The 127,372-nt window shown below is 40.4% G+C and overlaps 4 protein-coding genes across 8 annotated transcripts in view; all 4 read left to right on the top strand.

Annotated features, from left to right (window-relative positions):
* Window positions 1–883, top strand: part of cdca2 (cell division cycle associated 2) — a 16,296-nt gene extending 15,413 nt beyond the window's left edge. Inside the window, exon 15 of the mRNA XM_058070054.1 lies at window positions 1–883. This exon is cut by the window's left edge and continues 51 nt beyond it. Coding sequence (XP_057926037.1) covers window positions 1–641 — 641 coding nt within the window. The 3' untranslated portion in view covers window positions 642–883.
* A 20,473-nt stretch (window positions 884–21,356) lies between these two features.
* kat6a (K(lysine) acetyltransferase 6A) lies at window positions 21,357–61,894 on the top strand. Of its 2 annotated transcripts, none has more exons than XM_058070047.1 (17): window positions 21,357–21,511; window positions 23,234–24,572; window positions 36,173–36,281; window positions 38,255–38,370; window positions 40,955–41,036; window positions 41,262–41,376; window positions 41,483–41,799; window positions 41,881–41,993; window positions 43,750–43,865; window positions 45,111–45,252; window positions 46,738–46,899; window positions 48,679–48,772; window positions 50,424–50,655; window positions 53,512–53,704; window positions 53,792–54,499; window positions 56,648–56,906; window positions 56,989–61,894. In XM_058070047.1, exons 2-17 carry the CDS (start codon window positions 23,841–23,843, stop codon window positions 60,339–60,341), a joined length of 6,843 nt encoding a protein of 2,280 aa, XP_057926030.1. In that variant the 5' UTR covers window positions 21,357–21,511; window positions 23,234–23,840; the 3' UTR covers window positions 60,342–61,894. The 2 variants fall into 2 exon arrangements, with proteins under 2 accessions (XP_057926030.1, XP_057926029.1); XM_058070046.1 differs by having other exon boundaries at window positions 56,645–56,906.
* Window positions 61,895–63,222: 1,328 nt separating this feature from the next.
* Window positions 63,223–71,025, top strand: ap3m2 (adaptor related protein complex 3 subunit mu 2). The gene is made up of 9 exons (XM_058070055.1): window positions 63,223–63,382; window positions 67,265–67,549; window positions 67,645–67,816; window positions 67,959–68,096; window positions 68,170–68,255; window positions 69,053–69,186; window positions 69,274–69,481; window positions 69,577–69,721; window positions 69,951–71,025. Exons 2-9 carry the CDS (start codon window positions 67,277–67,279, stop codon window positions 70,049–70,051), a joined length of 1,257 nt encoding a protein of 418 aa, XP_057926038.1. The 5' UTR covers window positions 63,223–63,382; window positions 67,265–67,276; the 3' UTR covers window positions 70,052–71,025.
* Window positions 71,026–71,168: 143 nt separating this feature from the next.
* On the top strand, window positions 71,169–127,019 carry tet3 (tet methylcytosine dioxygenase 3). 4 transcript variants are annotated; one of them, XM_058070048.1, is made up of 11 exons: window positions 71,169–71,704; window positions 74,898–75,453; window positions 102,245–104,981; window positions 106,249–106,339; window positions 109,751–109,844; window positions 110,967–111,175; window positions 113,097–113,247; window positions 114,680–114,769; window positions 115,816–115,953; window positions 116,033–116,387; window positions 118,364–127,019. In XM_058070048.1, the coding sequence occupies exons 2-11, from the start codon at window positions 75,100–75,102 to the stop codon at window positions 120,148–120,150; spliced, it is 6,006 nt and encodes a 2,001-aa protein (XP_057926031.1). In that variant the 5' UTR covers window positions 71,169–71,704; window positions 74,898–75,099; the 3' UTR covers window positions 120,151–127,019. The 4 variants fall into 4 exon arrangements, with proteins under 4 accessions (XP_057926031.1, XP_057926034.1, XP_057926033.1 ...); XM_058070051.1 differs by lacking the exons at window positions 71,169–71,704; window positions 74,898–75,453 and adding an exon at window positions 84,054–84,140 and having other exon boundaries at window positions 118,364–127,018; XM_058070050.1 differs by lacking the exons at window positions 71,169–71,704; window positions 74,898–75,453 and adding an exon at window positions 84,124–84,236 and having other exon boundaries at window positions 118,364–127,018.
* The last annotated feature ends 353 nt before the right edge of the window (window positions 127,020–127,372 follow it).

Raw genomic sequence — 127,372 nt, 5'->3', positions numbered from 1 at the left:
ACCCGATGACGGCGGTGCCTCACGATGAAATGCCAACTTCTAGCACCTTTCTTATCTCGAGTAGCAAAATAACCACAGCGAAGAAGAACAGAACAAGACTCATCGGGAAGAGGAAGGTCGGAGTTCCAGAGAGTCACCTGCCCTGCGTGTCTCGTGACCAACTCAGTAAGAACAATGAAGATGACATCGATACACTTTCAGGTGTGTCAACCGAAGTCCTAGCTATACCCGAACAAGCGTCAAACGCTACTGAAGAGACTTGTACGCTAAGAGCTGCTGACCCGGGAAGCCCGTCCGCAGAAGCGGCTTTGAATTCCCAGCAGGCGCAAAATATGTTTAGAAGTTCCATGAGCCTGTCCGAGGAGCCGCCTGCAAAGAACGGACAAGTCGACGAGAGCCTGGCTCCTTGGCAGGCTGACTTTAATTTGGAGGACGTCTTCAAACCTGTCGCCACCACCAGAGGGCAGCGCTCTGTGCGCCGCAGCTTGAGGAACCTAAAAAACAAGACGGAGAATGACACAGAGAGTGACGCAGGCTTGGCCTGGTTGCCTCGCGTCTCACCTGAAACCAGGAAAGAAGGCAGGAAGTCACGTAGATTCTGTATTAGTCTCCAAGTTCCTGTACTACCAGTCAACATTTGAACACCCGGGACAACAAACTAGCTATAACGCTATTTTGTACAATGTTTACGTCGCCTCACAATTAAATGGAATTCATTTCTAAAGTGCAAGCTTGTTGTTTGATGAGCTAAAAAAAAGCGCTGATGCGATTGTCCTTAAGCAATAATTGCTACGGTCTCTATAAGCAAAGCCGGTCAATACTCAGAGAGAGAGCCATGTCGTTTGTGCTGACCTCCTCTCAATCAATATCTAACCACACGTTCCCTCTTCATTTCTCCAAAGTCACTGGATCGAGACTCACGAGTCGATATTTTCTCTTAGCGGATAGATGAAGACGGCCTTAGCGCAGTCGCCATCTGTCAAGCAAGGTTAGAGGCTTCCAGACTTAACGTACGAGAAATGGTGGAGGGACGTACACAGAAAACAAATCATGGTCATCATCACCAGTCTAGGGGTGCTTGGTGAGTTTTATAGCGTTATTTTAAATTATTGACCACAAATAGTCAAATTGTATCAGTTCTTGGAATACAAGGAAATCATTTAGTAGATAATGACTTCGTTCCCGGGTTCAGTGAGCCGATGACAAGTAAATACAGTGGCGGTGTTGTCAATACCGATCCTTACTAGAATACTAGATGACCAAGCTGAAATGCCAACTCGGGTCTTCCCGATTTCCTGACTGTGTGGCCAACATGCGGAATTGAAATGGTACAAAGATGAGATATTTATAGGTTATCAGTATCAGCCCGAGACCAAAGGGGGCATGATACTGGGCCTGATACCAGACAAACCATGTGATGATCTTATTATCACATACAGTAAACCTCGGATATATCGGACTCGGATATATCGGAAATTCGCTCACAACGGACAGATAAAAAAGAACCAATTTTTCTGTAATGCATTTCCAATAAAAATTCATTGCATATATTGGATTTTTTATAACGGATTTCGCCTATTTCGGACAAAATCTCCAGTCCCGTTCCAATGCATTTCCATTCAATTTCCCTCGCATATATCGGATGGCCGCATCGTGGCGCTCCGATTCGCCGAATCGTGACAGGCCGCTATACGACGTCATTTGCAGCGTTTGCAGCGTTGCCTGCGCGTCCAGGTACATTGGAAACATAGTCAAGGAAGTGCCTTTTTATAACGGATAAAATCCGATTTACGCAATCCGATATATGCGTAAAACGGACATTTTCCGGTATACGCATATAACGGATTTCGCTTATATCGGACAAAACCAGTGGGAACGATTGAATCCGATATATCCGAGGTTTACTGTACTATTTAATCATGAGCTTATTATCACGTACTATTTAATCAAAAGACTATTTTGTTTCCAGAAAATATTCAGTTTATTACATGTATTATATCTAAACAGTGTTAACACAACAATTGCAAAAATATTTCAACAATAATATTTTATCAACAGTCTTATCTTATCAATGTCTGACAATTAAAGTTCCATTAATCAAGTTTGGGTTTTTTTGGTGACTGGAGAAGCACTAGGCACTAAGCATTCGTGTGCTGTTCTCTGATTGGTTGTTTCATGGTTTCACGATACCAGAGCAGCGCGCTCTGAGTGGACAGCTACGGGGGGCTGATACTGGACATGGTTAAAGTCTATATTTTATCAGTATCACTGCCCTGGGCTTTGACACAGTATCATTTCGGCCTTTTCCCGTATCATTCATGGGCGGTTTCTAAGGTACAGGGACAATTAATACTGTAGTATGTGATAAGTAATATTCTTCACTGGTCATTAGGTGTCAGTAATGCTCAGTGAGACACACAAGAAACAATAGGCTTTTATTGCAGGTTTGAATGATCTCGAACGCAACTTACTGCAGTGACTGTAACCCACACCGTGTTAAAACTGAATTCATGTCACTTTCTGCGCCACTGGAACACATTTATAACACACAACGTGTGTCCTACTTATGTCTTAAATGACTTCAGTACTCTTATATCTGCTAAATTTTTACAAGGTATTACAAGTAGAAAGGTGGCTATATAGGGGTGTTATTTCATATACAGAGGTCTCTAATGTTAAAGCAGTATTTACAAGGTCATAAACAGGTTTTCTTTTCTTTAACTATGAAATTTATTCAATTTATACATGAGGAAATGCGAAAATTCACTTATCACGGGTCAGGCCTGGGGAACCAATTAATTGCGTTAAACGAGGGATTACTGTACTGCATTTCTGTAATTAACATGCAAAGCTAAATTTAATAATAGTCATGTCTGTTTCGGGTCGTCCTTGAGTAAACAGTTGCCACCAGGTTTGGAAAATACCAGAAACGTTCCAACTTTTTACCTCAGAAAACACATCTAATGTAATGATAAGTGGCATAGAAAATAGAGGGATGGACGGGTTGAATGTACAGCATCATGTAATGTTGTTGGGTTTTTTTGTTTTTTTTAAGCAATGTGATTTCACACTGTTTAGCAGTCCTTGAACGCACCATAGTTGTGTACACAGTGACTCCATTTCCTTCTGTTCTTGGATGACCTTCCATTATGGTTCATTAGTGGTAAATACCTATACATTTTACACATACAGCGTCAAAATAGATATTCCCCATGATGTGCATCGTTAGCTAGCTCATACTAACTCATTTTCTTGTATTACAAGGCACAAAAGGGAATAAATATATATGTACGTTTCAGGAAAAGCGAAAATTCACTTATTACAGTCATGCCAGGGGAACCAATTAATTGAGTTAAACGAGGGATTACTGTACTGCATGTCTGAAATTAATTAACATGCAAAGCTAAATTTAATAATAACTAAGAGGTATATTTTTTAGTAGATTTTTTTTTAGTAGCCCGCAGCACATTCTAAAAATAAAATTAGTAAACACCAAAATAAATTACCAAAAATGTTAGAAGATTTTTAAATTTTTCAGTATGCATGCATCCCTCAGTGGAATATGGATACCCTAATTTCGGGGTTTTTCTACTCACTGGAAGTTATTAACCCTCAGTACAATAATCCATTACCGCAACCCAGACCCTACCGGGATATTTTCATAGTTTAAAACCTGTTTCCAACCTTCTAAATACAGTTTTAACATTATTAGAGCATTCTACACATGGCATAACACCCCTATAGTCACACTTGCACTGGAATTACCCAATATAGTAGACATAATGAGAAAATAAACTATGCTTGTGTTTGTTTCTAGAAATGTGTTCGCTTGGCAAGCTGGGGGCGGGAGGGCAACAGGAAGTTATTTTGGGGTTATGAGTTGAGTTTTAGTTTGGTGTTGTTGTCAAACCTGCAATAAAAGTCTGGTGCTTGTGTGTTTCACCAAAGATTATAGTAAAATTACTAACATATCTAATGACCAGTATGGAATACTACATACTGTATCACATGTTTGAATGCATCTCGGAATGCCTTCTATTTTAATTGAGTTCATTTTACCATTTTTTACACTTACAATGTATTTTAGCTTTGTTGTGTGAGATTTGGAGATGGAGTTGGGGCTGGGGGCTGAGCTTGTGACTCCCAAAAACCCTAGGGGGCAGTGTTTCCTGAGAGAGCGCTCATTGAAGAGCTACTTAGCTTCCACGTAGTAGTAGTAGTAGTAGTAGTGAACGATGGTGACTGAAATGCTACAGTCTAATAAGAATTAGATTATATTCAACTTTATTGTAATTTCTCATGTCACTGGTATAGCGCAACAAAATGCAGTTAGCATCCAACCAGAAGTACAAATTTATAAATTAGTAAATAAATGAAGAAATAGAATAGAGCTGTAAATGGACAGATATATGTATGTACAAACTATAAACAGGCTATGAGTATGATACAGTATGAATGTGACAATATATAATAACAGGAATATGTACAGTAGTGCAATTAAGTGACTGGGGGGCGTTAAACCAACAAAAAAAGATAATTGTGCAACTAAACATGATCCTAGTATCGATTCCGATACTTATCCGCCCATCCCCTACTATGACCCCCCACAGCCAAAGCCACTACTGCACTTTCTAAACGACTATTTGGATCCACTGACATCTTAGATTAGAGTCAATTAACCTGTGACGGATTGAAATGAGGTCCGCGTTTTGCGAGATTCAGAGTGGAAACAAATTGAGTTTCAGATTCAGTTCACACAGAAAGATTGGCCGCTGCGTGTGAACCATCCATCTTGGGGGTAATTGACTCCCCGTTTTTTTTTTTTTCCCCCATCAAACTGGAGTCACTTGGCTGAAGGACAGCAAAGTCCTTCCTTGTGGTGAACTGCCAAGGCTTTGTCTGGAGTCCCATTGGAAGAGTAATGGTCTCTTGCTTTCTGTGTGTAATGGGACTTGTGTGCCATCTGGTGGTTGTAAGGAGGTACTGCTTGTCTCTTAAGTGCCACAATCAAGCACATAGTGTGATAAATAGAGATTCATTCATTCATTCATTTTCTACCGCTTTTTCCTTACGAGGGTTGCGGGGGTGCTGGAGCCTATCCCAGCTGTCTTCAGGCGAGAGGCGGGGTACACTCTGGACCGGTCGCCAGCCAATCACAGGGCACATATAGACAAACAACCATTCACACTCACATGAAATAGGGGTTCATTTTACAAAATTAATAAAGCATGATAAAATATACACGTATTGTCCAATCCTAGCATGACTGCAAACAGACTCGCATATTGTCCAAGTGTGCGTGGCAGAACTGCACCACACCTCTATACAAGCTGAAGGCCACGTCCCTGGCAGACGGGTATGGCGAAGACGGCTTAACGCCTGAACAATGGGGTCCTTTGACCAAGACGACGCCCCCCCTAAGACATGTGGCCTCCTGTCACCGTGGCAACCCCCCATGGGACATGGAGTGGGGCTGACAGCTGGAGAGAAGCACTGGACAAAAAAAAAAAAAAAAATGGAGTTTGTTTCTTTCCACCACTTGGACACCATGCGGACATGTCTGTTATATATCTATGCCATGCAACGCATCCGACTCCTTGAGACGCACGATAAATCACATCTTCATGGGTTCCTGTCCCTGATAATTGCGTTGATCTTGACAAATACGGCTTCAGACTCGAGCGTACCGCTGGATTTTACACCTCGTTTTAAAAGCGATGAGCGCCGTTTGGCTCCGACGCGGAGACAGTTCATCAGTCATTCATACGTGCCCGATTTACAGACCGCTCGGTCTTTCAATTAGCTAATTAGGAGCTGAAATGGTATTAAGTTGTCCCGCTGCCTCGGTGCTTCCCTCCATTATTGATGCTCTGTAAGCCCGCTGCAGCTCTCCTGCAGGGCTGAAGACAGCAGGAGGAGGGAAACAAACAAAGGCAAGACGACAACACGTCTGATGCTGCGAAACAGCTGCGTCTGTACGCCGCAACAAGGTGTGTGCTGTGTGACAAAGAGGAAAAAATAAAGCTGCTTATTCTCTGAGTTTAACAGTAGAGGAATCATACTTGGTTTTTTCGTAGGATTTTACGAAATTATTCGTGACTTTGAGTGCTTTCCAGAAGTATTGGAAAATTTGTTGTAGGTTTTGGGTTTGTCTTTAAAAGATGAATATGAGACCAGAGAGCAACATTTCACCTTTTGTTTTCATTGGAGGGAAGTTATCACTTAATATTGGTGGGGTACACAAATGTGGGAGGAAAAATGCCCGAACAGGGAATCAAACCTGGGTCTTCTTGATGTGAGGCCTGTGCTAACCACTTCTCAACCGTGCACCCTGGACTGGTCGCCAGCCAATCACCGGTCACATATAGACAAACAACCATTCGCACATTAACCTAGCATGTTTTTGGAATGTGGGAGGAAAGATGCCCGAGCAGGGAATCGAACCTGAGTCTTCTTGATAAGTGGCCTGTGTGAACCACTTCTCCACCGTGCACCCTGGACTGGTCGCCAGCCATTCACCGGGCACATATAGACAAACAACCATTCGCACATTAACCTAGCATGTTTTTGGAATGTGGGAGGAAAGATGCCCGAGCAGGGAGTCAAACCCGAGTCTTCTCGATGTGAGGCCTGCGCTAACCACTTCTGGACTGGTCGCCATTCACACTCACATTCATACCTATGGACAATTTGGAGTCTCCAATTAACCTAGCATGTTTTTGGAATGTGGAAGGAAAGATGCCCGAGCGAGGAATCGAACCACTTCACCACTAACCACTAACCACTTCACCAACGTGCAGACTAAACTGTATTCATTCATTCATTTTCTACCGCTTTTCCTCACAAGGGTTGCTGGAGCCTATCCCAGCTGTCTTCGGGCGAGAGGCGGGGTACACCCTGGACTGGTGGCCAGCCAATCACAGGGCACATATAGACAAACAACCATTCACACTCACATTCATACCTATGGACAATTTGGAGTCGCCAATTAACCTAGCATGTTTTTGGAATGTGGGAGGAAAAAGATGCCGGAGTGGGGAATCGAACCTGGGTCCTCTCGATGTGTGGCCTGCGCTAACCACTTGACCAACGTGCAGACTAAACTGTATTCATTCATTCATTTATTTTCGACCGCTTTTCTTCACGAGCGTCGCCGGGGTGCTGGAGCCTATCCCAGCTATCTTCGGGCGAGAGGCGGGGTACACCCTGGACTGGTGGCCAGCCAATCACAGGGCACATATAGACAAACAACCATTCACACTCACATTCATACCTATGGACAATTTGGAGTCGCCAATTAACCTAGCATGTTTTTGGAATGTGGGAGGAAAGATGCCCGAGCGTGGAATCGAACCCGAGTCTTCTCGATGTGTGGCCTGTGCTAACCACTTTTCCAACAAAAAAAAGCCCAGAATGAAAGTACAAAGACTCTACATTGCAATTGCCGCACTCCTCTAGAAGTGAAAGTTAAGCTTGTGTGAGTGAGAATAATTAATAAGGCCTTCTCTATTAGACTAAATAAATGACAACATCTACTGTATAATAGATACATGACATTGCTGATACCTTTACTCCAAGTATTGTTCATTAATACTAATTAATTATTTGCGTCACACAAATGGAATGAACCATGAAACATACATGCTTCAGTTCAAAGCCAATAAGGTTAGAACTTAGAGAAGAAAGAAAGGTATGACCAATTTGCATACCTGCAGAAATCCTTAAAATGTCTTAGCATGCCTCAACAGTACACCCTTGACAGATGTGGGAAATGTGTCCCACGTCTGGTCTGTGTCGGGTCGTCATTGAGTTAACAGTTGCTACCAGGTTTGGAAATACCAGAAAAGTTCCAACTTTTTACCTCAGAAAACAGAAAAATCTCCAAAAAATCAGAAAAAACAGAAAAATCTCATGTAATTAATGAGGAGAAGTGGCATAGAAAATGGAATGGATTAAATGTACAGCATCGTGTGATTTTTTTTTTTTTAAGCAATGCAATTTCACACTTAGCGGTCCTTGAACGCACCATAGTTGTATACACAGTGACTCAAATTTCTTCTGTTCTCGGATGACCTTCTAATATGGTCCATTAGTGGTAAATACCTATACATTTTACACATGCAGCGTCAAAAAAGATATATTTTTTGTTAAGCAATGTGATTTCACACTTTGTTTAGCGATCCTTGAAAGCACCATAGTTGTGTACACAGTGACATATGAACACTGTTGGTGTTTTTTGAGGGTTTTTATGTTCGGACTTTCGCGTCGAAATAGATATTTCCCATGATGTGCATCGTTAGCTAGCTCATACTAACTCATTTTCTTGTATTACAAGGCACAAAGGGGAATAAATATGTGTACATGTTTCACATAAGAATCGGTAATGTTGATATTTGCAAATAAACCTCCCTGACTAAGACTATCTTTGCAACCCCAAGTGAATAAAATCAAAATGACTGAAGCTTTTGCATGAAAATAGACTCTTGAGTTACTAACTAAGGTGCACATTATGGTTTTTTTTCACAGTCCAAATATGCCACCGCCTCCAGGTACGGATGTGTGTTTGCATTGCATCATTAGAAAAACCACAGGCCACATCCCTCTTGGTGTTGAAATCCGCTTTAATTGGCTCAATCTCTTGAGAGCGGCTTCCGCACAACAAGTCAATACGCAATGATATCAAAATCCATCCATGTGAGACAAAATCATTGCCGAGTCAACAGTATGAGGCCTTGAGAAAGCCACGAGCCCAGCGTGGATACGACAGAAGCCAGACATCCTTAGAATTAACTCAATGGACCTGAAGGCACAACAACGCTGAGAACTCAAGGATCTTCACACATTATTACAAATATCAAATATTTCATTGATTATGAGAGCCATAGTGTGCTTGGAATAACGATTACGGTGCATGTGCATAATGATAATAATCACTCATATAATCACTCAATAAAGGCATAACTGATAGTGAGCCAAATACAGTATCGATACTAAGGAAACAAAAGGTAGGTATCGGCTCAATACTAGTTTATATTAATAATAATACTATCGGCCGATACCAATCGGGGGCCGATTGATCGGAGCATCCCTAATTGTTGTACTTCAGGGTTGCTGGAGCCTATCCCAGCTGTCTTCCGACGAGAGGCGGGGTACACCCTGGACTGGTGGCCAGCCAATCACAGGGCACATATAGACAAACAACCATTCACACTCACATTCATACCTATGGACAATTTGGAGTCGCCAATTAACCTAGCATGTTTTTGGAATGTGGGAGAAAACCGGAGTACCCGGAGAAAACCGGGGAGAACATGTAAACTCCACACAGAGATGGCCGAGGGTGGAATTGAACCCTGGTCTCCTAGCTGTGAGGTCTGTGCGCTAACCACTCGGACTACATTTGTTGCCAAAATTCTTTGTCATGTGATTTTGAAAACGTTCATGTAGAAATTATTGGTATCGGAAAAATTGAATTCTAAATACATTAAATTAAGCTTCATTTAATCAAGATTACTTTAAATTATATTAATTTTATCATTTCTAAAAAAATAAAAAAAAATTATATTGAAATTATAAAAAATATATATTTACTTATTTTCATTATGTCCACCCCAAGTAACAGCTGCATTGCTCACTAATAACTAATTAATTAAAATGCTAAAACAGTTAATTGGTTCCAGACTCGACCACCATAAGTGATGTGAAATAGGATTCCTAATTTATGAATGGAATGTTTACTCCGGTTTCCTCCCACATTCCAAAAACAAAAAATATGTGTGTTTCCCCGGTAAAATGTGAGTGTTGATAGGTTTGCATGGTGACCAAGTGGTTAGCGCACATGCCACACAGCTAGGAGACCCGGGTTCGATTCCCCCCTCATCTCTGTGTGGAATTTGCATGTTCTCAGCTAGGTTAATTGACTCCAAATTGTCCATAGGTATGAATGTGAGTGTGAATGGTTGTTTGTCTATATGTGCCCTGTGATTGGCTGGCCACCAGTCCAGGGTGTACCCCGCCTCTCACCTGAAAACAGCTGGGATAGGCTCCAGCAACCCCTGCGACCCTCGTGAGGAAAATCATAGAAAATAAATGAATGAATGAATGAATACAATTTAGTCTGCATGTTGGTCAAGTGGTTAGCGCAGGCCACACATCGAGAAGACTCGGGTTCGATTCCCTGCTCGGGCATCTTTCCTCCCACATTCCAAAAACATGCTAGGTTAATTGGCAACTCCAAATTGTCCATAGGTATGAATGTGAGTGTGAATGGTTGTTTGTCTATATGTGCCCTGTGATTGGTTGGCCACCAGTCCAGGGTGTACCCAGCCTCTTGCCCGAAGACAGCTGGGATAGGCTCCAGCAGTGGCACAAAGGAGCGCATCATGGCTTTTAAAAGGCCAGTACAGGCCCCAACTTTTCACACCGGATGATCAAGAATGCGACCAGTCCAGGGTGGGATAGGCTCCAGCATACCCGCAACCCAGAAGTAGGGTAAGCGGCATAGAAAACAAATAGATGGCTGATCAAGAATGTTGACGGGTAACAAATTAGCTACTTTTTCTAGCATCGTCTGAGAGATTTCTAGTATTTGGGGACTTAAATACTGTACTGGTCTGCATTTTGTGTTCTCGCTGATCTCCTGAGGCGTCCGCCCCTGCCTGCCCCCAAAGCAGCCACAAGCCGTAAGTGCACCGTCAGCTCAGGGAAGATCCATGCATCCATGAAGTGGACTGTCATGGCGAGCGGACTCGCTGCCGTCAGCACATGGGGGGTTCAAACACATTGAAGTTGCTTGTTTCAATTACACCACTTCGGTCCTTAAAGGGCTCACCTTCCTGCATCTTTCCAGACATGGAATATGGGAGGTTGAGACTTTTATTATAGTGAATAAAAAAACACTTACCCATGGATGTCCAAAATACGGTCTGAGGGCTATTAGTACATCATACTACTAACACAAAGTGGAGATGTAGGATTTTTTATTCATTCATTCATTTTCTACCGCTTTTTCCTCACGAGGGTCACGGGGGGGTGCTGGAGACTATCCCAGCCAATCACAGGGCACATATAGACAAACAACCATTCACACTCACATTCATACCTATGGACAATTTGGAGTCGCTAATTAACCTAGCATGTTTTTGGAATGTGGGAGGAAACCGGAGTACCCGGAGAAAACCCACGCATGCACGGGGAAAACATGCAAACTCCACACAGAGATGGCCAAGGGTGGAATTGAACCCTGGTCTCCTAGCTGTGAGGTCTCTGCGCACAAACCACTAGACCACCGTGCAGCCATGATTTTTTTTTATTCATTCATTCATTCATTTTCTACCGCTTTTCCTCACATCTGTCTATCCCAGCTGTCTTTTGGGCGAGAGGCGGGGTACACCCTGGACTGGTGGCCAGCCAATCACAGGGCACATATAGACAAACAACCATTCACACTCACATTCATACCTATGGACAATTTGGAGTGGCTAATTAACCTAGCATGTTTTTGGAATGTGGGAGGAAACTGGATAAAACCCACGCATGCACGGGGAGAGGGTGGAATTGAACCCTGGTCTCCTAGCCGTGAGGTCTGCGCACTAGCCACTAGACCACCGTGCCGCCATGATTTTTTTTATTCATTCATTTTCTACCGCTTTTTCCTCACAAGGGTCGCGGGGGGTGCTGGAGCCTATCCCAGCTGTCTTTTGGGCGAGAGGCGGGGTACACCCTGGACTGGTGGCCAGCCAATCACAGGGCACATATAGACAAACAACCATTCACACTCACATTCATACCTATGGACAATTTGGAGTCGCCAATTAACCTAGCATGTTTTTGGAATGTGGGAGGAAACCGGAGAAAACCCAAGCATGCACGGGGAGAAAACTCCACACAGAGATGGCCGAGGGTGGAATTGAACCCTGGTCTCACGCTGTGAGGTCTGTGCACTAACCACTAGACCACCGTGCTGATTTTTTATATTGAATATATTTCAATATGATCACATCATGGTCTCCCCCCCGCCCCCCCCCCCCCCCTCGCCTCTTCCTTGTATAGGAGGAAGACAAACGGGAATATCGTTACACGAGAGCGTGGAATGTAATTATTCAATTAGAGAGAATATTGAATGAAGTACTGATTCACCACAGTTGACATTAGAGCAGCACAGCTCGTTACTCGCTCTGTAATTTGATTGAGGACTGTGTCAGCCTCATCATTCACGTGAACAATGTACGCTCTCATTTCTCTCAGCAAGTCGTTTAAAAGGGTGCGTTAGTTGAATTCTCATGGCGATCAAGTCAGGGAGTACAGTCGAGCTCCGCTATTCGCACGGGTTACGATCTCAGACTCAAACACCACTATGAAAAAGCTCTAAAAAATTCCATTTTTGGTACGCTAAATCAGAGGGGCGTGGTCATTTGCTCTGTTTTTTTTACTGGCCCGTTGCATATTCTAAAAATATGCAAATATGCAAAAATATGCAAAATCAAAAAAAAAAATTTTTTAATAAAAAAAAAAAAACAGAAGAAAAAACAACAACAGTATAAAAAGTGTACATCATAAATGTTTCTTTCAACTTAAACTTGAACTACATTGACTGAACAAGTTATAATATCGGTCTACACAAAGTCCAGGTCCAAGAGGACCGGCTTTGTAATGTTTGCAGAGCAGGATGCCTTTTAGACAACAATGCAGCCTCCAGGATTCTCTCACCACATTCTTGTGGGTGGGGGGGGGGGGGGGGACTTAACCTCGTGGGCTCAACAGGCTTTGTCTACTTCTACACCTCCTGCCTGCTATTGCCATACCCCCCCCCCCCCCCCCTTTGCCCCAACCCTTACCCAGTTGCCCCCTCCTTTTTTTTTTTTTTTTTAAACCCAAGCAGAGACTTACACAACAGAGAACCAAGACCTTCTTAAGAAGATTCATGAAAGAGCCAGGAGTTAAATATATTTACATATAACATAAACATGTAGTTACAGTAAACCTCGGATATATCGGACTCGGATATATCGGAAATTCGCTCACAACGGACAGATAAAAAAAGAACCGATTTTTCTGTAATGCATTTCCAATAAAAATTCATTGCATATATCGGATTTTTTATAACGGATTTCGCCTATTTCCGACAAAATCTCCAGTCCCGTTCCAATGCATTTCCATTAAATTTCCCTCGCATATATCGGATGGCCGCATCGTGGCGCTCCGATTCGCCGAATCGTGACAGGCCGCTATACGACGTCATTTGCAGCGTTGCCTGAGCGTCCAGGTACATTGGAAACATAGTCAAGGAAGTGCCTTTTTATAACGGATAAAATCCGATTTACGCATATACCGGATATAAATCCGATATATGCGTAAAACGGACATTTTCCGGTATACGCATATAACGGATTTCGCTTATATCGGACAAAACCAGTGGGAACAATTGAATCCGATATATCCGAGGTTTACTGTATTAGGGATTTTAGCCAGTATAAATGACAGTAGATACCTGCATAGTCTTTCTTTTCTCTACTTTAAAAACAGAAAATAATGATTTTTTTCTAATGACTTATATATGGGCTGCATGGTGTCCGAGTGTTTAGCATGTTGGCCGTACAGTCAGGTGATCGAATCACCGCTTGGCAATGTTCTCCCCGTGCATGCGTGGGTTTTCTACGGGTACTCCGGTTCCCTCCCACATTCCAAAAACATGCTAGGTTAATTAGCGAAACTCCAAATTGTCCATAGGTATGAATGTGAGTGTGAATGGTTGTTTGTCTATATGTGCCCTGTGATTGGCTGGCAACCAGTTCGACTCCTTGAGTCCAGCATTACCCCCTACGACCCTAATAATGATAAGCGATATAGAAAATGGATAGATGGAAATATAGAGTGGTGTGATGGCGCTACCTACAGCTATGAATCTGTGACTCATTATCATCAATATCATAGAGCCCCGATTGTAGGTGGTTGGGTATTTACTCCCCTGTATATTTGAAGATTACTGTCACATTGTTACTAATATAATCAATATCCCGAGAATTAGATTGTAAACATGAGGGTTTTTTTTCACAATAACAAATATAAAGTGCTTGATGGCGCTATCTGCAGGGGCGGAAAAAAGAGTGCTTCGGCTGTGAATACAGCAGATGGCGCTGTCACACAAGTCATTTCACACAACATTTTCCAACTTTATTTTGTTTTGTTTGGTTCTCATGATATTATGGCTTAATATGAAAGAGTTTTTAAAATATATTTCAAGAAATGTGATATAGTTTTTCCTCATAATATTACGAGTAAGCGGTATCGAAAGTACATGGATATTACGAGTGTTTTTTTTCTTGTTAGAATACAAGGTTTTTTTCTTCATATTTTCAATTTATTCCTGTACAATTAGAGCTATTTATTTATTTTTTAAAAACTATTTCAGTTTTATTCTTGGAGGGTTTTTTTTCTTGTAATTAATGTTACCATAATATTTTGACTTTATTCACATAACATTGTAACTTTTTGCGCAAGCTCATTTTCTGGAAATTATCATTTTATTGATTGTTTTGTTTGTTGATAATATTAACAATGAATAACTCATAAGTCATAATGTTACAACTTTAGAAAAATTATGTGTTTATTTAATATTTGAACTATATGCTACAAAAATGATCTTATTTGTCCTCATAATATTATGTTATTTTCATAAAAATTACATCTTTTTATTATTAGGTTCCAACTTTTTGTCTTTGTATTTGACTTTATAATTTTTTTTAATACTGTTGTTTTTTCTTCTGTTTTTTTTTTATTTTATTATTTTATTTTATTAATTAATGTTACTGTAATATTTTGACTTTATTCACATAACATTGTAACTTTTTGTGCAACCTTTTTTTCTGAAAATTATGATTTTATTGATTGTTTTGTATGTTGATAATATTAACAATGAATAACTAATAAGTCATAATGTTACAACTTTAGAAAAAGTATGTGTTTCTTTAATATTTAAACTATATGCTACAAAAATGATCTTATTTGTCCTCATAATATTATGTTATTCTCATAAAATGACATCTTTTTATTATTAGGTTCCTACTTTTTGTCTTTGTATTTGACTTCATAATTTTTTTTAATACTGTTGTTTTTTCTTCTGTTTTTTTTTATTTTATTATTTTATTTTATTAATTAATGTTACGGTAATATTTTGACTTTATTCACATAACATTGTAACTTTTTGCGCAAGCTCATTTTCTGAAAATTATAATTTTATTGATTGTTTTGTTTGTTGATAATATTAACAATGAATAACTAATAAGTCATAATGTTACAACTTTAGAAAAATTATGTGTTTATTTAATATTTGAACTATATGCTACAAAAATGATCTTATTTGTCCTCATAATATTATGTTATTCTCATAAAAATGACATATTTTTATTATTAGGTTCCAACTTTTTGTCTTTGTATTTGACTTTATACTTTTTTTTAATACTGTTGTTGTTTTTTCTTCTGTTTTTTTTATTATTAATTTTTAGAATATGCAACGGGCCAGTAAAAAACACAGCAAATGACCCACAGGGTCATATATTTCAATAAATGTGACATAGTTTTTCCTCATAATATTACAAGAAAGCAGTATCGAAATTGCATGTGTTTTTTTTCTTGTTAGAAGACAAAGTTTTTTCCTTCATATTTTTGTACATGTTGGCATGTCTGTACCGCGCACCCCCAATGGGGACCTGGGTACCTATAAAACTGCGAACTGGGTCTAAATTCTAAGCAGTACCACTAGTCTACATGTGGTAGCAGAAGCTTGCTGACCATATTATTATTCGGAGTTCCTGTTTTTTTCAAGAGTGCTCTTCTTTGATAGCAAAATCCATGACTGCTTTTTTCCCCCGTTTTTTTTTTTTTTTGTCTGTGTGAAAGGAGCAAGCTTCCTGCTGGGTCTGGCTCATTGCCAAGTCCCCCAAACTCTCCTGAAAAGTACAACAGACATTTCCAAGCTCTGGTGTGCCCCCACTCTGAGGAGAACAACCATGCAACACCTCCAACCTCCCTATGTTCCCTTCTCTGCCCGGGCTCCGAAAAAGCAGCGAAACAGCTGGAAGGTGAAGTGTGCCTTGTTTGGCGCTAAGCTCAGACTTAAGCGGACACGTCCGAACTCCCTGCTTCAACTTCCTCAAAGCGGCACCTCCTTCACCGGCGAAGTGCTTCAGAGCGCCGCAGATTACACTTGTTCAGCAGAGAACTTCTCAGCTTGACAAATCAATGGCGCCGCTGTGGTTAACAGTCGTTTAAGTGGACGTGCGTTTCCAACAGGGGGCCTCTGACAAGGCCATTAACATGAACTAATAGCTGCGACTTGAATGCCATTAAGTACAACAGAGGAGGAAGCTGTTAGACTGATGAACGGTGCTTAAGCTGGAAAAACAACTGAGCGATATTTTTCTGTCAGATTGTCACTCAAGTATTCACTTTTTTTTCATCATATTTAACCCTTAGATGCATAAGTGGGTCAAAAACATTTTTATCATTTCATATTCCAGGTATTCCTCAAAAAACACGTTTTTGATATCATGCCATTCACATTTTAACTTACCTTTTATACATTTTAAGAATTTTTTGTTTTTGTGTTACTACCCCAACTTTCCATAAGTGGGTCAAAAATGACCCGGTCAGGTTGTTTTCTTGAAATATCTTCGTAATGAAGATTTTTTATCATTTCATATTCCAGGTATTCCTCAAAAAACGTGTTTTTGATATCATACCATTCACATTTTTAACTTACCTTTTATACATTTTAAGAAATTTTAGTTTTTATGTTACTACCCCAACCTTCCATAAGTGGGTCAAAAATGACCCGGTCGGGTTGTTTTCTTAAATATTTTTGGAATGAAATTTTTTTTATCATTTCATATTCCAGGTATTCCTCAAAAAACATGTTTTTGATATCATGCCATTCACATTTTTAACGTACCTTTTATACATTTTAAGAATTTTTTGTTTTTATGTTACTACCCCAACCTTCCATAAGTGGGTCAAAAATGACCCGGTCAGGTTGTTTTCTTGAAATATCTTTGTAAATAAATTTTTTTATCATTTCATATTCCAGGTATTCCTCAAAAAACATGTTTTTGATATCATGCCATTCACATTTTTATCTAACGTACCTTTTATACATTTTAAGAATTTTTTTTTTAATGTTACTACCCCAACCTTACTTAAGTGGGTCAATAAATAAATTAAATTAAATTAAATTGATTTATTATATTATATTATATTATAAATCAGTTAATAAATTAATAAATTGAATAAATTAAATTAATAAATTTTCTATAATACAGCATACATTTATGACTCACATCCTTACGGCATTTGATCATCAAAACACTTGAAGCGTGTTAACTGTTCCCTTTCAACCAACAAAGTCTTCCTCGGCATGTGAAGATGGTGCTTCACCCCCTTGTTGCTGAAGAGACAGATCTGAAGATCACAGAACAGAGTCATGCTTATAAAGGCTACGATATCATAAAACTACCATGATTGCAGTCCCGGGTTTGTTTGTTTGATTTGATTTGATTCATTTCAAACATGCATACAAGGTTACATTAATATTAGGGCTGTCAAAGTTAATGCATTAATACTGCCTTAATATAAACAGAGGTTTATATTAACAGCGGTAATTTATTTGACACGGGCCTCCTGTTTGACCCTCGGCCCACACTGTTGATATCTGTGGAGCTGATTTTACAATCAGTAACTGTTACATTTGTTCACCTCCTGCTTTCCTAACATAGTTTAAAAAAAATTTTTTCAATTGAGTGCATCCCATAATCAGTTCACAGTTCCACATGTCCAAAAGGAGTAGAAAGAAGCAAAGCTTATTAAATCCTACCCCTCCATCTGGTACTTTTACAATCAGTAACTGTTACATTTGTTCACTTCCTGCTTTCCTAAGATAGTTTAAATTTTTTTTCAATTGAGTGCATCCCATAATCAGTTCCCAGTTCCACATGTCCAAAAGGAGTAGGAAGAAGCAAAGCTTATAAAATCCTACCCCTCCATCTGGTACTTTTACAATCAGTAACTGTTACATTTGTTCACTTCCTGCTTTCCTAACATAGTTTTATTTTTTTTTTTCAATTGAGTGCATCCCATAATCAGTTCACAGTTCCACATGTCCAAAAGGAGTAGGAAGAAGCAAAGCTTATTAAATCCTACCCCTCCATCTGGTACTTTTACAATCAGTAACTGTTACATTTGTTCACTTCCTGCTTTCCTAACATAGTTTAATTTTTTTTTTCAATTGAGTGCATCCCATAATCAGTTCCCAGTTCCACATGTCCAAAAGGAGTAGGAAGAAGCAAAGCTTATAAAATCCTACCCCTCCATCTGGTACTTTTACAATCAAGTAACTGTTACATTTGTTCACTTCCTGCTTTCCTAATATGGTTTAAGGTTGTTGTCGTTGTTTTTTTGTTTTTTTTTTGTCACGTACCGAAGTACGAGGTGATATGATCATACAACGTTTTTAAAGGGAAAATGAAAAATAATGATGATACAGTGTATTTACTTGGTATCGGATCAATATAAAAATGTGCAACCCAACTCAACCCAACTCAACTCAACAACAATTTCATTTTACGTTACATTTGTCATTCTTAAACCTAAATTTGAGTTTTCAAATTGTTCTTTTCATCCAACAAGGAGTCTAAACATACCCCTCTGTAATTAAAAAAAGCTGTAGTCCAAATAAATAATCCCAGAAACTAGACATTGCTTGCACATTTATGGGACATACGCCAGAAACACAAGGAAAATGTCCGATAATTAACCAAGCAGTTTAACTAGCTGCAGAAGATAACTTGGAGAAAACAATGTAACCCCTCCTTAAACATTTTTTTTTATTTTTTTGGTTTGTAATAGTCAGATATGATTTGTACTGTGTATCATCGCATATGTCATTATTTATTCATAGCTGAATAGATGTGGTGTAGGCTTCCCCTGAGTATTGCCCATCTGTTAGTTGACCCACTGTACACACTAATGCAATACGCGGGTCCTCAGGAGGCACACTAGTCGCTGCCCCCATGTTATTTATCCATATGATAATAACACCAGCATTAAGTGTAATTAGTGCCCTGTCATCAAAAAAAAGTGATTTATCCGTCCCTGATGAGGTGCAAGACAAACAGCCATGAAAGTGTCACCATGTCATTTTCATTTGATTATCACTTTGTCAACTCTCACAAGACATCTTGAACATGGGAAAAGCTCAGGTCTAATTGTTCCCTGGAAGAGACGCTCCGATACGTCTCTGAGGGCCGTCATACACACAGTTTTACTCCAAAGCTGAAGATGATTTAATTTCCACCAGGGGAGTTTTCAGCATTAGCAGGTAATAGAGGAAGATTGCTGTCACTTTTCCAATAGAAGCTGCAGGATCGACTTTCTTCAGCATTTTGATAACAATAACAATGGTATTTAAAAATTAATGGGATATGAAAAAATATGTGATCAAGCCTGTTTTACTTCAATATAATTGATAAACATATGGAATCAGAGTTTCCGTGTAGAACAGGGGTCTCAAACATGCGGCCCGCGGGCCAAATGTGGCCCGCTGGACACTAGTTTGAGGCCCCCCGCCTTGATATGAAAGTTTAATGTTAGTGCGGCCCGCGCAAGTTTGATATGGATGCTGTATGGTATCATGTACCCAGAAAAAATTATTATGTTTGATTAATGTTCATGTTAAAGGTTAAATAACTGTTAATAGTTATCCTCCCTATCCGTGTGGAAGTGGTAAGGTTTTGGCCATTTAAGTTTAAAGGAAATAACTTGGAGGCTACCGTTTAGGTCGCTAGCTCTCTAGTTTGCGAGTTAGCATGTGTCTCAAGACCCTGCAGTTGCGCAATATGTTGTAAATAAAAAGAGTATAAATGTGACTATAGTCGTGTTTTGTCATGTCTACAGGGCTCTAATAATGCTTTGTTCATTTTAATCTGAAAAAAATAATTTGTCTACCCACCAACTATATGTGGTTTCTTGAGTTTTTATTATTTGCTGTTTTATTATTATTATTATATTTATTTATTACTGATTGATTTTCTTTATTCTTGATATGTTTATTTATTTTTCATCTTATTTTGTGTATAAAAATAAAAAGTAAGATATTTGAGAACAATGGAATGTTTTATCAGAGCTTTTCTTGTAGAAAATCGGAACCAAAGCAAAGTTTATTAATTTTTCTGTTTTTAATAAATGCGTTTTTTGGGGTTTTTTTTTTTTTGAAAACCTGATGCGGCCCAGCCTCGCCCAGACCCTAGCTCCAGTGGCCCCCAGGTTAATTGAGTTTGAGACCCCTGGTGTACAAATTACATGTAAGTTTTCACGTTTGACTCACAGCAAGTATGGTGCATTCAGGGCATCAAGTGCGAAATCTAAACGCTTGATGAACAGAAATTGAGTTGAGTTTTAGCTTGTTGTTGCAACATTAGTCCATGTTATAATGATTATTGTTATTATTATAATAGTATTGTTGTTATTATTATTTTATGAATGTGAGTGTGGTTGTTTGTCTATATGTGCCCTGTGATTGGCTGGCGACCAGTCCAGGGTGTACCCCGCCTCTCGCCTGAAGACAGCTGGGATAGGCTCCAGCACCCCCTTGACCCTGGTGAGTAAAAGCGGTAGAAAATGAATGAATGAATGTGTTTAGTGTCTTCCATGTGCACCTAAATGTGGATTAATGCAATGCTGCTCGAGCTATCACCGTTTTCATTTCATGAATTAGACCATGAAGACATTTCTTTTCTTGAGTGGAGAGATAATATTGTGCTTCACAGTTGGAGAACCAATACATGACATGTGGAAATGGTCTACTCTGCAGAGAAGGATGATGACATGCTTAATCATGTAGTGCAACACTCCAAGATAGCTGCAAACATTTCCAGCATTGGTGGAGTGAATGCACGCGTCAATCTTCATCTTAAAAACACAGAGCTGTTAAAAACACAATACAGTAAGTGTAGCGAGAGAGAGGGGTCTTTTGTTTGATCTTTAAATACCCTCTAACGTTAACGCGCGCTCATTGGCTTTGATTTTTTTTTCCTCTTTCCCTGCAGCTGCTAAGAAAAATGCAGACGTTCCCTTGGACCTATCTCCTGTGGAGACTGTGAGATTACCTCAACTCCTTTTTTTTTATTTTTTTTCCCTCCTCCAACACCACCACCATCTGTCCCTTTCTTCCATTTTTACGTGCCCAGGCAATATCCGTGGCCCTCTCATAGCAACAGCGCGCCACCGCCCCCACCGCTTATAGTGTTTCTTTCCCTGGATCTTCGCCTCGCACCATGCAGACGGTCCCTTGGCCCTGCTTGGCTGTTTAGTGGTACCCCCTCCCCCACGCCGTGCTCCGTTTCACTCAAAGATGGCGGCGGCTCCAGAGCCTCTGGTCTCTGGCTGCATTTTAAGGCTTGTTGTTGTCTCCTTTCTGCACGGTTTCGGTACCCTTCCCCCGGTGGATCGACACGGAATTCCGGTGAGTAACAGCCAAAGCTGGGCGTGGGGGGGTTGTGATTTATTTTAAACGGACAGCTCTTGTCTGAGCTTCCCTCGCAAGCCACAATCGGAGCAGTTTTTCGGGGGGACCTCGAGAAGGGAGAGCGGGGTACTGGGGGCTGGTGAGCGCGGAGGAAGGTGGGGGGGAGGAGGAACGAAGAGGGGAGCCGAGGCCTAGCCACTCGGCTCCAGCGGCCTTGTCGTCTCCGCACCGCAGGCTTGGAGTGTTACGTGGGAGGGCGGACGTTACGCGAAGTGGGGGGATCGCTTGTTGGGACTCGCTTCCAGCGGCCGGTAGCTCCTCTTCCCCGCGGGCGAGGCTTTAGAACCGCGACCACCCGAATGTTAAATAGTGCACGATGATACCTTATAATTCCATGCACTTGCCCGCTAGCCGACATGGCCGTCAGCAAGTTGCATTGTGCCAAATACAAGGCCGCGATCTTACGTTAATATGTGAATGACATTCAAAATGAGATTTATTGGTCAGGGGTTGTCGCGGTGCGATTATTTCACTTTGACTTGTCTGGAGCGGAAATGGAGAGCATGTATTTTATACCTAGCGGTTCTAGTTAGCCGTATGTTTCTCGCTGTTTACGTTTCGTGAGGTAATGTTAGTAAGACGACCGTAATGTTAGCACATTTTTGCTAGCTGGTTACGTTAGCTGGCTAAACCACAATATTTAGCGGGAAGTTGTTGTTTTGTGCCAATGAGAATAAAGAAAATGAATCTTTACTGTATTTTTTTTTTTACTTCGTTGACTTTACTTGATTCTAACGTAGCATCTCTCGGCTAATGTTGGCTAACTGTGTGTTTTGACTGCATGGTGTTTACGTTAGCCAACAAAACAGACTGGGCTGTAACTTAAATGTGCCAGTGTTGTTTTTCTAACTATAGTTTTAATTTTTCCACACCTATAACCTGTCATAACGTGTATATGTCCTAATTATTGCTTATTATTGTGTTCTTGGTGTAACAACACGTTGTTGTGGTTTTTCGATGTGAATAACTATAATAAAGACCAACAAGTGTATTGAAACATGATTTGGAATTTATTATCTTAGTGTTGTCATATTGTCATAAATGCAAGCAAGTTGTTTGATTATATGCCTCTTTATTGTTAGGCAGTGTTTACATATTGTCCCATACTGGCGCTTAAACAGTGCTTCAAGGGGAAACACATTTTGTCCAAAAACAATGCTGGTTTATTTTCATGCATTGTAGTAAGTGTAGTAATTCAAATATTTCAGTTATATAAATACATTTATAACTGAGTTGTAAATTCAAGTAATATGTGCAAAAATAGTAAGATTTTACAGTACCAGGGTGCATACAGTCTGCACAGTTGGAGCAAAATAACTGTTGTGGCAATGTTGTAACATTAGCAAATGTATTATTATTTTAATTATTAAAAGGAAGTGTGTTGCTGGTGTGGACAGCAATGAGAAAATGGGTGCATGAGTTACTATATGTCATTTTTGCCTTGTTTCAGTGCCACTACATTACCAAAACGGGGCACTGTAAGCTACTTAGTTTTTCAGTCCAATGATATTTGGATGTTATGGTGTGCGTCCTGCATGTTAGAGCGGTTTGTTTACATTGTATTCTTTCCCTGGTTTGCCTTGTATGTTACCTGAACAGATGCACATTTTATATTCATATGTTTTTTCTTAATTATGTCTTCTTTGTCCTTTCACGCAGGGTGCGTCTGCTGCTGAAGTGCAATAGGCATGAGGGTGATCAGCCCTGCTTACTCCGTCCTGGTGTTGAGAAGCCCAGACTGCTGGAGTTGAAGAAGACAGCGAAACATTTTTGTAGAACTCGACCACATCACAAACGCACACGACGCACGTCTTGGAGAACATGGACATTGTTTGCAACTCATATTGAGAATTTGTTTACGTAAATGGTTTGTTGTCTATTTTAATTTTTTTCCCCCTTTTCTTGTTTTCAGTTTTTTTTTTTTTTTTTTTGCCAAAACTGGTCATATTTACACTAGTCACATTTCTGTGACCAGAGTGGGTGGACCTAATTTCACTGGATGGCGAATTAGGTTTGGGTGGGAGGGGGTTGTGCTATGGTCAGCTGCTCAACACCGTGTTGTTCATATTCTACTTCAGTGGGAGTCGCTGTGCGGCCTCAAGACAAGGGATAGTAAGTGGAGGAGAAAAAAAAGAAGAACTAGAAAGCAGAGACACCTGGCGCTTCGGCGCAGGCCAGGTGTCTTTCTTTGTCCGGTTCTTTACTTTGTTTGGTTTGGTAATAGCGGTAAGGCCTCAGGGCCACCGCGCCCAGACGGACTGTAGCCATGGTTAAACTGGCCAACCCCATGTACACCCAGTGGATCCTCGAGGCTATCAAGAAGGTGAAGAAGCAGAAGCAGCGACCATCTGAAGAGCGTATTTGCAATGCTGTCTCCATGTCCCATGGTCTGGACCGCAAGACGATTCTGGAACAGTTAGAACTTAGCGTAAAAGATGGAACCATCCTTAAGGTCACCAACAAAGGCCTCAACTCTTATAAGGATCCTGACAACCCTGGGCGATTGGCGCTTCCCAAGCCCAAAAGTGGCAGCTCTGCAGGAGGAGGTGGTGGCGGCGGTGGTGGCGGCAGTAGCAGCAGCAGCAGCAGCAGTAGTGGAGCTGGTGGCGGCGGCGGTGGTGGAGGCAGCAGCAACACTGGTGGTAGCTTTCAAACCCATTTAGGGAAAAGACCTGGACTTGACTGGAACAAATTGATCAAGCGGGCACTGGAGGGCCTCCATGAGCCAGGTGGCTCCAGCTTGAAAAACATTGAGCGCTTTCTCAAGTGCCAGGCTGACGTGGCAGCCTACCTGTCGGGCAGCGGCTCCATGGGGCCGGGCCTCTTCCACCAGCAGCTCAGGGTAGCCCTCAAAAGAGCTGTGGCCCATGGACGCGTGGCAAAGCAGGGTCCACTTTTTCAACTCATCAGCCGCAGCAGCTCCCAGGACGACGGCACCGGGGTGTTGTCCCTGGAATCACTGCCACCTGTCCGTCTGCTGGCCCATGAGAAAGACAAGGTAATGTTGAAAATATTTTTTTTCATTGTGTATTCATTTATTTTTTGTAGCACATCTGCACTGTTGTACAAAAGTGTTATACATTTGTAGTTATGGTGCATACAGTGTTATTATGCCGCAGTTGAACTATGAATATCACTTTATTTTTTTGTTTTTGTGATCTGTGCAAAAGCAAAGTGTGCTGCTGCTTTGTTAGATATCGGGTGGGTCAGTTTTTAGCAGAGGTCAGGGGGCGGGAGGAGGAAGTCACATGGCTACCAGCCAGCGTGGTCGTCTGTGACCCCGATTCTTATTCTGCACATGGCCGGAGAAGGAGAGGAGGAAAACAGTGGAGCAAAAAGCAGAGTGCAGTAGTCTATAGTGGTGCCATATCAGGCTGGATGATGCAAGCCACAAACCACTGAAAGAGGGAGAGAGCGAGAGAGAGAGGCAGAGGCATCCAGTGAGAAGAAAGCAATAGAATGAGCCGGAGAGCGCGGGAGAGGCAGACATGCAGGCGACAGAGGAGAGCGGGAACACACCCACTTTTGTAACCTGATCAGAGAGACTGAAAGAGCAGCCGGTTGCTATCCTCTGCTTCTTAAGGCCATGGGCGTGTACGTGGGCACATTCTGATGTATGTCAAGAAATCTTTCTCGATGTCAAGAAAAGCCACTCAGAATTTGGACTTTTATGTACTTTGCGTTGTAATATCTTTTAACCAGTTAATACAGTGGATCTTGGGTATTTTGGGGCTGGCCCCTGCTTACTGTTTTGACTGACTCATGTCTTTATCTGTGCCCGTTGTGGGGTGTGTACATGCCTTTGCAAGCGCCCGGGCTCCTGGAAAGCGCTGCACACACGTGCTAAAAAGGATTAGCCTAGAGAGCAGGCTGCAGTTATATGGGGTCTGTATAACACGATGACCCGCTTAGCTGCAAATGGTGCACCTTTTTAAGACGACCAGAGATCAACCTTGCGTTCTCTCACTCAGGTTGATGCTACAATAAGTACCATTTAATAACGGTAATACTGTCTGAGTTAGTATTTTTTTTTTTAAATAAATCAGGACAATTGACCATTGTAGCTGATTCTTTGAGTTGGCCTTCTTATGAAGCTGTAATAATGGTTGAGTGAATGGCTGTGATTGGACATGACATTGGATGCCTGCATTTTAAAGCTATGTGTAGTACACAGAGGCGCGATCACCCTCTGCAGTCATTCCCCGGTGCAAAAATATTTCCTTGCATCGTTGCCTAAAATTATGATTTCTCAAGGAGAAGAGGAAGAGAAGTGAGGCTGCGAAAGTCCGGCGAGGAAAAAAAAAATCACAACAAATTTCGAAGCACCAGCTCTGACCTTATTTGTGTACTCAATTCTGTTATGTTTGTGTCAGAGTGCACCATTCAGACGGGATCCCATACCCTATTTCTGTCTCCGTCTCCCCCCGCCTCTCATCCTAATAGGGTGCCATTGCCAGGTCACAAAGGGGGGAGGTGAAGGGGGGATCGAAGTCAACCAGGGGTCATGGATATATAGACTCCAAACCTCATTGCCTCCCTGAGCACCCGTTAGCTGTATGAAGCGTTTGTCATTAGGTAGGATGGGCTTGACGTGGAGTCTTTGTGCGCGGAGCTGTGTGATTACATAGTTGTGTGTGTGTGGGTGTGATGTGCATCACGTCATAATAGGCAAGAGCAATCTCCCTGCCCTGCGATTGCCCTCTCCCCAACAGCTGGAGTGGGGTGAACCAGAGTTCTTGATGCCGACGTGCAGTGTCACGGTGAGGACGTGTGAAAAAAGCCACTTGCGCACACACATACGGTGACTTCCCTTCCGAATACGCCACTGACCATTTGACATATTCGTGCGTCGCGTGCCCTCTGCAGCTATTGGTTATTTTTTGTTGGTGGTGCTGAAACAAACACCACACGAGGCATCACCGGTTATAAACTCTTAATTGATGTATTTATCCTGCATAATCGATTCCACTTGCCACTATTGAATCGACCCCCACCTGTGTTTCTAATGGCATAGAGACATTATACCTGCTTGCTCAAGGTTAAGTCATCATGTTTGGTCATGTGAGAGAATGAATGCAAAACACCCTCCAGGCATTGATTATATGACTCGGATGCTTCCCGCCGCTTTGTCTTTTTCCTCTCTTCCCCGTACATTCCACTTCACAATGGAAGTGGTCACAGGAGAGTAGTTGGTGTGTTTTCTGTGTGGATTGGAACCATTAGCGGGGTTGGATTCACAACACAGGAATGTTGGGATGATGGCTTACTTGGGTGCCAAGAAAACTACCTCCCTCAAGTATATTCTGTTACATTTACATCGGATTAGCTTCATGTTTCCCGGGAGAAACTCGGGAAAGACTGCAAAATTGTTTCCACCCCCATTTCCCCAGTTTAGGGGTTGTTCATACAAGCCCATTTAACAGAAAATTTATGTACAAAAACGGTAATTTCTTTACATGACGGTAACCGTTTTGGAGCCCGAAAACGGAAATACTACATAATTGTACTCACAGTACATTGACACAAGCAAAATTCTGTTAAAAAAAAACAACCAAACTGGGCTTTGGCGTGTTGAAACCATTGGTGTCTGCTATGTTGTCATACGTTAGACATTGTTTGCCTCATTAGTGTCGTTGGTACGGCCGTGCTATTGTCGCCATTGTTGGTTGACATCAATGTGGAGATGTTACTGAGAAGGTAGCAGGAAAAGTGTTATTGAAAGACAAACAAATATTGTCGGTCATGTTGTGTAATGGCGGGTGTCACGATCCGTTCAATTCACGAGACAAGGCAAGACAGGAGATTGGGTCTATGAGACTAAACAAGATTCTGACACTAGTTTTAAGAAAGCAATGAAAAAATATAAAACGTATGACAAGATATTGTAATTTAATATGTACTACATGACACTGTCCTGTACTTGTGTGCTTCCACCGACGGAGGCAGAGACGCTATGATTCAGAAAAGGGTTCACTCCATTCATGCCGTTGTTGTATGGAACAAAACCAATGGACTCTTTTCGAAGTTTCATGGTGGGAAATTAGGAAAATTGACACACATGAACATGGCTCCCAGACGTAGTGCCCACAAAACAAGTTTTTATGAATGAAAACTTGTGAGATCTTGTGACACGACTATTGTGTAGTAAAGTAGTCAAGGATTGGTATCACATTGGCAAGACAATGGAAATCAGATGTGATCGGGAGCCATATGATCTGGATTGGAACATCCCTAATTATAGGAATTGCGTTTTTTGGTTGGTCAAGAAACTGACTGCTCAAGTTGTATACCCCATATCGTTTTTTTTGTCCATTCAAAACTTTTTGATCATTCCCATCACAGAAGTAAAGAACCCAGAAACAAAATAGTTTAAAGAAACTGGAAGCTAGCAAAGTGTAATTATACTGTGGTGATTTGGCAATCCTGTCAGACCTCATTGACTGCAGAACAACCAGAATGAGAGGCAGCTGGCTAGAAGTCTATAGAACCAACATTAGCAGTACAGTCTTATGCCCAGAGGGAGCAGTTACCTTGAGTTCTACAGTGACTGTGACACAAATGGCATTTGGCATGGGAAATGCGGCTCTGCGAGGCCTTGCATATAGATAACCTCACCAGTCCACAAATGGAGGCAATGTGTTGAGCAGCTGTGGAAGTGTTGCTGGAGAGCAGCCAGCCCCGCTCCATTTGATGCTGTTATTTAGCTCTGTGGCTCAGGTTTGCCTCGATTTTTGAAGGAATGGAGGTCACATTGGCGTGACAGGGTCTCTCTCGTGTTGACTTTCAGGTTTAAACTTCTAAGCTATAAGGGCAACGTTGGCTTTTGACTTGCCAACTGATGCAGTCGGTGGGATCTCGGAGGTCCATCATTTGGATTTGGAAGTGATCCAATCCATACATTCGCTCTCATACTTTTATTAACTTTCCTTGAGTACCATTTTTCAAAGTCTCATACAAGTGTAGAAATCGGGTAACTGCTGTTAATTAAGACGTAAAAATAATAAAACATTCATGCTCTGTTTCCCACAGGTCTGCAGTTGTATAGACATGCCATTCAGACAGAACATAATAATGCGAGCAAATAGCGCCAAATCTAAAAACCAACAGTGCCAAATTCTTTGGTGTTGGTCCAAAATTAATTGACAAATACTGTAAACCAGTGATTGTCAATTATTTTTCCGCCACGAAAGCCTCTTGCGCTCCCCTGATAGTTCAGTGTCCACCAAATGGGCATCGCCCTACTATTTGACAAGCACTGCTGGAAACGAGTGCATGGGAAAACTTTAACTAATAATGAAGGCAAATATTTGATGCTGGTCATACCTCAATTATTATTATTTTTTTTAAACAACATACTTTTCACAAAATTGTAAAAAGTAAACCACAAAACGTACAATGACTATCAGGGCTCGACAATAACGATGTACCGATGGCCCGGGGCAAGTTTAAAAAAAATTCGGGCAAGTAAATCCAATCAGTAATATACCCGTCGGGCAAGTGCACTTTGGCATGCCATACTGCCAAGAGTTTTTTTAAAAACCGGTTCTTGTTGGGTGTTGGTAAAAAACACGGACTGCGTAATTCCGGTGGTATTTTCCAAACCAATTCTTGCAAGTCTTGAAATGGACCAATCAGAATCGTTTATTTAGTCCACAGTCCGTGTTTTACCCAAACCAGTTTTTGTTCGCGATCAACCAATCAGCGATCGACTATGAAAACATCTATCAAGGCGTTTCTATGCATGATTAGTCAAAACAATTGTCTTCACATGAATTAACATTCAACGTGGAAGGAGTCTCTGCAACATGTCTTGCAGGCATGCATGGATTCCATTTTTGAAATTGTGGGTTAGTGTGTATGTCTCTTGTGGAGCAGTGATCAGTGAGCTGGTGTTCAGGTTGTCGGCAGCCCTGAGAGGTGTATGTTGTGGAGAGTTGCTTGGATTGGGTTTCCATTTTAATGAGATCCTTGACTTAAGACATGGCAAGGACACTAACACTGTTAGCCTTTCTTCTTGTACTTTGTTTTGCTTTCTGTTATTTCTGCCCATCACTGTACCTGCTGTCCTTTCACTGGATTATATAAATAAAGCAACATTTTATATTCTCTGCACATACAGACAGTATAGTTTGAAAGGAAGCCTATTTGTGGGCATATAAAAGTGCTTTAAGGTGACACTTAAAGGTTTGGTATATGGCTGGTCAAACCTGACCGCCTGTGTGTTTTAAGTGTCACACACTCAGCAAGTGGCATTTCGAGTCCTCCCAGTTGATATCACTAACTGATAACAGTTGGGAGCCCTGCCCTTTTTGTTTGGAGTAACATTTTATCACTAAATATTGTTGCAGTAGCGGGGAAAAAAAGAAAATATGAAAAGACAACCACCGTCCTTAACTGAGCCAGCTTGTTCATTTGCAGAAATTAAGAAATTTCCAGTGAAGTGCAGTGATACAGTAAACCTCGGATATATCGGACTCTGATATATCGGAAATTCGCTCACAACGGACAGATAAAAAAGAACCAATTTTTCTGTAATGCATTTCCAATAAAAAATTCATTGCATATATCGGATTTTTTATAATGGATTTTGCCCATTTCGGACAAAATCTCCAGTCCCGTTCCAATGCGTTTCCATTAAATTTCCCATTAAATTGACGTCATTTGCAGCGTTTGCAGCGTTGCCTGCGCGTCCAGGTACATTGGAAACATAGTCAAGGAAGTGCCTTTTTATAACGGATAAAATCCGATTTACGCATATACCGGATATATATCCGATATATGCGTAAAACGGACATTTTCCGGTATACGCATATAACGGATTTCGCTTATATCGGACAAAACCAGTGGGAACAATTGAATCCGATATATCTGAGGTTTACTGTACCTCAATCGGATTGGGGAAAGGAATATTCCACCCCTGGGAATCCGATTATATATTCATTCGGATTGACACTTTTCTTTCGGAATGAGGTGTATACAAAGGTTAGATTTTTTCCGTTTGAGCAAATAACCCGAATGGAATTGGAATATTTAGGTCCATGTAAACGTGGCTATTGTTCATAGGAGAAATTTGATGATTGTGTTTCAGTGCTGCAAAATCACTGTCATTGTCAGAGGGGCTAGGTTTATTTTTTGGTTTGTTTTTTTGTTTCTATTGAGGATTAATTTGCAGTGGCAACCCATAACGCAACCCATGCTTCAATGTGTGTCTCTATCCAAGATGAGGAAGCTGGCGCCGGCTCATTTTATGTTTACCTATGCACAGTTGGCCCACTTGGCAGTGACACAGGTACATGTCAGGAAGGATTTAAGTGTTTATTTGCAGAGAACTGCAATTATCTAGCTTTTCTCATTCTTCGCATTTCTTTGTTGTCCGCTTGTCCCCCCTCAAGTATTCTATCCCTCAGTTATTTGTCATTGTTAAACGGCTCAGATTCACATTAAAGATTTGCACATTACACATCTCTCCTCACCGTTCATTCCTTGTAGCCCCCATTTAATTGTTGACCTCCTTTCCTTAGTCCCGCTCTCCGTCTTTTGTCTCTCACACAGTCACTGTACTGGATTGGCTGGGTTAGTAGAGGGTGTTGGAAGCAGCCAGAGTCTGAAGGAAATGAACCCAATAAATCAACTTCTTGCCCCCGTCTCCTCCCTGCCAGGACCTGCTGGCTGTAGCCACTTGCATACATAAACAAAAAACACAAGGTTTGCACCTTCGTGTGTCAAGATCCCGATATACGATATACCGTTATTTTTTTTTCACAAAGTGAGTAGAGACAAAATCAAAGCCAAATATGCATGTCAAGTTGTTTTATTAAAGGGGACCTATTATGCAAATTTTTCAGCTCGTTGTATCGAGTTGTGGACTGTAACTATACACGATAACCCACACAGAAAGCAGGCATGAGGGAGATACTGAACAAATCCTATCTGTATCGATATCAACATCAATGCCAATATCAATATGTATGCCAATGTATCAATATCAATGTCAACAACATGATTAGTTTTGATATTGTGCATATATAAGTAAATATCAATATTTTAAAAATATTGATACAGTAAACCTCGGATATATCGGATTCAATTGTTCCCACTGGTTTTGTCCGATATAAGCAAAATCCGTTATATGCGTATACCGGAAAATGTCCGTTTTACGCATATATCGGATTTATATCCGGTATATGCGTAAATCGGATTTTATCCGTTATAAAAAGGCACTTCCTTGACTATGTTTCCAATGTACCTGGACGCGCAGGCAACACTGCAAACGCTGCAAATGACGCCGTATAGCGGCCTGTCACGATTTGGCGAATCGGAGCACCACGATATATGCGAGAGAAATTTAATGGAAATGCATTGGAACGGGACTGGAGATTTTGTCCGAAATAGGCGAAATCCGTTATAAAAAATCCGTTTTTATTGGGAAAAAAAAGTCCGAATTTTTATTGGAAATGCATTACAGAAAAATTGGTTCTTTTTTATCTGTCCGTTGTGAGCGAATTTCCGATATATCCGAGGATTACTGTACATCGCCCAGCCCTACGAGAGATTGACCTCTAACAAGGTTGCCTTCATCCATTTGGGATACGATTTAGGAGTGTTCCGATCAATTGGCCACAGAAAAACAAGCAACTTTCAATCCGAGATAATATAAAAAGTCAATCCTCACCATTGCACATATATTGGATGTAACCAGAACAACCATTTGTAATGTCCTGAAAAAGAAATATACTACTAATGTACTAATTATGCATTGTCCCGCAATTCATTGCGGCGTGTCATTTAGATTGCATGTGAAGACTAGTTTGCTCACTGACTTATTTTGCACATGACTTATTTGAACATAGGTCAAGTACTGTTTACATATAGTGCAGGACGTAGTACGCGTGACACTCATGCATTGTCACTAGCACTTCCCGCATCCGTTAAGCAGTCATGGCATTTTTTGGTCTTCGAGATCACGACAGCTTCATTAATTCCTCTATTTGCAAGGGACCTACATGATGTTGAACTCCAGAGAAGAAGGAAATGACTTCTTAATTTCCCCCTTTCTTACACCTAGAGTAAATACTTCCACACACATACTTCTCACGAAGACAGCATTTCATTCATCTTATAGATCCGCTGTGGCACCCAGTCATCAACTTGGCTTGTTTACATTTATACCGGTATAGGTCATTTTCTTATCACTGGAAGAATTTATACCGTTATATTGGGATGTAAAAAAATATTGCCCAACTGTAGTTTTAAATGCTTTATTGGATCGCTTTACAAGACTTATTTTCATGACCTCAAGCTTTACATTTGCATATGTTCCAGTGTAACAAGTTTTTAACAAATGCTGCATAGTGTCTGAAATTACGTGCACAATATGAGTCAGCGAAATGGTCCACATTGTTGCATAGCTTCCAGTATCCCGACTGGCAAACACCAGCCACATACCATATGAGCGCGTTCTCTTTTCTGCCATCTCTCATCTGCCCTAAAAGCAAATATTGAAGCAGTGAAAGGACAGGTGGAGATGTGTACACATGATAGATATATAATTTTTAAATATCTAAAACCAAGCATATCGTTCATACTGGTATAGACAGGATTTGATGCGGAGGTCTCGTGTTACAATATGGCGTCGCCCGGGTGCAAGCTAGTTAAGGTAGCTGTGTATTTTCCTCTGCTTTTTAAGTGTTTAATTATGCTTTTTTTTAACTTCATTATTGTATTTGTGCCATACCAACTCTTTAAGCAAGTGTGGTCCGTATTGTTCAGCCTTACTTACTTGGGTCCGGGTCATGTGGGGCAGCAGTCTCCGTAGGGAATCCCTGACTTCCGCAGTCCCCGGCCACCTCCTCCAGCTCCACCGTGAGGACACTAAGGCGTTCCCAGGCCGGCTGTGATACATAATCCCTCCAGCATGTCCTAGGTCTGCCCCGGGGCCTTCTCCCAGCTGGGCATGTCCGGAACACCTCACAAGGGTGGCTAGATGCCCAACGAGATGCTGGATATTAGGGATGCTCCGATCGATCTGCCACAGATTGATAACGATATAAGTGAAAAAGGACGGTATTGATACCAGCCGATACTTGCTTTAAAACGCAGACCCCCTCCGCCCCTGTCGCAACATCCAGAACAACCATGTCCTCCATGTGTGGAACTTCCTGTCGTTGTGAGAGTGATGTATGTTTTGCACTCAACAACATGTGTAAAAAATGTCTCATCAGGGTGGCATTTTGAAAACCGTTACATTTGTGTGGCATTTGGGGCCGAACACTTGGCAAGCTGTGGTGCGTTTGAGGCTCGTAATGTGATCTTTTGTCAGGCAGCGGCCAGGTCCTAACGCCGCTGTACTTGCAAATCCGCTGTACTTGCAAAGCATCTGTGCTTCAGAAGGCAGCGGATGTGGCTGGAGGGACCCAGCAGAGGTGGATCAACCTGCTTTTCATTCAGGCTTACAGTTAATAATGTGAGAATTAAACACATTTAAATAAACGCATTGTGAAATACAAAATGTGAGTTGTGGATACCAGCATTTTGTTCATGTTCTGGTAAAACAACCATATTAAGGCTTTGTTTAGTTTGAAATAAGCTATGAAAATAAATGTTACAAATGAGTAGCTCTTGGGCAGTTTCATTTTGTAAAAGTATCTCTCAAAAAACAGTAGTTTTTACACTGCATGTATGTGATCTGTTATCGGTAAAAGCCGATTTCACTCATGGATTATCGCTATCAGCAGATCCTGATCACAACATCGCTACTGTATATACAAATTACCACCAAGCTAAAGCAAGCGTTTATGATGTTTTGCGCATATGTGTTCGATAACTCAGAGTAGCAGCTACAGGTGTAGTTCAATTGCGCAACAATAATAAATTAGGTGGATGCTTCTCTTTAAGCACTTTTTTTTTAATAACGATTGTTCTTGATAGAAATGATATATTCACCTTTATCTGAAATATTTACAGTATTTTCTGGACTATAACTCACTCTGGAGTATAATGCATAATTAGCATTTTTTGCAGGTAATTTACTTCACCAAAACAGACATTACGTCATCTTGGAAGGCAAGTTTCAACATTAATAAAAGAATAAACACTAGGTGTAAGATATGCTAACACAATGCTTATTCAGCATTATGAACAGAAAATGTGTGCAGTGTTTTTGTAACATAACAGTTTTAAGTACACTAACTAACTAACTAAGAGTAGCCTCCACTTTACGCCAGTCCGTAACAAGTTTCTCACTTCCTCCAAACTCTGCTGCTCAATTACTGTTTTCAGCTGCAAATTTCACTACTTGCAGCTTGTAGTCTGCTGAATACGATTTAAGATAAGATAAGATATGCCTTTTATTCGTCCCTCAGTGGGGAAATTTGCATTGCACAGCAGCAAGAGTACAGAATCAATTAAGCAGTACAAAATACACAATATAAAAATGTAATAATATAAACAACCCAAGTATTAACAAATCATGGAGGCCAGCAATCGGCACTGGACTAAGCAAAGTTTAATTTTTTTTAATTCAAACTAAATTTCAAGACTGGACAGACGAAAAACTGGCAATACGGAGTTATTCCAACAAGTGAAAGAAAAACTTGGGGAAGCCGGTATCATGTGATGTTGATGTTTACGTTTTACTGGGCATGCCCTAATGACTATTCTGGTTGATTTTCACGACGCATGTAGACAAGAGATTGGAATATTCCTTTCTATGGATACCATTGTTTCCCGAAAGGTCATTCGTAAAGAGAAAAACGTGGCTACTGTGGAGTGTCTGTGGTGTAAAGACTGGCATAGCAATGTAATATTGGCCCGTATGGCAACACCTACCTTGTTCCTCCGATAGACTTATTGATGCACGTGTGAGGTCGTGGTGACATTTTGTAACATTTTTGGCAAGATTTTTCCAATGTAAAAAAACATGCCGCGGCTCAAAAAAAGGTTAAAAAACACCAGTGTAGGGCACTTTGTAGTAGTCATTTTAGTTAGACTCCTAAGGCGCTGCAGGCAAAAGAGCTGAGCTCTAGTTTCTGTTTTGCAAAGACCTTGACCCACTATGGCATCTTTCATGACATGTCACATCAATGATACAAGCTCATTTGTTGGAGCAGCAGTCATGTTCCTCATTATCCTTTAACACTATAAATAATATATAGTCTTTTTCGGGCCTATGTTGGTTCTTTTACACAGCAACACTTGTACAAACAGGACGCACTTTGTTGACAATAGAGTTGGGTGACATGGACCCTAGCATATATGACTGATGTATCATGATATAAAACAATATAGAATTTATATTCAAATCAATCTTGTATAAAAAGCTACAAACCTTAAATAAATACACTTTATTAAATTAAATTAAATAAAGCATATTTATTTATTTGTAACAAACTGGCTAACTTTTAATGGGATGTCCGCTTCTGCACACATTGTTACAATTGTGCTCATGATTAAGGAAGATGTAGCGACCCATGCAATTGCAATTCCATATGTAAGACTGTAGGATGTAAGAATTTTGTTAGTTGGCAATTGTCATTTGTTGACATCACATGATTGACAGTCTCACCTTCCCCTTTTGTGACCTTTTCTCTTCCTCTCCAGCCGGTGGCCGAGCCCATTCCCATCTGCAGCTTCTGTTTGGGGACCAAGGAGCAGAATCGCGATAAGAAGCCAGAGGAGCTCATCTCCTGTGCAGACTGTGGCAATAGCGGTGAGTGTTCTTTTGAAAAACAAGAAATGTATATACAATATTTTCTACTGTGCAATAAACTGTGCAATAAAAATGAATTCACAAGAAGTTTTTTTTCTTGAGACTGCAATCTAGTTGTGCCTGTGGTAAAGTGGGAAAGTATTATGTGTATTATTTTTATATGATTCCGTGTTCCCCACAGGACTGAAAGCAGTCTGCAGTGTTTTTTTTGGGGAGCAGTGGCTAGATAATTGTGCAATTTGCATAATTGGCCTTAGGTCTGTCATGATAACAAATTTCACTGGTCGATAATTGTGCTATTAATTATCTACCGATATTTCATACAGAGCCAATATGCACATACACATTTGGAGTGAACCCTATTTTCATCCAGCCAGTGTACTACAGAAAGCTGGAGTGGACACGCATACCCACTCTTATGTCAATTTATCGAGGGCTCATAATTACCAATCTCTTTTTTTTTTAAATCATTGGATAAGTCGATATAGCCATTATTGTGACAGGCTTAATTGGCCATGACGTTAACATTTGAAAAAAAAAATAGAAATATTCCAACTCTGTATGTGAAACGGTCAAACTGAGCTTTTTATTCTGTGCCACAAGCAAAAGTGTGAAAATGATCTCAGGCTTTTAAATGTGTTAATTTATGTGTTATTGTCACAATCACTGGGTCTGAAGTATTCAATAATATAACAATAAAATCAGCAAATTAACTGGTAAGGTTGCCAATTTCTTACATATGTTTCTTATAAAAATCTGTCCTGCTTATGAGTATAAATTGAGTTGCCAGATTTATGATAGTATATGTGTATCCAACTTACAAATCTTATTTGACGAAAACTAAGTCGAGGTGAGACATCTATGTTTTATGTGATTTCAGTTGTACTTTATTTACAAAGCACATCTCCATTCTCAGACCAGGGTTCAATTCCACCCTCGGCCATCTCTGTGTGGAGTTTCCATGTTCTCCCCGTGCATGCGTGGGTTTTCTGCGGGTACTACGGTTTCCTCTCACATTCCAAAAAACATGCTAGGTTAATTAGCAACTCCAAATTGTCCATAGGTATGAATGTGAGTGTGAATGGTTGTTTGTCTATATGTGTCCTGTGATTGGCTGGCCACCAGTCCAGGGTGTACCCCGCCTCTCGTCCCAAAGACAGCTGGGATAGGCTCCAGCACCCCTGCGACCCTCGTGAGGAAAAAGCGGTAGAAAAATGAATGAATGAATATCCATTCTCCATTTTTTTTCTTGGAGATGAATTAAGTGTCTGTCTAGTATGCTCATTGTCTTTGGCGATCTACCCAACTGATCAAACAGCGAGCGACTGGGTAGTTCACAAGCTACAAGACATAATTATTATAATGGTAACAAGAGAGCGAGGTTAAGTGACACTTATAAAGTAAGTTAGCAGTTATCTCATTAATTTGACAGCCATCGTAGTTTCCCTGTGGGACAAAAACGAGCTCTGAATGAACCCATTTCTTGCTTTAAACACAAAATGTCACCGTGGTATTAAAAAAAAACAAAGTGACTGTTTTCTACTACAATATAGAACGCAACATATTGCACATGAAAATACAACACTGTATTCTGTTTCATAACAAATGTCCTGCAAAACAGCAACGATTATCTTTAATTTGGAAACCAGTTTTTGGAACTGCTGTCTTATCTGTGAGTATGCTGTTAAGTGAATGCATGAAGATAGTGTTCTCCCTCTTCTGCATCAGGATTTTCACCGCTTTCTCATCAAACAAGGTCAAAGCAAATCTCTGACAGCGTGTCATTCATCTTTAAACACTTTGTGCAGCCAGGTTTGATTTAGTATGGAAACGGAGCAATGTTTTCAATTCTAAAAACCTTTCCACACGCTCCTCCTGTCAGGATGCAAATGGGTCACCACTGTCAGTCAGCAGCCACTAAAGACAATGACATACTTTTTATGTGTGTGTGTGTTTTCTTTCCTATCTTGCAGGCCACCCGTCCTGTCTCAAGTTCTCCCCAGAGCTCACGGTGCGAGTAAAGGCTCTGTGGTGGCAGTGCATTGAATGCAAAACCTGCAGCAGTTGTCAGGATCAAGGAAAGAATGCGGTGAGTGGATGAGCGAATATGTCAGAGTGGCAGATGAACGGTGCCCGTGCAGGCTTCTTTTGCCTGAGTGTCAGGTAGAGATGCTGGTAGTCGTGTCTGTGGTTCTGAGATGGCGCTATTTTAGTCAGCCTTTCTTCTTCATTGTTGTTCACATTTTTTGAAGTGAGATTTTTGCTCTGATTCAAATGACACAACTATGATTTTCTTTAAGGTTTTTTTTTTCTGATTTGCACATTTTGTAATTCTGTCTGAGATATTTTAGTTTTAATGATTGAGCCTCTGTGGTAATTGTCAAATTCAAGTTACAGTAAAAATTCTATAAAAAAAGGAACAGGTGCTGTTTTTAGAAGCAGTCATCCATCAAGATAATTTGCCCCCTTTCATTCCCTCCAATATAAATATATATATTTTTACTAGCGGCACGGTGGGCGAGTGGTTAGCGCGCAGACCTCACAGCTCGGAGACCAGGGTTCAATTCCACCCTTGGCCATCTCTGTGTGGAGTTTGCATGTTCTCCGGTTTCCTCCCACATTCCAAAAACATGCTAGGTTAATTAGCTACTCCAAATTATCCATAGGTATGAATGTGAGTGTGAATGGTTGTTGTCTATATGTGCCCTGTGATTGGCTGGCGACCACTCCATGGTGTACCCCACCTATTTATTGAAAGAATGTTCAATGTATTATAGGATTCAATTGTGCACTTTGTTGTATTGTTCAATACAATTCAATTTTGAACTTAATAAAACTATATTAAAAATAAATTTGCTGTGATTGGCTGGCGACCAGTCCATGGTGTACCCCGCCTCTCGCCCGAAGACAGCTGGGATAGGCTCCAGCACCCCCCGCAACCCTCATGAGGAAAAGCGGTAGAAAATAAATGAATGAATTAATATTTTTACTACTGATTTAATTAGCTTTTCCTAGCATTTCATGCATCTTTTCAAAATATTAAAAACCCCAACAAAAGCATCACATTCTGTGGGAAAGTGAATGGATGTTTTGCTTAAATTTAACTGTTGTAGTGCTTGGTTACTGTTACATAATTCACCCTGGAAGGATCGATAGGGGGGTGGTTGCCACTCGGAGGGGTGCACGTAGCAAGAGTGCGTTAATGTTTGTGAAGAGAATAAAACCAGAATATAAATTAGTTACAGAAAAAAAGAACAGCAAACATCTGAGTCAAAACACAAATGTTATTTTCGTTATTGTAAACATAATACAAAGAAAAAAAGCAGGACGTCTGTGTGAAAAGGGAACAGCAACATGCTAGAACTCTCCCAAATTCGACACTCCGCCTCAGATTCCAGTTTTTCGGCGCCTTCACTGTGGAGGTACTTACACATTTAGGACCGAGTATTACACACCTGGCCAATACGCTCTGATCGGTGCTCAAGTGTGGCACGGTTGGAAGAGGCGGGGTCAGGGCACGGCACAATTACATACATGGAATGACTTTATGATTGCTACTCGCAAGTTCATAATGATGACAGACACATTTCACAAAATAAATAAATCCATAATAATAAACCTAAAGTCAAATTCCATGGCAGGTTTGCTCCCCTGTGTTATAACACTTGTACAGCACATACGGCCTTATTTTGTGGTGACTTTTACACAGAACTGCCAACCAGTGATTAAATGTGTGGAAATATCTATGCCGGTATCTTGTGTGACTTACAGTACACAGTACTTATTGAATAGGGACAATTACTTTCAGCCCAATAGGGCGGGAGGAGTTCTTGCTTGTTGCTGTTCCCTTTCACACAGACGTCCTGCTTTTTTTCTTTGGATAATTGTTAACAATAACGGCATTTGTGTTTTTGACTCAGATGTTTGCTGTTTTTGCTACGGTTTGCCATTCTTCCAAGTTTAATACAGTAAACCTCGGATATATCGGACTCGGATATATCGGAAATTCGCTCACAACAGACAGATAAAAAAGAACCGATTTTTCTCTAATGCATTTCCAATAAAAATTCATTGCATATATCGGATTTTTTATAACGGATTTCGCCTATTTCGGACAAAATCTCCAGTCCCGTTCCAATGCATTTCCATTAAATTTCCCTCGCATATATCGGATGGCCGCATCGTTATGCTAATCTTGTTGGTGTCGCTGGCTATTGTCTTTCTCCTGGCTCCAGATTTAGGACAAATATAAAAGTGAGTGACGTCAATAATACTAGCACAGCAGTGAATGAGATCTTAACTTCACTATTGGAAATAACGTAGGCCTGACGGGCGTAACGGGGCCTAGCTTAATTAACAATTTGTTATGCTCAGATTCCAATAAAGTTAAATTCTCATTACCTTACGTCTCTTTTCATTGCCCAGTCCAGGTACATTGGAAACATAGTCAAGGAAGTGCCTTTTTATAACGCATATACTGGATATAAATCTGATATATGCGTAAAACGGACATTTTCCGGTATACACATATAACGGATTTTGCTTATATCGGACAAAACCAGTGGGAACAATTGAATCCGATATATCTGAGGTTTACTGTACAACTTAACTCAGTAATGAAATCACTTATGAATTATATTCATCAGTACATGTTTTTGTGTACGTCTGTGCAGGACAATATGTTATTCTGCGACTCATGTGACCGGGGCTTCCACATGGAGTGCTGTGATCCTCCCCTCACGCGGATGCCAAAAGGTAAATAAATAACATATTTCCCCTACATCTTGATTACATCTTTACAGCCCCCCCCATAAAACAATTTTGGAGTAGACAAGATATTTGTAGATGACATACACATGAAAGCAACACTATTTGACCACAGCTATAAAACATATCTTGTGTTGTTTGCTTTCAATTCTAAACAAGATAGATATATTAAATCGCCTGTGATATTCAACTTCTGTTTTGAATTATCCCCAGGCATGTGGATTTGTCAAATCTGCCAACCCAGGAAAAAGGGAAAAAATCTTTTACATGAAAAGGCAGCACAAATAAAACGGCGCTATAATGCACCGCTCGGACGGCCCAAGAACAGGTGAAGAAATGCCTTCAAGTTATTATTTTAATTTATTGTGTGTAAATTATTGTGTACTCCACTCAAACAATGTTTTATGACAATGTCTCGTTCGTTCGCCTCATAGGCCAGGGCGGCCCTTCAAGAAGCTGGGTGGGCGTGCCCGGCGGAAGCGTTCAGCCTCGGCCAATTCCTCGTCAAGCTCCTCTTGCGAAGGTTACCCTGGCGACGACCGGCTACTTTTCACGATGCGAGACGGCGACGACCCGACGCAAAGCAGCCTTCGCTTCAACAACAAGACCAAGGGATTAATCGACGCCCTCACAAAATTTTTTACACCTTCGCCTGAGGGTCGTAAGGCACGCCAGGAAGTAGTGGATTACTCTCAGCAGTGTCGCATTAGAAAGAAATCCAGTCGCAAGGGAGATGGAGATGACAGAGCGGGTAGGTCAGACACGTAGATTTATCAATTAGTTGAAACTTATTTAATGTGGTTTCCATTGTTTGGGTTTTTGCCACCCTCAGACAATCAAGAAGGCAGTGACTGGCGTGATGAGGACGACAGACTGCCTGGCCATGAAAATCTTACAGAAAAAGACATTGAGCTGTTCAGACACATCCAGGAGCTTGCTTTACAGGTATCCAGATGAATATGACACACATGCCAAATGCAACTACAGTAAACCAATCAATTGTTCCCACTGGTTTTGTCCGATATAAGCGAAATCCGTTACCGGAAAATGTCCGTTTTACGCATATATCGGATGTATATCCGGTATATGCGTAAATCGGATTTTATCCGTTATAAAAAGGCACTTCCTTGACTATGTTTCCAATGTACCTGGACGCGCAGGCAACGCTGCAAACGCTGCAAATGACGTCGTATAGCGGCCTGTCACGATTCGGCGAATCGGAGCGCCACAATGCGGCCATCCGATATATGTGAGGGAAATTTAATGGAAATGCATTGGAACGGGACTGGAGATTTTGTCCGAAATAGGCGAAATCCGATATATGCAATGAATTTTTATTGGAAATGCATTACAGAAAAATTGGTTCTTTTTTATCTGTCCGTTGTGAGCGAATTTCGGATATATCCGAGTCCGATATATCCGAGGTTTACTGTATATTGTCATTGTTTAAAGGGGACATATTATGTTCATTTTTCCACCCTTTCTATTGAGTTGTGGTCTATAGAGCAGCTACACACAATAACCTGCACAGAAAGCGTTCTAGTTCTTCTAGAATCTGCCCATATTCAGCTGTGTTTTGGGGATTTTGAGGTCTGTTTTAATGTATTCCACCAACAGCCCGCCTCCAGGCATGCCCACGCAACTGTGGTTGAGTGCATAAAAAACTTCCGGTTTGTAATGCTAACTGTTTAGGAGTTAATAAATGGTAGAAGAGCCGATAATAAACAGCGATGTTGCTGACTTGTGGTTTATATTTTTGAAATGTCGGCTTTCCCGAATCCGATCTGTACGTTGAGATTGTACAGTCCGACCTTTATCAAGAAAAGAGGTTACTTCAAGACGTCTTCAGTGGGTAGTGGATTTAGCATTTTAGCGTCAGGGTTTCTACGGCATTAGTAAAATGTAATGTGTTTTGCGGGACTACCAGTGTGTAAAAAAAAAAAAAAAAAAACGTGTAGAGCCTCTAATTGTGGCAACCCCACTTCCTGTATGTTATATCGCTACACAGACAAGCACTTTTGCTCCATGACTTACACAAAATAAACACAGTTGGGACACTGATAAATTACTTACAGCTTGCTCTTCGGACTCTTCAACATGACCGAGTAAAGTTGGAACAGCATATTTTTCTCTTACTGACAGGGAATCTGAAACTCCAACCACTTCTGCCTGATGCTTGCCTCTTCAGGCGAGTTAGCTTTCCCTCAAATCTGGAAGTCATTACTCCATGCTATCACAGTGCAGCAAAGACGAGGGAGGGCAGGCTTATACCCAGGCTTATACCCAGGCACGCCCATATAAGGAAGTCCGACTGTGACGTCAGTGTTTGGAAAAACCTCACTGAAATCGAGAGTTCAGAGCCATCCCAATCTTCTTCCAGGCCTCACTTTCAAATTCAAAAACCTCATTATGACATTGTATAATGTAATGTGTTTTGCAGGACTACCAGTGTGTAAAAAAACAAACAAAAAAAAATCTGAATCTGAAACTCCAACCACTTCTGCCTGACGCTTGCCTCTTCAGTCGAGTTAGCTTTCCCTTTAACCCGGAAGTCATTACTCCATGCTATCTGTGTTTTACAGTGTTTGACTTGGGAGTTATTTTGTGGCCACATGGAATTATTGTCAATGTCCACGCAGTGCTGAATGTAACCTTGCCTTTTCTGGTTCTCTTCTTTCTTTCTCTGCATTGCTCACCATAGAAAGTCGGAGTGACGGGTCCACCAGACCCTCAGATGCGATGTCCATCTGTCATCGAATTTGGCAAGTTTGAAATCCAGACCTGGTACTCTTCGCCCTACCCGCAGGAGTACAGCAGGTGGGAAAACATAAAAAAAAAAATTTTTTTTCCTCCTCTAGGTTGATAGACCTGATGTATCTGGTTGCAAATAAAATGAATCTTAAAGGAGAACTACACTTGTGTTGGAATTTTGACCGTCTTTCAAATTCATCTTGTGAAACATGAACACATTTCTCTCCGTTTTCAGTGCATTATAACAGGAGAAAATGAGTTAATATGAGCTAGCTGACAACAGACTATGAAGCCCTCTAAAAAAACCTCTAACAACATTGCATCATTTGATATACATGCTGTGATCATGCATGAACACGTACACTGATGATGACATGTAATAGTTGCAGTATCTTACTGTATTTTGATTTTTTAAAACTTCTTTCCTAGAGCGCATTAATACACATACTTATGCTAGTTCCGGCAACAACAGCAGCACAGATACGCCGACAACATTTACGATGTCCGCTTACATCGGGATGGCCGTGTCTTCCAGCACAAGACTCAACGAGCATCTTGTTGAGTCTTTGTAGTGAAATTGAGAGCTAGGTATTCACTTTTCTGTCTGTGAATTATGGTGAGACTAGCGATTAGCGATGTCGTGTTAGCCCACGTGATAGCATGCTTAAAAGCAACAATGTTATGTGTGCCATTTCATGCATAAATTTATACTTATATAATATGGAAACAGCAAATAATCGTTACATCATCTGTCAGCAACAAGCCAAAAGCTTTGTCTTTACCATCCACAAAAATACACTTTAAGCTGGAAATTCATAAAATCTTCACCCTGGCCAAACTTTTCCGAAAGCTTAGTTTTTAAGAACAAATGCTCGTGGGTGACAGGCCTGAATACATTGGAAAAATATGCCATTTTAAAATGCCCGTATTAGTGTCAACAAGGCCCCTGGAACACATTTTCAAAAAATACTGAATGAGAGGCTGAATGGATAAAATACTCATAAATTTACAGTAGTCATAGCAGTAGCAGATACTGGCACACAAGACTAAAGCCCCCTCTCGCACCAGTGTGTAGTAAAAACAAATAAACAAACCATATATACTGTATAAGGTGCTCCGGAGTACAAGTCACAGGACCAGCCAAACCATGAAAAAAACTGACTTATGATCTGGAATATACAGTATTTGTTTTTTTCCCAGAGCAGTCATAAGTACTACAGATATCCTTATCACTACTTATTCTAATGCATGATTACGTGGACGTTTCTGGGGTCCCTTTTAACTATATTCTACCTTGTATTTCTTTTCTAGACTACCCAAACTCTACTTGTGTGAGTTCTGCTTGCGGTACATGAAGAGCCGCAGCATCCTCTACCAACACATGAAGAAGTGCAACTGGTTCCATCCTCCCGCTAATGAGATTTACAGGAAAGAAGATGTCTCTGTGTTTGAGGTAAACTTGAACAGAAAGATTACACAGAAATTCACAAACAATTGACATTCAACTATATTCATTTTATACATTCATGATTCATTTATTGATTGTTTTCATATTAAATTTAGCATGGGATAGGAGGCTTCTGATTTCATGCCGGTGTGTTATTGAGCAGAATAACGCAGCATGGAAGGAGGTCTGCACGGTTGTAGCTGAAATACATATTGATGACATGATGACTCAATTGCTTTAAGATGCATTTAATCAACAGTTTCCAAATCATTTATTATAATCGATTTATTATGGCTATCTGTAATCAGCATCGTAAAGGATGACGGACGACCTTGCTATAGAAAGACACACCACTATAATCACTATTAGGTGTCTCTATTTCTTTGCCCCCCTTCTCCCCCTTGCTTAAGGTAATTAATCAACAAATAGCCAGCAGCTAACGCTTGACGCATGAGTCAATTTATTTTATTTTTTTTAGGAAATCCATTCGATATAATTGCAACATACAATATCATGGCTGCTTACATACACAACTAATTAAATCAAAAATCTCTTTAGCACCACTAAGCACCACACAAATAATATCAGTAATGCACTCCACCTTTTCTCTTCTAAATATATTTGTTGTCTCATTTTGACATGAAATGATATGATTATATTTGAGTGGATAACACTGCAAGCCACATGGACCACGGCTTTGTTTCTCAGTTCATTCATAACAGTGTGCTAGAACACTTTTTTTCAAGCTTTTTTTGAACCACGGCATGTTTTTTTTTTTTTTTACATTGGCAAAATTTTGCGGCACACCACTAACCACTAGGGCTGGATTATTTTTGTAATCGATTAATCTAGAAAATTGTTTTTCGAAGCATTGAGTAATCTCGCGATTCATTTTTAAATCCGATTTGATTCGATTATCTCGCCATAATTGGACCTATATAGCAATTAATTAATAAAACACAAATTTCTTCTTAATATATTTGTATTAATACATTCAAAATTGAATTGTATCGAACAATACAACAAAGTGCACAATTGAATCCTATAATACATTTAACATTCTTTCAATAAACAAAACTATCTATAAACTATAACTATGAACGATGAGGTTAATCATTGCAAACAAGGAAAGAAGAAAAAAAAAAAGTTGAAAACGTACGGTGTATGCTTCTCCGCACAAGCAGCTCCAGAGTGCTGGTGCATCGCGGTAGTGCTTTTACGGTACGCTATCCCCATTTGCATCCATCTGCACATGTCACAGACCACCGAATTGTTACCTTTAAGTCTAAAGTACTCCCATACTTTTGACATCCTATTGCGAGATATTTTCTTTTCTTGCTGCAACTTGATGCCACGGCGGAAGTCGCCATTTTTTTATTCTGATTCGACGTGCAGTTCTTGCGTCGATGACGTCGACGTATCATCCCAGCCCCAGACCTCGCAATCCCTCAGTCACTAATGTTTGTTTTCTTATTATTTTTTTTTTGAAAGGTTGACGGCAATGTGAGCACAATCTACTGCCAGAATCTGTGCCTGCTGGCCAAGCTGTTTCTCGACCACAAGACCCTCTACTACGATGTGGAGCCCTTCCTGTTCTATGTGCTCACCCAGAACGACAGCAAAGGTTGCCACCTTGTTGGCTACTTTTCCAAGGTAGAACTCTCTTGAAAGTCCACACCACTATTTTGAATTTCATCTGCACCCACTGAATTTAAATTATAAAAATAATGACTGGCTGACATGGCTTTTCACTACTGCCTTGAAAATACTGATAAAAGTGTCATCAGCAGTGTAGTCCATCAACAGTGACTCATCCCCGACTTCATCCCATGAGCCAAGTTCTGGTCAGATTTTGGTGATGAGGAACTTTCATCCGGTTACTTGGAGGGCCACCAGCATTTGGCTTCTGAATTAGATTAGAAAAAATACCAATGGCTGATGTTAGCATAGGAGAACACAGCAGTCCACATGCTGTGTTCTTCGTAGTCACATAGAGAACACCATCAATCATGACTTCATGCTCTCCTCATCCTTGATGTCCACGCAGCTCCATGGGGACAAAAGACTTTATTTTCACACCTACGCCCCCTCAAGCGACCGCTTTCATGCGGAAAATATCCGCTCCACACACCTCCACAATTTTCTAACTGTGCGCGGATGGAGACACGTGTTTTAAAAAGTGCAGAAATACCAACATTTATGAGGCAGCCTATACTCTAACGCATTCTCCTTGCAAGGGTGCAAGTCCCTGCGGTGGGAAGAATGACGAGCTGTGATTGCAGCACGATTCAAAGGACGAGTGCACCACCTTCGCTTGCTTTTTTGTCACAGCAGCAAATAAATAAAAGACAATTTCTCATTTCTACGACCAAGCGATCCATTCATTTTGACACGTTTTAATACAGTAAACCTCGGATATATCGGATTTAATTGTTCCCACTGGTTTTGTCCGATATAAGCGAAATCCGTTATATGCGTATACCGGAAAATGTCTGTTTTACGTATATATAGGATTTATATCCGGTATATGCGTAAATCGGATTTTATCCGTTATAAAAAGGCACTTCCTTGACTATGTTTCCAATGTACCTGGACGCGCAGGCAACGCTGCAAATGCTGCAGTATAGCGGCCTGTCACGATTCGGCAAATCGGAGCGCCACGATGCGGCCATCCGATATATGCGAGGGAAATTTAATGGAAATGCATTGGAACGGGACTGGAGATTTTGTCCGAAATAGGCGAAATCTGTTATAAAAAATCTGATATATGCAATGAATTTTTATTGGAAATGCATTACAGAAAAATTGGTTCTTTTTTATCTGTCCGTTGTGAGCGAATTTCCGATATATCAGAGTCCGATATATCCGAGGTTTACTGTAGCAACTTCTGTCTACCTACACAGCATTTAAACGTGCACGCTGTTACTAATAGCATGGCAGTATTTACCTGGATTCTACCACAGCCACTAACAAAAATGCATCTATTTATTTATGATGCATTAGATTTGCGCATTTACAAAAGCTTTGTCATTTTAGTTGAGGCATACAACACTGGCTAGATAAGAGTATAAAATATGAAATCTGAATAATACAAATACACACAAATTGAGGAAAATTAAATGCCCATTATCCTTATTTATGGTAATTATGGTAAAGTGTAATTTGCAGTTGTAATTTGTAATTGTCAGGCTGTCGATACTGGTAAATCTTTGTACAAATATATGGAATACTGAATTTTCCTGTAGCCCAGTTATTAGTTGCTGGTGTATGCCAGCACTCAGCCAAACCAAAGCGTTTAGTGAGTTGATGCATCACCTTTAACACCCAGCTGGCCTTTCCCAAATATGAGGCCATTATTATTATTATTATTATTATTATTATTATTATTATTATTATTGTAACGATAAAATGTCTTTCCCTCCCCTTTTTTAGGAGAAGCACTGCCAACAGAAGTACAATGTATCATGCATCATGATTCTTCCACAGTACCAGCGAAGGGGCTATGGGCGCTTTCTCATTGATTTCAGTAAGTCTCAACTTTATTACACACAAATACAGTATTATGAATACTGTGATACTAATAATGTATATATGTATTTATCGACCAATTTAGCAATTATGAGCACTCAAACTGACATTTAAGTGTATGCACATCAGCACCATCTGTTAGTCTCTTTGTGCTTCACCGGCTGGATGACGAGAGGGTTCACTCTGCATGTGTCTGTGTGCATTAGCTCTATATGAAATGAACACAGTACAGAGTGAGCATCTTCTCAGCTATTTAAGCCTCTTTCTATGGAGTGCTTAGTGCATAGCTCCAGTGTGGCTATGCAGGGCGGGCAACCCGATAGTCGACACTCGTGGAGTAAAAATTAAACGAAACGGGACACAATGATGCGCGTTCAGCGGGGGTCTGCAGTGTTGTATTCAATCACGTTATGATTTAAAAGGATGGCTACCATCTAAACTCACGCAAGTCGTGCAGCCTGTCATCGCCATTATTTTACACAGCTCAAATATGACCCCCAAGGATAGTTTATCAATACACTGCATATAAATGTTTTTTTCTTAACAGAGACGATCTAGTATATCATGTAGTATCGCTTGGAGTGCTTTGCTGTACAGTTTTGTTTAAAAAAATAGGCTGGAAAACACATGGTTAACGCTCACATAATATTTGGTCAATATTCTGCATTATACATTGGTAGTGTATTGTCAGTTGATATCCACCTATTGTGTTGCTGTGTGTTCTTTTGACACCAGGAGTATGATTGTGTGTGATGATGCTTCCTGCACACTACATTTGAGTACCATCTAGTGCAGGGGTGGGCAAACTACGGCCCGGGGGCCACATGCGGCCCACCAAGCGTTTGAATACGGCCCGCCAGTTGCTTTCTAAGTATTTCAATTTTTAACATACAGCTGATAGTATAATACTTTTACAGATCAAATTAGACAAATAATTAAAGGGAAATTATAAGCATAAAATAGTGTGTGTGTGTGTGTGTTTAATATATGTTCCGGCCCAACAGACAATTTTGTTAACTCAATGCGGCCCACGAGTCCAAATATTTGCCCCCCCCCCCGATCTAGTGGCTCAAATGCGACGTGACACAATAATAACATGATAGAAAGATTTTTGAATGATAATCATTTAAGTCAAAATTGGCACAATTATCGACCATCAAACTTTATCGCCTAGTGACACATTTTCTCATTGTTTGTTTTTGCCGCGTTAGTAGCGTAAAAGTCAGAGTTACGTACTGCGTTTGAATGCCTCTTCTCATAACAGTGCAGGGAGCTCAGTACTTGATAGATGCTGCACATGGTTAGCGCCCGCATAGTAGTTGGTCAATATTCTGCATTATACGTTGGTAGTGTATTGTCTGTTGATATCCACTTATTGTGTTGCTGTGTGTGTGTTGTTCTTTTGACACCAGGAGTTGGATTGTGTGTGATGATGCTTCCTGATTCGTAGCTAATATGTTATGCCTCACACAGGTACACTACATTTGAGTAGCATCTAGTGGCTCAAATGCGACGTGACACAATGATAACATGATACAAAGATTTTTGAATAATCGTTTAAGTAAAAATTGCGCAATTATCGACCATCAAACTTTATCGCCTAGTGACACATTTTCTCATTGTGTTTGTTTTTCCCCATCTCGTTGCAGGCTACCTGCTATCTAAGCGTGAAGGCCAGCCCGGATCACCAGAAAAGCCTCTGTCAGACCTCGGTAGATTGTCTTACATGGCTTATTGGCGCAGTGAGGTCCTGGAGTGCCTCCATAGGGTCCATGACCGGCAGATCACCATCAGACAGCTCAGCAAACTGACGGGGATCTGCCCGCAGGATATCACCACAACCCTACACAGCCTCAACATGCTTGAGCAGCGAGGAGACAGGTCAGCGCATAACACACCCATCCATCCATAACACATACTTTACATACAGAAAGTCACTATGTGCACATTATAATACGGTCTAACTAGACCATTTCATGTTGCTGCACGCATGGTGATGAGGTTTACGACGCTACATAGCATATGACATAGCATGACTGATTTTTCATATAAATGATTCCTTTGGTTGTTAAATTTTATGTTGACAGAAGTGGTCAACCATGTATTTCCACTTCAGTTTACTTTTTGGTAATAAGACCACGGTGGAGTGGGACTTAATAAACTGGTCGACAGGCTGGTTGTCAACATAAGCGGGTTCCATTGAAAGATGAGTGTTTCCCACGGGACTGCTGTCTATTTCTGGCACCGGTTTATTTGCTGATTTGCATAATTGACCATGACACACATGCAAGTACTTTTTGTGAACACAGTGGGAAACAAAAAGGCAGCAAATACATGAAAAACAAAATAAATATGTTTAGAAATACAAATTAACTATTTTCCTGTCACTTTTTTGTGTATTTTTTTTTTATTTCACGTCAAAAGCAAAACTGAGCAGGCAGTGAGTGTTCTTAGATATAGACTACTGTTAGTCTCCAAAGTGAATGGTAAGACCACTGATCCCTCTTGTAACGTTGTCTTATTCTCTCTAGAATGTGAAACCAATATATAAACCCACAGATTCATTACACAGAGTGAAGCTTTTCGAACATTTATTTCTTGAAATTTTGATGGTTGTCACGATAAGACCACTGATCCCTCTTGCAACGTTGTCTTATTCTCTGGCAGTTATGATGCCATTTACCATACTGTATTGGAACAATAAGCTACATTCACTGATGGTCCCATTATAATGTGTTGTGTAAGGGCGAATATGTGGCCCCAAATCAAATTGTGGTGGTGCAAATTTCTATGTAGCGGGCCGCCACAAATAAAATAATCTACAGATGCAAAAATTTTAATATCATGAAAGTCTTTTTTGTCATTCATTTTAGAATGTGAAACCCATATATAAACCCACCGATTCATTACACTTTGAACATTTATTTCTTGAAATTTTGATGGTTGTCACGATAAGACCACTGATTCCTCTTGCAACGTTGTCTTATTCTCTGTCAGTTATGATGCCATTTACCATACAGTGTTGGAACAACAAACTACATTCACTGATGGTCCCATTATAATGTGTTGTGTAAGGGCGAATATGTGGCCCCAAATCAAATTGTGGTGGTGCAAATTTTTTTGTGGTGGGCCGCCACAAATAAAATAATATACAGATGCAAAAATTGTAATATCATGAAAGTCTTTTTTGTCACTCGTTTTAGAATGTGAAACCAATATATAAATCCACCAATTCATTACACAGAGTGAAGCTTTTCGAACATTTATTTCTTGAAATTTTGATGGTTGTCACGATAAGACCACTGATCCCTCTTGCAACGTTGTCTTATTCTCTGTCAGTTAAATGCAGTGTCTGAGAATATTGTGAAAAACTTAAATATTGGAAAGTAATGGTGTAACACCCTAATCAACTAATTAACTCAAAACATTTGCAAAGGTATCCTGAGCTTTCAAATGGTCTCTCAATCTTGGGGAAGACTGCTGATTGACACCCATTGACACCCTCCACAAGGACGGAAAGCCACAAGAGGTCATTGCTAAAGATGCTGCTTGTTCAGAGTGCCGTATCTGAGCATATTAATAGAAAGTTGAGTAGAAGTACAAAGTGGGACGAGGTGCACCAGCAAAAGTGATATGACCGCAGTTTTCAGAGGATTGTCAAGCAATATCCATTCAAGAATTTGGTGGATCTTCACAAAGAGTGGACTGAAGCTGGACTCGGGCGCATCTACGCACAAACAAATCCGAGACCACCTGGGCCACAAATATTGCATTCCTCATGTCAAGCCACCCAATTTTTTTTAAATTAAATTTTGCATTTGGAAATCAAATAGAGAGGCATATAAGTCCAGTGTCAAGTTTCCACAGTCTGTGATGATTTGGGGAGCCATATTCATCTGGCGGTGTTGGCCCACTGTGTGCACAGTCAACACAGCCATCTATCAGGAAATTTTAGAGCACTTCATGGTTCCCTCTGCTGACAAGTTTTATGGAGATGCCTTTTTCATTTTGGCGGTGTGGTTCAATGAGCTTGATTGGTCAGCAAAGTCACCTGATCTGAACCCCATAGAGTCAGTGGGGTATTGTCACCAGATCCAACAATGTAGATGACCTGACGGCTGCTATGTTTTTCATTAACACCTGAGCAATATTTCACTCTGTGTAATGAATCTGTATATTATATGGGTTTCACATTCTGAAATTAATGACAAAAAATATTGAACTTTTCCATATTATTCAAATTTTCTGACATGTTCAGAAGCAATGGGGGTCAATGTGAGGTTGTGGGTTCACTGCATGGGGACAAAAGAGTACAGAGAAGCGTGCATGCCAGGGACGGCATGGCTCAGGTGGTAGAGTGGTCATTACCTAACCAGAAGGTTGCAAGTTTGATCATCCCTCCTCCCATGATCATGTTGAAGTATCCTTGGGCAAGGTACTGAACCTATCAGTAAAGTTCTAACAGTGTCAAAGCGCTTTGAGTGCCTTGGGCATGGCTCAGGTGGTAGAGTGGTCATTACCTAACCAGAAGGTTGCAAGTTCGATCATCCCTCCTCCCATGATCATGTTGAAGTACCTTTGGGCAAGGTACTGAACCTATCAGTAAATGTTCTAGCAGTGTCAAAGTGCTTTAAGTGCCTTGGAGGTGGAAAAGCGCTATACAAGTGAAAAAACGTTTTCATTTTAATGAATATGAACATGAATATCGGATTAAAATGATGTTATTTCCTCTGTCAGGACGGTCCTGGTGCGACGAGAGAAACTGGTGGCGAACCACATGGCTCGTCTCAAGTCCCGACCTCGACAACTCGAGGTTGACCCCGAGTGTCTTCGCTGGACTCCTGTCATTGTAACCAATACTGTGGTTTCTGATGTCGACGAGGATGAAGATGAGGATGACGAAGAACTGAGGGACGACGACCACAAGGAGGTAAAACACTTGTGATAGCTGGTCATCTGAAAATCTCATTCAGGATTAGGTTTTGACTTTTTTGGGGTTTTTTTTGTATTGAAATAGATCAAGCAAAGTCACAAGCTTCCATCAATGTCATGGCACATGCGTCAAGCCAAGAAGAGAGAAGAAGAAGAAGAAGAAGAGGAGGAGGATGACGAGGAAGAAGAAGAAGAGGAGAGCAAAGGTTTTCTAGGGTTTCCTGTCAACCAAAGTTCTCCAGCATCGCCTTCAATCCGTTGTCCACCTGCCGCACAACCACCTCGTCCACCTCTGCCTGCAAACGGAGAACGGAGACCCCGTGGGCGCCCACCCAAAAACTGGCCCTGGGGCAAAGGGGCGAAGGATTGCCAACGAGTCGGACGTCCATCTAAGGTCCGCCCAATGGAGGAAGAGGATGACGACGATGACAAGATAGAGGGAGGAAAAACTGGCTCAGCTGAAAGTCCGCCCTCACTTTTCTCATTGGAGAGAAAAGCCGAGTCAACAGGTTTTCGCACACTGGACATGGCCAGACACCCCACCATAACCCCCACACGAAGAGGCCGCCCTCCAAGGAAAAAGAGAGGCCCCAAGCCCAGACAGATGGAGGAACGTAGTGATGGGCTCGCGCAGCTTCCTGGTGTTTCCAGGCTCGGTGATCCTTCTCTTGTCCGGAAGAGCGGCTTCAGTGATAGCAGTGAAGAAGATGAGGAGGATGAGGAGGATGAAGAGGAGAGCAGGGCATGCTCTCCACCCATTCTCACGAAGCCTGCTATGGGCCTTAAATGCAAGGTACAAAACAAAATATAACGGTACTTCGGTTTTTTGTTACAATTTGCAACTTTCCTTGGCTTTACTAGCGTAAAAGTCAGAGTTACGTAGTGCGTTTGAATGCCTCATCACATAACAGGACAGGAAGACAGGAGACTGAGTTACACACAAAGACTTTAAAGGGGAACTGCATCATTCACAATCCTTATGTGAAACATGAACATATATTTATTTCACTTTTATTTTCACTTTGCATTTTAACACGAGAAAACAAGTTAATTTGAGCTATCTTACAACGCTGTAATTGGGATACACCTATTTTGACAATGAAGTCCTGTAAAAAAAATTGATATACACACTGTTATTACGCATTAACACTGATAACATTTAATAGTTGCAGTACCTTACCGTATTTTGACGATTTAAAACTCTACCGAAACTTCTTTTCTATGTGTACTGATACACATACTGATGCTCGTTCTGTCAACAACAACAACAGCGGCGACAACACTTACGATGTCCGCTTTCATTTTTGATGGCTGTGTCTTCCAGCACAAGACGTGTGCATCAGTCCTCAGGTAAAAAAAAAATGCTGACGGAAAACGAGCATCTCGTTGAGTCTTTTTCACGGAAATTGAGAGTTGGTATCCACTCTTCCATCTGTGAACGATGCTGCAGCATCTCATGAGATTAGCGGTCAGCGAATTGTCTAGTTAGTTTCTATTGATGCGCCAAGGAAAGAAGTTTCGGTTGTGTTTTAAATCATCAAAATTCGACAAGATGTGGCAACTATTACATGTTATCATTTTGTTTATTTGATCATTTTTGGGGGGCGGCACGGCGGTCTAGTGGTTAGCGCGCAGACCTTGCAGCTAGGAGAGGAGGGTTCAATTCCTCCTTCCTCTGTGTGGAGCTTGCATGTTCTCCCCGTGCATGCATGGTTTTTCATGCACTTGTATATATCTATATATCAGTAGGGCTGCACGGCGGTAAAGTGGTTAGCGGGTAGACCTCACAGCTAGGAGACCCGGGTTCAATTCCACCCTTGCCCATCTCTGTGTGGAGTTTGCATGTTCTCTGTGGGTTTTCTCTGGGTACTCCGGTTTCCTCCCACATTCCAAAAACATGCTAGGTTAATTGGCCACTCCAAATTATCCATAGGTATGAATGTGAGTGTGAATGGTTGTTTGTCTATATGTGCCCTGTGATTGGCTGGCCACCAGTCCAGGGTGTACCCCACCTCTCGCCGGAAGACAGCTGGGATAGGCTCCAGCATCCCCTGTGACCCTCGTGAGGATAAGCAGTAGAAAATGAATGAATGAATATTTATAGAGCCCTCTAGACATGAAATAACACCCCTACAGTCATCTTTCCATCCATATTACCCATTATAGTTGACTTTGTTGCTATTGCCGTTTTGTTAGGTCTCACAGCTAGGAGACCCGGGTTCAATTCCCCGCTCGGGCATCTCTTTGTGGAGTTTGCATGTTCTCCCTGTGCATGCGTGGGTTTTCTCCGGGTACTCCGGTTTCCTCCCACATTCCAAAAACATGCTAGGTTAATTGGCCACTCCAAATTGTCCATAGGTATGAATGTGAGTGTGAATGGTTGTTTGTCTATATGTGCCCTGTGATTGGCTGGCCACCAGTCCAGGGTGTACCCCGCCTCTTGCCCAAAGACAGCTGGGATAGGCTCCAGCACCCTCCGCGACCCTTGTGAGGAAAAGCGGTAGAAAATGAATGAATGAATGAATGATAATTTTTGGCCTGCATCTACAATCTCTGATATTGCCACTCCGATACAAGTGGAAAGTTACAAATGGAAAGTTCCGCTGGACAACAAAGAAGTCATTAGCTATAACGGAAAAGATGACTAGACCCTGTTGGTGACTTAGTAAAGTCAGGTTTACAATGCTTAATTGAGCATGTTGAAACTTGTTATATTAGGCCCAGTCGACACTACATTGTGGTCCATTTTACTCATACCTAGTGTGACATTGGTATCGGCTAATATTTGCGGCTGCAATATTGGATTCGGATTAAAAGTGAATAGCTTTTATCGGGACGCCACTAGTTATGATTGGATCGTAACATTTGGAATAATGGACTATAAATAAATCAAGCACTCTATTGACTTCAATTCAATTTCCCTTTCTGTTTTGCCCAGAAGCCATTGAGAAAGCGTCGTTTTCGTCAGCGCAGCCACCCTCACAGCAGCGTGGTGACCGAGACCATTTCTGAGACCACGGAGGTTCTGGATGAGCCCTTTGTAGATTCCGACTCGGAGAGGCCCATGCCGAGGCTTGAGGAGGAGACGCCCCTGGGTCACCCACTGCGCCGCTACCCTCCAGCCCGCTCCGCACTTAGGTTGTCAGACCCAGCTCCCAAAAGGGGAAGACACTGCAACCTCTCAGATTCAGAGGAAGATGGTAGGTTCAATGACATTTGAGTTTTAAAGTTAAATGTATTACATGGTTTATATGACACTTGTCATTTTTTCTTTCATTTCAGATCTTGCTGCTATGCTGAATCCTATGGCTGAATTGCCGTCAGGCCCGTCTGCAAACGTAGTTGCCAATCCTGAGGTCCCAGTCAAGAAGAAGAAGGGCTGGCCTAAGGGAAAAAGTCGTAAACCACTTCACTGGAAGAAACGGGGACCCGGAAGGCCGCCTGGAAGTGGAGCCAACCAGCGAGCGGCTGCAGTAAGCCTAGCAACCGGTGCAACTCCACCGCCCAAAATCAAAATGAAGCCCGGTCGCAAGCCTCGGAGCTGGTATCTGCAGCGAGCCCAAGAGGAAGCAGACAGGCAGGAGAAGGAGAGACAAAAACTGCTCGAGGAGCAGCTGGACAAAAATGCCCCGCTGCTGTCAATAGATAGAAACAACAAACGAGTTTCCAGATTCGCTTCTGATAACAAAGAAAAGTACTCCGACGACGAGGACTATCTCCCTATGCCCGCGGAGCCAAAGGTCCCTAAAAGGAGAGGGAGACCACCTAAGAATCCCGCCCTCCGTCAACCACCGCCGCCTGCACCAAAGCCACATCAAACCTCTGAACCCGAGGAAGCAGAAGAAGAAGACGAAGAGGAGGACGAGGTTGCGGCAGAGAGAACCTGGGAGGAGAACAAATCAAGCCGTCCGCTTTCTTGTCCTTTGTTGTCTCCTCCGTCCTCTTTATCCAACCCAGGGCCTCGGGACCAACAGTTCCGTCCTCAGGGTATGGATATTGTGGAAGGAGAAGATGATGATGATGATGAGGAAGAAGAACGAGAAGAAGAGGAATTTGAGAGGCAGGGAAATAGTAATCTTACAATGCCGAGGAGAGCAACAGCTACACCGGGTTCAGGAAGCCGGCGTAGTGAGGACCATGATGCAGATGATGAAGGTGACGGACACCCAGAAGAGAAGAGCAGCAGTAAGAAAAGGAAAAGTCAGGAGTCGGAGGATGAGGACGAAGATGAAGACGAGGAGGAGGAGCCTGCTTCCCATGCGAGCTCACCTCCAGTCAAAGAAGAACCAGAAGGCGGAGAGGCTTTTTTAGACATGGAGAACAGCGTGGCCCGGGACTACGTCAGCAAGCAGGAGGAGGACGAAGAGGAGGAGGAGGAACAGCCTGAAGAGCAGTTGCAGGCGTCAAAGTGTCGCCCCCCCTCCGGTGACCCGCAGCAGGACGACAGGGAGCGCAGAGAGCAGGAGGAGTCTGCTGTGGCTGCCGCCGCTGTGGAAACTGTCACGGCCATGTCTGTTCCCTCGGAACCCATGGAGCTCCAGCCGTTGCAAACGGAGGACAAAGATGTCGCGCTGTTGATCGAACCCCAACAAACACACTCCCACGCCCACTCTCATCAGCACCCGGACTTCAAAGAAGAGCTGGGTCACCATCACTCACATCATCCCCATCACCACTCCAATGAACTAGACCTGGAGACGGTCCAGGCCGTCCAGTCTCTGACGCAAGGGGAAGCCCAGGATGAAGAGACCGAGCCTCATCATGGGGCTTACCAGGACTGTGAAGAGACACTTGCGGCCTGTCGGACTCTACAGAGTTACAGCCACACCGGGGACGCCGAGGAAGAGGCGCTTGCATTAGTCGAGGAGTGTGGCGCCTCACAACACAGCAGCCCAATGCCCAATCCCCCAATGGCTTCCCTTCCCAGTCAGTCTGTGCGTTCGGTGAACAGTCCAGGATTGCCGTCCACCATCATGGATACAACACCAACTGGGCAGAGAGGAGGAACTCCTGGTCCCACGGCGCCAGGTGGAAATTCTGGTGGAAGTGGAAGTGGGTACACGCAAATCACTCCGGAACATCCCAGTTCTTTGTCCGCACCCTCTCAACAGAACATGGAGACCTCTCCAATGATGGACGTCCCGTCTGTGTCGGACCACTCGCAGCAAGTGGTGGACAGCGGCTTCAGCGACCTGGGCAGCATTGAGAGCACGACAGAGAACTATGACAACCCCAGTAGCTATGACTCCACTATGGGCGGAGGAGGCAATGGGACAGGAAATGGGGGCAACGGAGGAGGGATGTCAGTCCCAGGAGCTTCCTCCGCTTCTTCTTCTGCTGCCTCTTCTTCCAGCTCGGCCACCCCGTCGTCGTCCTCTCAGTCCAACAGCTGCTCCTTCGTTCCAGCTCCCAGCTTAGCATCTTCCACGGGAAATGGATCTTCTCAGCATGGACTGGGAAGCTGTAGCCTCATCCAGCAAAGCGGATCTGGTGCCAACAGCGCTCCCGGAACCAGTAACGGCACTCCCGTCCCCCAAGCTCCACCTCGTCCTCACCCATCCAGCACACCCGGCTGTGGAATTAAATCTCCACAGAGCTGCGGCGTTATCGAGAGGCCTCCGAGCACCAGTCAGCAACAGCAGCAGTCGTCCCAAAAAAAGGTGCCACAGCAGCCTCCTCAGCAGCAGCAAGCCCCCAACTCCCAGCCCCCGTCCTCTGCCCCACCTCCGCAGCAGCAGCAGCAGGCTCTTTCACAGTGTAGCATGGGTAACGGCTTTGGCTCCACTCCCATGATCATGGAGATCCCCGAGAGCGGAGGGGGAGGTGGCCGTACCCTGTACGAGCGTATGGGTCAGGACTTTGGCACAGGGGGCTACCCCCAACCCTCTGCAACCTTCAGCCTGGCCAAACTCCAGCAGCTCACAAACACCATCATGGATCCCCACGCCATGCCTTACTCCCACTCTGCCTCCGTCACCTCCTACGCCACCAGTGTTTCACTCTCTAATCCCGGGCTTGCCCCCTCTGCCCACACCCCCATCCCCCAGGGCCAGCCCACAATGACCCCGCCCCCTAACCTCAGCTCCGGCTCCATGAACCTGGGCTCCCTGCAGCTGCAATGCAACATGCCCACCACCAACATCAGCCTCGGCCCCCCGCCGCACACGCAGCGACTGCAGGGCCAAATGGCGACCGTCAAAGGCCATATCTCCATCCGCTCCAAAGCCACTCAGCAACTGGCGCCCGCCACGCACCAGCAGCAGCTCTACGGGCGCAGCTCGGGGGCCGTAGCCATGCAGGGCACACCTCGCACCTTGGCTGTTCAACGCGGCATGATGCCCAATCTCATGCCCACGCCGGCGGCGTACAATTCCATGAACATGACTCCGCTCAACGCCATGTCAGCCGGCTACCGAATGCCCCAACCAATGATGAACAGCGGTTACCACGGTAACCCGCCTTACATGAATCAGCCAGCTCAGTATCCCATGCAAATGCAAATGGGAATGATGGGAGGGCAGGGTTACCCCCAGCAGCCTATGCAGCCAAATCACCATGGCAACATGATGTACACGGGCCCCTCTCATCACAGCTACGCTGGCGTCCCAAAGCAGTCGCCGTATATGAGCAGATGAACAGCCGAAAAATGAAAAAGACAACACAGGGGGGGGGCCAAGGCTTATACTCGCTGTACTTTTAGATGTGCATCACTCTTCTTCACACTCTCCGGTGCTCTGGAAGGCACCAGGAAGGAGCTGAATTGCAACAGAGAGACTGTTTTTCTGTGTATTCATAGTGGTAGTTTCTCATAGGAGAGACAGGGTGTGTACATGGACCAGGTCAGACTTACATAGTCCCGAATCTCTACTTTTCCTCTTCATGTGCAGGGGGAGAAAAGAGGATATGGCGAGGAATATACACAGAAAAGGACAATTTGTCGGACTGCAAATGATAAACAGTTATCTGGTTATTTTCATCCATGCACACAATCTTTCGACATAGGAAGCCTTACCATAAAAAAAAAAAAAAAGAAAAAAGACGCTTGAACAGTAGGTGCATTCTTGTTTTGTTAAACATGTTGAACTTTATTTTTGTTGTTTTGGTAAAAAAAAAAAATCCTTGTGCAGTCAGGCCTCATATGCTTTAGTCTTTATATACGTGGCATTCTGAAATGAGTGGCACACACACCGTTGGGGGTCTCTCACACCCGACCCCCCCGTCTCCGCAGCCAGACAGGTCACACGGTCCAAGTGAAGGAGCAGGGGCCTCCTGTGTGTGTAGAGGTGTTCAGCCATGTTTTTCTGTCTTCCTGGATGGATGGCATCATACCAAAAACACTGCAGAGACACAGAGGAAAGGAACCGTTTTACCGTATTTTAATCCATGCGTAAATACAATAGCATTATGTTGCAGATTTCTACCGATGTAAATATTCTGATACCTCCCATTATCAAGCAACACACACACACACATACACACATGTACTGGCTAGCTCTTGCCTAGGAATGTACAACCTTCCGCTTTCTACTTCTCCACACTCCACTGACAGTCTTTGTACAATGTCTTCTTCTTTGGCAATTAAATAAAACGGTGAGATTTTCCATTTTAGCCGCTTCAAGGAAAACGCGGTTTACAAATTAGCCAATTCCCCACAAAGTGTTGATGACCCAAAAAGGGTCGAGGTTGTCCGCTTATGAATCGTGTATTCTGTTAAGCCTGTATTTTTTTATATATATATATATATTTTATTGTCTCTCAACTTACTGTCTTTGCTAGAGATACTGCGGTTAGACAGCCTTTGTAAAAGGTGCACCTAAAAAGGCCTGGTGTAGTGCATGGCTTAACTCACACAGAGGCACACTCGTACGAAAAGCAGGGTCAGAGCTTTGTTGGTTGTGGCGTTTGAATGCCGTAAGGTGGAACGGTTCACCTTGTTGCTCCACGTACCAGTATTCAACGTCAAGAGAGGAGTTTTTTTTTTGTTTTGTTTTGTTGTTGTTGTTTTCTTATACACCTGACATTGCATACTTTATTTGTGTCTATTGTTCTGTTCTGAACTTTTTCTTTCTGAATTTTATCAGAGTGGGCAGCTTTCTATTGCGACACAAGCTGACTCTTTTTGACTTTAGAAAACCTGTTGTAGAGAACATGTTTTTTCTATAATATAAAAAGGAAATTCTGACATTGATATTGGTACTGTCATTTTTTCCCCCATTTTTGTTTCAGGAAAAAAAAACATTTTTAGCTCACATCTTGGGTAATAATTACTAAGAAATTCAAAATAAATAAAAAAAAAATTCTGCTCACTTTTAGTGACTTTAAGATGCCTTTAACCTCTCCATTCCATCTCATCTCTAGAGTTTTTCTATCTTTGTGTAGTATATTAATGCTATTTTAAACAAAAGGACTACAAATATCTAAAGGTCACTTGGCATTTTTTTTACTTGTGTGTGTATAGGATGACTTCCTTACATTAAAGAGGCATGTACAAATAAGCTCCGTATATTTCTGTCTGTTTATATCGCTTCCCTTTTTGTATCCTTTGGAATTGTACATGTTACGTTGTATGCTAAGAGAGAGTGCAAAAATAAATAGAGTGTTTGGCTGAGTGCAGTGCTGTGCTGTGCTCAGCGCCCTCAACTCTCTTCTCTTGTCTCTGTATGTATTTCCATTTATTCGTCCCCTCTTTCTTAGCAAGTACTTTCAAAGAACTCTGTACATTTTAACATAAAATGAAAATAAATTATGTTGAGCCATTCACGTTTCTCTTGACGTTTTTAAGGTCATGCATTTTGTAATTCTATGCTTTAAAACTCCAGTGACAATCCATGCTGCTAGTCACATGTTGGATAAAGAAAGTCATAAACAACTGAAATAAAGTTGCCTGACATGGGCCATACACATTTTAATTACTTCAATATGTGTAGACAGATGTCCAGTTGAAAAATTACATTTTTGTAATTTTGACAGTTAAAAAATGGCCCTTATAAGTGTATTTTGTTTTTTAATTATTAAAAAAATCAACACAGGTAGCATAATACCCTATATTGTGCTAAAACTTAATAAGGCCGTGTTTGAATTCGCAGTGTGCATCCTACTAGTAGTAGCCTACCAAGGTCTTCCTCACACTTCCTGGTTGTGTCACGTGTTCTCGTGTTTACTCCGACGTCCTAGCGTTTTTAAAGGCTGAACGAGACGCGCAAAGAATGTTGGGATATGATGGACCACAGCGGTTGTTTAAATGCAGACTTCTTCTCAATGAAGGGATTTGTCGACCGCATTTTGAGGAGCCTTCGCGCAACAAGATGACGTCACATGCAGCCTACAAATGCGCACTTTAAGGACGCAAACACAGCTTATATATCTAACACCAGAAACAAAATGTCAGACCTGCTTTCTTTTGAACCAATCATGAAGCATATCTACTGAGATTTGCCACAGCAGTGGCCTCCTCGTCCAATCAAGACTAAGCCTCACCGGAACTACTTTCTTACTCTTGGCCAATGAATGCATTGAAAAGGCGGGATTTACATTTTTTCTGGGCTTGTTATTGGTTGTTTTTTTTTCCTTCGCTCCCTGGCACCAGAGGCTGATCCACCAAACGGAAGCGACGACAGTGTCATATTTCAATGAGAAAATTGTGAAATTCGAGACCTAGACGTAGAAATTGTCCCAGGTAAGTGCTTTATGACTCTACAAAGTGTTCTCTGCTTAACTCGAACTGCCAATAAATAATTGTTTAACTCTATTTTCATTCGCGTTGTGGTTGATGGTTCTCCCCCTCTTGTCATGAGACACTCAGGAGGAGGACTGATGAATATTATTGTCGATTGAGATGGAGGCCTGTAAAATGTCGCACCGTTATTGCGTGTTTACATTTGACAGAATGGTTAGCTTCATTTAGTCAACAATAACTATAATATGAGTCGGCGGCATCTTGTGTTTTAGTTTCCGTTCGGGTTCATTTGCTATTTCACAGTAGCTCAGCAATGACTTGTGCCTTGGACCTGGGGGTGGGAGTAAGAATTAAGTTCAACTTTAAGCATTTCAAGCTCATGTACTGGAGATGTAGTAAAAGATAAAAGGCATATTGTATATTAAATGACATTAATATTTATCTGCAGACAAAATTTCATCAAAATTGAATGTGTTTTTTTTTTGCCCGGAAATACTACATGTCACGTGTACATTGTGTTTAGTATGGGGTCTAAAGGAATACACAGCGTGCTGCTGTACTGCAGTATATGGGAAAAAACATGAAAATTATGACACTTGATTTTCTTCCCTGGACTTTTTGATTAGAAAAAAATATATAAAAATGGATACTATGTATGACTTTTGAAACAAATTTTCACATACCTGCCAGTCTCATGTGAAATGCCGTTGACAGATGAAAATATTTTACTCTTGCTGGGAATTACCAACTCCAACCACTTCCTTGAGACCTGTAATATTTGTTATCATTGTCATTTTTCATGTAAATTGAGGAAGCAAAAGCAGTATCGGCCACAAATATCGGCCCAAGCAAAATCGGCCATCGGCTAAGGGTGATGGGGAAAAAATCGGTATCGGCATCGGCCCGAAAAAAAACATATCGGTCGATCCCTATTGCACATGATGACCGCACAGAATAACCTCTTAATATTGTGAGGAAAAATAATAACATTTTAAGAATACATTCATTTTTAAAAGTCATCATAACATGAGAAACAAATAAGTTGTAATGTTTGGAAAATTAGGTAGGAGTAAAACGTGAAATTATTATAGGAATAAACTAGGACTGAGCGATATATCGATATTTTGAAAAATATCAATATTTCTTTTCAGCACAATATCAAAAAGAAGCATAACATTCATACCGATATAGACTGGATTTTATGTGGAGGTCTCATGTTTCAAGATGGCGTCCCCCTAGTGGTAGCTATTGAAGGAAGGTCTGTGTCTCCTGCGCCGTTTTAAGCGTTTAATAGTGCTTTATTTATTAATTCCTTATTGTTTTTGTACCATAGCGACCCCTTAAGCACGTTTTCAGCTATTGATGTTCATCTTATTATGTATGTAGCTTGCCACTAGCGGCATTGTTGACACTCGTGAGCAGCTTTTAGCTTTGAGCACCCGACGAATACACAACGACAAATGAGCGGATATCCCCGCAGAGATATGGAGGTGGGGAAGCTGCACAGTGAAAAAGACTGTATAAAGGTTTCTGTATAAAGACTGCATCATTGATCATTGATTTTCTTGAAATATATATAACATTTTACAAAAATATCAAAGTGGCCCTTGCATCATTTAATTTTTTTTAGTATGTGGCACTCGGTGGAAAAAGTTTGGACACCCCTGCATTATATAATCAATTCCCAAACACTGAGCAATAACATGAGTAGAGTAGCGATGACGTTAGAGCAATCTAAATGGAGGCTTTATTGGTGCGGTGACCTTCCAGTTATGTCATGATGTCATTACAGCGGGATTTATGTCATCATGAGCTCATCTATGATTATTACCAAGTGGAAAAAGTCAAGTGAGAAATTGATAATTTTGGTATTTCACTCATTTCTAATGCAGTAAAACAATGACATAGTGCAACATAGATTGGCTTTAGCATCTTTCATGCACAAAATGTAACAACGTGGCCCCGCATCATTCATTCCTGTTTGAAGAATTGGAAAAAGTTTGGCCACATTGGCGCTAAAGATGGAATACGCAACAACTGTATCCTGTGTTGTTGGGGTGAAAGCTTTGTGAGTCCTTCAGGGCACAAACTGCCTTTATCCACAAAGAATGTCATGTGATAAGTAGGGAGTATGCAACTTTTTCAAACAATTCAAACCTTAAGAGACATTGTTTTGATGAAGAAGGAATGTATTATGGCTATTTTTGACAGCACTGTCACATGACGTGTAACTGACACAACCCCATGACTCGCTCTACATCAGTGATTTCCAACCAGTGTGCCGTGTCATATGTATATTTATAAATATATATTTTCTTAAATATTTACCCATTGACAATGACAAAATATCAGAATCCGCCAATGAACAGTACACCATGTCACGTTCGGTCCCATTTAGCACTCAATGTCTGTCATTTTAACAAGAGATAATATACACCACAGGATGGGTAGACCCAGTCTGATGGTTTGTGTTGGAATAAGCAGTAGATGCAAGACAGACCTTATTTTCATTAATGGAAACCATAGTGCGGCCCGTTGTCGTGACGACATCCTGACCCCCTGTCGCAGTTCCATCACTATCGCCTAATGCGGCAGCAGGATGACGCGAGACCACGTCACCAAAGTCTGTCAGGACTGCCTGAGGCATAATAATGTTCAGTGTCTCGAATTGGCCTGCGTATTCCCAGATTTCAACCCTAGAGAACATCTATGAGGTATTTAGGATCGCAGAGAAGGCGTGGTCTAGAACCAGCCATAGTCCCAACAGTTGCTTCAAGCACTCCAGGCGGAATGGGAGCGCATCACAGAGTGATGTCAGAGCAGGCCATACAAGATACTGACTTCGGGGATCCAGAATTGCACCTTCAACTGATACAATTAATTTGAAACCATGAAACATCTGTTCTTCATTCCTGACTCTGAAACTGTGTTTTGATTTGAATCTTAATATTTGTTATGTATTTTAAAATTTATCATAACAAAATGGCATGTGTTGCAATAAACTCAATGTTGTGTAGAAAGTTTTGGTCAGTATATAAGTCAATATTTTAATAATGGTAATGGTTCTATTTCATTTGAACATGCATCAGATTACAATTGAGTGCATCCCATAATCAGTTCACAGTTCCACATGTCCAAAAGGAGTAGGAAGAAGCAAAGCTTATTAAATCCTACCCCTCCATCTGGTACTTTTACAATCAGTAACTGTTACATCTGTTCACTTCCTGCTTTCCTAATTTATTTTTATTTTTATTTTTATTTTTATTTTTATTTTTATTTTTATTTTTATTTTTATTTTTATTTTTATTTTTATTTTTATTTTTATTTTTATTTTTATTTTTATTTTTATTTTTATTTATTTTAATATATTAGTAATAGTATAGTAATATATTATAGTAATATAATTGCTGTGTTTAATAGTAAAACATATGCATATTAAACAAATGGGACATATTTGTACCATAAATTAAGAATAGTCCAGCATAAAATGGCTAAATGAATTAAAAACAAATTTAAGCCATTCAGAAGACTCATTGAAAGACATGTTGTGATAGATAGTATTCTCCACTGGCCACCAGGTGTCAGCAATGTTCCATTAATGAGACAACAGCCATTGCAGAAAGTACTAAAGAAACAGCAAGAACGTACTAACGTGTGAGTCTGTATTATGTCTTATTTATGTATATATGTCTTATTATGTCTACTGTGTATATTTGGTAATACGAGTGTAACGGTCACAATAGGGGTATTATTTCATGTTTACAGCTGTATTTACAGGTAGAGGGTTATTAACAAGTTTTCTACGTGCTAATTATGAAACTATTTAAACTTTCTAGTTTGGCCCCCTTTCTCACTGTTACTTGTCCCACATTGTATTTGTAGCCCCCAGCCAAGATGATCCACAGCCTGTTCCTGGTCAACGCCTCAGGAGACATTTTTCTGGAAAAACACTGGAAGAGCGTGGTCAGCCGCTCCGTGTGCGACTATTTCTTTGAAGCCCAGGAGCGTGCCACTGAACCGGAGAACGTCCCGCCTGTCATCCCCACGCCGCACCACTACCTCATCAATGTTCTCAGACATCGCATCTACTTTGTGGCAGTCATCCAGAGCGAGGTGCCGCCACTCTTTGTCATTGAGTTTCTGCACAGAGTCGTCGACACGTTCCAGGTTCAACTTTTTGTCTTATTGCATCATTCTTCCTTGTCCATTGTGTGGTTAATTAAATGTGTCTTCTGTCTTACTATGTACTTATATGTGAACAGGACTATTTTGGCGTATGCACAGAGGCCGCCATTAAAGACAACGTGGTTGTGGTCTATGAACTTTTGGAGGAGATGCTGGACAACGGTTTCCCTCTGGCCACTGAGTCCAACATCCTCAAAGAGCTAATCAAGCCCCCCACCATCCTCCGCACGATGGTCAACACCATCACAGGTATCCCGTTTTATCCTCTCCACAACTTGTAACATCTTCCTGCAACCCCTCACCTTGTTGTAATTAGTATAACGTTTATCAATATTTATTATTATTATTATTATTTATTATCACACTAACAAACAATTTGCTTTGTTTACAGGCAGCACAAATGTAGGTGAACAGCTCCCTACTGGTCAGCTGTCAGTGGTGCCATGGCGACGCACCGGAGTCAAGTACACCAACAATGAAGCTTACTTTGACGTGGTGGAGGAGATTGACGCGATCATTGATAAGTCGGGTATGCAATGAGGCCGCCCGCACATCTACAGTCTGTAGCCTAAATATCTCATCCAATTCATAATTTCCCTCAGGTTCCACCATAACTGCAGAAATCCAGGGAGTAATTGATGCCTGTGTCAAACTGACTGGCATGCCTGACCTGACATTGTCATTTATGGTAAGTTGATAATATTTATTATTAAAATATTAAATAATATATAATTTAATATTAAAATAAAATAATTATTATAATATTTTATAAGATCATAAAAATATTTTCTAAATATTATATAATATTTTATTATTATATTATATTATAAATAATTAATAAATAATTATTATAATTAATAATATTATAAAAAGTATTTTATATGCTCAGAAAGGAAGATTTCAACAAAAACTAATTATATAATAATAATTATTATAATATTTAATAACATTATATGAAATATTTTCTACATATTATATTAGATTTTATTATTATATTATATTATAAATAGTTATTATAATTAATAATATTATAAAAATATTTTATATGCTCACAAAGGAAGAAAATATATAAGCATATAAATAGGCTGTGTGAGTGGATAGCGCGCAGACCTCACAGTTAGGAGACCAGGGTTCAATTCCACCCTCGGCCAGCTCTGTGTGGAGTTTGCATGTTCTCCCCGTGCATGCGTGGGTTTTCTCCGGGTACTCCGGTTTCCTCCCACATTCCAAAAACATGCTAGGTTAATTAGCGACTCCAAATTGTCCATAGGTATGAATGTGAGTGTGAATGGTTGTTTGTCTATATGTGCCCTGTGATTGGCTGGCGACCAGTCTATGATGAATGATGTGACCAAATGTGTAAAAGAGTGAGATACTGCAAGAAATAATTTTCAATGAGTTTGTAGTATTGCTATACCCAATAAGAAAATTGTAAATATCATTTTGGAGACTAATAAAAACATACACTTCCACCCTCCATGTTAGAACCCTCGACTGCTGGATGACGTCAGCTTCCACCCGTGTGTCCGATTCAAGCGCTGGGAAGCTGAGCGTATCCTCTCCTTTATCCCTCCCGATGGAAACTTCCGTCTACTCTCTTATCATGTCAGCTCTCAGAAGTCAGTATCATGTCATAACTTTAAAGAAATGACATCGGTTTTATATATATAGACTCAGACCACATCCACATGTCTTCCCTCTTTTAGCCTGGTGGCCATTCCAGTGTACGTCAAACACAACATTACTTTCAGAGAAGGAAGCTCCCAGGGCCGTTTTGACTTGACGCTGGGCCCCAAGCAGACCATGGGCAAGGCTGTGGAGTCGGTGCTGGTCAGCAGTCAGCTCCCCCGGGGTGTCCTCAATGCAAACCTTAACCCCTCGCAAGGAACATACACCTTTGATCCAGTCACAAAGGTATTAAACTAAATCACAGTGTTTATTAGAAAACAAGATGGGATATTTAATATATACTATTATCTGTTATTAATGTTGTGTTTTGTTTTGGTTAGTTATTGAGTTGGGATGTAGGCAAGATCAACCCACAGAAGCTTCCCAGCCTGAAAGGCACCATGAGTCTTCAGGCGGGAGCCTCCAAACCTGATGAGAACCCCACCATTAACATTCAATTCAAGATCCAACAGATGGCCATCTCAGGTACACACACACATGCACAATTATTCACAGCAGACCTGACTCTCACTCTGGCAGCAGTGTCACACATCACCCAGTAGATGGCGCCAAAGACATAACATGTTTATCACGTGTGATTTGCAGCATTATTACGCTTCATGTTAAACACACAACCAAATTTGGTATCTTGTGTACATTTCTACCAAATATGAACCAGTGAATGAAAGTGTTTCTGTCTTTTTTTTTTTACCAGGGCTGAAGGTAAATCGTCTGGACATGTACGGTGAGAAATACAAACCTTTCAAAGGCATCAAGTACATGACTAAAGCTGGGAAGTTCCAGGTCCGAACATGAAAAGACAGCAGTTCTGCCCCCCAAAACGGACCAAACCTCCATGAGACTGACTGCGGATGTAATGCATTGGATTCATATATTTTCTGTTTACACACGTCAACATGTATTTCCGCATTTGTAGCAGTAACAAAATGATCAACTTACTGCTAATGTATTCCTACTAACTGAATATTTATTGATTACATTTAGGGTAAAATGGCGGTGCTGGTCTGGTGCTGTTTACATATAGAAAAAAAATACTATTTCCTTGATTGAAATGACTATGGTCAACTTTGTTGCACACAAATTATTAACATATTTTTGTTTTTCTATATTTTTCTTCCCCCACTACCTAGTTTATTCATTCATTCATTTTCTACCGCTTATCCTCACGATGGTCGCTGGGTTCCTGGAGTACACCCTGGACTGGTCGCCAGCCAATCACAGGGCACATATAGACAAACAACCATTCACACTCACATTCATACCTATGGACAATTTGGAGTCGCTAATTAACCTAGCATGTTTTTGGAATGTGGGAGGAAACCGGAGTACCCGGAGAAAACCCACGCATGCACGGGGAGAACATGCAAACTCCACACAGAGATGCCCGAGGGTGCAATTGAACCCTGGTCTCCTAGCTGTGAGGCCTGCGCGCTAACCACTCGACCACCGTGCAGCCTAGCTAGTTTATGTGTGTTTAAAAAAAAAACAAACTAATATTTCAGTGCAAAAGTGCTGTGTGGACCATTTTTATTTCTTATTTATTATTTTGAATCCCTGCTTCTCCACTTTCTGCATACTTTTACCTGTAAATTGACCAAAAACAGGAATATAACCCACTGTTGTACTCGTATTACAGTACTGAAAGAAGCTGATGTTAGTTACAGGCACTTTCAGCAGTGGTGTTATGGACCACTACTGAAAAAGAAAAATACATTTCATGTGTGTGTGTGTGTGTGTGTGTGTGTGTCAGCATCCTGCAGCCTTGTGTTATAAATGTGTCCAAATAAAGATTTGATGTGTTGAGTATCATAATTAGTTGGTTGTCATGCTTCTTGTTATAAGCTTTTTAAATTTTTTTGCAACTGTGTTAACTATTGTATAGTGTTTTTCAGGTGTTTGATCACACGTAGTGGTAGGCACTGCTCATTTTCCACTGCATCCTGGAAGTACATTATTCCATTCTGCAACATTGCTTCTATTTCCTATACAATGGCTCATCAGAGGATTGGCAGGTAATCTATGATTTAGCTAATACTGCTGTTTTTTTTAAGATAGATATTTGTTGTGTGATGTCCTCTATATTTATTGTAGTAAAATTGTACTTTTGGAATGACCTTATGTTGACCACTACGTGACTTAGCCCACTTCCTTCCTCATGTGGCAGGCAGGCAGGCAGGCAGGCTCCACCCATCATTTAGTGATGACTTAAACCCTCCAAAACATGACCTCTTCACTCTCTCTCAGTGTTCCTTTACTGACTGGAACTTATCTCTCCCTTGGTGTGGACCATTTGAAACTTTTGCACTAGCATTTTGTGTACTGGATTTTCTATATATATATATTTTAATTTTAATGAAGATGCAGTACTAATTTTGCGACCGATGCCCTCTTGCCACATGTTAAGGACGTATTGAAGGAAAGTGAACTTTCTACCCAGTCGTTTACCAGGTAAATGCTATTTTTTTGTTATTTATTGTAAAAAAAAACAAACAAAAAAAAGAAAATATGTGCTATGTTATTTAATGCCTAAGTCAATTTCATGTTCCAAATAAGCCTTTAATGGTTTATAGTGTGTGTTTTTATGAAGGTGCTAGCAAGAAAACGTACCATTGACTTAGTATAACATGGCATTATACCGGAAATAAAATCCTTTATAATTGATTTTGTCCACGCGCTGTGCATGTGTTAGTGTTGCTACGTGCGCGTGCTCACACCCCAGGAAAGTGTCCTTTTTGTCGCTGAAAGCAATTAGCTCTCTTTTTCACACACACACACACACACACACACGCGGCTCTAATGAGTGTACCTTGAAGATGCTAATGTGAGGAGATAACAGTACTTATCTTAATGTACAAAGATGTTAATTGTATCAGATTACTTCACGCGCCAGGGAGATTTAATGAGATACGTGGCAAACCACGTGGACGGAAGTGTGACGGACATTCATTCATTCATTCATTTTCTACCGCTTTTCCTCACGTGGGGTCGGGGGTGGTGGTGGTGCTGGAGCCTATCCCAGCTGTCTTCGGGCTAGAAGCGGGGTGTACACCCTGGACTGGTGGCCAGCCAATCACAGGGCACATATAGACAAACAACCATTCACACTCACATTCATACCTATGGACAATTTGGAGTCGCTAATTAACCTAGCATGTTTTTGGAATGTGGGACGAAACCGGAGTACCCGGAGAAAACCCGAGGGATGGCCGAGGGTGGAATTGAACCCTGGTCTCCTAGCTGTGAGGTCTGCAATGATTAAGCATTATATATGGATATTATTGAACATAATGTCAATACAAATTTGAATGGAACGGTCCAAATCACTCTCCTAGTTGGCAAGTCATATGTAGTCTTTTTATTAATTGATCTACCTTTTGTTGGGTTATTGTTTGTTGGGTTATTTACCATAGAGACAATACATATACATTTAGATCCTCACTCAAAAACATTATATACTACTTGGATATTACATAGTACTCACCTCTGTTGACGTTCTTAGGGGGGTGGTCACCAGGGTTTCACACATCTCATAAGGGATTTTAGTCAAGTCCCCTTAACAGATACTCTCCAAATCCTAAAGGTTTTTGAGGCTGTCGCTTGGCAACTCTAAAAGTATCAGCTTCCTCCACAGATTTTCATTGGGATTAAGGACTAGGGATTGACAAAGAGCACTGCAGGATCTTAATGTGCTTCTTCTTGTGACGCTCCTTTGTTGTCATTGTCGTCTTCGGTGTTCAGAGTTCTGAATGAAGGAGGATTTAATCCGATATTCAATGTCACACGGCCTCATTCATCGACAGACGTTTTTTTTGTTCACTTGTACTTTTTCGTGTACATGTGTCTTCTTGAGTAGTGGGACGTCGCAGACAATGCAGATAATAAAAAAAAAAAAAACGATTTTTGTCGGTGAACATGTTCCAGTCTGTTAAAGTCGTCATATCCTGCTCATTTCAGGTGTTTTTTTTCAGGATCTTTATTTTTTCTGTTCATTCTAAAGATATAAAAACAGACAAAATACCCCCAACAAGGTTTCATTGTTTTATATACATGCTGTGACCATGTAGTAAAAGATGCATTACATATTATTATCATACATGTGCTGGATAACATAATGCTTACGGGCTGCACGGTGGTCGAGTGGTTAGCGTGCAGGCCTCACAGCTAGGAGACCCGAGTTCAATTCCATCTCTGTGTGGAGTTTGCATGTTCTCCCCGTGCATGCGTGGGTTTTTTTCCGGGTACTCCGGTTTCCTCCCACATTCCAAAAACATGCTAGGTTAATTAGCGACTCCATATTGTCCATAGGTATGAATGTGAGTGTGAATGGTTGTTTGTTTATATGTGCCCTGTGATTGGCTGGTGAACCAGTCTTGCCCAATGACAGCTGGGATAGACTCCAGCACCCATCGCGACCGTCGTGAGGATAAGTGGTAGAAAATTAACTATTTAATGTATGTAATACTTAATATATTTTGCCATATTTTGGTGCTTTTAAGCATGACCAGAACGTCCTTCTTGGGCGCATTGATTTCACATAGCAACATGGAAAGGAAAGCATTGACTTTTCCAAACTTTTTACCCATCTGTAGTTGCCCGAGGCGTTGTGAGCACGTTGTGACACGCTGCGGGCAAGTGTGTGGTGAAATTTTTTTTTAAAGTGCTTTTTCAGTGCTTTGGTTCCGACCTAAACGGTAGCCTTCAAGTTATTTCCTTTAAACTTAAATAGCCAAAAACTTACCACTTCCACACGGATAGGGAGGATAAGCTCTGATAAGGCATTCCACTGTTCTCAGATATCTTAATTTTTATTTTTCTGCACAAAATAAGATGAAAAATAAATAAACAAATCAAGAATAAAGAAAATCAATCAATCAGTAATAAATAAATATAATAATAATAATAATAAAACAGCAAATAATAAAAACGTAAGAAACCACATATAGTTGGTGGGTAGACAAATTATTTTTTTCAGATTAAAATGAACAAAGCATTATTAGAGCCCTGTAGACATGACAAAACACGACTATAGTCACATTTATACTCTTTTTATTTACAACATATTGCGCAACTGCAGGGTCTTGAGACACATGCTAACTCGCAAACTAGAGAGCTAACGACCTAAAACGGTAGCCTTCATGTTATTTCCTTTAAACTTAAATAGCCAAAAACTTACCACTTCCACACAGATAGGGAGGATAACTATTAACAGTTATTTAACCTTTAACATGAACATGAATCAAACGTAATAATTTTTTCTGGGTACATGATACCATACAGCATCCATATCAAACATTAAACTTTCATATCAAGGTGGGGGCCTCAAGCTAGTATCCTGCGTGCCACATTTGGCCCGCGGGCCGCATGTTTGAGACCACTGATATACATGCATTTCAACATAGCTGCTTGGGACGCTCGAAACAGCGATCGACTGCGTAAGTCGCAAAGATTGATTGGTTGATTGCGATCGACGAGTTTTGAAGAACCAAATCAATATGAGTCAAACACAAACTTGGTAGGGATTTGGTCCATGTTTTATCAGAGAAGAGGCAAAAATGTCGATGACTGTTTTCCAAAGCCGAAGCTGATGCATGTGAACATCTTCGGAAAGCTCATCACTCTTATTTTTCTTCCTGTTTTTTAGGCACTCAGGCACAGAAATGTTGCCACAAGTCTCGGATTTGCTGCCCAAATTGTGGTGGATCAAGAACCATCCTTTGGGGTAGCAGGAAATAATGGACACCCCCGTCTTGGAAGTTATCACTTAGAGTCCGGAGTCATCTGGTCAGACTGATTTTATAATCAATACCTGTAAAACTACTTCATTACTTACCAAACAAAACATCATGTCCAAAACAAGTTCACAAACCAGTCCAGTTCCTCAGGATGTCTATGACTTTTTCAGCAACGAAGTCCCCACTCTGCTCATCCATAGGAAATTATTAGAGAAGAAGTCCCCTCTGAGTAAGTACATAGAGAGCGAACACCAGCAAGCAGGCCTGTTCTCCTTGTCTCCGACCGACTCCCCGTCCCTGGATGACCCCCAGAAAAAGAGGAGGAAGAAATGTGGTTCCTGCGGTCCATGCTTACGTAAGGTGAACTGCGGTACCTGTGTCAACTGTCTCAACCGCAAGACCGGCAAGCAGATCTGCAAGCTGCGGAAATGTGAAGAGCTGAAAAGGAGGCGAGACACCTGGGAGGTAAGTGGAACAATTATTGAGAAGTAAAAAAATAATTAATTTTGTACTTTTTTATATATTACTTCTGGTAAGCATAAAAGTACCAAAGTAAGAGGAATATTCTTGTTTTGTTTTGTTTTGTAGTTTTGTTATTTAGCAGTATTACACATATGCAATGTACCTTTGCGGAGTTGAACACACTTGAACACACTTCCATTAATTAATTCAAAGCTTAAATGAAAGTAAAAGTAACGTTAAATGTTAAAGGGAATTATTATTATGCTCATTTTGTATTGAGTTGTGGACTCCTATAGAGGAGATACACACAATAAACCGCACAGAAAACTTTCTAGATCTTACCTACTGGTATTCCAGGTGTATTTCCTTCAATTCTTGCTTTCCGCCAAAATGGTGTGTTTTAATTTATTCCACCCACGGCCCATCTCCGGGCACACCCATTCCGCTGTGATTTTTAAAACTTATATGCTAGGACTACATTTCAGTATGTGGAATCAAACTATGGAATGGATTGAGTAAGACCCTCAAACAATGCATAACGATGAGCCAATTCAAGAAACAATACAAGCAGTTGCTAAATACAAGGATGAAGAGTCATGAACCCCAAAAAATAAAAATAAAAATAAAAATAAAAATAAAAATAAAAATAAAAATAAAAATAAAAATAAAAATAAAAATAAAAATAAAAATAAAAATAAAAATAAAAATAAAAATAAAAATAATTAAATTTGATTAATGTTCATGTTAAAGGTTAAATAACTGTTAATAGTTATCCTCCCTATCCGTGTGGAAGTGGTAATTTTTTGGCTTTTTAAGTTGAAAGGAAATAACTTGGGAGGCTACCGTTTAGGTCGCTAGCTCTCTAGTTTGCGAGTTAGCATGTGTCTCAAGACCCTGCAGTTGCGCAATATGTTGTAAATAAAAAGAGTATAAATGTGACTATAGTCGTGTTTTGTCATGTCTACAGGGCTCTAATAATGCTTTGTTCATTTTAATCTGAAAAAAATAATTTGTCTACCCACCAACTATATGTGGTTTCTTAAGTTTTTATTATTTGCTGTTTTATTATTATTATGATATTTATTTATTACTGATTGATTGATTTTCTTTATTCTTGATTTGTTTATTTATTTTTCATCTTATTTTGTGCAGAAAAATAATGAGAACAGTTGAATGTTTTATCAGAGCTTTTATTGTAGAAAATCGGAACCAAAGCACTGAAAAAGTTTATATATTTTTCTGTTTTTAATAAATGCGTTTTTTTTTTTTTTTGGGAAAACCTGATGCGGCCCAGTCTCACCCAGACCCTAGCTCCAGTGGCCCCCCAAGTAAATTGAGTTTGAGACCCCTGGTTTAAACCCTTCGACAGATAAGGATAAAGATATAAAGATTATGAGATACTAATGAATGCGAGATGGGTCATGGATTCTGTGCACTGTTACAATCTGAGAGATTTGGGTGGAGAATACATGATGTTGGAAGAGTTAGTTTAATTATTGCATTTACTATTCGTATTACTGTATTTTACATGTACTCCATGTGCTCCTAGTACAGTGTGAGTGACTTAGGAGTTAATTTAGGTTTAAGTTCCCATTTTCACTGAAACTTGACCAACATCCTAGCTCCTTGTTCGTAACCTGAGGACCGTCTATACTAGGTTTTGGTGCCAATCTGGATAAGAATGAGTATAGAGGAATTTAATTTTTTTTTTTTTTACAATTTGAGTTATGATACAGCCATCCTCCCTGCCCCCAGAATCCATACATCCATTTTCTATACTGCTGATCCTCATCAAGGTCCCGGGGGTATGCTGGATCCGAGTCCCAGAATAAAAAACGATATTATGCAGTCTTCTTATACAAATCTTTGTTACCCAGGAAGTGGCCTACTAATGTTACTGATGTTACTCAGATGTGCTTAAACACTCCAATGCAGAGGTTTGTGTTGTGAATAGAGTGCACGGTTGAGGAGTGCAAGCAACCATGCTGGAGAATTCCAGTATTTGCCTCTGCTTTGTCCTTTGACCTCCCAGGCTTTAGCTAAGAGTGGGGGGTTAACCTTAGGCTATTTTGTGTTTGTGTGTGTGGGGGGTGTGTGAAGAAAGAGTGCTCATTTACAAGTGTGCAGTGTGTGCGCGTGTGGCTAAATGTGTTTGTATGTGCATCGGGGTCTGAAAAGCAGGGGGGATGGGCTTTAAAAGTCAAAGAGGAAGATGTAGTGAACGTTCAGCGGTTGAGGGGGGGGGAAGAGGAGAAACGGGAAAAACCCGACTTGGCTACTAAAAGTATGATAGAGGAATGGATCCCATCATGTGTTATGTTCCAATTGTATTCATTTGCATTGCAGTCAGTAGAAATTAAAATTATTGTACACCTCTGATAAAAAAATATAAGACCAGTTGAAATATTGAACTTTTGTATCTTATGGAGGTTCTAAGTAGAGCAGGGGTCTCAAACACGTGGCACTAGTTTGAGGCCCCCGCCTTGATATAAAAGTTTAATGTTTGATATGGATGCTGTATGGTATCATGTACCCAGAAAAAATTATTACGTTTGATTCATGTTCATGTTAAAGGTTAAATAACTGTTAATAGTTATCCTCCCTATCCGTGTGGAAGTGGTAAGTTTTTGGCTATTTAAGTTTAAATCAGGGGTCTCAAACACGCGGCCCGCGGGCCAAATGTGGCCCGCAGGACACTAGTTTGAGGCCCCCGCCTTGATATGAAAGTTTAATGTTAGTGCGGCCCGCGCAAGTTTGATATGGATGCTGTATGGTATCATGTACCCAGAAAAAATTATTACGTTTGATTAATGTTCATGTTAAAGGTTAAATAACTGTTAATAGTTATCCTCCCTATCCGTGTGGAAGTGGTTAATTTTTGGCTATTTAAGTTTAAAGGAAATAACTTGAAGGCTACCGTTCAGGTCGCTAGCTCTCTAGTTTGCGAGTTAGCAATAATTGTTAGTTGCAGCCCTCGCTGACATTGAATGGTTGTTGACATAAGCGCGATGGACTTAAATGGGTTCCGCTGTAAATGTCGGAAAAATACAATGATTGACACTTGAATATGTAAAGACATGACATAGCTACTGTTGATGATTTGTGTTTATATCAGTTTATATCTGGGCAAGGCTGGGCCGCATCAGGTTTTCAAAAAACAAAAAACAAAACGCATTTATTAAAAACAGAAAAATATACAAACTTTTTCAGTGCTTTGGTTCCGATTTTCTACAAGAAAAGCTCTGATAAAACATTCCACTGTTCTCAAATATCTTCAATTTTATTTTTCTGCACAAAATAAGATGAAAAATAAACACATGAACTTACACACAAAAACTTACCACTTCCACACGGATGGGGAGGATGAGCTCTGATAAAACATTCCACTGTTCTCAAATATCTTAATTTTTATTTTTCTGCACAAAATAAATAAACAAATCAAGAAAAAAAAAATCAATCAATCAGTAATAAATAAATATAATAATAATAATAATAATAAAACCCCAAATAATAAAAACTTAAGAAACCACATATAGTTGGTGGGTAGACAAATTATTTTTTTTCAGATTAAAATGAACAAAGCATTATTAGAGCCCTGTAGACATGACAAAACACGACTATAGTCACATTTATACTCTTTTTATTTACAACATATTGCGCAACTGCAGGGTCTTGAGACACATGCTAACTCGCAAACTAGAGAGCTAGCGACCTAAAACGGTAGCCTTCAGGTTATTTCCTTTCAACTTAAATAGCCAAAAACTTACCACTTCCACACGGATAGGGAGGATAACTATTAACAGTTATTTAACCTTTAACATGAACATTAATCAAACGTAATAATTTTTTCTGAGTACGTGATACCATACAGCATCCATATCAAACATTTAACTTTCATATCAAGGCGGGGGCCTCAAAGTAGTGTCCTGCGGGCCACATTTGGCACACGGGCCGCATGTTTGAGACCCCCGGTTTATACGGTGGAACAAAATTGTGGTCATTTATGTGCAAATGTAGGGTCTTCTGACAGTTCTGTTCAGGCCTGTCGTATCTTGTCTGCTTGCATGGTTTACAACGTGTCTGGTAACACTCAAAAGTTTACAAGCAACATTCTGGTAACAACACCAGTAGAATGAGAAACACTTTAGTTTGGCTGCAATATGGCGATATATCCAATTACTTGAAATGTACACACAAGTATACATGTGTGTAAATCATATATAATGTTTCGTATGTAATATTTGAAGGATGTTCATGTGAATGCGGTCATAGAGATGTTGAGGTGTTGAGCATCACCTTGAGGTTAAAGGAAATGACACAAACAGGAAATAGGGGCGCTCATCAGCACTCTTCAGGCCTGCCTTGTCTTGTTTTGCTGTCTGGATTTTTACAAGGTTTCTCTCGCAAACCCCCTAGGGTTTCCTGCAGTTTTTTTGTGACGTTATTTTTGGGTTTTTTTGCAATTGCATTGAGAAGTTTCTTGTTATAGATTTATACACATGCGGATATATTTGCGAATACGTGTTGCCATGTTAGAGAGTGAGAGGTTATTGAACTCAACTCAGACTCTCCTAATTGTAACTGTCCTCTTTCCAAGGGCTTTTTTTGCTGAGGGGTAATAGAAGTTTACTGCCTCGGTGTTTCTAAAGCCCTGACCTCTGTAAGAACCCTAGCTGTTTTTAGCCATCTTGCGTTATTTATTATCATGTAGCCAGCGGGGCTGCACAAAAAATTGGAGATCGCGGGTTCATATCGCATATCAAATATGCATGTTAATTGGAGACTATAAATCAGGGGTCTCAAACACGCGGCCCGCGGGCCATATGTGGCCCGCAGGACACTAGTTTGAGGCCCCCGCCTTGATATGAAAGTTTAATGTTAGTGCGTCCCGCGCAAGTTTGATATGGATGCTGTATGGTATCATGTACCCAGAAAAATTATTACGTTTGATTCATGTTCATGTTAAAGGTTAAATAACTGTTAATAGTTATCCTCCCTATCCGTGTGGAAGTGGTAAGTTTTTGGCTATTTAAGTTTAAAGGAAATAACTTGAAGGCTACCGTTTAGGTCGCTAGCTCTCTAGTTTGCGAGTTAGCATGTGTCTCAAGACCCTGCAGTTGCGCAATATGTTGTAAATAAAAAGAGTATAAATGTGACTATAGTCGTGTTTTGTCATGTCTACAGGGCTCTAATAATGCTTTGTTCATTTTAATCTGAAAAAAATATTTTTTCTACCCACCAACTATATGTGGTTTCTTAAGTTTTTATTATTTGCCGTTTTATTATTATTATTATATTTATTTATTACTGATTGATTTTCTTTATTCTTTATTCTCTAGTCCATTGGTGTGAATGTGAATGTGAAAGGTTGTTGTCTATAAGTCCCCTTTGATTGGCTGGTCACCAGTTCAGCGTGACCCCGCCTCTCACCCAAGATGACAGCTGGGATAGTGATGATAAGCGGTACAGAAAATGAATGAATGGACTTCTTTTTTCGACTTGTCTTGTCGTGTGGCATTTACAGTCCATGTCTTTCCATTCATTTCTATCAAGAACGTCGACCATTAAATGTCCTTCCAGGACTTCCCACAAAGAACAGCAAAAAGACCATTTCAAGCAGAACAGTGAGGACTCTAATAATATCAAAAAAAAATTATTATTGAGGTAAAAAGCCCTGAACCTGCGTGAAAAGATGCTATTTTATTTGTATTTATTATTTTATTATTTTATTATTTTTTATTTTTTATTTTTTATTTTTTATTTTTTATTTTTTATTTTTTATTTTTTATTTTTTATTTTTTATTTTTTATTTTTTATTTTTTATTTTTTATTTTTTATTTTTTATTTTTTATTTTTTATTTTTTATTTTTTATTTTTTATTTTTTATTTTATTTTTTATTAACATTGGTCCTACATCATTAACACATTTGCCAAAATTATTATTTAAAAATTGGACATATCACCCCGCAACCATGAATAGCATTGTTATGTGATATGTGTCTTTATGTAACATCGTAAGCTTAATAACTAAAAAGAAAATATGAAATGGAATGGAATGGCCTTTATTGTTATTATACAAGATTGTACAATGAGATTGGAGACCTTCTCCTTTCAGTGCAGTAGTCAAGTTAAAAAAGTATACAAAAAGTAGAGTTAAAAAAAGACAGTTTAACAAGATATATACAAGATATCCAAAATATACACATAATATTGCACAGGAGCATATATAGAGCATACATATTGCAGATATATTAATTTTAGTGTAATGATGAATGAGTCTTAGTGCAAGTAATGACAGATGAGTAAAGTCACATATGAGTGTATTGTATTGAGTGTAGCACAAATTATCATTTTTATAGCAAAAAAACACCCCAAACAAAGATTTTTACTGTTTTTGTTACTGTTTTGGTTCAATTCTGAGCAAGTCGGGGGGCTGATTATGTCATTCTTACGTCTCTGATAACTCATAGGTATGAATGTGAGTGTGAATGGTTGTTTGTCTATATGTGCCCTGTGATTGGCTGGCCACCAGTCCAGGGTGTACCCCGCCTCTCGCCGGAAGACAGCTGGGATAGGCTCCAGCACCCCCTGTGACCCTCGTGAGGATAAGCGGTAGAAAATGAATGAATGAATGAATATTTATAGAGCCCTCTAGACATGAAATAACACCCCTACAGTCATCTTTCCATTTATATTACCCATTATAGTTGACTCTGTTGCTGTTGCCGTTTTGCCAGGTCTCACAGCTAGGAGACCCGGGTTCGATTCCCCGCTCGGGCATCTCTGTGTGGAGTTTGCATGTTCTCCCCGTGCATGCGTGGGTTTTCTTCAGGTACTCCGGTTTCCTCCCACATTCCAAAAACATGCTAGGTTAATTGGCGACTCCAAATTGTCCATAGGTATGAATGTGAGTGTGAATGGTTGTTTGTCTATATGTGCCCTGTGATTGGCTGGCCGCAAGTCCAGGGTGTACCGCGCCTCTCACCCGAAGACAGCTGCAATTGTCCATAGCTGCACGGCAGTTGTCTGGTTACCGCGCAGACCTCACAGCTAGGAGACCAGGGTTCAATTCCACCCTCGGCCATTTTTGTGTGGAGTTTGCCTGTGCATGCGTGGGTTTTCTCCGGGTTTCCTCCCACATTCCAAAAAACATGCTAGGTTAATTAGCGACTCCAAATTGTCCATAGGTATGAATGTGAGTGTGAATGGTTGTTTGTCTATATGTGCCCTGTAGAAAATGAATGAATACTGTAAACATTGTGTTTTAAGTACACCAAAACAAACCCCATTCCCACATGATCCCAATTGTTAAATCACAGTCATGGACCCTTTACATGTAAAAAATACCCCCAATGAACACAACCTCCTCCACTTGCGCGAGTCCATATCCTGGCGTAGCGGCGCTCTTGGGCCACTCTTAAAAGCCTGAGCTGGCACATAAACACACACACACACACACACAGAATCACACACATGCCTCGCACGTGACCCCCATGTGACGTCAGCAGCGGGGATTTCCCCTCATGCCGTACGAGAGCGTACGCTACTACAAACGCCGTGTCACTCCGGGGCTGCTGCCTCGCCTGCCTCTTCGGGTTGTCTCCTCGGCGTAGCTCTCGATCGGTTGTCGACACTCGGGGGCGTAGTAGACCTCTCGGCGATATTCACTTAAATATACTATTACTGCTGCATATTTTACTTCAGTACACCTTTTTACCCAATTAAGTAGTATTAATTTGTAGCTTTACTAGGTCTACAAATTTGTCACATGTGAATCGTTTGGTTTGATAAACAAGCACAGATCGTTATAACGTCGCCCTTTTTTTTGCACAGTTGTTATTGTACACTTTTCTGCCATTGTTTCTATTTTTGCTGACTTTTAATACGTATGTGGGTGTTTGCTGAGTAATGGTGCTTTTTGCATGTGTGTGTATGTGTGTGTGTGTGTGTGTGTGTGTGTGTACACGCCGTGTAGTCCAGTCCAGTTATTGCAGGCAGCCCTGACACAGATGGTGCTTAGCAATAGCACATACCAGAGGCATTGTTTAGGGAAGGCAAGCTCCAAGAGATAATTGACAGGAGACATAGAGATTACCCATCCCCCCCCCCCCCCACATGCACAACACCCCCCCCACACACCCACACCGCACGCACAGTCTCAAACATACACACACTTTGTGTCTTTATGTCACACAAACACCACATATTCAACCACTTTCCCTTTTTTTAAAATTTTATACACACCTTTGTTTTTTATTATTAGCATCCATGTCTTTAAATTTCACCCTAGCAGCAGAGCTCAGTCTGCGTTCTGATTGGTCGGTGCGCTGCCTGCCTTTGTGTTTGTTTTTTGTGCATACATGTAAGTGTGTATGTTTGAAGAGAGAAGAAAATGGAGGAGGGCGGAGTGCTTGTAGAGATGACGTTCAAATCCATACAGAAAAAAAAAATGTGTGTGTGTGTAGACCTATTGCTGTACTTGCACAAGGGATTCAGAACAAGCAAGGGTGGGGGGGGGGGGGAGTGAGAGAGAAAGAGAGAGACCGTGTGTGTGTGCGTACGAGTGCTCCGGCAAAAGCAGATTAAAAAACGCAAGATGGCTTCCTGAATGAACTGCTGGAAGACGAACGAGCATCGAGAGAGAGAAAGAGAGAGAGAGTGTGATAGAAAGAAGCGGAGGAGGAATAGAGGTGAAGGTGGGAGAGACGCCATGGGGGGTTTCTGATGGGGGGTTCGGCTGACGGACAAAGGAATACAAAGCAAGAGACATCTGTGGGACTCGGAGGGTAAATATCCATCGCTATCGGTGCAGACTATTTCAGGATTGATCGGTGGGAGGCTGGCGAGGAAGGAAGGAAGGCAGGGGTGGGTGGGATGGGGGGGGTTGGCGGGACACAAAATATAATTTCATCGCTAGTGTAGACCGGGGAAGGGGGGGGCAAAATGCTTTTGTTTGAATTTGCATGCTGTTCACTTATGAAATGTGTATAAATAGAACTGTACATGGATTGAAAACACCTATTACATAATTGTACATTTTAAAATCATCATATCTATGTAAGTAGGAAAGGAATAAATCATAAAAAAAATTAATAAATCACATGACAAGAAGGATTAGGCTGTGTCCCTTTTAATGGCAGGTGGATTTGAAGCAGCCTGTCGCATTATTCTATTGATTGTTATTCTCTTTTCCACGCCCTCCCACCTCTTTTCCACCCCATGGTGCATTCAATGACATCCATATTTTAACAAGAACATTCAAGTCCATTTGGAAAACCTTGAATTGGCTGAGCGACAAGAACGTTCAACCAGGTTTTTTGTCGCCATGTTATTTTATTTTATTTATGAATCTGTATAGTATAAAAAAAACAATCCAAAAGATCATCTAAATACGGAATAGTCACATTGGCGAGGCGGCATCCTCAGTTTAAAGCGTCCCACGCTGCCCGCTGATTGGTGCCAGCGCCAAGCATGTGTAGATACAAGAAGCCGGGGAAAGAAAGAAGGAGGGGAGAGGAGGAGGAATCCTACGTTCTGGCTCAGGAGCCGGGAGGGGGCGCGACGTCCTTGTGAGTGTAGAGTCAAACCAGGTAAAGGGAGTAAAAGTTAGTGGGTCACGCATGCGCACGAAGCTTTGGTGCGCCGCGCGGCGTGTCGGCGCTACGAGTTTGAGCGACATTCTTAAGCGCGCGAGTGAGTACGTTGAAGTTGTCGGGTGAAATACTTTCTTGGAAAAAGATGCTCCCGGCACGTGGATGTTAATTCCAATGGGCATGCATAAATACATGTTGTCATGAGGAGTTTCTCTATGACAGGGGTCTCAAACACCTGGCCCGCAGGACACTAGTTTGAAGCCCCTGCCTTGATATGAAAGTTTAAAGTTTGATATGGATGCTGTATGGTATCATGTACCCAGAAAAAAATTATTACGTTTGATTAATGTTCATGTTAAAGGTTAAATAACTGTTAATAGTTATCCTCCCTATCCGTGTGGAAGTGGTAAGTTTTTGGCAACCGCTGGATGTGGAGATAAGCGGGTTGGGGCTATATCAGCTTGAATCCATCATGTATGCACAATGTTAGTTTTAAACCAGGGGTCTCAAACACGCGGCCCGCGGGCCAAATGTGGTCCGCATGACACTAGTTTGAGGCCCCCCGCCTTGATATGAAAGTTTAATGTTAGTGCAGCCCCGCGCAAGTTTGATATGGATGCTGTATGGTATCATGTACCCAGAAAAAATTATTACGTTTGATTAATGTTCATGTTAAAGGTTAAATAACTGTTAATAGTTATCCTCCCTATCCGTGTGGAAGTGGTAGTTTTTGGCTACTTAAGTTTAAAGGAAATAACTTGGAGGCTACCGTTGAGGTCGCTAGCTCTCTAGTTTGCGAGTTAGCATGTGTCTCAAGACCCTGCAGTTGCGCAATATGTTGTAAATAAAAAGAGTATAAATGTGACTATAGTCGTGTTTTGTCATGTCTACAGGGCTCTAATAATGCTTTGTTCATTTTAATCTGAAAAAAATAATTTGTCTACCCACCAACTATATAGTTGGTACAGACTATATAGTTCGCTTACACATGCACTGCATTTTTTGGTGACCTAGTTCCAATATTTTGGTTACCAGAATAAAACAAAACAGCTGTCTATGTTGTGCAGTCGTCTTTAGACATTATCTTGCATTCACAAACTGCCTTGTTGTGCATTCATTACTTTTCTGTGCTGCTCTTTGTTGAGGCTTTCGGTTGCTACGCACGTCAGCGGTGTAGTGTTTATCTTGTCAAGATCTTGTTTCCTTGTCAAACAGCACCCTGCTCACCAAACTGCAAACACGGCCTTCTTCGCATGTGCACCTTGCTGCTCAAATAATCGCTTTAGCACAGGGGTCTCAAACTCAATTTACTTGGGGGCCACTGGAGCTAGGGTCTGGGTGAGACTGGGCCGCATCAGGTTTTCCAAAAAAAAACCAAATTTATTAAAAACAGAAAAATGAATAAACTTTGCTTTGGTTCCGATTTTCTACAATAAAAGCTCTGATAAAACATTTCACTGTTCTCAAATATCTTACTTTTTATTTTTCTACACAAACTAAGATGAAAAATAAATAAACAAATCAAGAATAAAGAAAATCAATCAATCAGTAATAAAGAAATAAATATTATAATCAATAAAACGGCAAATATTAAAAACTTAAGAAACCACATATAGTTGGTGGGTAGACAAATTATATTTTCAGATTAAAATGAACAAAGCATTATTAGAGCCCTGTAGACATGACAAAACACGACTATAGTCACATTTATACTCTTTTTTATTTACAACATATTGCGCAACTGCAGGGTCTTGAGACACATGCTAACTCGCAAACTAGAGAGCTAGCGACCTAAACGGTAGCCTCCAAGTTAATTTCTTTAAACTTAAAAAAACCAAAAACTTACCACTTCCACACGGATAGGGAGGATAACTATTAACAGTTATTTAACCTTTAACATGAACATTAATCAAACGTAATAATTTTTTCTGGGTACATGATACCATACAGCATCCATATCAAACTTGCGCGGGCCGCACTAACATTAAATTTTCATATCCAGGCGGGGGCCTCAAACTAGTGTCCTGCGGGCCACATTTGGCCCGCGAGCCGCATGTTTGAGACCCCTGGTTTAAACTAACATTGTGCATACATGATGGATTCAAGCTGATACAGCCCCAACCCGCTTATCGCCACATCCATCGGACCGGTTGACTGACGTTGACCTGAGAGCTAGCGACCTAAACGGTAGCCTTCAAGTTATTTCCTTTAAACTTAAATAGCCAAAAACTTACCACTTCCACACGGATAGGGAGGATAACTATTAACAGTTATTTAACCTTTAACATGAACATTAATCAAACGTAATAATTTTTTCTGGGTACATGATACCATACAGCATCCATATCAAACATTAAACTTTCATATCAAGGCGGGGGCCTCAAACTAGTGTCCTGCGTGCCACATTTGGCCCACGGCCCGCATGTTTGAGACCCCTGATTTAGTATTTTTAAAATTAGATTCAAAGTGTATTTGGGTAGTTTGAAGAATGTCCCTCGCTTGCATTCTTCTGCCCAGGATTTCCTGTGGGAAAGAAACAGCTGCATGTGTGAGACTGCAGATGGGAAGCATTTTAATCGTATCTTCAGCCTTGCGTGGAATCCCCGGCCTCGTATGCAAAGGGTTAACACTGACCTAGTTTCCAAGGCAACACTGAGTATGTGATGACATCACTACTTTAATTTTAGCTCAGGTCCAGCAGCCAATGTTGGTCACATGACCAACTGTGCGTATGGGTGTGTATTTGTGTAGGAAGTGGTTTGGTGTATTGACTCAGGAAGTGGAACGTATGACATCACAAGTCTTGCATTTAGTGTTGCTTTCAATGTGCTTACTCTGAATAGGAAAATATTTAGATCTCCGGACATTGAAGCTATGAACTGTTAGTTGTTTTTTTTTTCTTGTGGTTGTTTTGAATAGACACATTTGTGTACTAAAAATGCGGGGGTCTCAAACACGCGGCCCGCGGGCCAAATGTGGCCCGCAGGACACTAGTTTGAGGCCCCCCGCCTTGATATGAAAGTTTAATGTTAGTGCGGCCCGCGCAAGTTTGATATGGATGCTGTATGGTATCATGTACCCAGAAAAAATTATTACGTTTGATTAATGTTCATGTTAAAGGTTAAATAACTGTTAATAGTTATCCTCCCTATCCGTGTGGAAGTGGTAAGTTTTTGGCTATTTAAGTTTAAAGGAAATAACTTGGAGGCTACCGTTTAGGTCGCTAGCTCTCTAGCTTGCGAGTTAGCATGTGTCTCAAGACCCTGCAGTTGCGCAATATGTTGTAAAAAAAAATATTTTTTTCAGATTAAAATTAACAAAGCATTTTAGAGCCCTGTAGACATGACAAAACACGACTATAGTCACATTTATACTCTTTTTATTTACAACATATTGCGCAACTGCAGGGTCTTGAGACACATGCTAACTCGCAAACTCGAGAGCTAGCGACCTAAACGGTAGCCTTCAAGTTATTTCCTTTAAACTTAAAAAGCCAAAAACTTACCACTTCCACACGGATAGGGAGGATAACTATTAACAGTTATTTAACCTTTAACATGAACATTAATCAAACGTATTATTTTTTTTCTGGGTACATGATACCATACAGCATCCATATCAACACTAACATTAAACTTTCATATCAAGGCGGGGGCCTAAAAACTAGTGTCCTGCGGGCCACATTTGGCCTGCGGGCCGCGTGTTTGAGACCCCTGGTATATATATTTAAAAAAAATATCTTTTACTCCCATGTGAGAAGAATATCTTCACCGATTATGAGAACATCCAATAAAGTAGACACATAATGATGACGGACGGTCGTTTGGCGTCTATCGTCATTGTCGCTGCTATTTGCGTTTGATGGAAAGGAAGCAAAATTTGTCAGCTGCTCGGTGCCGCAGTTAATAAAAAATGTATGGTAAGAGAAGGCGGGGTGGAGCTCTCAGCTGTTCACGGGAGCTCTTTAACTCTCACATGACTGCCGGCTGCGCTGCTGTCGCCCCCGCTGGGCGTGTGCCATTCATGCAGTCCTGAATCCGAGCAGACGCCGTAGCCAGGTTTTATATCGAGCATCTCCACAGCTGTTGGAGTTTCCCTGCACAATCTGATTTATAAATATATGCTTTTATTATATTCCTAAAAAAAAAAAAAAAAGGTTATCAGTGAGATATATAGTACAAGCATTCCATTTCAAATAAAATCCTGAAATGTGTACAACAAAAAGTGGCGTTTGCACGGCTGAGCGCTGGCCCTTTAAAGCCGGCTGTGCCTGATAGGACATACGGAGAGCTAATCTTAGCCGGAGTCATGAAGAGACAAGGATGGCAAGCAGCCACCATGCACGACTGCATAGGAGGCTTTTCCCTCTTAAGATTTCCTCATTTCAGACCACATTTGTCTAATTTGCATAAAAGGATCCACTTCCTGTTTACCAGTGAAATCAATACATGCTCTTAATGACTATGTTACTGTGCAGTCCGACATTAGTAGCATATAATATTCTTATATGTTTTCATTTTTTTAAGCTGTTTTGTTTTTTTGTCGGCTCCCTTTTTGTAATTTTGCGTATTGATTATGTTGCTTAAATGTTGCTGCAAACACAAAGACCTTGGTGCTGCTGTTGGGCCCACGCGCCCACCACCATTTTTTCATCCAAACCACTCCTCCAATTCTCTTTGTGGGGATCTTTGAGGAGGGGTTGGGGGGGGGGGGGGGGGGGCAGGCCTTCCCCAGCTGGGCTACTGGTGTTGATTTGCACGTGCTGAATGTTGCCAGTATGACTCAGTCTTGGATAGCCGGGACAACTGAGCATGATTTTGCTTGTGTAATATCAGAATCAGAATCAGAATCAGAAAAGGTTTATTGCCATGTATGATCAAACACATACTAGGAATTTGTTTTGGTATAGTAGGTGCAGACACATCTATTAAAAAAGAATGAAAACTAAAACTAAACTAAAAACTAAATACATTAAAACTAAAAATAAACTAAAAACTAAATGCATTAAAACAAAAACTAAACTAAAAACTAAATGCAATAAAACTAAACTAAAAACTAAATGCATTAAAACTAAAACTAAACTAAAAACTAAATGCATTAAAACTAAAACTAAACTAAAAACTAAATGCATTAAAACTAAAACTAAACTAAAAACTAAATGCAATAAAACTAAAACTAAACTAAAAACTAAATGCACTAAAACTAAAACTAAACTAAAAACTAAATGCATTAAAACTAAAACTAAACCAAAAACTAAATGCATTAAAACTAAAACTAAACCAAAAACTAAATGCATTAAAACTAAAACTAAACCAAAAACTAAATGCATTAAAACTAAAACTAAACTTAAAAACTAAATGCAATAAAACTAAAACTAAACTAAAAACTAAATGCATTAAAACTAAAACTGAACTAAAAACTAAATGCATTAAAACTAAAACTAAACTAAAAACTTAATGCATTAAAACTAAAACTCAACTAAAAACTATGCATTAAAACTAAAACTAAACTTAAAAACTAAATGCAATAAAACTAAAACTAAACTAAAAACTAAATGCATTAAAACTAAAACTAAACTAAAAACTAAATGCATTGCCTTCTGCACAGATTTGCACATTTTACATCATCATTTTACATTATCATTTTACATCAATGGCATTGTTAGAAAGAAGCTTTTTAACTTGAAATATTTTTTTTTAGAAAAAGAATGTGTGCTTAATTCAGGAAGTATTTTCTATACTCAAAGACATCCTTTTTTAACTGAAAAAAAATGTGTTAAGCACCAAGTGTATTTTGTGCCTACTACATGTGAAAAAAATGTTCTTTAAAGTAGCCACGCCTATTCCTTAGTATTTTACAGTACTCTTTCCATTATCAACAAGACACCTGTTTTTCCTGTTCTTTGTACCTTGGATGTCATTTTAGAATCAAGGACTAAACTTAAGTAGTTGTCATTCTCTCTAGAATGCTTTGCACAAAAGAAAAAAAAACACTCTATACTTTTTCTGCAGGTAATGCTTAAATTGTATTGTATTTGAATTAATCTGCAATATTATGCTGTATAATTACAGTTTTACACAACAAATCTTCTGAAAACAATATACAGTAATCCCTTGTTTATTGCGGTGAATTGAGTTTCAGACCCGACCGTGATAAGGGAAGTACGATTCCTTGTTCATAAATACTATATTTTTGTAATATAAAAATAAAAATAAAAATATTTCCGCATAGAAAACCTTTTTGCAACCTACTGAACATGGTTTAGAGTCCTCTAGACATGAAATAACACCCCTATAGTCACCTTTACACTCATATTACCCAATATAGTAGACCTAATATCAGAAAATAAGACATAAATAAGACAGAACAGACACACATTAGCATTGGGCAAGTTCTGTGTTGTTTTTCTGGAGAGCATACTTCCTGCAGTGGATGTATTTTCGCATCAATGTAAAGTAATGGGGACTGTAAATTAGTCACCCATTTTATTTGAAATACTTACAGGCAGATAGATTTAGGCCAACTATATACTGTATAATATATATATATATACTGTATAACATTTCCTTAAATATGCATAAGTTTGACTAATAATGGGTCATAATCAACCATATAACAGCGGTAATGGATTATAGGCCACATTAACCATTCCTAAATATTATACCGGTAATATTATTGGTGTCCATATGATTGATATTTGGAACAATTTTCTCTTAAAAAATAATCAAATAAAAAAATAAAAAATAAAAAATAAAAAATAAAAAATTAAAAATTAAAAATTAAAAATTAAAAATTAAAAATTAAAAATTAAAAATTAAAAATTAAAAATTAAAAATTAAAAATATATATAAAATAAAAACATCAAGTTCTAACAAGTATAGTGTCTAATTTATGCATGGGGGAATATATTTGTAACTTTACTCCAGCATCAATGCTACATTATTGGACGATATTAGATGTACAATGACGTGCATTTATGTTTTTTATTAAGTTTTTGTGTTCTAAACTTTGCACGCACGTCTACCACTGTGCAGGAAATCAAACCAACACCCATACATTATTAACTTGTTCTCAATCATTATGCTTCAGATATGTAATATCATATTATTATGATTAACCATGTTTAAAAACATGTACACATTAGCTCAACTGGGCTTTTATTCTCATGATGTACTCAGTGCAGCCCTGCTACTTGGTCCCGCCCTCCAATAAACCCGTTGACCCTCAGTGAACAATCCAATACAGTATGCATTCTAGCATGCGAGTGTGTGCAGTCATGTGCATGCAGAGCAAGAACACACACAATAACAATACCGCATATATCTGCATTTATTGATTTGCTGTATTTATTGTTTGGTTGCATGTTTTTCTGAACGCATGTCTTGGTCTCTGTAATGAGAAACAGGTGTTGGATGCACAGGAAGAAAGACGGTGCTGAAGAAAGAGAGCAAAGAGCACATTGAGGGGGAGGGGAGACACAAGACCTTGATGCCATTAGACTGCAGGGCAGTGAAGCAGGGAGGGGGGGGTTGTATGCCGGTCGATGGGATTCCGAGTGGAGGGAAGGAAAAAAAAAGGAGTGGGGCTGACGTGACATGATTGGACGAGCTCGCACACTCATGTCATGGCTGGGATGCTCATGATTCGCTGAGAAAGAAAGATGGCTACAGTTTAAACCAGGGGTCTCAAACTCAATTTACTTGGGGGGCCACTGGAGCTAGGGTCTGGGTGAGACTGGGCTGCATCAGGTTTTCCAAAAAAATTAATTATTAAAAACAGAAAAATGAATAAAATAAATTAAAAGCAATAAAATAAAACTAAAATATAATAAAACAATAAAAGCTCTGATAAAACATTCCACTGTTCTCAAATATCTTACTTTTTATTTTTCTACACAAAATAAAATGAAAAATAAATAAATCAAGAATAAAGAAAATCAATCAATCAATAATAAATAAATAAATAAATATAATAATAATAATAATAATAATAATAATAATAATAATAATAATAATAATAATAATAATAATAATAATAATAATAATAATAATAATAATAATAAAACGGCAAATAATAAAAACTTAAGAAACCACATATAGTTGGTGGGTAGACAAATTATTTTTTTCAGATTAAAATGAACAAAGCATTATTAGAGCCCTGTAGACATGACAAAACACGACTATAGTCACATTTATACTTTATTTATTTACAACATATTGCGCAACTGCAGGGTCTTGAGACACATGCTAACTCGCAAACTAGAGAGCTAGCGACCTAAACGGTAGCCTCCAAGTTATTTCCTTTAAACTTAAATAGCCAAAAACTTACCACTTCCACACGGATAGGGAGGGTAACTATTAACAGTTATTTAACCTTTAACATGAACATTAATCAAATGTAATATTTTTTTCTGGGTACATGATACCATACAGCAGGGGTCTCAAACTCAATTTACTTGGGGGCCACTGGAGCTAGGGTCTGGGTGAGACTGGGCCGCATCAGGTTTTCCAAAAAAAACAAAAACCGCATTTATTAAAAACAGAAAAATGAATAAACTTTGCTTTGGTTCTGATTTTCTACAAGAAAAGCTCTGATAAAACATTCCACTGTTCTCAAATAACCAAAAACTTACCACTTCCACACGGATAGGGAGGATAACTATTAACAGTTATTTAACCTTTAACATGAACATTAATCAAACGTAATAATTTTTTCTGGGTACATGATACCATACAGCATCCATATCAAACTTGCGCGGGGCCGCACTAACATTAAACTTTCATATCAAAGGCGGGGGCCTCAAATTAGTGTCATGCGGGCCACATTTGGCCCGCGGGCCGCGTGTTTGAGACCCCCCTGGTTTAAAACTAACATTGTGCACACATGATGGATTCAAGCTGATACAACCCCAACCCGCTTATCTCCACATCCATCGGACCGGTTGACTGACGTTGACCTGAGCGGTTGTTGACATAACCGAAACCGATACTAACCATTGCTTGCACATTTACTTGTGAATTCCACCAGAGTCATAAGGAGAATGGGGGGGGGTAACTGATGTTTGAGGGGCGGGGGCGCCATCTTTCTTGAATTCAATAGTTTTTCTCTTCATCTTGCTGGCATTGAAAACATTCCTTGACCCCATGGCAAGTTATTTATTGAGCAATTTTTTCTGCAAGGACTAGTTTGTCCCAAACTTGATTAATGGAACTTTAATTGTCAGACATTGATAAGATAAGACTGTTGATAAAATATTATTGTTGAAATATTTTTTGCAATTATTGTGTTTACACTGTTTAGATATAATACATGTAATAAACTGAACATTTTCTGGAAACAAAATGGTCAAAATGGGGAGAAACACTATTGAATTCAAGAAAGATGGCGCCCCCGCCCCTCAAACATCAGTTACCACACATTCTGGGCTGTACTGGTCTTGTTTGAAACATTTCGAAAAAATAAAATAACTACATTTATTATTTTTACAACTAGTGAAATAATGAATGTGCCCTGTGATTGTCTGGCAACCAGTCTAGAGTGTATCCCACCTCTAGCTCGACTTAACTAAATAGCCAAAAACTTACCACTTCCACACGGATAGGGAGGATAACATAACATAAGGAGAATGGGTAGTAACTGATGTTTGAGGGGCGGGGGCGCCATCTTTCTTGAATTCAATAGTGTTTCTCTTCATCTTGCTGGCATTGAAAACATTATTTGACCCCATGGCAAGTTATTTATTGAGCATTTGATTCTGCAAACATAGGGTGCAAGGACTAGTTTGTCACAGAGACAATGTATTTTGTGATGAAATATATATTTTTTAATTTTCTGTGTTCATATGGTGTTTCGTACTCTTAAATCACAAATCCGTTGCTGTAATTTTGTTGTATTTCTTTCTTTTCACCGAACACGAAGTCACTTTGTTCCCATTTTTTTTAATGCTATGTAAGTAGACAGCGTTTCGATGAAGTTAACAATACTTATAGGTTACTTCGGTTACATGGGGGCATGATACCTGGCCCGATACCAGACAAACCATGTGATAACCTACAAAAGACCAATATTTCATAAAAATGAGCCCCTTTTGGGTGTCAACTTTTATGTTACCAAATGTGGTTGGACCGTGTATATCGATGCCGACTTAAGACGGCATTTAGTCATACGGAGAACACAAGACCGGGACTCTTCCATTTGTTAACATACATAAGCACATTGTACAAATCAATCATATCAAAGTACATGAAACAGGAAACTCCGACTCAGACTTCCCACCACTGATAACCCACAATAACGACACAATAAGATCCCCCTTTTGGTGTGTTTAGGGGGGGTGTATGTCAGCAGTCATTAAGAAGAAACCATGACTCAGGGCTTATTAGTCATATGCAAGTCAAACCAGCACTTTTGTTGTGTCACAAACCTCCTCCAATCACGAACTTTCCTCTGTGAGCTACTGAGAAATGGAGAGTTAGAAAGGTTTGAGTGAGTGATGATCAGAAACGGCGTGATGGGATTGTTGTTAGAATTACAGTCGGATTACAACAAGTACACCGTAAGTGTTATTTCCTTTCTTATTGTCACACAAGATGAACTGTTTTGACCAGGCTCAGATCTAAAGAGGTTATTTTTTTATGTTTATCTGTGTTGTATTATTAATTTAATCTCTATGGCAACATAAAAGGAGCATAACTTAACATAACAGCATTAACCTGCGCACTTAGTGACTTCCTGTTTGGTACTTCGATTAAGTTTGATTCGATCACAGCATTCATTCGTTCATTTTCTACCGCTTATCCTCACGAGGGTCACAGGGGGGGGGGGGTGCTGGAGCCTATCCCAGCTGTCTTGAGGCGAGAGGCGGGGTACACCCTGGACTGGTGGCCAGCCAATCACAGGGCACATATAGACAAACAACCATTCACACTCACATTCATACCTATGGACAATTTGGAGTCGCTAATTAACCTAGCATGTTTTTTTTTTTTTGGAATGTGGGAGGAAACCGGAGTACCCGGAGAAAAACCCACGCATGCAACATGCAAACTCCACACAGAGATGGCCGAGGGTGGAATTGAACACTGGTCTCCTAGCTGTGAGGTCTGCGGGCTAACCACTCGACCGCCGTGCCGCCCTAAATAAAATAATTTAACTAATTCATTCATTCATTTTCTACCGCTTTTTCCTCACGAGGGTTGCGGGGGTGCTGGAGCCTATCCCAGCTGTCTTTGGGCGAGAGGCGGGGTACACCCTGGACTGGTGGCCAGCCAATCACAGGGCACATATAGACAAACAACCATTCACACTCACATTCATACCTATGGACAATTTGGAGTCGCTAATTAACCTAGCATGTTTTTTTTTTTTTGGAATGTGGGAGGAAACCGGAGTACCCGGAGAAAACAGGGAAAACATGCAAACTCCACAGAGATGGCCGAGGGTGGAATCGAGCTTGGGTCTCCTCGCTGTGAGGTCTGCGCACTAACCACTCAACCGCCGTGCCGCCCCAGAAGATTATTCATTCATTCATTTTCTACCGCTTATCCTCACGAGGGTCGCAGGGGGGTGCTGGAGCCTATCCCAGCTGTCTTCATGCGAGCCAGCCAATCACATGGCACATATAGACAAACAACCATTCACACTCACATTCATACCTATGGACAATTTGGAGTCACTAATTATTCATTAATTTTCTACTGCTTATCCTCACGAGGGTTGCGGGGGTGCTGGAGCCTATCCCAGCTGTCTTGGGACGAGAGGCGGGGTACACCCTGGACTGGTGGCCAGCCAATCACAGGGCACATATAGACAAACAACCATTCACACTCACATTCATACCTATGGACAATTTGGAGTCGCTAATTAACCTAGCATGTTTTTTTTTGGAATGTGGGAGGAAACCGGAGTATGCAAACTCCACACAGAGATGCCCGAGGGTGGAATTGAACCCTGGTCTCCTAGCTGTGAGGATGCACGTTTTAAGTTGAATTAATTAAGTTGAGTGATGATTAATCTTTAAAAATGAATTATTGTATTATTTTCATGTGTAGGGATGATGTTGAAGTACTACAAAAGTCCTAACGTTGCGATGAGCTGCTGCGTCACTGCAGCCGTTAGATTCCCTTTTTCAGCGTGTGTGTGTGTGTGTGTGTGTTGTGTTCGAGGGTTAGAAATGTGTCACATGACTCAGACGCCGACGCGCCCGGGTAAAATGAAGGCACCATGACGCGGATGATGAAGCCAAATAATCAACATGTGTTTCCTGCTTCACCCCCCCCTCTTTTTTTTCATTGGTCCTCCATTGTCACATGACCTATGCTCCACTTCTCTTTCCTTCCCTTTGGATGGCTCGGGCTGCGCTGTTTCGCTTTGGGATTGACGCTGATCTCTTGTATGAAAAAAAAAATACGGCAACAGAGATGCAGATAACGTACATTTCGTCAGGATCGGAGTCTGGCGGAACATTGAAGCCATAAGCTTGACGGACGCCGAGAGAGGAACGCAGCCTGTAGAAAACAAGAGAGCGAGAGAGGCTAAGAGGGACTGAGAAAGCCCGTAGTATGGAGAGGAAGTCAGTTCCGCGGAATAGTGTTGAAGTTGGAAAATCCTGGGTAATGTCAAAGAATTGAACGCTACGCAGCAGCTGTACGGAGGAGGCGGCCATTTTTTTTTTTCTGATTCACCTGAAAGGGAAACTCCAGCGACAGTGACAGTGAGGCCAGTCAGCCATGGAAAAACGTTGGGTCGATGATAAGCGAGGTTAGGAGGAGGCGACAACTCAAGGGTTACGTTACATGTTAGCGTAGTGAACAGGACAGGAGGTTCGAGTTCTTGGAATGGCGGTCTTCTTCTTGACGTAGTCCATTACTATTTTTCCTTCTCGCTGATGCCAACGTGTCATTCCCGTGTTTTTCCATATCGTGTATTTTTCCCTTTTACTTGACTGAAAAGATGACATCGCAAACCTCCCACTTTGTCGTTCTCCTTTTCAATCTCGGGAGAAAAGAGCGGGCAACACAACAACAACAACAACAACAACCTCGCTGCCACTATGCGGTGTGGAGCTACTGCCCCCCGGGTAAGACCGAAAGCGAAGGAAAACCGGCGCAGATGGAAGAACCGATGAAGCAACGGTTTAAAAAACAAGCGACGTTAACATCGAAGTCACAATGGACGCCTGATATGAACAGCCTATAAGGAGATTGGAGATGGAACCGCTTCCTCAACAACTCTTTCTGTTCCTCGCACACTCCTCCATTCCTATCGTACGTGCACGCCGTGGCTCAGATAATGGCCTCTCACGCTGCACACACTGAAAAGAGAGAGAGAGAGAGAGAGCAGATGAGATGGAGGTAAAGGCAGCGTAAGAGGGAGGGGAATAGAGAAAGAGAGAGAGAAAGGGGGGGGAGGGTGTCGACTGAAGAGAAGCCGACTGCATGTGTAGCCGAGAGACGGAAAAGAAAGAAAGAAAGAAAAGGATATTGAAAAAAAGGGAGGAGAAAAGGAGATAATGAGAAAAGAACAGAAAGTGTCAGAAGAAAGAATGAGGAACGTGCAAAGATGCGTTATTGACGCGCGACCAGCCACTCCATCTGGCTGTATGAAATAAGGAAGGACGCTTTCAACGTCGCTCAATGCTCCTCTCTGGGAGCCTCCTCCTCGCGGCTTTCTGCTCTCCAACCGCCATGTGAGTTGAACTTGATGTTGTCATGATGTCTGCTTCACGTTTCTGTAACAACGATGGTGGTGGGGGGGGGGGGGGGGGGCGATGACGCCGAATGAGGGATTTAGGTTCAGCTGAAGCCCCCCTTAGCAACAACCGGCTTTTTTCGGTGCTTTGTCTCCTCCCTCTTTCGTCAAATCGAGATGCGTCTGATTTAAAGGGCTCCTGTTTTCTCTGTTGGATATGCGCCAATGTGTGTGTGTGTGTGTGTGTGACAAAAAGAAAGGAAGCTATATTGTGTAAAATAAACAAAAATATTACACTGTCTGTAATACTGCAATACTGCAATACTGCATTTTCATTATTCATGATCATGTCGGTTTATATCTGTGCTAGCCACTTGTATTGTCTATGCACGTTCAACTGTCACTGTGATCACTCGACTGTGTGCGTTTGTGTGTGTGTGTGTGTGTGTGTGTGTGTGTGTGTGTCAGAGTTGCAGTCGTTCTGTTTCAACACACTGCAGTTCTCATAACAGCCGCACAAACACAGCCCCCACCCCCCCCACCCCCCTACCCCTTTTTCCTCTTTCCCGTCTGATGCCACTGATAGTGCGGACATGGGGCCTCTCACGTATTGCATGCCGGCTGTTCACTTACTACCACCTTTAAACCCGCCCTCCTGTGCACACACACACACACACACACACACATAAATATTCTAACCCCAAACCACCTCTTAGCATGGACATCAACACCCCCTGGGATAAATGAGCAGACACGCAACACAGAGGGTGTATTCAAAAAGAATGAATATTAATTGTATTAATATCAGAATGATGATCGACACTTGTGATCGGTGTAAAGCAGGGGTATCAAACTCAATTTTTCCTGGGGGCCACTGGAGCTAGGGTGTCTGGGCGAGGCTAGGCTGCATCAGGTTTTCAAAAAAAAAACAAAAAAAAACGCATTTATTAAAAACAGAAAAAAATTAATAAACTTTGCTTTGGTTTCAATTTTCTACAATAAAAGCTCTGATAAAACATTCCACTGTTCTCAAATATCTTAATTTTTATTTTTCTACACAAAATAAAATGAAAAAAAATAAACAAATCAAGAATAAAGAAAATCAATCAGTAATAAATAAATATAATAATAATAATAAAACAGCAAATAATAAAAACTTAAGAAACCACATATAGTTGGTGGGTAGACAAATTATTTTTTTCAGATTAAAATGAACAAAACATTATTAGAGCCCTGTAGACATGACAAAACACGACTATAGTCACATTTATACTTTTTTTATTTACAACATATTGCGCAACTGCAGCGTCTTGCGACACATAATAACTCGCAAACTAGAGAGCTAGCGACCTAAACGTAATAACCTCCAAGTTATTTCCTTTAAACTTAAAAAAAAAGCCAAAAACTTACCACTTCCACACGGATAGGGAGGATAACTATTAACAGTTATTTAACCTTTAACATGAACATTAATCAAACGTAATATTTTTTTTTCTGGGTACATGATACCATACAGCATCCATATCAAACTTGCGCGGGCCGCACTAACATTAAACTTTCATAATCAAGGCGGGGGCCTCAAACTGGTGTCCTGCGGGCCACATTTGGCCCGCGGGCCGCATGTTTGAGACCGTTGGTGTAAAGCAAATTAATTGTATTGATAAATTGATAAATTGCTTTGGTTTTTCATATGTTTGTTGTTTTATGTGTTTCATCTGACCTCTAAGAACAAACCATTAAATAAAACAGAGACTATACAAATAACACATATTTAGTATTTAGATGGTTTTGTGATGGTACTCTATGTGCTTGTTTGTAAAAAAGTCACCAAAAAAAACTTGTTTCTGCTCCCTTGTATCTGTATCCAAGTACTGTATGAGTATTTCATAACTGACTGTATGACACAGTCTAACAATGGACATGTATGTTACATGTTGTAAAGTCCCTCTTGTGAAGTACCTTACCTAACCTACTAACAACCTGTCTGACCTGACCTTGCAGCACTGGGTGTGCTCTAGTTTATGTTAGAAAGGTGGGAAGGAAAACATGGAGAGAAGTGAAGGAGAGAATGGAATGTTTTTTTTTTGTCTTTTTCTCAAATTATTTGCATGTGCAGATAAACACGCAGCTAAAGTTCTAGTGTATATTTGCCCAGAGAACAGTATACATATACAGTGTATACTTTGCACGACTACAAAGTAGTAGTAGCGGTAAACTTTAACTTACACTACACACAGTGAAGCAGCTTAATATTTACACTCTTACTCACATGCTGACAGTTGCTTATCAACTCAAATGCATACCACACTCACGGTGCAACAAAGGAAAGAACACAACATTAACACAATCAGTTACCCAGCATGACATGTATGTTGTATATAATAATATATAATAGTATTGTTTGCGTGTATATTAGTGTGTAAGCATTGATTATTCACATATTACATAAACCTTAAACTGTATTATGGAAAGCAGGAAGTGAACAAATATGAAATATTGACACTTAGTATGGTACCCATTATGTTATTGTATGGTAATATCACCTTGTACTTCGGTATGTGATAAAAATAAAAATAAAAATAAAAATAAAAATAAAAATAAAAATAAAAATAAAAATAAAAATAAAAATAAAAATAAAAATAAAAATAAAAATAAAAATAAAAATTTTTACATTCGGAAAGCAGGAAGTGAACAAATGTAACAGTTACTGATTGTAAAAGTACCAGATGGAGGGGTAGGATTTAATAAGATTTGCTTCTTCCTACTCCTTTTGGACATGTGGAACTGTGAACTGATTATGGGATGCACTCAATTGTAATCTGATGCATGTTCAAATGAAACAAATTGTTTGCGTGTATATTAGTGTGTGTGTGTGTGTAAGCATTGATTATTCACATATTACATAAACCTTAAACTGTATTATGGAAAGCAGGAAGTTAACAAATATGAAATATTGACACTTAGTATGGTACCCATTATGTCATTGTATGGTCATATCACCTCGTACTTTGGTACGTGATAAAAAAATAAAAAATAAAATAAATTAGGAAAGCAGGAAGTGAACAAATGTAACAGTTACTGATTGTAAAAGTACCAGATAGAGGGGTAGGATTTAATAAGCTTTGCTTCTTCCTACTCCTTTTGGACATGTGGAACTGTGAACTAATTATGTGATGCATTCAATTGTAATCTGATGCATGTTCAAATGAAATAAAACCATTACCATATTACTCCGGTTGGTTTCTTTACCTTAATTAGACCCCAAAATTTAACCCCACAAGTTTTATTTATATGAAGAATCACAAAATTTGGTACACGCTTTTAAGTGAATGACAATCACATATGTGAGTAACTGACCATTTTTGGTCAGTCTGTATTCCGTGTATACTAGCAAAGTCTTCCAAAAGCATTTTAACCACAACGCATAAAAGATGCTACAAATTTTATCTACAATCAAGTTGGGTTACTTTATGAAAAAAATATGACTAACTTACATCTGTTTGTGTTTTCAGACTGTTCACGAAGTCACTTCATTGGATGGCCCCAGAGGTGGAGGCCAGATGGAAATTGGGTCACATGACCGCCTCCAGGAAGGCGCGCTGAGCCTGGAACTATCCAATGGCGTGAATTGCTACCCTAACGATAATGAGTCATCAATGGACACGGAGCAGAAGAGGGCGGGAAGTGTACCCCCGAGGCAGTGCTGGGCGTCGGGGCACGGCGATGACCAACGACAAGCATCTTTGAACAGCAACAGTCATGCAAACCCGAGTGAACCTGTCCACCATGTGGATATGGAGGATGCTCACAATCTGGTCAATTTTTCCGCCATCGCGGGCACCTTACCTCCTTCTTCGTCCGCGTCCTGCCTCCAAGCGGAACCGGTGACGACACAACTGTATGAGAAATTCATCCAGGAGATGGGTGCTGACGGGGCTCGGATCAAACACTCAGGGGCTCCGGACTCAAGCCACCGATCTCTAGAAGATATGAACACACTGCAGACAGCGCTGAGCCAAGCAAAACATGGTCACAAGCCTCCTAACTGTAACTGTGATGGACCAGATTGTCCCGACTACCTTGAGTGGCTGGAGAAGAAGATTAAGTTGGCGACCGGTGAGGATCAAAACACCAGCAAGATGTCTAATTCCACTCATTTACAGCAGAATCAGCCCTATCTCCAAGCGAACGGGGGCGACCACCACTTGTCTTCTTCCTACCCTCAGCAGCAACATCGGAAAAAAGTACCCTGCTCCAAACTTCCTCCGATTCCCTGCTCACCCCAGGTGCTCTCTATAGCCAAGGAAAGGAATGTCAGTCTCCAGACAGCCATCGCCATAGAAGCCCTTACGCAGTTATCTGCTGCTGGAACTCAAGGTGCTGGTCTTCCGGGTCAAGGTCTCTTTAATAATAACCTCCAGCATCATCAACACAGCCAGAACCTCCTATCTCCTCCTCCGAATGGCACTAACTTGATTCCATCCTCACGTTCTCAGTCCGTCCCTCCGGGATTACACACTCACCAGGAGACGGCGGTGTCCTGTGAGCACCATCGGCCCCAGTCACAGGGCCAACCCCCCCATGCTTCTACCTCTCCTTTTCCAGGTCAAGGAAATACTCAAGGTTTTGGCCAGAATTCCCAACAGTGGCTGCAGTGCCCGAACAGAGGCTCCGAAGATCAAAAAGCATGGATGCGTATGAATTCTGATTCTCATTACGCTGGTGCAACTCACGCTAGATCAGACCTGATGACTGAACTCAAACAGCTCCTGGGTGACACAAACGGAAAGTCCGACAACGCGTCTTTCAAACTTCCGGTCGCGCAACAGTTCAGCCAGAACGGAAACTTCCAAGCGCAGTCGGGTATGCGCAGGATAAAACAAGAGCCAGACTCGGGTGAGACTTACCATCATTCCGCCTCCGTGGCTAATGGTCAGTTTCAGGCTCACCACTACGCCGGTACCCCGTTGTCTCCTGGGCAAGCGGCCATCAGACACTCAACTCAGGCAGCTCTGCAACAGCACCTTCATTACAAGAGGAACCTCTTCTCTAATCACTCCTCTGGCTTCGGTGCTCCAAGTGCCCCTTGTCAAAACTTAAAAAAATGGTGGCCGCAAATGGAACCCAACGGTTTGACGCACCTGAACATAAAACAGGAGCCCAAGGAACCCAAGAAGAAAAAAACTGCATCCCCCGTCATCAAAGCTATGATGCACCAGGCTCCCCCGCTTCCGAAACCCAAACAGATTATCATCAAGAAGACCAAGCAAAAAGCTTCAGTGCCAACTTTCCTCCCCAAGACTCAAATCACCACGGGCCCGGCCAACGCCCCGACCAGTCTGCAACCTGCAGGTTCACTGCCCCTGTTGCCCTCTCACAGTAACTCCTCTCAGGTGGCTTCCGCAGGCCTCCCTGCCCAAGCCCAATCTCAGGTATCCATTCCCAACCTCTCATCGCCTCCGTCTTTGACTGATTCTGCTTTGTCGGGGAACGCTGCATCTCTCATGGAGTCTCCGCCCCCACCGATGCCCCGTGTCACTCATGCTAAACCGGAGGAAGTGCGTAGTTTAGCCTCTGCCAACACTGCCTCAAATCTGACCTCCACATCTCCACCCAACACCTCACAATTACCCGGCCTCTTCAACATCGACCCCAAGTATGAAGAACTGATTCGTCAGTTTGAAGCTGAATTCGGGGACTCGGCCGCAGACGCACCTTCCAGCCAAGCGACGTCTACGACTGATACGGTTTCTCAGATAAGAAACCAATCCCAGTCCAGTGGTCTGGACCCTAGTGTCATAACATCATCTGCTACCAAGAATGCTCCGTTCATCCACAACCCTGAGTCCTGCTCCACGGAGCCTCATGGGAATAGTCAAGTGATGGATGATAAACCTGAAGCGCAGAGGGAACTAACCTCAAACCAAACATCCACAGAGAGTCCAACGCAGGACCAGATGGACCTGGTCCAACAGCAGCAGCAGCAAAGTCAAATAAACGATACATTCAGCATACCATGTTCACCCTTGCCGAAACGGATGAAAATCGAAACCACGGGCGATGTAGCTATACTTTCCACGACTTGCTACTCTGAGGAGGACACACCCACCAAGAACGGCCTGCCTTGTTCTCCATCTTTGAAAGGGTTCTTAGAGTCTCCTCTGCACTATCTAGACACCCCTACAAAGAGCTTGCTGGATACTCCATCGAAAGACCTACAAGCAGAGTTCCCCACTTGTACCTGTGTGGGTAAGTCATTATATCCTACGCTGTGATATGATTCTGTTCTTCCTTCTTCTTTTCGACCAAGACATTGAAGCTGTAAGGATTTGAACTCCAATGCACCAAGCTCCACTGCTAATCAAAACATCATAAATAGCATCAAGTTTTACTGGCTACAGATGTTCCAACTTATACTGTAGTATAAATATCATGGTACTTCATGTAGTCATGTGATACATTTTAGGTGTGACTATTCTACTCCTGAATCCCTGCAGACAAACATTATGCTGGAGCCTATCCCAGCTGTCTTCGGGTGAGAGTCGGGGTACACCCTGGACTGGTGGCCAGCCAATCACAGGACACATATAGACAAACAACCATTCACACTCACATTCATACCTATGGACAATTTGGAGTCGCTAATTAACCTAGCATGTTTTTGGAATGTGGGAGGAAACCGGAGTACCCGGAGAAAACCCACACATGCACGGGGAGAACATGCAAACTCCACACAGAGATGGCCGAGGGTGGAATTGAACCCTCGGAGAAAACCCACGCATGCATTCTTACAAAGAACACTAAACTCATCACACACCAACTTAACACTCAAGAGGTATAATTAAACCAGCTCGACCAAATCATTCATTTATTCTTTTTCTACCACTTATCCTCACAAGGGTCGTGAGGGGTGCTGGAGCCTATCCCAGCTGTCTTCGGGTGAGAGGTGTGGTACACCCTGGACTGGTGGCCAGCCAATCACAGGGCACATATAGACAAACAACCATTCACACTCACATTCATACCTATGGACAATTTGGAGTCGCTAATTAACCTAGCATGTTTTTGGAATGTGGGAGGAAACCGGAGTACCTGGAGAAAACCCACGCATTTATTTTTATTTTTATTTTTATTTTTATTTTTATTTTTATTTTTATTTTTATTTTTATTTTTATTTTTATTTTTATTTTTATTTTTATTTTTATTTTTATTTTTATTTTTATTTTTATTTTTATTTTTATTTTTATTTTTATTTTTGTATTTTTATTTACCATACCATACACCAGTAGGGGCAGCACTGAAGTTGAGTAAGTTGAGTATAGTGTCTTGTGCATTAACACACAAGTAGTATTTTGAAAAGAGGCTTGCAGTTTTACACATCAGAGATGGTATTTTATGATGGAAGTAATCAAGTAGGCAAGCAACAAGCAGGGCGATAATGTACGTGTTTTCAAGTAAATATTTGAAATGTCATATAGTTATATGTGTTTATTTCATTCTTGACTTTTTTTCTCAGAACAAATCCTGGAGAAAGATGAGGGACCTTACTACAATCACTTGGGATCAGGACCAACTGTGGCCTCCATAAGAGACCTGATGGAAACACGGTTGGTTTTCTCTTTGTTATCTTCCTGCTCCGTGCTCTCAAACGCCTCTCCCTTCTCCCCCTCCTAACGTTTTGTCCTTAGGGAATCTATGACCCAGAATCCAGCAGGACGAACAGGAAATATCAGCAGCGGCATCATAACACAGGCTAAGCCAGAAGCAGCAACAGCAGCAGATGATAGCTGAGCATGAGATAAAGGAAGGAAGGAGAAGAGTAGATGAGAAATCCTGCACAGAGACAGAAAAGGATGAATGAGGGAAGGAAGGGAAGAAAATAGAGGTATTTAATAATTGAACAGGGGCAGATATTTATTATTTTGGTACCCTAGAATCTAGCACTGAAGGATTTGTTTCTGGTGCTTAGTCTACTTAAGTCAGTATCGAACAATAACAACAACATTGACATCAATATACATAGTGAAATTATTTTTCTCATATATGAAAATGGTAATGGTTTTATTTCATTTGAACATGCATCAGATTACAATTGAATGCATCCCATAATCAGTTCACAGTTCCACATGTCCAAAAGGAGTAGGAAGAAGCAAAGCTTATTAAATCCTACCCCTCCATCTGGTACTTTTACAATCAGTAACTGTTACATTTGTTCACTTCCTGCTTTCCTAATATAGTTTAAGGATTTTTTTTTTATTTGTATTTATTTATTTTTTTTGTATTTTCTTGTCACGTACATGCCCAAAAGGAGTAGGAAGAAGCAAAGCTTATTAAATCCTACCCCTCCATCTGGTACTTTTACAATCAGTAACTGTTACATTTGTTCACTTCCTGCTTTCCTAATATAGTTTAAGGTTTTTTATTTTTATTTTATATTTTTGTTTATTTATTTTTTTTGTATTTTTTTGTCACGTACGTACATGTCCAAAAGGAGTAGGAAGAAGCAAAGCTTATTAAATCCTACCCCTCCATCTGGTACTTTTACAATCAGTAACTGTTATATTTGTTCACTTCCTGCTTTCCTAATATAGTTTAAGTTTTTTTTATTTGTTTTTTTTTTAATTATTTGTCACGTACATGTCCAAAAGGAGTAGGAAGAAGCAAATCTTATTAAATCCTACCCCCTCATCTGGTACTTTTACAATCAGTAACTGTTACATTTGTTCACTTCCTGCTTTCCTAATATAGTTTAAGTTTTTTTTTTATTTGTTTTTTTTTATTTATTTAATTTTTTTTGTATTTTTTTGTCACGTACATGTCCAAAAGTAGTAGGAAGAAGCAAAGCTTATTAAATCCTACCCCTCCATCTGGTACTTTTACAATCAGTAACCGTTACATTTGTTCACTTCCTGCTTTCCGTAATACAGTTTAACGTTTTTTGTGTGTGTTTTTTTTTTATTTTTTAATTTCGTAATTTTTTGTCCCGTACCGAAGTACAAGGTGATATGACCATACAATGAAATTATGTGTCCTTAGGTTCAAGGACAATCTATTATCATCAAACCATCTTTTTAGTGTGACCATTTCTTCTCTGACCTTTCTAATGATTTCGTCTGTACTCCCTACAGAACAAAAAGCAGTGGTATCATCCGCAAATAATACCAGATTTAAGTCTTTCCTACCAGCTTTAAGTCTTTCCTACCAGCTTTAAGTCTTTCCTACCAGCTTTAAGTCTAATGTTCAAAAATAATGTTCAGTTTATGTGAACCTGTGTTGTGGTATTGGTGACTTCATTATTATCAAACTCAATATAACTTGACCAGTTACTTCCTGGTTAGCGAAACATACAATGCATGTGAATTGTACCACAGAGTCATTAGTCCCTGAAGGGGACCGATGCTGTGGGGGTTGTTAGACCAGAAACCTCTTATTGTTGTTTGAGAAATGACGTAACTCGGTAAGACCCCTTCAGTTCCTCCATGACCTTTGACTCACCCCTGACCCAGGCAGGCCCCCCTGTGGTGAGAGAGCTTACCCCCCTCCAAAAACTCCCAGCCACCTTAGGGTGGCTCCTATTCACCGGGAAGCCTTTGTGCTCACTGTCATGCCAAATCTAGTCAGCGTTGAAGTTTTTACAATGGCAGGTATCAAGCTGTCAGGAGATTTCATACGACCAGTTCTGATGACCTGACCCCCACCCCCGAGCAACCCCTGATCCCAGACTCTGTCCATCCACCCCCTATATATATATATAAGTTAACTTGCAGCAATACACACATGCATGCAACTGTTAAATAATAACAAATATAATATATATATATATAATAACAAAATGACAGCAGATCAAGTTACATTTTGAGACCACCCAAATACCTGCAAATAATGTTCCACTTGTGTAACTGGTTTCTTGTGTGAACCTCTACAGCAGGGGTCTCAAACTCAATTTTTTATTTTTCTGCACAAAATAAAACTTAAAATAAACTTAAATAGCCAAAAACTTACCACTTCCACACGGATAGGGAGGATAACTATTAACAGTTATTTAACCTTTAACATGAACATTAATCAAACGTAATAATTTTTTCTAGGTACATGATACCATACAGCAGGGGTCTCAAACTCAATTTACTTGGGGGCCACTGGAGCTAGGGTCTGGGCGAGAGTGGGCCGCATCAGGTTTTCAAAAAAAAAAAAAATGCATTTATTAAAAAGAGAAAAATTAATAAACTTTGCCTTGGTTCTGATTTTCTACAAGAAAACATTCCAAAAACATTCCACTGTTCTCAAATATCTTACTTTTTATTTTTCTACACAAAATAAGATGAAAAATAAATAAACAAATCAACAATAAAGAAAATCAATCAATCAGTAATAAATAAATAAAAAGAAGAAACCACATATAGTTGGTGGGTAGACAAATTATTTTTTCCAGATTAAAATGAACAAAGCATTATTAGAGCCCTGTAGACATGACAAAACACGACTATAGTCACATTTATACTCTTTTTATTTACAACATATTGCGCAACTGCAGGGTCTTGAGACACATGCTAACTCGCAAACTAGAGAGCTAGCGACCTAAACGGTAGCCTTCAAGTTATTTCCTTTCAACTTAAAAAACCAAAAACTTACCACTTCCACACGGATAGGGAGGATAACTATTAACAGTTATTTAACCTTTAACATGAACATTAATCAAACGTAATAATTTTTTCTGGGTACATGATACCATACAGCATCCATATCAAACTTGCGCGGGCCGCACTAACATTAAACTTTCATATCAAGGCGTGGGCCTCAAACTAGTGTCCTGCGGGCCACATTTGGCCCGCGGGCCGCGTGTTTGAAGTATGCAGAAAAATACCTCTCATTCATCCATGTTCTCAACTCATGTATATATTTCATTTTGTGGCAATTCTTTTTGGTATTTCTATGCAGGCTACCACCAGACGTGACGTCATAAGGAAAATCGTGTCTCTGCATCAAGATCTGATGTATGTTACTTTTCTCATGTTCAGGTATGGAGAGAAAGGAGAGGCGGTCCGGATAGAAAAAGTGGTGTACACAGGAAGAGAAGGAAAGAGCTCAAGAGGATGCCCCATTGCTAAATGGGTAAGGATCTTCATATCTTTTTCCAGGACATGATGTCATGCATTGTATGCATATGATATAATATATGCAATATATGATATAATATATGCATTCAATATATGCATATACTGTAGTTGTCACGCTATTGTTCATGTGGTTGCCTCACAGTCAGGTGGTTCTGGGTTCAAATTTCAAAAATGCAAGTTCAAAAACGCATTTATTAAAAACTGGGAAAAAAATCAATAAAAAAACTATTTTTTTTTTTTTGCTTCTGCTATACCCTACACTTTTTCAGTACTTTGGTTCCGGTTTTCCACACCAAAATATCTGATAAAACATTCCACTGTTCTCAAATATCTTTATTTTTATTTTTCTATACACAAAATAAGATTAAAAAACTAAGAATAAAGACAATAAATCAATCAATCAGTAATAAGTAAAATAATAATAAAACAGCAAATAAGAAAAATGTAAGAAACCACATACAGTTGGTAGAGAAATGATTTTTTTCAGATTCAAATGTACAGTATTAACAGTTATTTAACCTTTAACATGAACATTAATGAAACTTAATAATTTGACCCAATTAGCAAGTTAGCATCGTACTCAGTTCCATCTGGGAGCAGCGTCGTAACTTTAACAACATGTTTGATGAGATGCTTTATCTTGACGTGTATTTTCAGTTTTATTCCAAATCATTTCCTGCATTTATTTGTACCCATAAGCGTTGTCATAACCCTTTAGCTTCATTGCTAATCCAAAGCAAAACAGGGCGGGGTAACAAGGTAGGGTAACAGTATGGGCGGGGCAAAATCATGTTAATTGTGTCCCGGTGTGCACACAGCTTTAAGCTGTCATTTCAGCGTTAAACTTTTGGTATCAAGGTGGGGGCCTCAAATTAGCGTCTCGTGGGCCGCATTTGGCCCGCGGGCCGCAAGTTTGAGACCCCTGATCTAACATGTCTAGAAATACAATTTTAACTCTTGGAAAGCGGCAAATAATTTGCAATGTAAGAGATAATATTTAATATGCAAACATGAGTATTGTAATTTTTAAGCACTGGTGTGCGTCGATTGGTTGAATTTTACCACGTGACTATTTAAAAGACTCACACTCAACTTTAAACTTTCGATTCCATATCAGGTGATTCGCCGTTCCGATGAGAAAGAGAAGTTGCTGTGTCTGGTCCGTCATCGTGCCGGCCACCACTGTGCCAACGCTGTCATCATCATCCTCATCATGGCATGGGAAGGCGTCCCAAAGCCTCTCGCTGATAAACTGTACCGAGAGCTCAGCGACACGCTCACCAAATATGGCAACCCCACTAGTAGACGCTGTGGCCTCAATGATGAGTAAGTACCTGGTTGGAGATTTTTGATGTTGTCTTTTGAAAGGTACAATTTTTATTTTTATTTTTATTTTTATTTTTATTTTTATTTTTATTTTTATTTTTATTTTTATTTTTATTTTTATTTTTATTTTTATTTTTATTTTTATTTTTATTTTTATTTTTATTTTTATTCATTTTCTACCGCTTTTCCACACAAGGGTCGCGGGGGGTGCTGGAGTCTATCCCAGCTATTTTTATTTTTATTTTTATTTTTATTTTTATTTTTATTTTTATTTTTATTTTTATTTTTATTTTTATTTTTATTTTTATTTTTATTTTTATTTTTATTTTTATTTTTATTTTTATTTTTATTTTTATTTTTATTTTTATTTTTATTCATTTTCTACCGCTTTTCCACACAAGGGTCGCGGGGGGTGCTGGAGTCTATCCCAGCTGTCTTGGGGCGAGAGGAGGGGTACACCCTGGACTGGTGGCCAGCCAATCACAGGGCACATATAGACAAACAACCATTCACACTCACCTAATTTTCTTCATTTTCAAGTTATAATAGTATAACTTCTTGTCCAACCTAATTTCCCCTCCAAAAAACAAACTTTATTTTATGTTATTACAAAATTTTCCACAAAAAAACAGATTTTTTTAACTATGGTACATTATTTTTCCTCATAACATTATGACATTATTCTCATAAAATTCCAAAGAAATCTCATTAGATTATGTATATTTTGTCTTTATTCTTGTAAAATTACTGCTATTTTTATGATATTTTTACAACGTGGCACATACAAAAAAAAAAAAAAAAAGGAAAAAATGATGCAAATGCCCCCCAGGCCTCACTTTGGACACCCCTGGACTAGATGTTGTAGATTGTGGGAATTTTTGCCCAATCATCCAGAAGAACATCGGTGAGGTCACATGCTAACATTTTGCTTTCAACAATTTTTGCCACTGTAGACGCACCCCTTCAGTGACTGTATGACTTTGGTGTGACAGAATGCACCCTGGACTGGTGGCCAGCCAATCACAGGGCACATATAGACAAACAACCATTCACACTCACATTCATACCTATGGATAATTTGGAGTCGCTAATTAACATAGCATGTTTTTGGAATGTGGGAGGAAACCGGAGTACCCGGAGAAAACTCACGCATGCACGTGTAGAACATGCAAACTCCACACAGAGATGGCCGAGGGTGGAATTGAATTGAAAATTGAAATCTCCTACCTGTGAGGTCTGCGCGCGAACCACTCGACCGCCGTGCCGCCTGGTACAATTGTATTGCTTATATTTCTATAGTATGACTTTTCGCTGCACATTTCACAGAACTGTCATTTTTACATGCTAAAAAGGTTAAATAGACATTAAATAGATACAGGCTGCACGGTGGTCGTGTGGTTAGCGCGCAGACCTCACAGGTAGGAGAACTGGGTTCAATTCCACCCTCAGACATCTCTGTGTGGAGTTTGCATGTTCTCCTCGTGTATGCGTGGGTTTTTTTCCGGGTACTCCGGTTTCCTCCCACATTCCAAAGGTTAATTAGCGACTCCAAATTGTCCATAGGTATGAATGTGAGTGTGAATGGTTGTTTGTCTATATGTGCCCTGTGATTGGCTGGCCACCAGTCCAGGGTGTACCCCACCTCTCGCCTGAAGACAGCTGGGATAGGCTCCAGCATCCCCCACGACCCTCATGAGGAAAAGCAGTAGAAAACGAATTATTAAAAGGTTGCTAGTAAAAAAAAATATTTAAAAAATTATATAAAATTGTAATAGTAGAAAAAAAAATGCAAATAACAAAATGTTAAGTTCAATGTTGATCATTTCTCATTGATGGTAATTTTTTTAAAATATGACAATGTCTCCGTCTCCATTTCTGTGCCTCAGCATTCTGAAAATGTGCTCAATCTCTCCCCCTGCAGTCGAACTTGCGCATGTCAAGGCAAGGACCCTGACACTTGCGGTGCTTCGTTCTCCTTTGGCTGTTCCTGGAGTATGTACTTCAATGGTTGCAAATACGCACGGAGTAAAATACCACGCAAGTTCCGGCTACAAGGAGAGCACCCTGAAGAGGTATTCATTATTTATATGTACACTGCAGATTAGGGCTGGACTAATATAAGATAAAAATACTAGATTTGGGTAAAAAAAAAAAATCTGTCCATGCAGCAAGTGAATTTTACTCTGTCAGAAATCTTAAATTAAGATTTTTATACCTAAAAATAAGCAGGACCTTTACTTATTTTAAGACTAAAATATTTTTTTTAGCCTTGTTACAATATCAGCATCAGGACCAACTGGGGCTTCACTATCTTGCCCAAAGATACTGTACTGATAATGTACATGAAGTAGAACACCAAGTTGCTCTATTCAGTCATTGGTGGGTCTCAAACATGCGGCCCGCGGGCCAAATGTGGCCCGCAGGACACCAGTTTGAGGCCCCCGCCTTGATATGAAAGTTTAATGTTAGTGCGGCCCCGCGCAAGTTTGATATGGATGCTGTATGGTATCATGTAGCCAGAAAAAATTATTACGTTTGATTAATGTTCATGTTAAAGGTTAAATAACTGTTAATAGTTATCCTCCCTATCCGTGTGGAAGTGGTAAGTTTTTGGCTATTTAAGTTTAAAGGAAATAACTTGAAGGCTACCGTTTAGGTCGCTAGCTCTCTAGTTTGCGAGTTAGCATGTGTCACAAGACCCTGCAGTTGCGCAATATGTTGTAAATAAAAAGAGTATAAATGTGACTATAGTCGTGTTTTGTCATGTCTACAGGGCTCTAATAATGCTTTGTTCATTTTAATCTGAAAAAAATAATTTGTCTACCCACCAACTATATGTGGTTTCTTAAGTTTTTATTATTTGCCGTTTTATTATTATTATTATAAATTTTTTTTATTTATTACTCATTGATTGATTTTCTTTACTCTTGATTTGTTTATTTATTTTTCATCTTATTTTGTGTAGAAAAATAAAAAGTAAGATATTTGAGAACAGTGGAATGTTTTATCAGAGCTTTTCTTGTAGAAAATTGGAACCAAAGCAAAAATTTTTGTTTTTAATAAATGCGTTTTTTTTTTTTTTTTGGAAAACCTGATGTGGCCCAGTCTCACTCAGACCCGAGCTCTAGTGGCCCCCAAGTAAATTGAGTTTGAGACCCCTGGTTTACAGTTTGTCAACCATTCACAGTATTCTGTTGAATAAAGTTAATGTTCAAACATTAGCACTTCTTACAGTGAATGAACAATCCAGTGGAAGTTGTAGAATTTTTAAACAACATTCTATTTGTTGGGAAAACCAACATAACTTATTTTCAGAGTTATTTGCTCAATGTTAACATTTCTGAACTAAACAAGACAAAAAGTATTCTCATTCTAAAATGAAGGCTATACTATAAAGGCAATAAGTAAATTATCTAATATAATATATCAATATAAATCTTGACAAGTGGCAAATAATTTGAAGTGTACTATGTACTTACCAGATCCATTTTTTTTTCTCATCAGGAAGACAAACTCAGGAATAACTTCCAGCATCTGGCAACCGAGGTGGCTCCATTGTACAAGAAGCTGGCCCCTCAGGCCTACAGCAACCAGGTTTGTGCACAGATAAATATTTGAATGCATGTCAACAATGTACACAAAAACACCAACAGTGTTCCATTTACATAACCGACTTGTATATTAACCAAGTTATATAACGATATTATTATTACGATATATATTATTATTATTATTGTTATAAAAATGTGGCAACTGATTGCCTTACTTTTTTGGAGTTTAACTCATTTTGTCGTGTTATGATGCACAGAAAAGGGAAGTAAATATGTGTTCATGTTTCATATAAGGATTGTGAATGGATTGTGAACCTCTTTAAGCAGTGGAGCAGGACTTGATGAGTTGGTCTACATCAGGGGTCTCAAAGTCAATTTACTTGGGGGCCACTGGAGCTAGGGTCTGGGTGAGACTGGGCCACATCAGGTTAAAAAAAAAAAAAAAAAACGCATTTATTAAAAACGGAAAAATGAATAAACTTTGCTTTGGTTTCGATTTTCGACAAGAAAAGCTCTGATAAAACATTCCACTGTTCTCAAATATCTTACTTTTTATTTTTCTACACAAAATAAGATGAAAAATAAATAAACAAATCAAGAATAAAGAAAATCAATCAATCAGTAATAAATAAATAAATATAATAATAATAATAAAACGGCAAATAATAAAAACTTAAGAAACCATATATAGTTGGCGGGTAGACAAATTATTTTTTTTCAGATTAAAATGAACAAAGCATTATTAGAGCCCTGTAGACATGACAAAACACGACTATAGTCACATTTATACTCTTTTTATTTACAACATATTGCGCAACTGCAGGGTCTTGAGACACATGCTAACTCGCAAACTCGAGAGCTAGCGACCTAAACAAGTAGCCTTCAAGTTATTTCCTTTAAATTTAAATAGCCAAAAATTTACCACTTCCACACGGATAGAGAGGATAACTATTAACAGTTATTTAACCTTTAACATGAACATTAATCAAACGTAATAATTTTTTCTGGGTACATGATACCATACAGCATCCACTGTTTTACTGTTTTCACTGTACTTGTATTTAAATGATTCTCTACTCTTTCCCTTAGTGTCAATCAGAATATAAGGCCCAAGACTGCAGACTGGGTTTGAAAGAGGGAAGACCATTTGCAGGAGTCACTGCTTGCATGGACTTCTGTGCCCATGCCCATAAGGACCAGCACAACCTTTACAATGGCTGTACAGTGGTATGGCGACTAATATTCTGTATTCATTACATGAGCATATCAGATATCATATATTCATAGTGCTTCTAATCCTACTTAGGTGTGCACTTTGACCAAGGAGGACAACCGTGCGGTTGGCGAGATCCCTCAGGACGAACAGCTCCATGTGTTACCTCTCTACAAGCTCTCCACCACCGACGAATTTGGCAGCGAGGAAGGCCAGCGTCTCAAGATGCAAACAGGAGGCGTTCAGGTGCTTCAGGCTTTCCGCCGAGAAGTCCGAAAGTTGCCTGAACCAGCCAAGTCGTGTCGACAACGCCGTCTCGATGCTAAGAAGGCCGCATCAGAAAAGAAGAAAAATAAACTCCAGCAGCAGGCAGGAGAAACACCGGAGAAGACAGTTGTTAAAACCGAAGTGTGCATCAGTGAGTCCCCGCAACACCAAGGCAATAAAGGTAAGTCTTATTTATTTCATTACAGTTTTTCTCGATTTTTTTTCACACAATTTGTGATGCCTGACACACAATGACCACAACATATAACCAATGCACCAACTCTCCATGAACCAAGTCTGCTAAACTATTATTATACTTTTTTTCAAAACACTACACACAATTCTCTGAGTTTTGGCACAATTTTCATGAAGTAAACTTCTTGTTTTCACAAAGAACACTACAACACACAAAGAACTATTTCGCTTTGTATCTAAAGTTACTTTGCAAAATTTGTCTTGTCACGTACACGGTGCATTTGACAAGACAGCGCTGTGAATTGTTTTTTGGGTTTTTTGTATTTTTTTTTGACTCAGAACACAAAATTACAGAAATATTTTTTTTTATTTTTCACATACAGTTTTTCTCGATTGTTTACACACAATTTGTGATGCCTGACACACAATGACCACAACATATAACCAATGCACCAACTCTCCATGAACCAAGTCTGCTAAACTATAAGCACAATTCCTGCTTTACACTCACAGACTGCAGATCTACAACACACTTTTGTTCAAAACACTACACACAATTCTTTTGAGTTTTGGCACAATTTTCATGAAGTCAACTTCTTGTTTTCACAAAGAACACGAGAACACACAAAGAACTATTTCGCTTTGTATCTAAAGTTACTTTGCAAAATTTGTCTTGTCACATATGTACACGGTGCATTTGACAAGACAGCGCTGTGCAGGCTGCTGTTACGTCAGTCACTTATGCATCAGGGGGTAGCACGACCTCTTTTTTCCCTTGAAATGTTTTATTCCATGAAGTCATCATAAAACAGGCGTGCTACTTAATAATAACTTAATAATAAAAAATATATATTTCTGTGTAATTTTGTGTTCTGAGTCAAAAAAAATACAAAAAAACCAAAAAACAATTCTAAAACAGCATCACAAATTGTGTGTAAACAACCGAGAAAAACTGTAACAAAATTCTTATATTGTAAGTAGCACGCTTGTTTTATGATGACTTCATGGAATAAAACATTTCAAGGAAAAAAAAAAGGTCGTGCTACCCCCTGATGCATAAGTGACTGACGTAACAGCAGCCTGCACAGCGCTGTCTTGTCAAATGCACCGTATACATATGTGACAAGACAAATTTTGCAAAGTAACTTTAGATACAAAGCGAAATAGAGGCGAGTCAATTGTTTTTCCTGTGAAAAATAAAAAATATATATTTCTGTGTAATTTTGTGTTCTGAGTCAAAAAAATACCAAAAAAACAATTCTAAAATATTTTTTTTTAGAATTGCAAGAAGTGTCACACTGAACACAAAAAGGCTCGAGTCATGATGAATATGATGTAATCACAGTGTTTTTACACTGAGCACATCAGTGTTCAACTGGTTCATATAAATGTTTGTAAGTGACTGACGTAACAGCAGCCTGCACGGCGTTGTCTTGTCAAATGCACCGTAAAGTAACTTTAGATACAAAGCGAAATAGAGGTGAGTCAAAAAAAAAAAAAAAAAAACCAACAAAAAAACAATTCTAAAATATTTTGTAAGAAGTGTCACACTGACCCCCCCCCCAAAAAAACAAAAAACAATTCTAAAATATTTTTTTTAGAATTGCAAGAAGTGTCACACTGAACACAAAAAGGCCCGAGTCATGATGAATATGATGTAATCACAGTGTTTTTACACTGAGCACATCAGTGTTTAACTGGTTCATATAAATGTTTGTAAGTGACTGACGTAACAGCAGCCTGCACAGCGCTGTCTTGTCAAATGCACCGTATACATATGTGACAAGACAAATTTTGCAAAGTAACTTTAGATACAAAGCGAAATAGAGGCAAGTCAAAAAGAGTTCTTAGTTCTGAGAATATGAGGCATCCTTTCAGAAAATGTGTTTAAACAATCGAGAAAATCGAGTAAATTGATTGCAGTCAGTTTAATAATGTATTTTCCTATTTTTCTACATTCAGCAATTATAAAACAAGAAGTTCAGCCCAACATCAAGAAGGAACCCTTCATCGGATCAATGGATGGATACTCTTTGCAAGCAGCCAGTGCAATCAAGACCATGTACCCGCATCCGGCCTACTATGCAAGGGGAGGCCTCCCCAAACCTGGCCATCCCTCTGCAGCAGACCCAGTAAACGGCTACAACCACAACCTGCCCACATCGCACTACGGTCTCTACAACTACGCCCCCAATGCACTTTTCCCCCCTAAAATGAGGACCTACGAGGCTCGCAAAGAGTCTTTGTCCAATCCCGGCACTAAGGATATCCAAGCGGACAAGAAGCCTGATATTCACAGTCTTCAAGCAAGACTAGCTCATTCCTACCCGGGTCATTCAGAACCAATCAACCAAATCAACACCCAGTCATCAGACTACAACCAACCACGCCCTTCTTCGGTTTCTTCCGAGTCCTCCAACAGAGCAACTCCGGTCATCAAGCAGGAGCCGATGGATATGCCGGTCTGTGAGGACCCAGGATTGGTGCACCAGGCTGGTGCAAACACACCTAGCAACACCCCGCACCCTGCTACCTGGCCCGGAAACAGGTTCAACGGAGGTATTGTTCCTGAGAATTGGGACTATCAGAATTGTCGACAAAGTCCAGAACCGTCATTAGCTAACGTAGACAAGCAGAAGTTTCACCAGCATTCCCAGCAACACGGTTCTTCTTACCCACAACCGTGGACATCCTTCCCCGGTGGAAATACACTCATGGCATCCCCTGCTTCATCGCCAGTGCCTCAGGTACCTCCGTCCCAGTCGCCTCATTTAGGCATTCACAGAGGATCTCCTTGCCCATCCACTCCTCGTCCAAGCACCCCTCATCCGGGTACACCTCAGCCTGGTATCACTCCCCCATTGTCTCTTACACACCCTGGGAATTCTCACTCCCGTTCACTGACACCCCATTCTGCCACTCCCAGGCAGTGGCTCAGCCCCGCCCCGAGTCCCCAGCCAAATTCTTGGCCGATGGGCCACGCAGCATACAGCCCCGGTTTGAAGCACAGCAACCCCGCGGGCGCCTACCCCGATAAGATGTGGTGCAAAACCGGCGAAAGTCGCTGTTCGACTCCTCTCGGGGTTCAAGAGAAAGCCTGGAAGTCATGCGGCGGTTCCGTCGCAGGCAATACTCCATCCCCCGCCCCCGAGGGACGCCTCTTCCCCGATGCGCTGCAGCAATCAGATCAATCCGGCTGGGGCCAAGCGGAATGCGACGCCGGGAGCACCAAGGGGCGTGACGACGACGAGGAAGAAGTGTGGTCCGACAGCGAGCACAACTTCCTCGATCCTAACATCGGCGGTGTCGCCGTGGCGCCGGCTCACGGGTCCATTCTAATCGAATGCGCACGTCGGGAACTCCATGCTACCACTCCGCTGAAAAAACCCGATCGCTCCCACCCAACTCGTATCTCTCTGGTCTTCTATCAGCACAAAAACCTCCAACAGCCCATGCATGGATTAGCTGTTTGGGAGGCCAAAATGAAGCTCCTGGCAGAGCGGGCGCTTCAGAGGCAACAGGAAGCAGCGCTTCTCGGCCTCTCGCAGGAAGAAATCAAAGCGCTTAGCAAGAAACGCAAATGGGGGGCCGCCGCCGCAACGGGGGCCGCGCTCGGTGCTGGACAATCTAAAGACAAAAGAGACGGGCCCGTTACGCGGTTGGCACCCAGTTTCCACACGACCTCGATGGTTACCGCATCTCCCTATGCCTTCACGCACCTCACCGGGCCATACAGCTACTTCGTGTGACGTCAGCCACCAACGGATCAATGAGGGAAGATGTCTGCCATCTTCTCCGTCATGCCCCCCCCTCTGCTGTCCACTTAGAGGTGGGGACATTTTTATTGCTATTATTATTATTTTTTTTTTTTTTTTACCTCATGTCAGGCAGTGTTTGGCCTTTAGACACACTGCTTGTGGTGCTCTGCCTCTCTTTTCCCAAGAGAGGAACTCCATTGTTTTTTTTTCTTGTTTATAGAATTCTAATGATTCTAAATATTGCTATTGTTATTATGAATATTATTATGATTGCAATTATTACCGTCAATGTTGTTCTTACAGGTATTATAATGAAGAATTGTTGTGATTTTTTATTTTTTTTTTAAATCATGTTATTGTTAATGATTTAATTTTATTTTTGTTTTATATATTTTTAATCCGTATGATATTTTTCTTTTCTGGTTAATCTTCCAGCTGTGTTAAAAGGAGGAGTTATTATTATCTGCGTGACAAGATATGAGTGTTTATATATGATAATAATTTTTTTGAAATTTACAAAAATAAGGACGGCACGGTGGACGAGTGGTTAGCGAGCAGATCTCACAGCTAGGAGACCAAGGGTTCAATTCCACTCTCTGCCATTTCTATGTGGAGTTTGCATGTTCTCCCCAAGTTTTCTCCGGTTACTCCGGTTTCCTCCCACATTCCAAAAAAACATGCTAGGTTAATTAGCGACTCCAAATTGTCCATAGGTATGAATGTGAGTGTGAATGGTTGTTTGTCTATATGTGCCCTGTGATTGGCTGGCGACCAGTCCAAGGGTGTACCCCGCCTCTCGCCCGAAAGACAGCTGGGATAGGCTCCAGCACCCCCACAACCCTTGTGAGGAAAAGCGGTAGAAAACGAATGATTGAATGAGTTCTCCTCCTATGTTGTGTGGAAGTGGTAACTTTTTGGCTTCTTATTTTCCTTCCCCACCCTCGGACATCTCTGTGTGGAGTTTGCATGTTCTCCCCCGTGCATGCGTGGGTTTTCTCCGGGTACTCCGGTTTCCTCCCACATTCCAAAAAAACATGCTAGGTTAATTAGCGACTCCAAATTGTCCATAGGTATGAATGTGAGTGTGAATGCTTGTTTGTCTATATGTGCCCTGTGATTGGCTGGCGACCAGTCCAAGGGTGTACCCCGCCTCTCGCCCGAAAGACAGCTGGGATAGGCTCCAGCACCCCCACAACCCTTGTGAGGATAAACGGTAGAAAACGAATGAATGAATGAGTTCTCCTCCTATGTTGTGTGGAAGTGGTAACTTTTTGGCTTCTTATTTTCCTTCCCCACCCTCGGCCATCTCTGTGTGGAGTTTGCATGTTCTCCCCGTGCATGCGTGGGTTTTCTCCGGGTACTCCGGTTTCCTCCCACATTCCAAAAAAACATGCTAGGTTAATTAGCGACTCCAAATTGTCCATAGGTATGAATGTGAGTGTGAATGGTTGTTTGTCTATATGTGCCCTGTGATTGGCTGGCGACCAGTCCAGTGAATGAATGAATGAATTTACAAGAATATACATTCATCCAGAATGGCGAATAATATTGTGAGATTTTTTTCAAATTTGCACTATTTGCATAATTTTTTTTTTAATCGGAACTCCAAATGAAAATGACTGAAGTGTCCTACCTTTTGGGACTTGAAACTAAAACTTTTTTTTTTAATTTAGGCACATGCATATCTTGTCACTCCTTAATGTTCTCCTCCTTTTCACCTTCTTCTGTACCCCAGCAGCTTATGACTGGTGCTTAAACTTCCAGCTCTCCACGACTTGTCATGGCACTTGATGCTGTACTTTAGGTGCTCTAACTGAAATCGAGGTTATGTCGTATTTTTGCTCATCTGTGATAATATTATTGGGGTTTTTTTTGGTGTGCAAATTCCACCTGATCCCAGATCTGTAACTACTACATTCAGTAGAATCAGGTTCCTCTGGCTTTCAGTTAGGAGTGATCACTTTGTTGAGCCAACTCTAGAGGGCAGGCTTGTCTGCCGTTTGAAAGACCTCCTAGCACTTAGAGCGACATCCATTCAGGCACCAGTACAGCCTTGTTGGCCCGGTTTGGACAGGTTCACCAAAGGCGGTGCTGATCCTGGTCCCTTTGATGAAACTAATCAGGACAAAGCTGATATTTAGAAGGTAAAAATATATGGTGGGAGTGCTTTTGGGCACGGTGGTCGAGTGGACAGCTAGGAGACTGATTCCACCCTCGTGGGTTTTCTCCGGGTACTCCGGTTTCCTCCCACATTCCAAAAACATGCTAGGTTAATTAGCGACTCCAAATTGTCCATAGGTATGAATGTGAGTGTGAATGGTTGTTTGTCTATATGTGCCCTGTGATTGGCTGGCCACCAGTCCAGGGTGCATTCTGTCACACATTCAGTCACTGAAGGGGTGCGTCTACAGTGGCGAAAATTGGTGAAAGCAAAATGTTAGCATGTGACCTCACCGATGATTGGGCAAAAGTTCCCACAATCTACAACATCCAGTCCAGGGGTGTCCAAAGTGAGGCCTGGGGGCCATTTGCATCACATTTTTTTCCTTTTTTTTTTTTTTTTTTTTGGTATGTGCCACGTTGTAAAAATATCATAAAAAATAGCAGTAATTTTACAAGAATAAAGTCAAAATATACATAGAAAGTTTTTTAATCTAATGAGATTTCTTTGGAATTTTATGAGAATAATGTCATAATGTTATGAGGAAAATAATGTACCATAGTTAAAAAAATATTTTTTTGTAATAACAAAAAAATAAGTTGTTTTTTTTTGGGGGGGGGGGGGATTAGGTTGGACAAAAAGTTATGCTATTATGAAAAAAATGAAGAAAATTAGGAAGACAATTTACAAGAAGAAAGCTGAAATAGTTGAGAAATTGAATTATACAAGAATAAAGGCAAAAATATTAAGTAAAAAAAAGTGAACATTTCAGGAAAATAATGTACAATAGTTAAAAAAATATGTTTTTTTGTGGAAATTTTGTAATAACAAAAAATAAAGTTTGTTTTTTTGGGGGTAAAATTAGGTTGGACAAAAAGTTATACTATTATAACTTCAAAATGAAGAAATTTAGGAAGACAATTTACAAGAAGAAAGCTGAAATAGTTATAAAGGCAAACATATTAAGTAAAAAAAAAAGTGAAAATTTCACGAGAATAGACTTGTAAAAACATGCTAGGTTAATTAGCGACTCCAAATTGTCCATAGGTATGAATGTGAGTGTGAATGGTTGTTTGTCTATATATGCCCTGTGATTGGCTGGCCACCAGTCTAAGGGTGTACCCCGCCTCTTGCCCGAAGACAGCTGGGATAGGCTCCAGCACCCCCTGCGACCCAAAACAGCGATAAGCGGCATAGAAAATGGATGGATGGAGTGCTTTTGGGTCATTCTGCATACACTGTGGTGCTCTCCTTATACACTTGATTTCCTGCGAAGGCCCATCCTGTCGTCTGCATGGTGCTGTCATCTTCAAGCAGAGCACGGTGGGTTCTTCTGCAGGCACCTTGCAAACACATAACCAGCCAACACTAGAACTGGTTCCTTCTTAGACTACCAAGTCAGGTTCCCATTTCCGGTGCTTTTCATAGGAACACTTCTGTACCAAGTGGATGAGAAGTTTGGCTTCTGGGAGTTGGTAACGAATGCATGTGAGCCAAAGAACGAGACATTGTGGGTTGTGGATGTCTCATAATTTCCATTTAAAATGAACGAAAAAAAATAATAATAATGGGGTGTATCGTTGAATTTGGTTAGATGCACACTGACTCCCAGTCGCCGAGTCGTTTAATGCGTCACGACACTGTTTCATCCGTGAAAATAACTTCTCCAGCTCTCTACCTCACGCTTTGTAGAGACACTGGTCACGATCACAACATGCTAACGAGGGCCGAGAATCATGCATGTCCTTTTTTGTGTCATCTCCACTTTGACTTGTGTGTGTGTTTTGTTTTTTTTTTTACGTTTATTTATTACCGGTGATGATAATGATTGTCCTTATTTCTTCATCTTTTGATATACCTAATACAAATTGTACATAGAGAAGAACAGATTTATAAAAGCACTTTTAAACTTGATTTTAAATGACGAAAAGAAAAGAAAAAAAAAGACGATTATTGACAACTTGAAGGCTAGTTTTTTTGTTTTTTTTTATTTTCTGAAGAGAGAGATAAAAATGTAAATAGTAAAATATTTAGGTAAGACTATTTAACTGGTGAGGATAGTGTGTACATCTTGAAAAGCATAGGGGGGGGTGGGGGTATTTTGACAGCAGTACACTTGTGTTTTTTTTGTGTGTACACGTGTGCTTAGTTAAAACATTTGTTCTACTCTCACAAGTACTGTAACTGTATTCTAAGTCGGCATGTAACTAGGAAGAAAGTCGCTCAAAACGAGTTGAAAAACGTCCAATTACACAAAACTGGAGGTTCTGCAAACCTCAAAGCTGCAAAAAAAATAAAAGCGGTCCAATTCCATGCCTGTTGAATATTTCATGTTTAAAGCTCGCTTGTGTTAAATCTTACTTATGGGTGCTTTATATATTTCATTGACATTTTAAGCCAGGGGTGTCCAAAGTGTGGCCCTTGGCTTGTTTCAGCACATTCTGAAAATCAGTAATCATCAAAAAAAAAAGCAAATATTTTAAACAGTTGATAGTAATGCCCTTTTTTTCAATATATATTTATTTTATCGATTTTCTTCAGTATCCGGCCTTTCCTGCTCAGCTGAGTCTAATACCTATAAGCCAGGTCCGGGGGCTATTTGCGGTCCCCTGCTTGTTTTTGTTTTTTTTGGCCCGCGGCACAGATTAACATCAGTGGCCGCTGGGGGAAAAAAAACGTAATAAGAGCAACTTGATACTAATATCAACAATATATTTCTTAGCATATCTGTGTTGGATTGATTTAAACCAAAAAAAATGAAAATTAATCATGAAAATTAATGCATTGATTTTTCAATATGCGGCACAGTGGTATAGTGGTTAGCGCGCAGACCTCACAACTAGGAGACCAGGGTTCAATTCCACCCTCGGCCATCTCTGTGTGGAGTTTGCATGTTCTCCCCGTGCATGCGTGGGTTTCTTCCCACATTCCAAAAAACATGCTAGGTTAATTAGCGACTCCAAATTGTCCATAGGTATGAATGTGAGTGTGAATGGTTGTTTGTCTATGTGTGCCCTGTGATTGGCTGGCGACCAGTCCAGGGGTGTACCCCGCCTCTCGCCCGAAGACAGCTGGGATAGGCTCCAGCACCAAAATGAATGAATGATTTTTCAGTATGCGGCCTTCCATTGAAAATGTTTGCTAGTTTGATACCATTAAGCCAATGATGTCTAAAATGCAGCCCGTGGAAGCCTGTTTTCTTTTAATTACAACTAAATAAAAGCAATAACGGCGGGAATAAAGTAAAAATATTGATAATAATATGCATAGTCGCTATTATATTTCTTAACATACATACATTGTATTGATTTTAACTCAGAAATTCAGAATAATTTGATTTTTCAGTGTGTGGAAAAAAAGTTTGGACACCCTTGCTGCTCAGTTCATTGAGTAATTATGTATGAACTGCAGGTGAATATTGTTTTGTTTTTTTTTGAATATTTCCTGTCGGATGTCATTTATGAAAAAAATTGAAGCGAGTGACCCACGACTAATCCACTTCACACACGCGCTTGGTGCTTTTTAACGTCATGTTTTTTTTTTTTTACATGTTCATTCTAAATTTGCTGAAAAACCCCGAAACCTTTTAGAGAGTCGGTGCTATCATAAAAAAAAATGCTTAAATTCACTGTGTCAATTATTCGGATAGCCAAGGTTGTTTTATTATTATTATTATTATTTTTTTTTTTTTTTTTTTTTTTTTACACTTTTGATGGAAGTGTTTTCACAAAGTCACAATGTTTCCTGGTGCTGACTTTAACATGTATCTTAGTAAAACACTGCACATATTGTTCTACGGCATGGGGGGGGGGGCAATCATTTTTATTATTAATCATTCCATATTGTACTTGAACTCAACTTTCAACTTGGATGAGAAGTAATATATTATGTGAAGACTGTTTTCTGGTTTATATGTTTTGGTACGTCACAAGTACCTTTTCCAAACGACCCTTTTAGGATGTTGTAAATGTTCATGTGAAGAATGCGAAAATATTTCAACAAGAATAGCGATTATGTACTTCATCTCCCCCTTTTGTGTATTTTGTCTGTTGTGGAAACACACACCCACACACAAATATATAGATAGATGTTTGCATCACACGTGCATGGCCTACTTTTAGAAAAATCCAACGTTATTTTTTAATAATAAAACATTTAGGTTTATATTGGAAAAGTGACCCTGGCTCATCCAAAAAAAAATTATAAATAAAAAAAAGTCTACCTACATAACTGGCAGCTACATTCCTTTGTGAGTTTTGAGATTGTTCTTGTTTCTTTTTCATGTCAAGGATGCAGTATGTAAAAAAAAAAAAAAAAAGTTTTGTTCTCTCTCTCTTTGTAGCTGTATGGTGTATCATGTGAATACATAGTGTATGTGGTAAGAATACCACGCTATTGTTTTATGTTGCCTATAAATAAAACATTGAAGTGACACATTTTGGGCTACGCATCTTTATTGCCTCTTCAAAGACGCTGAACATCCCATCTTTTGGGAAACTACTACACTAAAAGTGAACTTTTTTGGAAAGTGTGTGTCCCATTACATTTCAGAAAAAGAACATCATACCAACAGTAAAATATGGTGGTGGTAGTGTGATGTCTGGGGTTGTTTTGTTGCTTCAAGACCTGGAAAACTTCTGTTGTCTAACAAAAAATCCTGAAGGAGAATGTCGGGCCATCTTTCCGTGACCTCAAGCTGAAACCAATTGGGTAATGGTAATGGTTTTATTTCATCAGATTACAATTGAATGCATCACAGTTCACAGTTCCACATGTCCAAAAGGAGTAGGAAGAAGCAAAGCTTATTAAATCCTACCCCTCCATCTGGTACTTTTACAATCAGTAACTGTTACATTTGTTCACTTCCTGCTTTCCTAAAATATTTTTTTAATTAATTTTTTTTTTTTACTTTTTTTAATTATTTTTTTTAATTTTATTTTTGTCACGTACCGAAGTAGGAGGTGACATGAGCATCCAATGAGCATCCTGCTTTCCTAATATAGTTTTTTTTTTTTTGTTTTTTACAAATTATTTTAAAAATATATATATTAT

Source organism: Doryrhamphus excisus, chromosome 4 (assembly GCF_030265055.1).
Source record: "Doryrhamphus excisus isolate RoL2022-K1 chromosome 4, RoL_Dexc_1.0, whole genome shotgun sequence".
NCBI lineage: Eukaryota > Metazoa > Chordata > Actinopteri > Syngnathiformes > Syngnathidae > Doryrhamphus > Doryrhamphus excisus.
The sequence above is the reverse complement of the archived record's forward strand: the minus strand, read 5'-3'. Positions and strand labels throughout refer to the sequence as shown.

Bases quoted from the DNA above. Each gene is read 5' to 3' on its own strand.
- kat6a (XM_058070046.1), top strand. From the start codon at position 23,841: ATGGTTAAACTGGCCAACCCCATGTACACCCAGTGGATCCTCGAGGCT. The intron at 24,573-36,172 runs GTAATGTTGAAA...CTTCCTCTCCAG, and splicing joins TGGCCCATGAGAAAGACAAG to CCGGTGGCCGAGCCCATTCC. The intron at 50,656-53,511 runs GTCAGCGCATAA...TTCCTCTGTCAG, and splicing joins CTTGAGCAGCGAGGAGACAG to GACGGTCCTGGTGCGACGAG.
- ap3m2 (XM_058070055.1), top strand. From the start codon at position 67,277: ATGATCCACAGCCTGTTCCTGGTCAACGCCTCAGGAGACATTTTTCTG. The intron at 68,097-68,169 runs GTATGCAATGAG...AATTTCCCTCAG, and splicing joins CGCGATCATTGATAAGTCGG to GTTCCACCATAACTGCAGAA. The intron at 69,722-69,950 runs GTACACACACAC...TTTTTTTACCAG, and splicing joins CCAACAGATGGCCATCTCAG to GGCTGAAGGTAAATCGTCTG.
- tet3 (XM_058070048.1), top strand. From the start codon at position 75,100: ATGTCCAAAACAAGTTCACAAACCAGTCCAGTTCCTCAGGATGTCTAT. The intron at 111,176-113,096 runs GTAAGTACCTGG...CTCCCCCTGCAG, and splicing joins CGCTGTGGCCTCAATGATGA to TCGAACTTGCGCATGTCAAG. The intron at 116,388-118,363 runs GTAAGTCTTATT...TTCTACATTCAG, and splicing joins GCAACACCAAGGCAATAAAG to CAATTATAAAACAAGAAGTT.